Here is a 132,696-nt window from a genome sequence, read left to right on the forward strand (position 1 = left end):
GCATGGTGGCGGGCGCCTGTAGTCCCAGCTACTCTGAGGCTGAGGCAAGAGAATGGCATGAACCCAGGGGGCGGAGCTTGTAGTGAGCCGAGATTGTGCCACTGCACTCAAGCCTGGGCGACAGAGCGAGACTCCATCTCAAAAAAAAAAAAAAAAAAAAAAAAAAGGCACACTAACACTGAAATGCAAGCTTAAAGCAAGGTTTATTGCAACCCAGTAAAACACTCTGAGGGAGAGCAGGCTGATTTCTGGGAAGTAAAATCAGCACCTCTTTACAAAACTCAAGGTGCTTTTACGGGGTTTGTGGGAGGAGTTGAAACTTAGGCTGTGTTTGATTGGCAGTTTATGGTTACATCCCTAAAATTAAACTGCGTGTGTTTTTACCCATAATTCATTAAGAAAAGCGCACTCAGAGGGGCAAAACCACATATAAATTGTATTATAATGACTGTATAATGAGGATGGGCCATCATTATCTGTGCCCCAGTTTTTCTTCCTCCAGGATGTGCTGGCCCCAGATTTTACCACGAATTCCATCCATTAGGGTGGAGTTAGGACGGTCTGGGGCTGAACTTAGGTGGGCTAGGGCTGGTCTTAGTGACAGCCCTCCTGCTTTCTTCTCTCTCCCTCTCCCAGCTGCTAATGTCCATCTAACTACCTAACAGTATAGTCGTTCTGTTTGTTCAAGTCAGAAACCTAGAAGTCATTCTGTTTCCATCCTTTCTTCCAGGACCTCCACATCCAACCTGAGAGCAAACCCCACCCCACCACATTTGCCTCCAAGTCCACCTGCCCTCTAGCCACCTCCACTGCCACCTGCCGTGACCTCAGACTTCATTCTCTGAGTTACACTGATCTCCCTGCTTCCCCTACCAGCCCTTCTCCGATCTGTAGTCCCCACATCTGCAACAACTGATCCTGCACCACCCTGTTGAGAACCTTGAAATGGGGACGGGTGTGGTGGCTCATGCCTGTAATCCCAGCACTTTGGGAGGCCGAGGCAGGGGGATCACCTGAGGTCAGGAGTTCGAGACCAGCCTGGCCAACATGGTGAAACCCTGTTTCTCCTAAAAATACAAACGTTAGCCAGGCGTGGTGGTGGGCACCTGTTATCCCAGCTACTCGGGAGGCTGAGGCAGGAGAATTGCTTGAACCCAGGAGGCAGAGGTTGCCGTGAACCGTGATCACGCCATTGCACTCCAGCCTGGGTGACAGAGCGAGACTCTGTCAAAAAAGAAAGGAAATAAAGAGAGAGAGAGAGAGAGAGAGAGAGAGAGAGAGAGAGAGAGAGAGACAGAAAGAAAGAAAGAAAGAAAGAAAGAAAGAAAGAAAGAAAGAAAGAAAGAAAGAAAAGAAAGAAGGAAAGAAAGAAAGGAAGGAAGAAAGAAAGAAAGAAAGAAGACAGAAGGAAGGAAGGAGAGAGAGAGAAAGAAAGAACGAAAGAAAGAAAGAAAGAGAAAAAGAAAGAAAGAAAGAGAAAGAAAGAACCTTGAAATGGCTTCCCCCATGCTTTTGGATAATATTCAAACTCTATGTCATCGTGTCTACAGGGGTTCTACACAATCTGCTGTTGCTTGTCTCTTCAACCCTGTCTCAGGCTCTTATTCCTCTCACCCACTATACTCCAGGAACCTGCTGTTGAATGAATGAATGAATGAATGAATGAATAGCACGAAACACCCCATGGCCTTTGTGGGTACCATTCCTTGGCTAGAACAATGCAACAAAAATTTGCAAGGTTGACTCCTCATTTAATTTTGTACTCAATGGAAAAGAGTGGAAGGCTCATTTTTGCAAGGCTGACTCCTCATTGAGGTTTCCACTCAAATGCGGTTTCCTCAGAGAGAAGACATTTTCTGATCTCCCCCTAGTGCCAAGCAGACCCCCATGAATTTACCTTACTCTGCTGTCATGTGTATAGCATTTATCTCTATCCTGCTTTTTGAATTACTTGTTTACTACCCAGCTCCTGCCTCAGAATATAAGCTCCAAGGAAGCAGAAATGTATTTATTCCTACGTCCCCAGTACCTTGAATGGTGTCTGGGTTGAATGAATGAATGGAAGGAAGGGAATAGTGGCGGAAGGAGGAAGAGAGGAAGAAAAGAAGCCAGGCAGGAAGACAACAGACAACAAACAATCACAATCATGTTGAATGCTACAGAGAATTATAGGCAGGGCTATCCTTGTGGGAAAGGGGAAGGGGTGGCTGGCAATTGGGAGGACGGAGAGCCAGGATTCCTGTCTATCTAAGCAACTTGAGACACCCCAAAGTCATTTTCTAGATACCATGCTGGTGGTCCAATCTCAGGCAATTCTGCAAAAGAAATAGCTCACTGGGCAGCTGAAGTAAGTGGGCCACCACCCCACCTTCCTAGAACCAGAGCCAGCCACACAGCCCTGGAAGAAGCCCCTCAGTACAAGTTTCCCCAAGCTCCTGGGAGCATCTGGTCCACCCCACGTGTAGGGGGTAGGGGTAGAGATTTGGAGGTTGCCCCCAACAGGGAGAATTGGAGCTTAGGACCTCAAAGTCCTGCTCCAGGATCTTAGCCCTCTGCCCAAGGAAGGTACTGTGCCAGGCCAGTTCTCCCTGACAGTCACACAGACAGGCCTGCATAGCACCCCAGTTACACAGACAAATTTTCACAGCACTGTCTTAACATTGAGCTAATAATTAGACCCAGAGAAATCGATGCCCAACTCGAAGCGTTACAGTTTTTTCAGTGCTTACATGTGAGGGGGTTATATGGCTATGTGTGGTATCGCATTCAGCTAAGTCTATAGGTGACTAATTTTATTCAGAAATTAAATATACGTTCAGGAGAAGCTTTGCATAGGCTTCTCCCAAACCTGGAGCAAGTCAAGATAATGGAGACAGCCTTACATTCCTTGTGCCAGGACCCATCTCAGGTCAATGAAATCTGGGGCGCGTTAAGGTAACAAAGCCAGCAGTGTGAACAGATTTATTGGAGAGTCTAAGGCAGCTCTCCGGACCAAACCGTAAAAGAGATAAGATAGAAATAATCACTTCAGTACCACAGTCCTTATTAATTAGAATTTAGGAGACAGGCTTCGATGATACTGGGGTCCTCATAGATTCACTGAACTTAAAGCATTTTTGGGCCGGGCGCAGTGGCTCAAGCCTGTAATCCCAGCACTTTGGGAGGCCAAGACGGGCGGATCACGAGGTCAGGAGATGGACACCATCCTGGCTAACCCGATGAAACCCTGTCTCTACTAAAAAAATACAAAAAACTAGCCGGGCGAGGTGGTGGGCGCCTGTAGTCCCAGCTACTCGGGAGGCTGAGGCAGGAGAATGGCGTGAACCGGGGAGGCGGAGCTTGCAGTGAGCTGAGATCCGGCCACTGCACTCCAGCCTGGGTGACAGAGCGAGACTCCGTCTCAAAAAAAAAAAAAAAAAAAAAAAAAGATCAAAAAAAAAGATCCAAAGCATTTTTGGCTTCTAACCGAGTTAGAACAAAATCAGTCACCTATAGACTTAGCCGAATGCGATACCACACATAGCCATATAACCCCCACACAGGTAAGCACTGAGAAAATTGTAACGCTTCGAGTCGGTCTGGTGAAACTATCTCCGACCTTCTCCCTATATCTGGTTACAGCCATAGACTTCCTTTCCTAGTTTATCTTTTCTTGTTACTAAGCCACGAGAACACACAGCCAGACCCGGCTTGGGCTTGGTCTGGGAACAGCACTGGCAGCCCCAACTTGTCCCAGGCAGCAGAGAGGGACTTCGAAAATGTTGAGAAGTCACTCCAAACGGCAACGGTCCCTGAGGGCTTGCCCAGGTCTGAAGGTGGGACTGAGAATACAGGCCTCCTTGGAAGGGCTTAACCCAGTTGGGAAGGAAAAGCCTCTCAGAACATCCTGTACTCACCCTTGTGTAACTTTCAGCACAATGGAAATTGCTCACCTAATGCCCGTCCCTCCCTTTGAATGTGAATGCCACTGACTGGTCATACCCACCCTCTAGTGAGGATTTATTCGATCTTTATTGAATATATGGCGGCATGCAGGGTGCTTTTTACCTTAAACTTTTATGTACTCAAAACTTTTTTCAACATCACTTTTTCCAAGACCTTTGTAGCTATTTTTTGTTTGTTTGTTTGAGATGGAGTCTCGCGCTGTTGCCCAGGCTGGAGTGCGGTGGTGCAATCTTAGCTCACTGCAACCTCTGCCTCTCAGGTTCAAGCGATTCTCCTGCCTCAACCTCCCAAGTAGCTGGGATTACAGGCACCCACCATGACGCCTGGCTAATTTTTGCATTTTTAGTAGTGACAGGTCTTCACCATGTTGGCCAGGCTGGTCTAGAACTCCTGACCTCAAGTGATCTGCCCACCTCAGCCTCCCAAATTGCTGGGATTACGGGCGCAAGCCACCGCGCCCAGTCCACTGTAGCTCTTTTTTTTGTTATACGGAGTCTCGTTGTGTTGCCCAGGCTGGAGTGCAGCGGCACAATCTCGGCTCACTGCAAGCTCCGCCTCCTGGGTTCACGCCATTCTCCTGCCTCAGCCTCCCGAGTAGCTGGGTCTACAGGCGCCTGCCACCACGCCCGGCTAATTTTTTTTTTGTATTTTTAGTAGAGATGGGGTTTCACTGTGTTAGCCAGGATGGCCTCGATCTCCTGACCTCGTGCTCCGCCCGCCTTGGCCTCCCAAAATGCTGGGATTACAGAAGTGAGCCACCGCGCCCGGCCCACTGTAGCTGTTTTTTTTTTTTTTTTTTTTTTTTTTTTTTTTTTTTTGAGACGGAGTCTCGCTCTGTCGCCGGGCTGGAGTGCAGTGGCCGGACCTCAGCTCACTGCAAGCTCCGCCTCCCGGGTTTCCGCCATTCTCCTGCCTCAGCCTCCCGAGTAGCTGGGACCACAGGCGCCCGCCACCTCGCCCGGCTAGTTTTTTGTATTTTTAGTAGAGACGGGGTTTCACCGTATTAGCCAGGATGGTCTCGATCTCCTGACCTCGTGATCCGCCCGTCTCGGCCTCCCAAAGTGCTGGGATTACAGGCTTGAGCCACCGCGCCCGGCCTGTAGCTGTTTTTAAGAGAAAAAAAGTATATTAAAATCATTCCAGTTTTTTTTTTTTTTTAAAATGCACAGGGATTTGTTTTTGGCAGTTTAGCAGTGTAGGTATCCAGACTGCCCCGACCTCCCTCTGAACACCAGAAAGGTTGAATGAAGGTTTTATTCAATGTTATTAAATGCATCAATGAGCTGCTAAGAAAGTTGGTGAAAGTGGAAACCCATAAGGTAAGCCAAGCACCGTAGCTGGCCTTCAACTAGTTATTAAATAAAACAAATAGAACTAATAGTAACTGAAAAAAGGAAATAATAGACATATAAAACTCAGTGGAATGGATCAACAAAAAGTGGTATACAATAGGATACTATTCAGGCACAAAAAGGAATGAAGTACTGATCCATGCTACCGTGTGAAGGAACCTTGAAAATACCGTGCTCAGTGAAAGCCAGACACAAAGGGTCACATATTGCCTGATTCCATTTATATGAAATGGAATAGGTAATTACACAGACAGAAAGCAGATTGCTGGTTGCCAGGGCCTGAGAGAAGTGGGGAATAATTGCTGAATGGGTGTGGGATTTCATTTAAGGATAACGAAATGTTTTGGAACTATTTCAAGTGGTTGCACAACATTGTGAATGTATTACCATGGAATTGTTCACTTCAAAATGGTTAGTTCTATATTCTGTGAATTTCCTTTCAACAACAACAACAAAAAAAAAAAAAAAAAAAAGGAAAAAAAAAAAGGAAGAAATAGCCACCAAAATTTTTTATAAAGAAAGAAAACCCATCAGTGAAATCCACCACGTTAATGAAGAAGAAAAATTATGAGAAACTAAAAAATAAATGACACTGATAACTTTTAAATCCATTCAATAGGAAGAGATGGCAGTTTCCTTAATCAGATAAAGGTATCTACAAAAACTGATAGTCAATGTTATTGTTATAGGCAGAAAATTGAAAAATTTCTCATTGAGATTAAGAAAAAGAGGCCGGGCGCGGTGGCTCAAGCCTGTAATCCCAGCACTTTGGGAGGCCGAGACAGGCGGATCACTAGGTCAGGAGATCGAGACCATCCTGGCTAACACGGTGAAACCCCGTCTCTACTAAAAATACAAAAAAAAAAACTAGCCGGGCGAGGTGGTGGGCGCCTGTAGTCCCAGCTACTCAGGAGGCTGAGACAGGAGAATGGCCCGAACCCGGGAGGCGGAGCTTGCAGTGAGCTGAGATCCGGCCACTGCACTCCAGCCTGGGCGACAGGGCGAGACTCCGTCTCAAAAAAAAAAAAAAAAAAAAAAAAAAAAAGAAAAAGAGTAATACTCTGAGGTGAGAGGATCTCTTGAGCCAAGAGTTTTTTTTTTTTTTTTTTTTTTTTGAGACGGAGTCTCGCTCTGTCGCCCAGGCTGGAGTGCAGTGGCCGGATCTCAGCTCACTACAAGCTCCGCCTCCCGGGTTCACGCCATTCTCCTGCCTCAGCCTCCCGAGTAGCTGGGACTACAGGCGCCCGCCACCTCGCCCAGCTAATTTTTTGTATTTTTTAGTAGAGACGGGGTTTCACTGGGTTAGCCAGGATGGTCTCAATCTCATGACCTTGTGATCCGCCCGTCTCGACCTCCCAAAGTGCCAGGATTACAGGCTTGAGCCACTGCGCCTGGCCGAGCCCAAGAGTTTGAGACCAGCCCAGGCAACTCAGTGAGACCCCATCTCTCAAAAAAAAAAAAAAAAAAAAAAAAAAAAAAGCGAGAGAGAGAGAATGATCAAGAAAAGGAAGCAAAAGCTACGCGGATTGGAAATGAGGATATAAAACTGCCATAATTCACAGATGATTTGATTGAAAATACAGGAAATCTAAAAAAACTGTAGAAAATGTATGGGAATTATTAGGTCAAGTTGCTAGATACAAAAACAGAAAATAAACACTTTAAAGTAAATCTCTACTAAATTTCTATGCTGCCATAACAAATTATCACAAACTCAGTGGCTTAAAGCAACAGAAGTTTATTATCTTAGAGCTCTGAAGCTCAGAAGTTCTAGATAGCTCTCACAGAGCTAAAATCAAGATGTCAGCAGGGCTGCATTCTTTTCTGAAGACTCTAGGAGAGAATGTTCTCTGCTCATGGTGTGGTAGAATTCAGTTCCCTGTGACTGCAGGACTGTTTTCTTGCTCTGTGTGAACTGAAGGCTGTTCCCAGCTTCTAGAGGCCACTGCATTCCGTGGCTTGTGACTCCTTCTTCCAGCTTCAGAGCCAGCAAGGCCATCGAATCCTTCTCAGGTGGCACATGTTAGGACCATTCTTCTGCCTGTCTTTCACTTTTAAGAGCTCATGGAAGTAGACTGGGCCCACCTGGATACCCAGGCTAGTCTCCCTATCTTAAATATCCCTGATTAGCAACCTTCATTCCATCTACAACCCTTATTTTCTTTTTTTTTTTTTTTTTTTTTTTGAGACGGAGTCTCACGCTGTTGCCCAGGCTGGAGTGCAGTGGCGCGATCTCGGCTCACTGCAAGCTCCGCCTCCTGGGTTCACGCCATTCTCCTGCCTCAGTCTCCTGAATAGCTAGGACTACAGGCGCCCACAACCGCGCCCGGTTAATTTTTTGTATTTTTAGTAGAGACGGGGTTTCACTGTGGTCTTGATCTCCTGACCTTGTGATCCGCCCGCCTCGGCCTCCCAAAGTGCTGGGATTACAGGCTTGAGCCACCGCGCCCGGCCTACAACCCTTATTTTCTTTTGTGGTGAAATGTAACATATTCACAGATTCTGGGCATTAGGAAATAAGTATCTTTGGGGGCCATTCTTTTGCATCCCACAGTCACCATTTATAATAACCCAAAAGACCATCCAATTCCAAGCAATGAGGCCGGACACGGTGGCTCACGCCTGTAATCCCAGCACTTTGGGAGGCCAAGGCAGGTGGATCACCTGAGGTCAGGAGTTTGAGACCACCCTGGCCAATGTGGCGAAACCCTGTCTCTACCAAAAAAAAAAAAAAGAAAAAATAGCTGGGGGTGGTGGCGGGCACCTGTAACCCAGCCACTTGGGAGGCTGAGGCAGGAGAATTGCTTGAACCTGGGAGGCAGAGTGCAGTGAGCTGAGATCGTGCCACTGCACTACAGCCTGGGTGACAGACTGAGACTCTATGTGCAAAAAAGAAAAAAAGAAACAACAACAACAAAAAACTATTCCAAGCAATGACCCTAATATAATTTGTGCAAGTACTCCATGCAAAAAAACATAAAATATTGACAATTTTTTTTTTTTTTTTTTTTTGAGGCAGAGTTTTGCACTTGTTGCCCAGGCTAGAGTACAATGGCATGATCTTGGCTCACTGCAACCTCTGCCTCCCGGGTTCAACTGATTCTCCTGCCCCAGCCTCCCAAGTAGCTGGGATTACAGGCACCTGCCACCACACCTGGCTAATTTTGTATTTTTAGCAGAGACGGGGTTTCTCCATGTTGGTCAGGCTGGGCTCGAACCCCCAACCTCAGGTGATCTGCCTGCCCTGACCTCCCAAAATGCTGGGATTACAGGCATGAGCCACTGCGCCCAGCTGACAAATACTTTTAAACTGTGGCATCTCCTTAAGGTAGAATTTGAAGGCTCTTTTGCTTTGGAACTCTATCTGGATTTGGGCCGACCGCAGAATGAAGAAGAGCATTTTGTACACACACAATTGCGCTGCTGCATTAAACTTCAATAGCTTGCAAGAAGGCATTCACGTTAAGTGGAGAAATTGCAATTTTTTTTTTTTAAGAGATGGGGTTTCGGCCGGGCGCGGTGGCTCAAGCCTGTAATCCCAGCACTTTGGGAGGCCGAGACGGGCGGATCACGAGGTCAGGAGATCGAGACCATCCTGGCTAACACGGTGAAACCCCGTCTCTACTCAAAAAAATACAAAAAACTAGCCGGTCGAGGTGGCGGGCGCCTGTAGTACCAGCTACTCGGGAGGCTGAGGCAGGAGAATGGCGTAAACCCGGGAGACGGAGCTTGCAGTGAGCTGAGATCCAGCCACTGCACTCCAGCCTGGGCGACAGAGCCAGACTCGGTCTCAAAAAAAAAAAAAAAAAAAAAAAAAGAGATGGGGTTTCTTTTTTTTTTTTTTTTTTGAGACGTAGTCTCGCTCTGTCGCCCAAGCTGGAGTGCAGTGGCCGGATCTCAGCTCACTGCAAGCTCCGCCTCCCGGGTTCATGCCATTCTCCTGCCTTAGCCTCCCGAGTAGCTGGGACTACAGGCGCCCGCCACCTCGCCCGGCTGGTTTTTTGTATTTTTTAGTAGAGACGGGGTTTCACCGTGTTAGCCAGGATGGTCTCGATCTCCTGAGCTCGTGATCCACCCGTCTCGGCCTCCCAAAGTGCTGGGATTACAGGCTTGAGCCACCGCGCCCGGTCAAGATGGGGTTTCATTGTATTGCCCAGGTTGGTCTCAAACTCCTGGGTTCAAGTGATCCTCTTGCCTTGGCCTCCCAAAGTGCTGGGATTACAGATGTGAGCTACTGTGCCATGACTAAATTGCATACATTTAAAAGCCGTATTAGGCCAGGCACAGTGGCTCATGCCTGTAATCCTAGCACTTTGGGAGGCTGAGGTGCGCGGATCATGAGGTCAGGAGATCAAGACCAGCCTGGCTAACATGGCGAAACCCCATCTCTACTAAAAATACAAAAAATTAGCCAGGTGTGGTGGCACATGCCTGTAGTCTCAGCTACTAGGGAGGCTGAGGCAGGAAAATCACTTGAACCTGGGAGGCGGAGGTTCCAGTGAGCCGAGATGGCACCACTGCACTCCAGCCTGGGTCACAGAACAAGACTCTGTCTCAAAAAAAAAAAAAAATTTAATTTGTATAAAATATCTTGCCACATTCAAAACCACCATTAAAATATACAATGTTGCGATTTTGCACTTAAAGGATATTTTTAGTGTGAAAATTATCCTGAAAATAATATAAGACTTCAACGAAAGTATGATTGTATTGTATTAAAGACTACTATATTGATTTGGCAAACTTTCGTGACTTGATAAACGTATTCCCTTCTTTGGATCTGTATTTCCAAAAGTCTTGGATTTATTATGCATAACTGTGGGCTGGTGAGGTTAATTTAAAAAGTAAAGCCATTACCTGAGTTTTGCTGCACTCTAAACTTACACAGAGGAACAGCTGTTCACCTATTTCAGCATTTCACATTTGCCTAACTTTAAAAGTTGCCATGTGTCAAAAGCATGCTACTGTAATTGCTAAAGCATGATACCTCAGGCTATTTGAAATAATTACTTTTTGAGGTAATTGTGACCACAAAGCATCAGTTTTACATGAGAGCTGTACATCATTTTAAATTACTCAAATGATGTCTTGGTTTGAGGCATAAATCGCAGATATTTAATGCTTTTAGTAACATAGTGTCACTGTGAGATGGAGCAGGCAGATAAAAAGAATTAAAGAAAAAAAAGAATTGATATAAATGAATGATTAAGTGAATCGCACTGCAGATTATGAGAAATCCCTCTTTTGGATGCCAGAGGGCACCTGCAATCTGAAAAACAATCCAGTAAATAATTGTTTCCTGTTTTGTAGCAGATAATTGTCAGTCACCAAATAGTATCTTTGATACTTGTCATTATTGCATACAGTATTTTTATGAAAAGCATTTTGCTCCTGCCTTTATTTTATTTTATTTATTTATTTTGAGACAGAGTCTCATTCTGTTGCCCAGGCTGGAGTGTAGTGGTGGAATCTTGGCTCACTGCAACCTCCGCTCCCTGAGTTAAAGCAATTCTCCTGCCTCAGTCTCCCTAGTAGCTGGGATTACAGGCATGCACCATCACGACCAGCTAGTTTTTGTATTTTCAGTAGAGACAGGGTTTCACATGTTGTCCAGGCTGGTCTCAAACTCCTGACCTCAAGTGATCCACCCGCCTTGGCCTCCCAGAGTTCTGGGATTACAGGCGTGAGCCACCGTGCCCAGCCTTTATTTTTATTTTTATTATTTTTGGGGGGACAGAGTCTCTTTCTGTCACCCAGGTTGGAGTGCAGTGGCGCGATCTTGGCTCACTGCAACCTCTGCCTCCGGGGTTCAAGCGATTCTCCTGCCTCGGCCTCCCTAGTAGCTGCGATTACAGGCATGTGCCACCACGCCCGGCTAATTTTTGTATTTTTAGTAGAGAGGGGGTGGCACCATGTTGGCCAGGCTGGTCTCGAACTCCTGACCTCAGGTGATCCGCCCGCCACAGCATCCCAAAGTACTGGGATTAGAGGCATGAGCCACCGTGCCCGGCCTCTGTTGCTTATTTTTTACTTTAGATTCACTCTCAAATTATTTTGTACAGTGAAGTCAAGAACCTAAACTGGCCCACCGAGATAACAATTTAAAGAGAGAGCAAAGCAAAGGTTTTGTATGCTATTAAAACTAAATCAGGCCGGGTGCAGTGGCTCACACCTGTAATCCCAGCACTTTGGGACGCCGAGGCGGGTGGATCATGAGGTCAGGAGATCGAGACCATCTGGCTAACACGGTGAAACCCCGTCTCTACTAAAAATACAAAAAAAAAAAAAAAAAAAAAAATTAATCGGGCATGGTGTTGGGCACCTATAGGCCCAGCTACTCGGGAGGCTGAGGCAGAAGAATGGTGTGAACCCGGGAGGCAGAGCTTGCAGTGAGCCAAGATCTCGCCACTGCACTCCAGCCTGGGCGACAGAGTGAGACTCCGTCTCAAAAAAAAAAAAAAAAAAAAGCTAAATCATATTAATCCCACAGGATTATTATAAACTAAGATGTACATTGTAATCCGCAGAGCAACCACTAAGAAAATAATTCAAAAACATACTGTAAAAGAAATGAATGACAAGGGAATTAAAATAGTATACTATAAAATATCTATTTACCACAAAAGAAGGCAGCATTGTAGGAACTGAACAAAAATATATAAGACATACAGAAAACAAATAGAAAAATAGCAAAAGTGACATATTTTTAAATCAGTAAATACATTAAATTTAAATTGAGTAAACTCTTGAATTATAAAGGATAGATGGCAGATTGGATTAAAAATGATCCAATAAATGTGCTGTCTTCAAGAGACTCACTTTTGGCCGGGTGTGGTGGCTCACACCTGTTATCTCAGCACTTTGGGAGGCCAAGGTCGTCAGATCACCTGAGGTCAGGAGTTTGAGACCAGCCTGACCAACATGGAGAAACCCTGTCTCTACTAAAAATACAAAAATTAGCCAGGCATGGTGGCACATGCTTGCAATCCCAGCTAGTCAGGAGGCTGAGGCAGGAGAATCGCTTGAACTGGGGAAGCAAAGGTTGCAGTTAGCCGAGATTGCGCCATTGCACTCCAGCCTGGGCAAACAGAGTGAAACTCTGTCTCAAAAAAAAAAAAAAAAAAGACTCACTTTATATTTAAAGACACAAATAGTTAAAACATTCTTTGCAAATAGTAACCAAAACAGAGCAGGAGTAATTACACTAATGTCAGACAAATTAGCATAATTTGTAGCTTGTTACAAATTATTGTTACAAAAATTGTTACAAGGAACAAAGGATATGATATAATGATAAAAGTGTCAATCCATCAGAAGATATAACCATTATAAATATATATGTATATATAACCCATATATATATATACACACACACACACACACACGTGTGTGTGTACCTAACAGAGCCCCTCAAAAAATGAAGCAAAAACTGATAAAATTGAAAGGATAAATAGATGTACAATAATATTTGGAGACTTTAACACCCCATTTTCTTTTTTTTCACTTGTCTTTTCTTTCTTTCTCTTGTTTTTAAAGACAGGGTCTCGCTTTGTCACCCAAGCTGGAGTGCAGTGATGCAATCTCAGCTCACTGCAACCTCTGCTTCCCAGGTTCAAGCAATTCTACTGCCTCAGCCTCCTGAGTAGCCAGAATCACAGGCGTGAGTCACCACGCCTGTCTAATTTTTGTATGTTTAGTAGAGACAGGGTTACACCATGTTTGCCAGGCTGGTCGTGAACTCCGGACCTCAAGCGATCCACCTACCTCGGCCTCCCAAAGTGCTGGGATTACAGGTGTGAGCCACTGTGCCTGGCCCTAACACCCCATTTTCTTTTTTTTTCTTTTTGAGATGTTGTTATCATCTTGTTGCCCAGGCTGGAGTGCAATGGCATGGTCATGGCTCACTGCAACCTCCACCTCCTGGGTTCAAGTGATTCTCCTGCCTCAGCCTCCCGAGTAGCTGGGGACTACAGGTGCCTGCCATCACGCCCAGCTATTTTTATTTATTTATTTTTTTGAGATGGAGTCTAGCTCTGTCGCCCAGGCTGGAGTGCAGTAGTGTGATCTTGGCTCACTGCAACCTCCGCCTCCTGGGTTCAAGCGATTCTCCTGCCTCAGCCTCCTAAGTAGCTGGGACTACAGGCACCCACCACCGCGCCCCACTAATTTTTGTATTTTTAGTAGAGATGGGGTCTCACATGTTGGTCAAGCTGGTCTCGATCTCCTGACCTCGTGATCCGCCCACCTCGGCCTCCCAAAGTGCTGGAATTATAGGTGTGAGCCATCACGCCCGGCCTAACACCCCATTTTCAATAATGGATGTAACACTCAGACATAAGATCATTAAAGAAACAGAGGAATTGGGCTGGGCACGGTGGCTCACGCCTTATTCCCAGCACTTTGGGAGGCCGAGGTGGGCGGATCACGAGGTCAGGAGATCGAGACCATCCTGGCTATCATGGTGAAACCCTGTCTCTACTAAAAAATACAAAAAATTAGCTGGGTGTGGTGGCAGGTGCCTGTAGTCCCTGCTGCTTGGGAGCCTGAGGCAGGAGAATGGCGTGAACCCGGGAGGAAGAGCTTGCAGTGAGCCGAGATTGTGCCACTGCACTCCAGCCTGGGAAACACCGCGAGACCCCATCTCAAAAAAAAAAAGAAACAGAGGAATTGAATGACACTATAAACCAACTAGACCTAACAGGAATATACATAACATTCCAGCCACCAGCAGCAGAATACACACTCTTCTCGTGTGCACATGAAACATTGTCTAGAAAAGGTCGTATGTTAGGCCCCAAGCAATTTTCCATACATTTAAAAAGGTTGAAATCATGAAAAGTATATTCTCTAACCACAACAGAATGAAACTACAAATAACAGAAGGAAGATAAAAAAATTCAAAAATATGTGGAAATTAAACAACATGCTCTAGAACAACCAAGGAGTCAAAGAAGAAATCAAAAAGGAAGCTAAACACTTTGGGCTGGGTGTGGTGTCTCACACCTGTCATCCCAGCACTTTGGTAAGCTGAGGTGGGAGAACTGCTTCAGCTCAGGAGTTTGAGCCCAGCTTGGGCACCAAAGCAAGACCTTGTCTCTACTAAAAAAAAAAAAAAAAAATCAACCAGGCGTGGTGGCATTTGCCTGTAGTCCCAGCTATTTGGGAGGCTGAGGTAGGAGGATCACTTGAGCCCTGGATATCAAGGCTATAGTGAGCTGTGATCATGCCATCGCACTTCACCCAGGGCAACAGAGAATGATTCTGTCTCAAAAATAAATAAATAGATAAAATAAAATACTTTGAGACAAATGAACACAAAAATACAACATACCAAAATCTACAGGATGTAGCAAAAGCAGTGTTCCAAGGAAAAATTATAGCTGTAGACACCTACATTAAAAAAGAAGAAATACCTCAAATCAATAAACTACTCTTTTACCCCCAAATGGCTGTGGAATTTGTTTGCTTAATGAATAATGGTCCTGACAAAAATCAGGAACCAACACTGAGAGATTTGTAATGAAACACCAACTTTAAATAATGACCCCTTGATAGAAATTAGAGTTTACACAAACAAAAAAAGAAACTTTCGATATTGTCAGCCAATATAAAATGAATGTAATATGACTGACAGGTCGGCAAAAGGGCATTTATACATTTTTCTCTAACATCTGGCCATAGTTTCAGTTGCCATAATATCTTCTCTCCAGATAAAAATAGTATGCTGATTTCTATAGCAAAGATTTTCTTGTACAAAAATCAAACAATGGATAAGTCACAACCGTAAAATATATATAGGATTAAAACAACACATCAAACAGATTCTGAAACTAAATAATAACTAGGAGGAGGAGGAGGACAGAGCCCTTGCAGGGGGTTTGTTTTCATCCACTTGAATGTGTGTGGGGTTTGTCTTCTGAACCGCAAGTTCTGACTTGTCTCATAAAAGCCATTTATTCTGACCAAACTTCTAAATAAACACACAAAACACTTCTAATATTAAACATTGAAATAAATGTGGACTATACATTCAAGAAAGATTAATAAAAGACTAATATTTATTAATAAGATAATAATCTACCGACTCATTCCAGTTCAGCATCGCGGATGGCCAGAATCTTTCCTGGTGCAAAAGGAAAAGATGACATCACCCATGCTCACTCAGACTAGGACGATGTAGATACGCCAAACAACCTAACCGGCACATCTTTGGAATTGGGAAGGAAATCGCAGTACCTGGAGGAAATCCACGCAGACATGGGGAGAAGGGGCAAACTCCACACACAAAGTGACCTTGGGGCCAGGCGTGGTGGCTCATGCCTGTAATCCCAGCACTTTGGGAAGCCAAGGAGGGCGGATCACGAGGTCAGGAGTTCAAGACCAGCCTGGCCAACATGGTGAAATCCCATCTCTACTAAAAATACAAAAATTAGCTGGGCATGGTGGTGCGTGCCTGTAATCCCAGCTACTTGGGAGGCTGAGGCAGGAGAATTGCTTGAACTAGAACCTGGGAGGGGGAGGTTGCAGTGAGCTGAGAACGCACCACTGCACTACAGAGCCTGGGCTACAGAGGGAGACTCTGTCTCAAAAAAAACCAGAAAGTCGCCTTAGGCAGGAATGGATTTTTTTTTTTTTTCTCATCAATGTTATAACAAAACCACATTGAACAAAATGATCTTATTAGAGAATCTGCTGTACTTAATATTGTTAAGGTGTCAATTGATTCCCCAGATGTATCTAAAAATACAATTCAATCCCTATAAAAATTCCAACTGCTTGTACTTATTTATTTGCAGAAATGGACAAGCCCAATTCTAAATATTCACATGGAACAGCAAGGGACCTTAAGTACCTAAAACAATTTTGAAAAAGAAGAACAATATTGGAGGACTCATACTTCCCAGTCTTTTTTTTTGTTTTTTGGTAGATGGAGTCTCTGTTGCCCAGGCTGGAGTGCCATGGCATAATCTCAGCTCACTGCAAACCTCGCCTCCCGGGTTCAAGCCATTCTCCTGCCTCAGTCTCCCAAGTAGCTGGAACTACGGGCACGCACCGCAAAGCCTGGCGAATTTTTGTATTTTTAGTAGAGACTAGGTTTCACCATGTTAGCCAGGCTGGTCTTGAACTCCTGATCTCAGGTGATCTGCCCACTTCAGCTTCCCAAAGTGCTGGGATTACAGGCCTGAGCCATCGCGCCCAGCCATGTTTATGGCTTCATCAGCTTTAGAAGTTTGTAATTTGTACTTATTTATTCATTCCAAATAAGTATTAATTTTCATTTCTAATTTTATATTTACAAATTCTATTACTGTGCTTGTTTAACATTCTACAGGTTGTGTAAGTTTCGAGCTCAACAATCCCTGAATGCACCTTGAATCAATGAGTCTCAGGACATAACGTTGAGTGTAAAAAGCAATTTGCAGAAAAATACATCCTCCATAATCCATACACAGAGTTAAAAAGCATGTAAAACTTATATGTTGCTTACAGACAAAAACAAATGTGGGAAGATGACAAGGCCCACAGAGGGCTTCAGGGGCAGGAGGAAATTATGACTTTTGTGGGCTCTGGGCACACGTGACCTTCATGGCACTTTTCTCCATTAAAAAAAAAAATGACAAAAATTATATTTTATGGCCGGGTGCAGTGGCTAACGCCTGTAATCCCAGCACTTTGGGAGGCCGAGGCGGGCGCATCACGAGGTCAGGAGACTGAGACCATCCTGGTTAACATGGTGAAACCTCTTCTCTACTAAAAACACAAAAAATTAGTTGGGCGTGGTGGCGGCACCTGTAGTCTCAGCTACTCAGGAGGCTGAGGCAAGAGAATGGCGTGAACCCGGAAGGCGCAGCTTGCAGTGAGCCGAGATGGCGCCACTGTACTCCAGCCTGGGCGACTGAGCAAGACTCCGTCTCAAAAAAAAAAAAAATTATATTTTATGACGTGTTGGTATAAGGCTGCGTTGGTATATTAGCGTTATATGGTAAAACAATTAAAATATGTTCAAAATATTTGACAGCATTAAGAGTAACTAGAAAAGAGGAAAATAACGGTCAACGTGTGCTGCTCCCTGGACGGTTAAATTTGCATAACGGCTACCACGCCCTCCCAACAAGCCACGCCCCCTTCCCAGAATCTTCCTTTGCCTGGGGCCGTTCCCGCAGTGTTCCCCCGGGCTTGCTCCTCATCTTCAGTCCAGGGTTCTCCTCGGTAAGGCTGTATCGGACCCACTTTTCCCAAAAGAGGCCCATCTCGGCCTCTTTTCTATCACCTGGGTCACTACTAATTGTTTAATTTCCCTGTCTCCTCTATTCACTGTAAGATGGTGACGCTGCATCATCGGGGTCAGCAGTAGGCGTTACTAAAAGGGGGTAGGGGCCGGGCGTGGTGGCTCACGCCTGTAATTCCAGCACTTTGGGAGGCCACGGCGGGGCGGATCACTTGAGGTTGGGAGTTTGAGACCATCCTGGCCAACATGGTGAAACCCCGTCTCTACTAAAAACGTGAACATTAGCCGGGTGTAATCCCAGCTACTAGGGAGGCTGACGCAGGAGAATTGCTTGAACCCAGGAGGCGGAGGTTGCAGTGAGCCGAGATTGCGCCACTGCACTTTGTTATTTTACGTTTTTATTTATTTATAGACTTTTCTGAGACAGGGTCTTGCTTTGTTCCCCAGCCTGGAGTGTAGTGGCACAGTCACGGCTCGCTACAGTCCCGATCTCCTGGGCTTAATGGATCCTCCCGCCTCAGCCTCCCAAGAAGCTGGGCCCACAGGTGCTCATTTTTTTTTTTTTTTTTTTTTTTTCTCCTGAGAATCTCGCTCCTTTGCCCAGGCTGGAGTGCAGTGGCGCGATCTCGGCTTATAGCAACCTCTGCCTCCCGGGTTCAAGCCATTCTCATGCCTCAGCCTCCTGAGTAGCTGGGATTACAGGCACCCGCCACCACGCCCAGGTAATTTTTTTTTTATTTTCAGTACAGACGGAGTTTCACCATGTTGGTCTGCCTGGTCTCGAACTGCGGTCTCAGGTGATCCGCCCGCCTCGGCCTCCCGAAGTGCTGGGATTACAGGCGTGAGCCACCGCGCCCGGTCTCGGTGGCTAAATTTTAACTTTTTTTTGTAGACACGGGTGTCTCGCTATGTTGCACAGGCCGGTCTCTCTGAACTCCGGGCTCAAGCGAGCCTCCCGCCTGGGCCTCCCAAAGCGGTGGGACTGGAAGCGGGAGCCACCGCGCCGCCGTGGGATTTACTCTGCTGCGTTGCGCATCGCGCGCGTTGTTCGCAAGACCTAAGGACTCCCTTTCTGTAGCATAAAGGATATACATATGTTCCTCCGAAATTACACGTTTCCATAATTTACATTTTAGGTCTTTAAAGCTAAAGAGAAAAATTACTTCGTCACCGTAGTACATCCGCTGAGACACCTGAAGCGTGGACAAAAGAAGAAACAGGAACGGAAATGGCCAGCGGGTAGGGGCTGACCCCACCCGCGGCGCGGCTCATCCCGGAGTCGCCCCGCCCGCGGGAAGCCCGGGGCGGGGCCGAGGTCAAGGTTCCGCGGCAAACTCTCCCCGTCCACTCTGACGGGGACTCGGGATTGGTCGGGCCGCAGCTGTCCGGACGTGACGCCAGCGCCCGGCGTGGGCGGTGCACGGCGGCTGCTCTTCCCATGCCCCGCCCACTGAGGGCACAGAAATCTGAAAGCAGCAGCCGGGGCGGGGCCTGCGGCCGGCCGACTTGGTGCGGGGGGCGGGGCCTACTCGCGGCAACGGCTGGTTGGTAGCTGCGGCTGCGGGCCCGCACTTCCGCCGGTGGCCGAGAGCAGGGCCCGGCATGGAGGTGGGCTAGAGGCCGAGGCCAGGCAGAGCGCGGTGAGGGGAGCGGCGGGCTGGAAGCTGCAGGCCGGGCGGGCGTGAGCGTAGGAGCCGCGTCGGGGAACCATCGCGGCGCGTAGGTCCCGGTGGGCGGATGTGGGAAGAGTCGGCGCGGGCTTGGCAGCTTCCCTCGGCGCGGGGGCGGGAGCACCCCTGACGGCTAGAGGCCGCCTGTTGCCTTCCTGCGCGCTGGACCCGGCCGCTGCGACCGCCTTTCCTTCCTTCCGTTGTTTACACTGCGGTCTCGTGTGAGCTGTTTTTTGATGTGGACACTGCGTAGTTTCCTTGGGACTGAGCGGGAGGTCTCGGGGTGGAAAGTGTGGGTCCCCTCCGTACCCTCGCCTGCCTCCCGCCCGAAGTCCCTCCGTTTGTTGTTTTTTCTTTTATTTTCTCTTTTTTTTTTTTTTTTTTGAGACAGGGTCTCGCTCTTGTCACCCAGGCTGAAGTGCAGTGGAGCAATCACGGCTCGCTGCAACCTCGACTTCCTGGGCTCCAGCGATCCATCCGCCTCACCCCCCCCACCACCCCCCCCCCGCCCTGGGTAGCTGGGATCACAGGCGCCAGCCACCACGCCCGGCTAATTAAAAAAAAAATAATGTGTTGCAGAGACGGGGCCTGGCTGTGTTGCCCAGGCTGGGGTCAGCTACTCCAGGGACCTTCCGAGTCTTTGCGCCCAACCGGTCCCTTGGTTTGAAGGAGAGGCTGTTTCTCCCACTTGGAGGGGCTGGAGATTTTGTTGCTGGCCACAGGGCTTTGTGCGTCCTCCCCAATTTCTGGGATCTACCAATGTGCCCAGAAATTTGCATGACCCAAGTGAAACGGGGATGACTGCCTTGAGGGAAAGGAGCTCCACAAGGAGAAGGCCAAGTGTGGTATTTGATAAGTGATGCAGCTGAAGATCCTAGGACTGATGTTACCTGTGCTGGCTAGTAACTTGGATTTTTGATTCAGTACCTAGCTATCCCTGTGAGGGCGGATATCCCCCTGTGGAACTGGGAGTCAGAATTGCAGTTCTGCTGTTATCTGGAAGTCCGCAGCCAAGTTGTCTAACCTATCTGGGCTTCCTCATCAGCCAGCAGTGTCTGTCTGTAATAGGATTGATACCAGGCTCAGATGAGATAAGAGTATAAATACCACTTAACAATTTTGTTTTTTGTTTTTTAATTTCAGAGATGTTCTTCTGGGGCCAGAGTCTGGGCATATATGAATGCAAATCCGTGTGTGTTCACAACTAAGCCCAGCTGAGACGATCACTTTTCTGTAGGCCATTTGCCCAGGTAATAATTTTTTTTTTAACAGGAGTTCAGAGGGCCAAGGTAAGTGTAATGATGGAAACGTGTGCAGAGTCCTGAAGGGATGGAGAAGAAGGTCATCAGAGACAGACTGGAAGAGAGGACAGGTTGGACAGGCCCCCCAGACGTGATGACACTCAGGGAGGGCTTGCACACTGGTTGTTATCAAATCCAGCTTTCTCTTGGAATCTTAGTGGAGTTCTTTAAAAGGGAAATAATTTTATCCACAGGATCTTTTCTACTGTTTTTTTAAGTTCCTGAGGTAAGTCTGACGTGCGTTCACAGTTAAGAACCAGGTAGAGGTAGGAGGATGGGTTTTCAAGGCAAATGGAAGAGCTTCCCTAAAGGCCGGGAGTACCAGTCACCATGAATGGTTTTAGGAAGAGCAAGTGAAAGGAGGTAAGTGTGGAGGAAAGAGATGATGTGGAAGCTGGATCATCGCGGGCCTTGTGTGTATTGAGCTCAACAATTTGAATTTTATCCAAACATTGGAGGAAGAGTCATTTGTGCTTTCGAAGTCCAGTTTGGGGCTTTGGCCTCTGGCAGCATTTTGGAGGAGGAATTGGTGGCGATCAAACAAGAGACGGATCATTTAGGCTTCTTCGGTAATCCAGGCAAATGATGAAAATGTATTGAACTAAGGCAGTGGCGGTTGCACTGAGAAGAAAGTAGAGAAGTAATTAAGGGGTAGGCTCTAGAGCTCAGAGATTACGGCTGAGGGAGAAGGAGTGTATAGGGTAATTCCTAGGTTACTGATTTGAAAATTGAACGGATGGTCATGTCATCAACAAGGGAATATAGAACAAATTTCAGATTTAAGGGAAGGACTTCGTTGGGTTCTGGTCATGTTTACTTTGAGGTGCCCCTCAGACACCTGAGTAGAGATACACTGTATGCAGTTGGATATTGAATGCATCTGTCTGGAGTTCTAGGCTAGGCTGTCGGTTATTGAGTAGGTGGAACACAGCGCATCATTGCATTAAGTTTTTTTTTTTTTTTTTTGAGATGGAGTCTTGCTCTGTCGCCAGGTTGGAGTGCAGTGGCGCCATCTTGGCTCACTGCAACCTCCGCCTCCCGGGTTCAAGCAATTCTGCCTCAGCCTCCCCAGTAGCTGGGACTACAGGTGCGTGCCACCATGCCCAGCTAATTTTTGTATTTTTAGTAGAGACGGGGTTTCACCATATTGGCCAGGATGGCCTCGATCTCTTGATCTCAAGTTCCTGCCCGCCTCAGCCTCCCAAAGTGCCGGGATTACAGGCATGAGCCACCACACCCTACCTGCATTAAGTTTTACAATACATTCTCAGTCTTTGGGCAGCTTCAATCTAGGCAGTAGTTGAAGCAGTGGTTTGAAGTAGGTCACCCAGAAAGAGAGTACTGAGTGAAGAGGTGAGAATTCTCAGGACAAGCCTTCGAAAACTTTAGTATTTATATGAGTAACAAAGGCAGGGGTAATTATGAAGGAGAGTGGGTAGAAGTGGTGTCCAAAAAATGGTGTGTTGTAGGTAAGGAAAGCGTGTGCAGCGTTTTCATATGCTGTAGCAGAGTCAAGTAAGGAACCTGTTGGATTGGTAATGTAGAGAGTGTTAGGGACTTAAAATTCAGTGGAGTGTAAGGGTAGAAGCCAGAGTGCAAAGGAGCTGAAGTGGGAGGTAGTGAATCTAAACTTCCGGATGTTTAGCTGAGAAGTGTATTTGAAGTTTCTGGCCTAAGGATAAGTCTGTAGAAAGTTACAGTTATACCTATGGTGAAGCATCCTATATTTTTGGTTTTGACACATTACCTCTCTTTTTGGTGGGTGCTCAGAGAGTTGCTTTAATTTTGGTTTTGCAGCTTGAGCATTGTCTGGACACACCCATTTGTCATTCAGTAATGATTCCAAGCGGTTACAGTCTGATGAAACTAACAAAATAGACCTCAAGAAGAACTGAGTTGTACAAAAACTTAACGGGATTCACAGTAGTTTAGAAGCAATTATTTTCTCCCTAAAAGACAAAATATGCCCTATTGAGATTTCCTGGGCTTAGCCATTAGGCTAGTGATGATTTTAAGTTTGAAGACAAAACCACACACACAGCCTTTTGAAGAAGAACTACGGAAGCGTATGTTCTCTTGGTGTGCTCTGCAGCAGTGTTCTCCATTATCTTCTAGATGCCACGACACTCACCTATTTTGGTAGTAACTCCCATATGCTTCGAGAAAATTTAGTCTTGCTTTTTCCGTTGTGGAAATAGGCTCTTTTTCTGAGTGAAATAAAAAGCAAATTCTGTAATTTTCTTAATAGAAGGTTTCTTTTGTTGTCTCCTTTGTTAGTAAAGTACACAACATTAAGAGTTTCAAGTAAGGTAAGTGGGAAAAGAAGTACGCAACGTTTTATTTGCATGGTAGTCCCACTTAAGTTTTTTAGATCTTAAATTGACTGCAGTCTGTTAGCTGCTGAGGTCATGCTTAAAACGATGTTTGAGAAACCTCCTTGAAGTTTCACTTTCTGTTCTTACGTCTTCTAAGTTTGCTTTCCATGTCAAACTAGGTCGCCAGAAAAAAACCAGCTTCTGCAAGCTGTTAACTTACTAGTAGTATGATATTAGCCTCTTAGGTATAAGTAATTCTTCTTCTTTTGAATAAAACAGTTTTAAATTCTGCAGAAATATATTGAAGATCTTATCCCATGTTACTTGGCATTTCCTGGTTTGCAGTGCCCCTGTACTAGGAGGCCTTAATAAAATGTAATTGAGAGTTAGTGTCAGGAAAGGGTGGTGCTATGCAGCTATCACTGCATACTCTTTTTCTCCCCAACTTCGATGAGAACTGTAACTCATGTTACCCTTTTCGTCTGCTTTCCGGAAGCTCCTAATGTAGAACTTAGTGAAATTAAATTCCTTCTAAAGAAGTTTTGATTTTGTTTTTTGAAATCTCATTTTTAAATGTCCTTTTGTGTATGTACTTTAATGTTGAAAGCTACCCTGAATTTTTTTTAGAACCATGAAGAAAGCATACCCCTTCAAAAGCATAAGTAAAAGTAATATTTAATAAATTTTGAGAAATCAATTCATATGACAATGTATTTGCTTATGCATTTCTAAATATTTAATTGTGGGTATAAGAAGAAATTAAAGAATTTTTAGAAATCACTGTATTTTAGGAACTAGCTTTATGCCACAGAAGCCTCAGCAGCCAAGCCTATTTTCTGTTGAGATGTTTTATTTTTCCTGTTGGTAAAGATTATGTATTCTTTTTTTTTTTTTTTTTTTTGAGATGAAGTCTCACTCTGTGGCCCAGGGTGGAGTGCAGTGGCGAGATCTCGGCTCACTGCAAGCTCCGCCTCCCGGGTTCATGCCATTCTCCTGCCTCAGCCTCCCGAGTAGCTGGGACTACAGGTGCCCGCCACTTCGCCCGGCTAGTTTTTTGTATTTTTTAGTAGAGACGGGGTTTCACTGGGTTAGCCAGGATGGTCTCGATCTCCTGACCTCGTGATCCGCCCGTCTCGGCCTCCCAAAGTGCTGGGATTACAGGCTTGAGCCACCGCGCCCGGTCAAGATTATGTATTCTTAAGTTTAGGGTGATGGTGATACTCAAAAATCTCACACTGCCATGTTTCCCTTCCCACATACCTGATGTCTTCACTTAGGTTTTTTTTTTTTGGAGACAGAATTTCACTCTGTCACCCAGGCTGGAGTGCAGTGGCGCAGTCTTGGCTCACTGCAACCTCGGCCTCCCAGGTTCAAGCGATACTCCTGCCTCAGCCTCCCGAGTAGCGGAATTGCAGATGCGCACCAACAGCTAATTTTTGTATTTTTTTTTAGTAGCGACAGGGTTTCACCATGTTGGCCAGGCTGGTCTCGCACTGCTGACCTCAAGCAAGCCCACCTCGGCCTCCCAAAGTGCTGGGATTGCAGGTGTGAGCCACCGCCTTACTTAGGTGTTTTAACCTCCTTCTAACCTTCTTTTTCCCTGAATGGAGAGTTTTTAAACATTTTTAAAAACTGCCCTCCTGTGAATTTTAATACTACCAATATATTGTGTCTTTCTTTATGTACTGTCTGTTTATCTGAGCTTTATATCTGAAAGAGGAGGACTTTTTCACGTCCCACTAACTAGTTTTAGATCTCTCTGAGGGTGACATCACTCCTGGTGAGGATGCATGAGCTAGGTCATTTCAATTTATGAAATGAACTTAAGTTCATACTTGGTAACTTTTTTCCCCACTCCAAAATCTGTACTTTGAAAATGTTGATAAGTCTGGGTCTCTGTATATTTTCTGTCAGTACTGTGTAGTTTTGAGCCTTCTCTGTAGCACAACTTTATGTTGCCTTATGATACTTACTCCTTTTAAAATGCTTTCATTTTTCTGAATTTTTCATATGTCAACAATGGAAGGGTTTTTTTTTAGTTTAGTGAGTTCAGTGATTGATCAGCCAGCCAGCAGAAGATTTGGGCTTTAGTGACACATTTTAAATTGAAACCAGGGTCACAAGTTGGAAGTGTACCTGTTCTTGACACACAGACGGTCTGAAGTTGGTTTTCTTCTTGATGTTGTTTTCTTCTTGATGTCGTCTTTTCTGGCTGTAGGTACAGAATGAGCACATGTTGTTGGTGTACTCCAGGTGGTGGTTCCACCGTTGACTTCCTAAAGCGCTATGCTTCCAACACTCCATCCAGTGAATTTCAAACAGCTGACGAAGATCTCTGCTACTGCTTAGAGTGTGTGGCAGAATACCACAAAGCAAGAGATGAATTGCCATTCTTGCATGAGGTAATTTATATCAGATGGGCAATATTTTTCAGAGCGTGACAGCTAGGAAGATAATAAGTTTGAACTCTGTTGGATATTCAGAGAAATGATGATACGATTGCAACTTTGTGGGGGTTTTTTTGTTTGTTTTTATTGTTAGAGATGGAGTCTCTCACTCAGACTGGAGTGCAGTGGAGCGATTATATATATATCATTTTACACATTCGAGTATATTCTTAGGACAAATTCCTGAAAGTGAAAGTGCTGCTCATGATTTTCCATGGGCCACATGGGTTTTCATAGTTTGTTTTGCTAAGTTTTGGAGACAAGGTCTTTGCTCTGTTGCCGAGGCTGGAAGTGCAGTGGTGAGATCACGGTTCACTGCAGCCTCAGCCTTCTTGACTCAAGCCATCCTCCCATCTCATCCTCCTGAGTAGTTGGGACTACAGGCGTGTGCCACCATGCTGTGCTAATTTTTAAAATTTTTTTGTAGAGACGAGGTCTTACTATTTTGCCCAGGCTGGTCCTGAACTCCTGAGCTCAAGTGATCCTCCCGCCTTGGCCCCCCAGTGTTGGAATTACAGGCATGAGCCACCATTCCTGGCTGACTTTGAAGGCTAATATAAGTCAAGTACCTAACTCATTGCCTGGTACATAGTAGGTGCTGAGTAAATGTTTATCACTGATGGAATTGAAACCTGGATCAGAATTTTATGATCTGTCACTTTTGGTCACATTGGTATAAAATAATTTAATGAAATAGAGTCATTGGGAGGGGATTTGTTTCATGATTTTTTGGTCAGTGCTATAATACATGCATATATCTGAATGGCCTGGGTTTTTGTTATTGGTTTTTCCTTTTTTTTTCTTTTTGAGACAGAGTCTCACTCTGTTGCCCAGGCTGGAGTGCAGTTGTGCGATCTTGGCTCACTTCATCCTCTGCCTCCCGGGTGGGTTCAAGTGATTCTCCTGCCTCAGCCTCCCGAGTAGCTGGGACTACAGGCACGTGCCACCACAGCCGGCTAATTTTTTATTTTTAGTAGAGATGGGGTTTTACTATGTTGACCCAGCTGGTCTCAAACTCCTGACCTCAGGTGATCTGCCCACCTCGGCTTCCCAAAGTGCTGGGATTACAGCTGTGAGCCACTGCGCCCGGCCAGGGGTTTTTTTTTTTTTAATTGGTGGTAATAACTTCTTTTTTTTTCTTTTTTTAATGGGCAAATGGCATAAACCTCTTAAGGGCAAGCATATTTTCCAGTCATAATAACCAAAGTGAAAGATACAATTCTAAATATTTGGCTTTGAATATTTGGTTTATTTATTTGATGAAAAACAGAACGTAGACCATAGAGATATGTGCAGTATATAGAGGAGAGGATGATTACTAATGGATTGGTGTTGAGAAACGTGCATTTTGTAAGGTTTTCTAATTATGAAGCTATCCAGAGTCTTTATACTACAAGCTGCGCTAAGGTAGTTAGCTATGGCTAGAACGTAGAAGGGAAGACGTAGAAGGGCCTCGGTTTTGCATTTAACAGCTTCTCTCTCTTTTTTTTTTTTTTTTTTTTTTTTTGAATATAGTTGATAGGGATGTTGAGATATTTATAGAAAAATTCTACAGGAGAAGTGTTTAAGGCCTGGCGCTGTGGCTTATGCCTGTAATCCCAGCACTTTGGGAGGCCGAGGCAGGCAGATCATGAGGTCAGCAATTCGAGACCAGCCTGGCCAACATGGTGAAACTCCGTCTCTACTAAAAATACAAAAATTAGCCAGGTGCAGTGACGGGCGCCTATAATCCCAGCTACTCAGGAGGCTGAAGTAGGAGGCCAAGGTTGAGGTCAGCTGAAACCACATCATTGCACTCCAGCCTGGGCGACAGGGCAAGACTCTGTCTCAAAAAAAAAATTTGTTCAAACATCCCATACTACTTTTTGTTTTCTTGTTGTTTTTTTTTTGTTTGTTTGGTTTTTTGTTTGAGACGGAGTTGAGCTGTTGTCGACCAGGCTGGAGTGCAATGGCGCGATCTCTGCTCACTGCAACCTCTGCCTCCCTGGTTCAAGCGATTCTCCTGCTTCAGCCACCCGAGTATGGGATTACAGGCATGCACCACCACGTCTGGCTATTTTTGTATTTTTAGTAGAGACGAGGTTCCTCCATGTTGGTCAGTGTGGTCCCGAACTCCTGACCTCAGGTGATCTGCCCACCTCAGCCCCTCAAAGTGCTGGGATTACAGGCGTGAGCCACCGCACCTGGCCTGTTTTCTTTTTCTCTTAGAGACAGGGTGTCCCTCTGTCATTCAGGCTGGAGTACGGTGGCACAATCATAGCTCACTGTAGCTTCAGATTCTTGGGCTCAAGTGATCCTTCTGCCTTAGCCTCCAGAGTAGCTGGGACTGTAGGCATGCACCACACCTAGGTAATTTTTCTATAATTTTTTTTTGTTGTTGTTAGTGACAGGTCTTTCTTTGCTACCCAGACTGGTCTCGAACTCCTGGCCTAAAACAGTCCTCCTACCGCAGCCTTCCAAAATGCTGGGATTACAGGTGTGAGCCACTGTGCCTGGCCAGCATCTCATACTGTGTATACTCATTTTTCATAAAAGTGGCCACATTTTTTTTTTTTTTTTTTTTTTTTTTTTTTTTTTTTTTTGAGACGGAGTCTCGCTCTGTCGCCCAGGCTGGAGTGCAGTGGCGGAATCTCGGCTCACTGCAAGCTCCACCTCCCGGGTTCACGCCATTCTCCTGCCTCAGCCTCCCGAGTAGCTGGGACTACAGGCGCCCACAACCGCGCCCGGCTAGTTTTTTGTATTTTTAGTAGAGACGGTGTTTCACCGTGGTCTCGATCTCCTGACCTTGTGATCCGCCCGCCTCGGCCTCCCAAAGTGCTGGGATTACAGGCGTGAGCCACCGCGCCCGGCCTAAAAGTGGCCACATTTAAATAGTTTTCTTTCAATCTAAAATACAGTCTCTAATACTTTACATTTCAGAATTTTTGTACTTAGGAAAAGGCTTTCTGGATGATCACATTCAGTGTATTTTGTTGATGATAAGACATAACGCACACTGCCCATTTATTTTCCTTCAGGTTTTATGGGAATTGGAAACCTTACGTCTGATAAATCACTTTGAAAAATCCATGAAGGCAGAAATTGGAGATGATGATGAGTTATATATAGTAGACAACAATGGAGAGATGCCACTGTTTGACATCACTGGACAAGACTTTGAAAATAAGCTTCGAGTTCCTCTTCTTGAAATACTGAAATATCCTTATTTGCTTCTACATGAACGTGTTAGTGAGTATCTTGATGGTTCCTCAAGTTATTTCAGTTTTATTATTTTAGTGTCATAAGAATTTAGGCTTATTGCAAATTTGTTTGCTAAACTTAGGATAAATAATTAGGACTTCATTTTTTCCCAGCATTTTTGATTTTTTGAGTTCAAACACAGAATATCTGTTTTTAGGGGCATAGTTCAAACTTACCTTGTTCAGAGGGCAACTGAAGTTTTTTTTTTTTTTTTAGAGACAGGGTCTTGCTCTGTCTCCTAGGCTGAAGTGCAGTGGCGCAGTCATGGCACCCTGCAGCCTCTACCTCCTGGGCTCAAGTAATATTCCTGCCTGAGCCTTGTGGGTAGCTGGGAGTACAGGTGTGTGCCATTGCGTCCAGCTAATTTTATGTTGTATCTATTGTAGAGATGAAGTTTAACTGTGTTGCCCAGGCTGATGTTGAACTCCTGGGCTCAAGCAGTCCTCCCACCTCAGCTTCGCAAATTGCTGGGATTATAAGGCTGAGCCACTATGCCTGGCTCCCAGCATTTTGTTGTGAAATTTTTTTTAACATAGAAAAATAAATTATAGAGTGAACAGCATATACGCATCACATAGATTAAACGGTTGTTAACATTTTGCTATATTTGCTTTATTACGTATCTGTTCATCTATTTGTTCAATTATTAATAATTTTCATTCTTGCTGGGCATGGTGGCTCACACCTGTAATCCAAACACTTTGGGAGGCTGAGGCGGGCGGATCACCTGAGGTCAGGAGTTTGAGACCAGCCTTGCTAACATAGTGAAACCCCATCTCTACTAAAAATAGAAAAATTAGCCAGGTGTGGTGGCAGGCACCTGTAATCCCAGCTACTCAGGAGGCTGAGGCAGGAGAATCACTTGAACCTGAAAGGCGGAGGTTGCAGTGAAGCAAGATTGTGCCACTGCACTCCAGCTTGGGTGACAGAGGGAGACTCTGTCTTAAAAAATAGTAATAATAATTTCCATTCTTGTAATTTATCTGTGGCGGGGTTCTCAGCCTTGCACTGGTGACATTTTGGATAATCCTTTGCTGTGGGGCTCTGCCATCCATTGTGGGATGTGTAGCAGCATCCCTGGCCTCTGTCTACTAAATGCCGGTAGCACTCCCTATCTCCTTTGTGACAACCAAAAATATCTCCAGACGTTGCTGAATATCCCTTTTGGGGGGTAAGGTATAAAATCACCCCTGGTTGGGAAATGCTATTCTGTAGTAATTTTCGTTAACCACCATGGCATGGCTTATTATAGCTGTCTAGATTTTGGTTGTTGATATTTGTAGTTCATAATATGAATCTCTTGAAAGCAAAGACGTTTCCCTAACCTATCAAATCTAACAATACCTTTTTTTTTTTTTTTTAAAGAGTCTCACTGTCACCCAGGCTGGAGTGCAATGGCACGATCTTGGCTCATGACACCCTCTGCCTCCTGGATTTAAGCGATTCTCCTGCCTCAGCCTCCTGAGTAGCTGGGATTACAGGCGCCTGCCACTACACCTGGCTAATTTTTTGTATTTTTAGTAGAGACAAGGTTTCGCCATGTTGGCCAGGCTAGTCTCAATCTGCTGACCTCAAGCGATCTGCCCACCTTGGTCTCCTAAAGCGCTGAGATTATAGGTGTGAGCCAGCAGGCCTGGCCCAAAATAACAATACTAAAATCTAGTTCATTTTCATATTTTCCCAATAGTTGCAAAATGTGTTTTTGGCTGATTTGCTTAAATTAGAATCTAGTCAGGGACCACACAGTACATTTGGTACATAGTTCTTTTAATTCAAAACAGTCCTTCTCAGCCTCGGCAGCATAGCAATACCCTCCCTCCCCCATCTCTACGAAAAATAAAATTCAGCTGGATGTGATGGCACGTGCCTGTATTCCTAGGTACTCAGGAGGCTAAGGTGGGAGGATCATTTGTGCCCAGGAGGTTGAGCCTGTGGTGAGCCATGAGCACACCACTGTACTTCATTCTGGGCAACAGCGCAAGACCCTGTCTCTACAAAACCCAAAAACAATCTTTGTTGATCCTTGAACTGTGCAGATCCTGTCATACATGGATCTTTTTTCAACCCAAGTGGAATCAAAAATACAGTATTTATGGGTTACAAAACCCGCTTCTCTGGAGGGTTGACTTTAGGTATATGCTGGTTTCTCAGGGCCAACTGCAGGACTCAGCTGTGTGTGGATTTTGGTACCCTGGAACCAAACCCCTGCACATGCCAACTGTGTTTGTACAGAAACCAACTTGTGCCCTCATCTTTTTTTTGGCCATGAGTCTGACTTGTTGGGGGAGGCCATATATTTGCCGTGTAGAATAACACACTTTATGGATTTTTCTGATTTCTTTCCTGTACTGTTATTTATCTTGTTTACTTACTGTATTTTCAGTAAACTGAAAAGTAGATCTAAAAGTGCGAGTCAGTTTTGTCTAAACCAATAAATTCGAAGTAACTAGATTTGAAAATTCTAAGATTTTTTTCAAGTATTAAAGAATATCCACAAAAGTATATGTTTGATTTTTTTTTTTTTTGCAAATTAAACACATTTGTGTAACCAGCATCCAGATCAAAAATCAAAACATTATCAACATCCCAGGAGCACCCTTCGTGCTTTTCTATCATTGTGCCTCCCATCCCCAAAGCCAGCCAGTGCCACTAGTGAAAAAACTATATTATTGGAAATAAAAAATGATAATTTTTTTTGAAATTTTACAGTTAAAGTTGATTCATGTAAAAGGGTAAATGGATTGTTCAGTAAATGAGAATGGGACAGCTAGTTGCTTAGGGGTAAAGCTGACTTTGTTCCTTATTTTTGTGTCAGATAAAGTCTAGGTGGATCAAAACATAAAATACAAATGGAATTGGACTTACAACCGTATGGTTACAGGTCCTTTATACATTCCCTATGGAGATAATTCTAAGTGTAAATAAAGAGATACAATCTTTTTTTTTTTTTTTTTGGAGACAGTTTTGTTCTTGTTGCTTAGGCTGGAGTGCAATGGCACGATCTTGGCTCACCGCAACCTCCACCTCCTGGGTTCAAGTGATTCTCCCGCCTCAGCCTCCTGAGTAGCTGGGATTACAGGCATGCGCCACCATGCCTGGCTAATTTTGTATTTTTAGTAGAGATGGGGTTTCTGCATGTTGGTCAGTCGAACTACTGACCTCAGGTGATCTGCCCACCTTGGCCTCCCAAAGTGCTGGGATTACAGGCGTGAGCCACCACGCCTGGCAAAAAAGGGATCTATTCTAATAAGGTCAGAATAATTTCCAAGAACACGCTATGACCAACTGATTTAGCCTGTCAAATAGTTAAATATTATTCCTGCATTTACAATATAAGCATTTTTATGCCTCAATTTGGGGAAAAAAAGCAAATTTTTATTTGTTTACAGAATAAACCAAGGAACCTAATTTAGGTAATCTTGATAAGATGATAAGATTTATATATTTTACTTATTTTTTTCCTTTTAGACGAGTTATGTGTTGAAGCACTTTGTCGGATGGAACAAGCCAATTGCTCCTTTCAGGTGTTTGACAAACATCCAGGGATCTATTTGTTTTTGGTCCATCCCAATGATATGGTGAGTATGAGTGTTGGGTGGTAGAAGGATATATTGTACTTTTGTACCTATAGATAGCTATAGTAGAGGTTTTTGGTGCAGATTTTGTTTAAAATGTTTGCTAAAATTTTTCTTGTTTTAAAATTTACTACAGTTAAGTAGAGGTTGCTGTGTGGTCAAAGAAGAGGGGATCTGAGAGGATAGGGGATACTTACCGACAGGTGATAATTCAGCTTAAAAGGCAAACGAGGCCGGGCGCGGTGGCTCACACCTGTAATCCCAGCACTTTGGGAGGCTGAGGTGGGCGGATCAGAAGGTCAGGAGATCAAGACCATCCTGGCTAACACGATGAAACCCGTCTCTACTAAAAATACAAAAAAATTAGCCGGGCGTGGTGGCAGGCGCCTGTAGTCCCAGCTACTCAGGAGGCTGAGGCAGGAGAATGGCGTGAACCGGGGAGGCAGAGCTTGCAGTGAGCCGAGATTGCACCACTGCAGTCCAGCCTGGGCAACAGAGTGAGACTCCATCTCAAAAAAAAAGACGGGTGGAAATAACTTGATGTTCTTTCACTGTGTTGAATTGAACTCAAGAAGATCTCTTCTCTTGACTTCTCACCTGCTTGTCCCACTGCAAACACGTGGAGATACTGGCTAAAACATTTGAAAAGTTATTTTCTCATAGATGAGAATTAAAACAAGGGAAGGTAGGGACGGGGACTAGGAAATTCTGGTGCTAGAAGTGAAGAAGGACAAAAGCCAGAACAGTGAGCGGGAATAGAAGCAGGTAGCATTGAAACCTGACATAGCCCTATGGCTAAGGTTTGAGATCTTGTCACCTTTTGTGGTAAGACAGTCTGTACTTCAGGTCTCATGCCTAATGCCACCTAGAACTGAATGACTACTTTAAGCCAGTAGTCAGGAAGTGCTGCTCTGCCAATGTAAGGCAAGAAAAATGATTTTTTTTAAAAAAAGCATGGTAATGGGATTGTCAGTCAAGATAATGGTGACTTTCAGTTTCCTCTGGGCCAAACACATACCAATGATATAAAAAAATGCAAAAGGAGGAAATTAAAGAGGTATAATCACTTTCCTCCAAAGGAAAACTTATTTCTGTGGACCAGCAGTGGAACAGAAACCTAAAGTAGTAAGTGGGTGGAAACCCGTAGGCCTGGGTGGCGGTGGGTAGTTGGGGATTCAGCTTGTGCAGGACAGCAGGAATTAGAAGTATACTCCTGGCAAAAAGAACCAAAGCCAAACTCCGCACTCCAAACAAGGGGCAGATGGCGGTGCTCCTCTGCCTGTGAAAGAAGGTTGCCAAAGTATTAAAAAGGTTCATTGGCTTTTTAAAAGCTGTGTACATATGGAGGAAGCAGGTCTGGTCTTGTAACCAGGGCCTGGGCCAAGCACTTGCAGCCTTGGTGACCGAGTCTACCTAGTCCTTAGGTGACCAAAGGTTGGGAGTCCTGGGCTGCTGATAGTAGACCTAGTTCTGGAGCAGGACTCTGAAGGATGGATAGAGACCAGCCCAAATTTACATTTAGGAAGGGGAGGGATAGTGGTAGGAGGGACACAGAATTCCTCCCTGTCAGATGAGCTTGCAAACCAAATCCCTGAAACACGTGAAGAAAGCGTGTGCTCTGACAGAGAATGAAGACCAGTGCTATCGGTCCTTTCCCTAGGTTTAACTCTAGAGGAACTTGAAAGAGAAAATGGAGAACATTGAGAGAAACTCTGAGTTGACAAGGGCTGGTTTATTTAAAACAATTTTTTTTATTACTGTTTTTTAGTTTTTGAGACGGAGTCTCGCTCTGTTGCCCAGGCTGGAAGTAGAGACAGGGTTTCACCACGTTGGCCAGGCTAGTCTCGAACTCCTAACCTCAAATGATGCACCTACCCTGGTCCCCGAAAGTGCTGGGATTACAGGTGTGAGCCACCACGTCCAGCTGACAAGGGCTGTTTTGAAAGGTGAATGTGGGAGATGGGGAAGAGAATATCCTTAGTTTGTGAATTCCTTTTCACTCTGGGGTATTGGGTCCTATCAGGGAGTACCTGTGGGGGGTACTATGAAATTATCTCTGAGAGCTTTCTCCTACAGCCTGAGAATTAAAATGGGCTGTGGGAGAATAAAGTAGAAAAGGAACTGTTAAGGTTCTGCTTCCAGTTCTCCTTCACCATTGCCTTAGATGAATAAAACCTGTATCCAAATCTGTTCTCAACTAAAAGATCCGATCCAGCTGAAGGTAGGATTGAAATCAGGACAGTGGATAACCCCTGATGTTTGTGAGGCACTGAGACAAGCACGTGGAGACCAATTAACCGCTGATGATTGCTTCAGTATCCCCTCTCAACCCCAGGAATTGGGGGATTATAGCCCAGTAGTGTCTTCTAATGCTGCTTCTCCCTGGGAGTGATCACTCATGTCAGTGAGTGATTACGTTTTTCTGGCTTGGATTTTATCCACCACTCAGCTCTGAATTGATTGGGCATAAGCCAGTCTGGAGTCTGGCCTTCCACAGGCACCGCCTGACAGGAGCCAGTACCCCAGAGTGAAAGGGAATTCACAAACTAAAAAAAATAGACACATGAGAAACATAAAGATTTCAGTAGAAGCTGATATATTAGAACACTTGTCCAATAAACTTAAAATTATTATAGTAAATGTGCTAGAAGAAATATGGGAAGATACTAATGTGAAATGAGAACTAGAAAACGTGAGAACCAACAAACCTGCACATTGTGCACATGTACCCTAGAACTTAAAGTATAATAAAAAAAAAAAAAGAAAATGTGAGAACCAAGCCAAGTTGTTGTAAGATTGAAAAATGAGATATTTAGGAGACTTCAGGAGATGGGATAAATAATACAGTGGGTACAGCCAAGAGAACTGAATTAGAAGACCAGGTTGGCAAATCCCTAAGAAGAAAAAAAGAAATAGAAAATATAAAAAGAAAAGCTACAAGATAAATGGAGGGTAGAAGTAGTAGTGTTAACAAAGATGTAAGACGTCCCAGAAAGAGAAAATTAAAAATCAGGACAAAGAAATACTGGAGATAGGGCTGGGCACGGTGGCTCACACCTGTAATCCCAGCACTTTGGGAGGCTGAGGTGGGTGAATCATCTGAGGCCAGGAGTTAAAGACCAGCCTGGCCAACATGAGGAAACCCTGTCTCTACTAATAATACAAAAAAATTAGCCAGGTGTGGTGGTGCACGCCTGTAGTTCCAGCTACCTGGGAGGCTGAGGCAGGAGAATCGCTTGAACCTGGGAGGCAGGGGCTGCAGTGAGCCAAGATAGTGACATTGCACTCCAGCCTGGGCAGCAAGAGCGAAACTCCATCTCACAAAAAGTTGTACTATATGGAAAGAGAAATTAGATCCCTACCTCATTATCATTCATAATGACAAAATCTGTCTAAAAAACCATAATGAGGTTCAGTTTTCAAACTCTTCGCAGGAAATAGAGGTGTATAGCATTTAGATTATAAGGTGAGGAAGGTTTGTTTTATTTTTTGAGACAGGGTCTTGGCCTTGTCACCTAGGCTGGAGTACAGTGACGTGATGATAGCTCACTGTAATCTCTGCCTCCCAGGCTGAAGCATTTCACCAAAATCTCCTGCCTTGGTCACCATGCCCAGCTAATTTTTTGTAGAGATGGGGTTTTGCTGTGTTGCCCAGGCTGGTTTTGAACTCCTGGGCTCAAGTGCCCTGGCATCTCCCAAAGTGTTGAGATTACATGCGTGAGTCACCACGCCTGGTCTGAGGAAGGGTTTTGTAAAAACGAAAGCATTGATTATGAAAGGAAAGTTGATGAACTTGACTATATTAAAATGAAAAGTTATTGTTTATCAAACAACATCATTAAGAGAGTGAAAATACTAGTTAAAAATTGGGAAAAGGGCTGGGCATGGTGGCTCATGCTCGAAAGCCCAGTACTTTGGGAAGCCAGGGCCGGAGGATTGCTGGACGCCAAGAATTCAAGAGCAGCCTAAGCAACATAGCAGGAACCTATCTTTAAAAAAAAAATTTTTTTTATTAGCTGGGCATGGCGCTGCACACATGTAGCCCTAAGCTACTCAGTAGGCTAAGGTGGGAGGATCGCTTGAGCCCAGGAGGTTGAGGCTGCAGTGAGCCCTGATCATGCTGGCGCACTCCAGCCTGGGCAACAGAGTGAGACTCTTTCTCAAAAAAAATTAAAAAATTGGAAGAAGATAATCATATTATTAATAATACGAAAAAAATGGGTGAAGATCTGAACTGAACAGTCATGTGCCAGAAGAGAAACTACTAATAGCTAATAAATATGTGAAGGAGTGTTTTATATTTAATGATCAGAGAAATAATAAGACCATAATGATACACCATTTTATATTTGTGTGATAGCCTGAGAATACAATTTTGGAGAGGTCATAGATTTGCAAAATCTCTTGTTACTGCTGGTAAGAGGTCTTGTGTTTAGCTGTCATGTCCATTTAGTCCTCTTTAATCTGGAACATTTCATTGTCTTTCATGACAATTACTTTTCTGAAGAACACAGTCATTCCTGCTCTGTCTCTTTTTAAAAAAATAAGTGAGGCTGGGCATGGTGGCTCACGCCTGTAATCCCAGCACTTTGGGAGGCCAAGGTGGGTGGATCACAAGGTCAGGAGTTCGAGATCAGCCTGGCCAGCATGGTGAAACCCCATCTCTACTAAAAATACAAAAGTTAGCTGGGCGTGGTGGCGCGCGCCTGTAATCCCAGCTACTTGGGAGGCTGAGGTAGGAGAATGACTTGACCTTGGGAGGCGGAGGTTGCAGTGAGCCGAGATTGTGCCACTACATGCCAGCCTGGGTGACAGAGCAAGACTCCATCTCAAAAAAAAAAAAAAAGGTGTTCCTCACTTTGGGTTTGTCTGATGTTTCCTTATGCATAGGTTCAGGTTATACATTCCCAACTGGAGTACCATGTAAGTGATGTTACTGTCCTTCTCACCTTGTCATATGTAGAGAGGCACGCCATGTCCTTTGCAACTCATGGTGATGTAAATTTTGAGCTTTCTGTGAAGATGTCCCATTTCTCTACTGTATAATTTCTATCGTTTAGATACTTTAAGACCATGTAAATACTCTGCATTTCACCAAAATCTCCTCCTAAATTTAGCATTCATTCATGTGTCTTGCCTGAACCAGTTTTTCTATCATGATTGCAAGATGGTAATTTCCTAACTCCAGCACTCTCCATGTTTACTAGTTACCACTTGACATTGATTGTACAGTAATCAAGAGCTTTTTCCCCTTCTACCACTTATCAGTAAGAACCCGGGCCGGGTGCGGTGGCTCAAGCCTGTAATCCCAGCACTTTGGGAGGCCGAGGCAGGCGGATCACAAGGTCAGGAGATCGAGACCACCCTGGTTAACACACTGAAACCCCGTCTCTACTAAGAATACAAAAAATTAGCCGGGCGTGGTGGCGGGCACCTGCAGTCCCAGCTACTCAGGAGACTGAGGCAGGAGAATGGTGTGAACCCAGGAGGCGGAGGTTGCAGTGAGCCGAGATCATGCCACTGCACTCCAGCCTGGACGACAGAGCCAGACTTTGTCTCAAAAAAAAAGAACTCATGGATTCCAAAACCTTTTCTGTAGTTTATAATTTGTTGCTTATGTTGGCATAGAGCTCATGTGGGGGTCTGTGTTTTTCCAACTGTTTGACTACAATCTGTTGTGAAAAAGTATACATGTGCCTATATAATGTATTTTGTAAAATAACAGTTTTACTATGAAGGATGCACTCTATATTTTTGTTTTATTTAGTTTATTTTTTCTTAAGGCTGGTTGTGAGCACTAAATTTAATTCATAGCCTCCAAGAAATTTAAAATCACTTCTTTATGCTATTTTGCCATTTAGAAACGGCCTTTGATTTCTTTTGAGATTCCTCATTTTGTGTTTTCTTTCCTTTTTTGAACATTCTGTTATGGAAAATGATAAACATAAAAGTAGCGAGAATGGTGTAATGAACCCCCCATAATCCATCAGTTAGCTTTATCAATACGTGGTCAACATTCCACTCCCCTTTGGATTAGTTTAGAGCAAATCTTAGACATCAGAGCATTTCATCCACAAAATATTTCAGTATGTATTTCTAAAAGGTAAGGACTTAAAAAACCCGAAAAATATTGTTGTATATATATTTTTTGATATGGAGTCTTACTCTGTCGCCCAGGCTGGAGTACAGTGGTATGATCTTGGCTCACTGCAACCTCTCTCCACCAGGTTCAAACAATTCTCCTGCCTCAGCCTCCCAAGTAGCTGGGACTACAGGAGTGCACCACCATGTCCAGCTAATTTTTTTGTATTTTTAGTAGAGACTGGGTTTTGCCATGTTGGCCAGGCTGGTCTTGAACTCCTGACCTCAGGTGATCTGCATGCCTCAGCCTCCCAAAGTGCTGAAATTACAGTTGTAAACCACTGTGCTCGACCAGAAAAATACTATTATTGCATCTAAAAGAATAATTCCTTAATGTTGTGTTGCCAGTCAGTGTTTGAATGAATGGAAAGGATTGTCTCAAACTGTTTATTAGGACTCGTATGTTCAAATCAGGATCGAAGAAGGTCTACAGGTTGCATTAATTAGTATCTCACATGTCTTTTAAAATCTGCGGAGAATCCTGTTTTCTTATCCATGTTCTTACTGTATGTAGACCATTGTTTTTTGAATTGAGTAATAAACATATTATGTTCTGCATTTAGGTTCGGCGTTGGGCTATCTTGACTGCAAGAAACTTGGGGAAAGTGGACAGAGATGATTATTATGACTTACAAGAAGTTTTAATTTGCCTTTTTAAAGTCATTGAGTTGGGACTTCTAGAGAGTCCAGACATTTATACTTCTTCTGTCCTAGAGAAGGGTAAACTAATTCTTCTGCCCTCACACATGTATGATACTACCAACTACAAAAGCTATTGGTTAGGTGAGTATTGTTCCTACGCTAATATACTTAGTATTTTCTTTTTTTTTGTTTTTTTTTTGTTTTTTGAGACGGAGTCTCGCTCTGTCGCCCAGGCTGGAGTGCAGTGGCATGATCTCGGCTCACTGCAAGCTCCGCCTCCCGGGTTTACGCCATTCTCCTGCCTCAGCCTCCTGAGTAGCTGGGACTACAGGCGCCCGCCACCGCGCCCGGCTAATTTTTTGTATTTTTAGTAGAGACGGGGTTTCACCGTGGTCTCGATCTCCTGACCTTGTGATCCGCCCGCCTCGGCCTCCCAAAGTGCTGGGATTACAGGCGTGATCCACCGCGCCCGGCCACTTAGTATTTTCATATAGTTCTGCTTTTTGAGACAGAGTCTCACTCCGTTGCCCAGGCTGGAGTGCAGTTGCACCATCTCCACTCACTGCACGCTGCACCACCTCCCAGGTTCTAGCAATTCTCCTGCCTTAGCCTCCTGATTAGCTGTGATTACAGGGGAATGCCACCACACCTGGCTAATTTTTTGTATTTTTAGTAGAGACAGGGTTTCACCATGTTGGCCAGGCTGGTCTTGAACTCCTGACCTCAAGTGATCTGCCCACCCCAGCCTCCTAAAGTGCTGGGATTATAGGCGTGAGTCACCGCGCCCGACCCTGTAATTCTTGATTGTCCTAAAAGGGAAGTGTTCTCTTTTGGTAATCTGATAAAACTTGCTAAAGATAGGATTTTATAGTTCCCAGTTCTTATTCTGTCATTAAATTGACTTAACTATTACATACCTTGTTTTAAACAGTATTTATATCCTAGAAACTTTTGTGTAGTAAGAGGTACATTTTCAAGCACTGGCAAATGAATTGAATCTTGTTTAAGGACACATTTTATTAACAAAATATTAGTGTAATAGTTGGCTTTAAACAGGGTTTGATTGTTAATACTCCTTTTTCAGTGTGTAAAATATTTCCTGGTAGAACCGGGCATGGTGGTGCACGCCTGTAGTCCCAGCAACTTGGGAGGCTGAGGTGGAAGGATCATTTAAGCCCAGGAATTTGAAGCTGCAGTGAGCTAGGATTGTGCCCCTGCACTCCAGCCTGGGTGACAGAGGGAGATCCTGTCTCTTAAAAATATTAAATTTTCCTGGTAGGAAGAATTGTCAGCATTGTTTACAAGTCCTATAGTGGCTCAAAATACTTCTTTTTTTTTTTTGGAGACGGAATCTTGCTCTGTTGCCCAGGCTGGAGTGCAGTGGCGCCATCTCGGCTCACTGCAAGCTCTGCCTCCTGGGTTCACACCATTCTCCTGCCCCTCAGCCTCCCGAGTAGCTGGGACCACAGGCACCCGCCACCACACCCAGCTAATTTTTTTGTATTTTTAGTAGAGACAGGGTTTCACCGTGTTAGCCAGGATGGTCTCAATCTGCTGATCTCGTGATCTGCCCGCCTCAGCCTCCCAAAGTGCTGGGATTACAGGCATGAGCCACCACGCCCGGCCTCAAAATACTTCTATACCATTTCCTTGATTCCAGATCTTAAGGTCACGTGTCGTAATTGGCAGTGATTTTTTTTCTTTCTTAGCGGTATATGGAATATGGTACATCTTAAAATTGAAGGCATCTTATATTGATGAGATACAGTTTATATGGTAGTTATCTTAGACATTGTTTTCTAACCATTTTCTACTTTGACACTTGAATTAGTCTAAAGTTCTGTTACTTGGGAGCAGTTGTGTATGAATATCTGAGACTTAAGTGTTTGAGAAACTAAATACTATCTTGCTTCATCTTCCTGCCTTGTTTTTCTTTTGCAAACTAAACCAGGCATTAGAATAGTATTATTTCATCAATTCAATATAACTCTAAATGATCTTACAGGTATTTGCATGTTGCTGACCATTCTTGAGGAACAAGCCATGGATTCCCTATTGTTGGGCTCAGACAAACAAAATGATTTTATGCAATCGATACTTCACACTATGGAGAGGCAATCAGATGGTAATAAATTTTACTTGCTGAATGCTTTTGAGTATGGTGATGATGATGCACTTTTAAAACGATAGTGTCTTTGCAGGAATTGGTGCATGTTGTGGAGAAAAGAGTTTTTCTGGTTTAGTAATAGATTCAGACTTTTTCGTTTTGTTTTGTTTTTTGATACGGAGTCTCACTCTTGTTGCCCAGGCTGGAGTGCAATGATGGGATGTCAGCTCACTGCAACCTCCACCTCCTGGGTTCAAGAAATTCCCCTTCCTCAATCTCCTAAGTAGCTGGGACTACAGGTGTGCACCAGCACGCCTGGCTGATTTTTTTGTATTTTTAGTAGAGACGGGATTTCATCATGTTGGTCAGGCTGGTCTTGAGCTGTTGACCTCAGGTGATCTGCCTGCCTTGGCCTGCCAAATTGCTGGGATTACAGGCATGAGTCACCAGTGCTGGGCCCAGATTCAGACTTTTAAATCAGAAAGGACCTTTATAATTTAATTCAGTACCTTCCTTCCATAGAAGAAGGGAAGTTAATCTACTTTTTCATGATGAAAAAGTTGGTGGTAGGATAAATATCAGGACCTCTGGGACACCCATTTGTAATGACATTGTGGTTAACATTGTGGGAAAAGCCTTCTCTGTCCCATGACCTCCCTTTGCCTGCCTCTTTGTTTCTCTGTGATTCTCTAATACAGTAACTGCCAGCCACATGTGATTATTAAAACAAATTTAAGTCAGTTAAAATTAAAAATGCAGTTATTTGGTCCCACTAGTCATATTTCAAGGCTCAGTGGCCACACGTGCCTGTACTGTACCCTGTACTGTATTGAACGGTGCATAGACAGAACATTTCCATGATCACAGAACATTCTCTTGGATATGCTGCTCTAGATAGTCTAGATAATGAGGCCTAAAACTTGTAGTTGTCTTTATTATTAGATCCTGACCTCCTTTTGCTGATGCTTGTATCATGCTAATCATGAAGGATCTGTAATTAAATAAGTGCTTTGAATCTTTTTGAAGTTAATGAATTAATAAAGACCAAGTATACCAGATCCTATGAAAACATAACGAATATAATTTTTCCCCTCATTCTCTTCCCCATGCAACTTGAATGTTGTATATAAACTCATTTGTGGGAGATTCTGATATAAATATATTGTTATTCTTTTGTTGATAGGGCATATATATATATTTTTTGTTTTGTTTTGTTTTGTTTTTTCTTTTTGAGACCAAGTCTCTCTCTCTCACCCAGGCTGGAGTGCAGTGGTGTAATCTTGGCCAACTGCAGTCTCTGCCTTTGGGTTCAAGCAATTTTCCTGCCTCAGCCTCCCAGGTAGCTGGGATTACAGGTATGCACCACTATACCTGGCTAATTTTTGTATTTTTAGTAGAGATGGAGTTTCACCACGTTTGCCAGGCTGGTCTTGAACTCCTAGCTTCATGTGATCCGCCTGCCTTGGCCTCCCAAAGTTTTAGGATTACAAGTGTGAGCCACCACGCCTGGCCTGTGGCATATATTTTCTTGCTAGATTATATCTGATTAAGGCTGTTACTCTTTTGCCAACATTTACTGCGTAAATTGTTCATTTCTTTCCCTTTGCCTAACTACATGTATAACTCTGTCCTTTCTGTTAAGCTAGCTCCCTTATCATCTTTTTTTTTTTTTTTTTTTTGAGACGGAGTCTCGCTGTGTCTCCCAAGGCTGGAGTGCAGTGGCGTGATCTCGGCTCACTGCAAGCTCCGCCTCCCGGGTTCACGCCATTCTCCCGCCTCAGCCTCCCAAGTAGCTGAGACTACAGGCGCCCGCCACCACGCCCGGCTAGTTTTTTTTTTTTTTGTATTTTTAGTAGAGACGGGGTTTCACCATGTTAGCCAGGATAGTCTCGATCTCCTGACCTCGTGATCCACCCGCCTCGGCCTCCCAAAGTGCTGGGATTACAGGCTTGAGCCACCGCGCCCGGCCCCTTATCATCTTAAAAAAAAAAAAGCGGCCGGGCGCGGTGGCTCAAGCCTGTAATCCCAGCACTTTGGGAGGCCGAGACGGGCGGATCACGAGGTCACAATATCAAGACCATCCTGGCTAACCCGGTGAAACCCCGTCTTTACTAAAAAAAAATACAAAAAACTAGCCGGGCGAGGTGGCGGGCGCCTGTAGTCCCAGCTACTCCGGAGGCTGAGGCAGGAGAATGGTGTGAATGGTGTGAACCCGGGAGGCGGAGCTTGCAGTGAGCTGAGATCCGGCCACTGCACTCCAGCCTGGGCGGCAGAGCGAGACTCCGTCTCAAAAAAAAAAAAAAGCACCTTTTTTTTTTCCCCTTCTTTTTTTTTTTTTTTTTTTTTTGAGACAGAGTCTCGCTCTGCCGCCCAGGCTGGAGTGCAGTGGCCGGATCTCAGCTCACTGCAAGCTCCGCCTCCCGGGTTCACACCATTCACACCATTCTCCTGCCTCAGCCTCCGGAGTAGCTGGGACTACAGGCGCCCGCCACCTCGCCCGGCTAGTTTTTTGTATTTTTTAGTAGAGACGGGGTTTCACCGTGTTAGCCAGGATGGTCTCGATCTCCTGGCCTCGTGATCCGCCCCTCTCGGCCTCCCAAAGTGCTGGGATTACAGGCTTGAGCCACCGCCCCCGGCCTTTTTTCCCCTTCTTTTGAGACAGGATCTCACTCTGTCACCCACCCTAGAGTGCAGTGGCTCAATCAGGTCTCATTGCAGCCTTAACCTCCCAGGCTCAAGTCATCCTGCTGCCTCTGACTCCCTAGTAGCTGGGACCACAGGCATGTGCCACGTTACCCAGCTCTCACTATGTGGCCTAGGCTGGTCTCGAACTCCTGAGCTCAAACAATCCTCCTGCCTCGGCTTCCCAAAGTGTTGGGATTTACAGGCGTGAGCCACTGAACCCAGCCTCGTCTTCAAAATTTTAATTACCTCTTTGAGAAACTTTTCATAATGGTCTTCACCTAGCTACTTTCTTTCTTGTAACAACACTGTTTCAGATGCGTTGGAGGATAGAAAAATATATAAGAAAGTTCAGATGACTGTGACAAAGTCTGAGAAGTATGAGGGAAGGAAAGTCCCAAGTTCTAGGATGACTTACCAACTAGCAGTAACTGAGTGAATTCCAGCACTTGCCTTAGAAGAGTACTGTAGATGACTGAAGTGGGGGAATGTTTAATATATAGTAGGAGGCATTTAAGCTGAACTTTTAAGGATGAGTAGGATTTTGATAGGTTGTGCTAGAAGCAAGGGTATTCTAGGGCTTATTTTGGAAAAAGGCAGTGATCTATTTTTGCTGTAGATAGTATATGATTACAGGAATATGAAAAATAAAAATGGAAATAAACAGTAGATCAGTATCTTTTAAGTTCTTGACTGAGGACTTTGAATTTTCTTGGAAGACATTAAGTAGCCATTGAAGGTCTTTGAGTAGGGCAGTATATTGCTACTGCATATCTAATAGAGAAGCAGGAAGTTGGATGAAAAGTAGATAATAGCAAAGCCACGTTGAGATACGGACGGATGAAGAGTGTGTATCTTTGCCTTACTCCTTAGCTAAAGAATTTAGTCATTGACTGGGTGCGGTGGCTCACGTCTGTAATCCCAGCACTTTGGGAGGCCGAGATGGGCGGATCACAAGGTCAGGAGATCGAGACCATCCTGGCTAACATGGTGAAACCCCATCTCTACTAAAACATAGAAAAAATTAGCCAGGCGTGGCGGTGGGCACCTGTAGCCCCAGCTACTGGGGAGGCTGAGGCAGGAGAGTGGCGTGAACCTGGGAGGCGGGGCTTGCAGTGAGCCAAGATCGCGCGACTGCATTCCTGCCTGGGCTACAGAGCAAGACTCCGTCGCCAAAAAAAAAAAAAAGATTTTAGTCATTTACACTAACTGCATGACACAAAATTCAGGATCATGCTGAAAGAGAATTTCTTGTGTTGTGGGCTTCATGTAGATCTGTAAATACCAAGTTTCTTTCTCTTTCCTTTATATTTTTTCATCTTCTTTTCTGTTAGTTATTGGAGGATGGGACTACAAAGTTTTGGGAGGGGTTGAGGAGCTAAGTTAGAAAAGGTTGTTTCTGGTATGGCAAATAGGGTGTGAAAAGATTATGTTTACCTAGACTGTTCTACTGTTTTCTTGCCCATTAAATAATTTGCCATTAATTTTTTTTTTTTCAGAAGTATCATAGTATTGCTTGAAAAAAAATCTTGAAAATGTACCTGCTTTTTAAAACCTATGTGTGTCTAAGGATTGGTGGCGTGCTACTTTAAATTATTTGTTGCTTGGCTTTTAGTTTGGTTACTACTCACTAGATAAAGAATGCTTAATTCTCAATGTATTTTAGTATGTTTTTCTAACTGTTTAGTAATTCAACGATTTGTGCCATTGTATTTCAGATGATAGTGTGGATCCTTTCTGGCCAGCATTACACTGTTTTATGGTGATTCTGGACCGCCTTGGATCTAAGGTCTGGGGTCAGCTTATTGATCCTATTGAGGCATTTCAAACCATTATCAACAATGCAAGCTACAATAGAGAGATCCAACATATACGGAACAGCTCTGTAAGGTTAGTTCAGCTAATGTCAGGATTTATACATCATCTCTGTAAGAAAGTGTGTTCCACTGAATTTCTTAACAAGAGGTGTTTCTGCCTTTTTTTCCCCCCTTAATTTCAGTAATTTCTATTTATTCTTAATATTTAAGGACCAAGTTAGAACCGGAGTCGTATTTGGATGATATGGTGACTTGCAGCCAGATCGTATACAATTATAATCCTGAAAAGACCAAAAAGGTATAAAACACTTTGAAAATTCAGATGCTGTTTTATTGCCTTTGTGTTGTGTAGACTATTTTATATAATCTGTTGAGTTGTTGATTTTATGATATGTAGCTGTTCTCAATCTACTACTATGTAAAAGACCTCATTGAACAGCAGGTGTATTGTGCATTGGGGAAGATGGACTCTAACTACAGTGTGTATACTTTGGAAAATTAATTTCTAAGTACATTTAGGGAAGATGGAAAGTTTATGGGGACATACGTGGTATGACTAGAAATCAAAACTAGCTAGTGGAAAAAAGCTGAGAGTACATAAAAGTGTTATCAATTTGTCTTTTTATGAAACTTTAACCTCAAAATTCAGTTTATATTTTTAGTTTCTTTGGAGTTAGGTATATTACGATTGTGATATAATTGTATGCCACAATTACACCATTCCATTGTATACCATAATAATGATGTGGTAAACCAAAATAAGAGAGTTGGGAGACATATTTTTCTTAACGACTTGGATGTTGAACCTGTCATAAGTGGTGCTTATTTATCTGAACATCAGCATTTCTTTCCTTTTAGGATTCTGGATGGAGAACAGCCATTTGCCCAGATTATTGTCCTAACATGTATGAAGAAATGGAAACATTAGCCAGTGTGCTTCAGTCAGATATTGGTCAAGACATGCGTGTTCATAACAGCACATTTCTGTGGTTCATCCCTTTTGTCCAGTCCCTCATGGATCTTAAGGATTTGGGTGTGGCTTACATAGTAGAGGTTGTTCATCATCTGTACTCTGAAGTCAAAGATGTCCTCAACCAAACAGATGCCATGTGTGACAAAGTCACTGAATTTTTTCTTCTAATTTTGGTATCAGTGATTGAACTGCATAGAAATAAAAAATGTTTGCATTTGCTGTGGGTAAGTTCCCAGCAATGGGTAGAAGCTGTCGTCAAATGTGCCAAGCTTCCTACCACTGCATTTACACGGAGTTCTGAGAAATCATCTGGAAATTGCTCCAAAGGAACAGCAATAATATCATCACTGTCGTTGCATTCCATGCCATCGAACTCTGTACAACTTGCTTGTGTGCAGCTGATTAGAAGTCTCCTTAAAGAAGGTTATCAGCTTGGGCAGCAATCTCTTTGCAAGCGATTCTGGGATAAACTCAACTTATTCCTTAGAGGAAATTTATCTCTAGGTTGGCAGTTGACTAGTCAGGAAACCCACGAGCTACAAACTTGTTTAAAGCAAATTATTAGAAACATAAAATTCAAAGCACCTCCATGTAACACTTTTGTGGATCTGACTTCTACATGTAAAACCTCTCCTGCATCTTATAATAAAGAAGAAAGTGAACAAATAGGGAAGAAGTCTAGAAAAGATATGCATTGTTTGGAAGCTTCCAGCCCAACATTTTCTAAAGAACCAATGAAAGCGCAAGACAGTGTACTGATCAAAGCAGATAACACTATAGAAGGTGACAATGATGAGCAAAATTATATAAAGGATGTGAAACTAGAAGACCAGCTCTCAGCTGGGTCATGCTTAAAGCAGAGTAGTGAAAACATTTTTACTGAAAGAGCTGAAGATGAAATTAAAATAAGTACAAGGAAGCAGAAGTCTGTAAAGGAGAACTCCTCATATACACCAGAGGATTGTACTTCAAGAAATGGTCCAGAAAGGGGATGTGACAGAGGAATAATAGTATCAACACGTTTGTTGACTGATTCTAGCACTGATGCTTTGGAAAAAGTGTCCACATCAAATGAAGATTTCTCTTTAAAGGATGATGCTCTTGCTAAAACCTCAAAACGAAAAACTAAGGTACAGAAAGATGAAATCTGTGCAAAGTTATCACATGTAATAAAGAAGCAACACAGGAAGAGTACTTTGGTCAATAATACTATCAATTTAGACGAAAATTTGACTGTATCTAACATTGAGCGTTTCTATTCAAGGAAAGATACAGGAGTTCAGAAAGGAGGTGGTTTCATACACAATCTTTCTTTAGACCCTAGTGGTGGTCTGGATGATAATAAGAATGGAGAACAAAAATCTCAAAACAATTTATTGCCAGAAGAGAAGCAATTAAAGAATGAAGAGTTAGATATTTTCTATTCCCATGAAAACAGTTGTGAAATACAGGAATTTCATGTTGATGATAAAGATTCGATCCCCTTTACAGAAATGGCCAATACTTTAGAGAAGAAATCATCTTCCTTTAAAGATCTTATGACTGTACCTGAATCAAGAGATGAGGCGATGAGTAATAGTACCAATGTGATTTATTCTAACTTGACAAGAGAACAGGCCCCTGGCATCAGTCCTAAATCTGACACCTTAACGGATTCTCAGATAGACAGAGACCTTCACAAATTATCTTTACTAGCTCAAGCCAGTGTTATCACGTTTCCATCTGATTCCCCTCAGAACTCATCCCAGCTACAAAGGAAAGGAAAAGAAGATAAAAGATGTTTCACAGCTAACCAAAATAATGTTGGCGATGCCTCCCGTGGACAGGTGATTATTATTTCAGATTCTGATGATGATGATGATGATGAAAGAATCCTGAGTCTTGAGAAACTCACTAAACAGGACAAAAGATGCCTTGAGAAGGAACGTCCAGAGCAGCACATTTCAACAGTCAAGGAGGAAAAGAATCCAGTAAAGGAAGAAAAGACGAAGTCTCTTTTTCAGTTTGAGGAATCTGATTCTCAGTGTTTTGAGTTTGAAAGTGCATCTGAAGTGTTTTCCGTTTGGCAAGATCATCTAGACAATAATAATTCAGTTCAAGATGGTGAGAAACAATGTTTGACTCCTATAGCCAATACCACAAATGGTCAGGATTGTACAGATTATGTATCTGAAGTTGTTAAAAAAGGGGCAGAGGGTATTGAAGAACACGCAAGACCACAGAGCAGTCGTGTTTCTGTTGAGGAATTTTGTGAAATTGAAGTAAAAAAGCCTAAAAGAAAACGATCTGAAAAGCCAATTCCTGAAGATCCTGTGAGGCCTTCATCTTCTGTCGGAAATGAGGGCCAGTCTGATACTAATAAGAGAGATCTTATTGGAAATGATTTTAAAAGTATAGATAGAAGGACTACAACTCCCAATTCAAGTATTCAGAGAGCCACTACGGTTTCACAAAAGAAATCTTCAAAACTTTGTACTTATACAGAACCCATCAGGAAAGTTCCAGTTTCTAAGACCCCTAAGAAAACTCATTCGGATGCCAAAAAAGGACAGAATAGAAGTTCAAATTACCTCAGTTGTAGGACAACTCCTGCTATAGTGCCACCAAAGAAATTTCGTCAGTGTCCTGAACCAACTTCAACAGTGGAGAAACTTGGCCTGAAAAAGGGTCCTCGTAGGGCATTTGAGTTGTCCCAGCGATCTTTGGATTATGTAGCTCAGTTACGTGATCATGGCAAAACTGTTGGAGTAGTTGATACTCGAAAAAAGACTAAATTAATTTCTCCTCAGAACCTGTCTGTCAGAAATAATAAGAAACTGCTGACTAGTCAAGAACTTCAGATGCAAAGGCAGATCAGACCCAAATCACAAAAAAATAGACAAAGACTTTCTGATTGTGAAAGTACAGATACTACAAGAGCAGGGCCTCATACAGCACAGAATTCTGACTTACTTGTACCAGAATCTGATAGGTCAGATTATGATTGTACAGGAGGAACTGAGGTACTTGCCAACAGTAATGAAAAACAATTAATAAAATGCATGCCTTCTGAACCAGAAACCATAAAAGCAAAACATGGGTCTCCAGCGACTGATGGTGCTTGCCCTTTGAACCAGTGTGATTCTATAGTGTTAAATGGAACAATACCAACAAGTGAAGTAATTGTCTGTACTTCAGAGGACCCTCTGGGGGGAGGTGATTCGACAGCACATCATACAGAGATGGCAACTTTGAACGAGGGAGAGCCTGACTCCAGCAGTGATATAGAGGAAGATAACTTATTTTTAACACAAAATGATCCTGAAGATATGGATTTATGTTCACAAATGGAGAATGACAATTATAAATTCATTGAACTAATTCATGGAAAAGATACAGTTCAGGTTGAAGAAGATTCTGTAAGTCAGCCTCAGTTGGAATCTTTGAGTGGCACAAAGTGTAAGTACAAAGATTGTCTTGAAACCACAAAAAACCAGGGTGAATACTGCCCACAACACTCTGAAGTGAAAGCAGCAGATGACGATGTATTTCGTAAACCTGGTTTGCCTCCTTCTGCATCTAAACCTTTGAGACCTACCACTGCTAAGATTTTTAGCTCAAAGAGTACTTCACGAATTGCTGGTCTTTCTAAATCTTTGGAAACTTCTTCAGCACTTTCACCATCTCTAAAAAATAAGTCAAAGGGGATACAGTCAATTTTGAAAGTACCACAGCCAGCTCCCCTCGTAGCTCAGAAGCCAGTGGGTGAAATGAAAAATTCGAGCAATGTTCTTCATCCTCAGTCTCCGAATAATTCCAACAGGCAAGGTTGCAAAGTTCCATTTGGTGAAAGCAAATATTTTCCATCTTCCTCTCCAGTAAACATTCTCTTGTCATCACAGTCTGTCTCTGACACCTTCGTTAAAGAGGTCTTAAAATGGAAATACGAAATGTTTTTGAACTTTGATCAGTGTGGGCCCCCTGCAAGTCTTTGTCAGTCCATCTCAAGACCTGTGCCTGTCAGATTTCACAATTATGGAGATTATTTTAATGTTTTTTTCCCTTTGGTGGTATTGAATACTTTTGAAACAGTAAGTATGTGTTTCATTTGTATGCCTCTCCAAACTTTTCAAGTTACCTCTACCTTGCTGAGTGAAAATGAGAGTGTAGTTCAAAAGTCAGCCGGGCATGGTTGTGGGTGTGTGTAATCCCAGCTACTCAGGAGGCTGAGGCAGAGAATTGCTTAAACCCGGGAGACGGAGGTTGCAGTGAGCCAAAGTCGCGCCACTGCTCTCCAACCTGGGCGACAGAGCGAGACTCCGTTTCAAAAGAAAAACAAAAAAAAAGTATAGTTAAAATAATTGACCTTTTTGATTTAGATACTGCTTTTAGATTTCATGTTGAACAGACATTTGTGCCAGCCACTGTTCTAGATACTGGCAATACAGAGGAAACTTTTTTTTTTGAGATGGAGTTTTGTTCTTGCTGCCCAGGCTGGAGTGCAATGGTGCTATCTCAGCTCACTGCAACCTCCGCTTCCCAGGTTCAAGTGATTCTCCTGCCTCAGCCTCCCAAGTAGCTAAGATTACAGGCATGTGCCACCAGGCCTGGCTAATTTTGTGTTTTTAGTAGAGAAGGGGTTTCACCATGTTAGTCAGGCTGGTCTCGAACTTCTGATTCTGACCTCAGGTGATCTACCAGCCTCGGCCTCCCAAAGTGCTGGGATTACGGGCATGAGCCACTGTGCCTGGCTGAAAACACTTAACCCTCTGCTCCTTGGAGTTAATAGACACAACTCGGGGTGCTAATAACATACCAAGTCCAGAGGTAACACTGAAGGAAATGTTTATTGATACACAGGTAAAGGAGGACTTCTCAGAGGAGATAGTTTCTCATTTGCATTTGTTTTGTTTGTAAATAACAGAGACCTCTGCTGTAGTTTTCTTGAGGAGGTAGCAAAGGGTGAATTACATCGAATACAAAGTAGTAGTAATGAATCCTAAATTTCTCTACACATCAGACTTCCCAGTTTCTTTTTTTTTTTTGAGACGGAGTCTCGCTCTGTTGCCCAGGCTGGAGTGCAGTGGTGGTGTGATCTTGGCTCGCTGCAAACTCCGCCTCCTGGGTTCACGCCATTCTCCTGCCTCGCAGCCTCATGAGTAGCTGAGACTATATGCCACCACGCCCTGCTAACTTTTTGTATCTTTAGCAGAGACTGGTTTTCGCCGTATTAGCCAGGATGGTCTCTATCTCCTGACCTTGTGATCCGCCCGCCTTGGCCTCCCATAGTGCTGGGATTACAGGCGTGAGCCACCGCACCCGGCCCCAGTTTCTTACTCCTCATAGCAGCTGCTCTGTGTAACAGCCTGCCCAACCCCAGCACATCCTATTCTGGTTTTTCTCTCCTTCTTACTCAAGTAGAATTGACAAACGATAAGATTCCCAGTTAAAATTTGAGAAAAACAGCAAATAATTCTTTAGTGTAAGCATTCAGTTGTGTTTGGAAGGATTTTTGTGTGTGTGTTTTCAAGGCAGGTAAGAGGTGGGAGCAAATTTTTACTTATTCTTCAAAAGAAATCTTTGCGAATACAGTAAGACTCTTAAAACTAACAATGTTGAGGTAAGTAGTCATGGTTCGTTAACTTGATATTTGAGTGCCTAGTGTGTGCCAAGTGCTCTTAAAAGTGTGGGAGATGAAGTGGTGAACAAGACAGATGAGGTTTCTTCCTTCTGGAAGTGACCATTTCAGATTGAGATAAAGACTCTAGTATGATCTAGAACGAAGGGGACAGGATACTTTCTGGAGAAATCAGATAACCTCTATGAGCAGATGATATTTACACTGAGACCCAAGTGACTGGGAGTTAACTGTGGGAAGTATGTTCAGGCAGAGTGGAGTGCAAAGAGTCTGATAACAGTAAGATTGGAGTGTTGGAGAAGGAAGTGTAATGTACAAAGGGACAAGTCTACTAAAAAAGAAGTGAGTTGTTAATGCTGTACCTGGTGAGATAAATGGCTTTTACATAGCTTGAGTCAGTGTATCTTCATAAATGTGCTTTATGTTTAATCTTTTGATCAATTTGTGCCCCAAATTTTAGCCATTGTTGAGAGTTGCTTTATTATTTTTCTTTTTTCCTAAGGTACTTTCGTTTTAGCAGGAGTTGCTTTATTTTCGCTGGAAAGCACTAAATTGCTTAGAAGCCATTCATAACCCTATGAGGGATAGACACATACTTTTATTTCCTGAGTTAAAGGTACTTACTAAGATTTATTTTCTTCAGGACATTTTTGTAGTCTCAGCCTTTTTTTTTTTTTTTTTTGAGACGGAGTCTCGCTTTACTGCCCAGGTTGGAGTGCAGTGGCCAGATCTCAGCTCACTGCAAGCTCTGCCTCCTGGGTTTACGCCATTCTCCTGCCTCAGCCTCCCGAGTAGCATGTGCCACCTCGCCCGGCTAGTTTTTTGTATTTTTTAGTAGAGACGGGGTTTCACCATGTTAGCCAGGATGGTCTCGATCTCCTGACCTCGTGATCCGCCCACCTCGGCCTCCCAAAGTGCTGGGATTACAGGCTTGAGCCACCACGCCCGGCCCATCTCAGCTTTTTAAAAACAGAATGAGCATAAGTTCCATTTGTACATATACAGAGTTTAAAATCGTCAAAGATTTCTATCTGGCCCATTATAAAGAACATCAGGCACCCCCATCCCCTAAGTAACTATTTTCTTTCTTTTTTTTTTTGAGACGGGTGTCGCCCAAGCTGGAGTGCAGTGGCGCGATCTTGGCTCACTGCAAGCTCCGCCTCCTGGGTTCACGCCATTCTCCTGCCTCAGCCTCCCAAGTAGCTGGGACGACAGGTGCCCATCACCATGCCTGGCTAATTTTTGTATTTTTAGTAGAGGCGGAGTTTCACCATGTTAGCCAGGATAGTCTCAATCTCCTGACCTCGTGATCTGCCCGCCTCGGCCTCCCAAAGTGCTGGGATTGCAGGCGTGAGCCACTGTGTTGGACCCCAAGTAACTATTTTCTATTCTTAATGAGTCCTTTGAAAATTTCTTTCCATATTTGTTTATTTATTTATTTATTTATTTGAGACAGGGTCTCACTCCTGTCCCCCAGGCTGGAGTACAGTGGTGCAATTATATGGCTCAGTGCAGCCTCAACCTCTTGGGCTCAGGTGGTCCTTCCATCACAGTGTCTCGAGTAACTGGGACTACAGGCTCACACCATAATGTCCAGCTAATTTTTGTGTTTTTAGTAGGGGCAGACTTTTTGCCATGTTGCCTAGGCTGGTCTCAAAACTACTGGACTCAAGCGATCCACCTGCCTTGGCCTCTCACAGTGCTACGATTACAGGCATAAGCCATCCTGCCTGGCCCTCCTTCCTATTTCTGAGTAACATTCCCATATTGTAACTCCTTGATTTTTCAGTTTTAGGCGTTTCTATTTCCTGCTTCAGGAACTACCCCCGTTCCCAGCCTAACCCTTGCACACACCCTTCCTGTTCCCTCATCCTCATTAGGGGATTGTCTTGAAATTTTTAGATCCATTTTTGTTATTTTGACTATGTGAAAGATATCTTCAGCTAAGCCATGTAGTATGCTGCAATTGCCTTTCCATTTCCTTCCAAACTCTGTGTTTTCCTTGGATTTATTGTTTTATATGTTTATTTAATTTTTTACTTATTACTAAATTAATGCCAGGCTGTCTTTTTTTGAATGTTTAAATCTCTTATGATCAGGCACATTAGTTAATCTATAAATTTGTTCTGTGTGTGGGGCATGATGATATTCCTGAAATAGTAGTCCTTATCCTTGGGTTGGGTCCCAAGGGCTCCACCCCCGTCATCTTTCTTGGTCACTCATGTTAGCGAGGCCTGTCCTTCAGGCTTCCAGAGAAGAGGGTATATGGGAGGTACATTTTTGAAACTTTGTATATCTTAGAATTTCTTTAATCTTCTCATTTTCTTTAATTTTTTCTATCTTTTATCTCATTTTCTTTTTGTTCTCCTTTCTTGGAGGCCACCTCAACTTTTCTCCCAAATCCATTGCATTCTTTTTAGTGTATTTTTAGTTTCCTGGAACTCTGGTTCTCGGAATAGTCCTTTATTTTGTGGATGTGGTATTTTTTATTAGCTAAAGTTTATTAGTGATAATTTTAAAGTTAGCTAAAAGTTGTTCTCTTTTTGCATGCTTCCTGTCTCCCCAGTTGGTTTTTTCCTGTTCATTTTAGTGTTTATAGTCCTTTCTATTAATTTCTTTTTTTATGTGGTAATGATTTCTGGTGGTCTACTCACATTTAAGAACAGGAAACTAAAAAGTAGATTGGAACATTATTCATGGTAGCCAAAAAGTGGAGACAACCCAAATGTGTGTGTAGTTGATGAATGGATAAATAGGTCTGTTCATACAATGAATGGAATAATATTCAGCCATAAAGAGAAGTGAAGATCTGTGTTCACTAATGAACCTTGAAAACATTGTGCTAAGTGAAATAAGTCAGGTTCAGAAGGTCACATATTGTATGATTCCATTCGTATGTATTTTCCAGAATAGGCACATCTGTAGAGACAGAAAGATGAGTAGTTGTCAGGGGAAGGAAGGAGGTGGGAATTGGGACTGCTGATAGGTATAAGGTTTCTTTTGGGGTGATGGAAATGCTGTGGAATGAGGTAGTGGTGATGGTTGCACGGCATAGTAAATAAAACCATGGTACTAAAAACCACTGAGACGTACACTTTAAAATGGTGAATTTCATGTTGTGTGAAATACTATCTCCATTTAAAAAATGTTACTTTAAAAAGAATAAATTTGATTAGCAACAAGTTAAGAAAGATGCCGGCCGGGCGCGGTGGCTCAAGCCTGTAATCCCAGCACTTTGGGAGGCCGAGACGGGTGGATCATGAGGTCAGGAGATCGAGACCATCCTGGCTAATACGGTGAAACCCCGTCTCTACTAAAAAATACAAAAAACTAGCCGGGCGAAGTGGCGGGTGCCTGTAGTCCCAGCTACTCGGGAGGCTGAGGCAGGAGAATGGCGTGAACCCGAGAGGAGGAGCTTGCAGTGAGCTGAGATCCGGCCACTGCACTCCAGCCTGGGTGACAGAGCAAGACTCCGTCTCAAAAAAAAAAAAAAAAAGAAAGATGCCTAGGAAAACATGAAATCTTCAGATACTTTTACAAAAATGAACCCGTTTATGGTTGCACTCTGGAAGGCAAATGTGATCTGAGGGGTGCCATAGCATGGTAATACCCAACATTAGTTTTATTCTTTATGGTAAGGTTTTGCATTTAGGTGCAGTTATAATCTGTATTTTATTATATATATAAAAGGTGAAAACACCAGAAGCTCTGAGTGAAAGGGTGGGCTTGTTGACCATTGGCACTTCATTAGGAAGCCCCACCCCAATGTCTTTTTTTCTTTTTTCTTCAGATGGAGTCTCACTCTGTTGCCCAGGCGAGAGTGCAGTGACCCGATCTCGGCTCGCCGCAACCTCTACCTCTTGGGTTTAAGCATTTCTCCTGTCTCAGCCTCCCAAGTAGCTGGGACTACAGGTGCACACCACCACACCCGGCTAATTTTTTTTTTTTTTTTTTTTTTTTTTTTTTTGAGTCGGTGTCTCATTCTGTCTCCCAGGCTGGAGTGCAGTGGCATGATCTTGGCTCACCCAGCTCCGCCTCCTGGGTTCACGCCATTCTCCTGCCTCAGCCTCACAAGAAACTGGGACTACAGGCGCCCACCACTGTGCCCAGCTAATTTTTTGTATTTTTTAGTAGAGACGGGATTTCACCGTGTTGGCCAAGATGGTCTTGATCTCCTGACCTCGTGATCCACCCACCTCGGCCTCCCAAAATGCTGGGATTACAGGCGTGAGCCACCGTGCCCGGCCCTAATATTTGTATTTTTAGTAGAGACGAGGTTTTGCCATATTGGTCAGGCTGGTCTCAAACTCCTGACCTCAGGTAATCCACCCGTCTTGGCCTGCCAAAGTGCTGGGATTACAGGTGCAAGCCACTGCACCCAGCCTATCAGTGTCTTTAGTCTTTATTTTTCTTGTCAGGTCTCAGTTCCCAAAAAAGAATCATCAAATATTTTACCTGGGAAGTGTAGGCATGGCAGGGAGCTGAGTGTGGGAAGAGGGCTGGGATAGGAGTCAGGGAGGAGAGGTGTTCAAGCATTTGGTATATACACATTTACTTTTTTTTTTTTCTACATAGTATCCTCATCCTTCTTGCTGTCACCGAGGTCAGAGACTGCTTATCCTTTCTAGAGACAAAATCTCTTGTCATTTTTTGCTGGGATGAAGGAGCAATAGTTTCCTTCCAGCCATCCTTATAGAGGTCTGTTGCTTCCCAGTTGGACTTCACATTCTTGGACTTGCTAAGTTAGTTCCATTCATCTCTCTGCTTTGCAGCTTCCAAAGTTTGGTTACTCTTGTCTCTTCTTCTGTCCTTTTTGTTCTAATTGGTCAGTGCTGTTTTTAAAAATCTCTTTGGTGTTTTAGTGGGGTTTCAGGAGGGAAGGAAATGGTGTATGTTCAATCTACTTTGAAGTTACACCTTTCTTTTTAACCATACAAGTTCAGCCATCTTGTTTAATCATTCCTGGTTTATACAGGCCAGTAATTATTGGTTGTATTAAGATGCCTTGTTTAATTTTAGTTTTTAGTCTTTGTAATAAGCTGTGGGCTGTGGCGTCAACTGCAATTCTGAACCAAGAGTTACACCCTATTCCTGTTGTAATTTGATGCAATTTTACTTTCACTTTGTTAATGGGATGCTATAGGTTGTACAGATTTTTTTTTTTTTTTTTTTTTCTGTGACGGAGTCTCACTCTGTCACCCAGGCTGGAGTGCAGTGGTGCGATCTCGGCTCACTGCCAGCTCTGGCTCCCGGGTTCACGCCATTCTCCCTCCTCAGCCTCCTGAGTAGCTGGGACTATAGGCGCCTGCCACCAGGTGTCCGCCACCACATCTGGTTAATTTTTGTTTTAGTTTTTGTGTGTTTTGTTTTTTGAGATGGAGTCTCGCTTTGTGGCCCAGGCTGGAGTGCAGTAGCCGGATCTCAGCTCACTGCAAGCTCCGCCTCCCGGGTTTACGCCATTCTCCTGCCTCAGCCTCCCGAGTAGCTGGGACTACAGGCCCCCGCCACCTCGCCCGGCTATTTTTTTGTATTTTTTAGTAGAGACGGGGTTTCACCGTATTAGCCAGGATGGTCTTGATCTCCTGACCTCGTGGTCTGCCTGTCTCGACCTCCCAAAGTGCTGGGATTACAGGCTTGAGCCACCGCGCCCGGCTGTTTTTGTGTTTTTAGTAGCGACGGGGTTTCACTGTGTTAGTCAGGATGGTCTCAATCTTTTGACTTCATGATCCGCTTGCCTCAGCCTCCCAAAATGCTGGGATTACAGGTGTGAGCCACCATGCCCGGCATAGACTTTTTTTTAGGAGGGTTACCAAATTTGGTTTATATCCTATTTAGAACCTGAAACATAGATTTAATTATTTGGTTATGTTTATTGCAAGTGGAACATAGTGACATTACATAGAATTATCCCTCACAAAAGAGAAGTGAGAACAGATTCAGCTTTTAGAAATGAGTCTTTTGTATATTGATGTGACTGGAAGATTATTTTTTTTGATCGCTGTATTTAACACATGAAAGTGTTAATTGGATACATGTGCACTGTTTTGCCAGGGACCAATTTTTTTGCAGTCAGTTGTGGCAAATACTCTTTTATTTTAAAACTTAGATGTGCTTTCTGTTTCCTGCAGTCCTCTACTGGTACCTCTATTGTGTAGCGGTCACTGTAGGTTGCCTGGACAGGGAGCAGGCAGGCAAGGAGTACTTTTCTTGGGCACCAACTTCGATTCTCAGTGCCCAGTAGGGAGATGGCTCTATTTCTTTAGCCAATTTCAGACAAGATTGGGTGAATTTAGGGTGGTATGGCTATAGACGCTTTGGCTAATTTCAGATTGTAATCAGTTCTGTGGAGGAAACAGGCCAATATGATGAATTGTTGTGAGTGGCGATATTGGGAGGCTGCTCTTGAGACCTGGCTGAGATCCAGAAGAAGAAAGTATTGTTCGGGAGGTGGGGTAGAATGTCAAGAATGTAATGCCATGAGATGGGAACTGAGTCTTATGAAGAAAGAGATTAGGCTGGTATGGCTGAAGTAAAGTAGCTGATAAGGGGTAAAGAGAAATGAAATAAGATTGAAGAAATAAGAGTCAGATACAGCCCTGTAAGCCGCAGGTTGATGTTTCATTCTCAGTTCAGTGAGAAGGTACTGAAAGCTTTTTATTTGGTTGTTCATTTAGACTGGGGGAATAGTAACATAATACCAGTTGACGTTTTTTACACACCATTTGCTGTTGCTATGTGGAGAGTAATCTGTGGAAAGGTAAGCATAAATGCAGTTGACCAGTCAAGGGGCTACTATAGTAGCCCAGGAGAAAGATGGTGGTGGCTTGATTTGGGTGGTAGCTGTAGAAATGGAGAGGAATTCAAGATATTGGGGGTAAATTTTAGAGAGAGTACTTAGAAGACTTGGTGATAGAATTGAGGGGGGAGTTTAAGAAGGGAGGATGATTCTGAAGTTTTTGGCTTAAGCCTCTGGTTAGATTGTGATGCTGTTTACTTGATGTCAAATGATCATGGGTTAATGGCCCTCTCTTTTGGGAGTGACATTGCTGAAGCCAGGGAGTGTAGTTGAAGATGTTAAACTGATACATATTGTGAGAAACTCTGGGGCAGCCTAGGATGTGATTGGGTTCTTGGGATGGGAAGGAAATAGTAAGTAGAGCAGACTAGAATTCCTATAGATGGGAATTAAAGTAGAAAGGAATTTCTTAGGTTTTCGCCCTTTTTTTCTTCCCCTCATTACCCTGGGCTAGAGTACTACCCTTATGTTACTTTGTGGTGCAGGGCAGGAAAGTTGCAGCTAGCTCATATCTGCCAAAAGCAGTGGGTAGCATTAGGGTGGCATTGTATCCCAGCTCCTATGAGGAGTAATTAACAGTGGATATAGTTGGATTGCTTGGTTCTTGGAAGTTCACTTGTTCCCTCCCATCCCTAAGACTGAATTACTGTAACCAAGGAAGTCAGAATTCAGAAAGGTAAGTATCAGGATAGACTTAGAGATTATAATACTGAAATGCTTATTCCCAGAGTTGTATCCCCATGACTCTCTACCCTACTCATCAGTAGAGATACAGAAGCTAGGTGGTGCTAGGCTATAGCCACTTGTTCCTGCAGTGTTCCTTTGTAGCTGATGTGCCTGGTCTCCCTGGGGAGCATGCATTCAGAGGGGAACATCTGCATTTCCTGTCTGGAGTATAGTCACTATAAGAGAAAAGTAACAAACCAAACAATGTGGAGCAGATAAAGCAAAATTATTGGAATAGTCAGAATAAGATTTAGCTATAAGCATATTAAATATCTCAAAGAAAGAGCGTGGTGGAAACATGAAGCAAGAAGGAAAAACCATAAAGAACGACAAACAGGAGCTGGTTGGGGATAGAGGACACAATAGTTAGAGAACTCAGTAAATGGAGTGGCTAGTACATGGATACAACTGAAGAATGTATAGGCAAGCTAGAATGTCCACTCAGATTCCCACAAGTTATCACAAAAGGATAGAAGCAGAAAATAGAAAAAGCAATAAAGTGGATAGAGAAGTGTTAATATATGTGTAATAAGGATCTCAGAGGGAGAGAAAAAAAGTATAAGACCAAGATTTTCTTAGAGGAGTCGAGAGTTGAGATTGAGAGGGCTTTTAATGCCAAAGGAATATAACTGAATGAGTGTATACATAAACAGCTATATCGAGACCTTTAGAATGTATTTTAAAATGTAAGTTCCGGGAACAATGTTACCTGCCAGAAATAAAAAAAGGCTAGAAAGGTTTAAGATGAAAAAATGGAAAAAGATGGCCAGGTGCAGTGGCTCATGCCTGTAATACCAGCATTTTCGGAGGCAGAGGCCAGAGGATCGTTTGAGCTTGGAAATTTGAGACTAGCCTGGACAACAAAGTGAGACCCCGTCCCTTTTTTAAAATAGGAAAATTACACGGCAAACAAACATGAACCAAAGAAAGCTGGAGTTGCAAGTTTACAATCAACATTTACTTTAACATGAGAACAATTCAGAGGGGCAAAGACACTAGATACCAGTAAAAGGAACAGTTACCCAAGCGTATACAATTGATTGTGAACGTATATATATAATAATTCAAAATAGACGAAGCAACAATTGATGGAACAGTTGTAGATAATGACAGCTGCTGTAGATATTCAGTGATATAGTTCATTAAAATGACAAAAATGGAGCAATGAATAATTGGAAGAGACACGGTTCTGATCATTTGCAGATGACCTACATAGAAACCCCAGTAGCATCAATATTTGGGCACGAGATGGATGTGCAAAAAAATAAGTCGTGTTCCTCTGTAGCAGCAGTAGCCAGTTAGAAAATATGAAAGAAAATATCATGGTAACTGGAACTGCATACCTGTTAGTAATTAGTCTAATGAATGCATGAGACATTTATGGAAAACACTTTAAACTATTTTAAAGGTGATGAAGATGTTTAGTCTTTTTTTTTTTTTTTTTTTTTGAGACGGAGTCTTGCTCTGTCGCCCAGGCTGGAGTGCAGTGGCTGGATCTCAGCTCACTGCAAGCTCCGCCTCCCGGGTTTACGCCATTCTCCTGGCTCAGCCTCCGGAGTAGCTGGGACCACAGGCCCCCGCCACCTCGCCCGGCTAGTTTTTTGTATTTTTTAGTAGAGATGGGGTTTCACCGTGTTAGCCAGGATGGTCTCGATCTCCTGACCTCGTGATCCACACGTCTCGGCCTCCCAAAGTGCTGGGATTACAGGCTTGAGCCACCGAGCCTGGCCCGATGTTTAGTCTTTTGTTCAAAATGGAGAGGTGCTATGTTCATGGATGAGACAGCTTCACATTGTAAAGATGTGAGTTCTTTCTGAATTCATTTATAAATTTGATGCAGTTCAAGTTAAAATCCCAGTAGGATTGTTTTGAGGTGATTGATAGACTTATTTTAAAATCTGTAAGGAAAAGCAAAATGTATTATAATAAAATCACTTTGAAAAGAACAGCATAACTAGGGCATGGGGGGAATGATACTTGCCTTATCTGCTATGAAGCTGTTTCAAAGCCGTAGTGATAGACACATATGAGAGTGGCACAGGGCAGGCAGATAACCGGAGAAACAGTGGGAGTCTCTTTGGCTCCTAAGAAGGAACTCTTCCTTCTTGCATATGTGTCAGTGTTAGATAAAATGAGATAAATAGGACATCACAAATCAGTGGGGAAGGGATAGGTCATTAGAGGAAACTGGCCTACTTCACTGGGAAAAAACAAATTAGGCTAAGATTCATACTTTATAGCACGTAAACTGGTTAAATCATATGTTTGGAAAGTAAAACTAAACAAATTGAAGAAAATATCAGAAAACATGTCAGTTTAGGTGATGAAGGTAATCATAAAACCAAAAAGCATTAGCCACATTAATGGATTAATGAATATTAATGGATTTTATTCTGTCAAAGTTAATGTCTTTTTAGTGAAGGACTCTATATTTGGAGTCAACTGATAGGAAGAAGAGAGTTTTAAAACATTCCTCAACTGGCAAGAGGTTAGTAGCTAAAACACACAAAGCACTTTTGTAAATCGACAGCAAAAAACGGAAATCAGTAGAAGATGGACAACAAATAGTTTGCAGAAGGGAAAACTTGGTGTTAATAAGTATATGAAGTGTTACTGAAAGGAGGAAAGGAAGTTAAAATAACAGGTGAGGAAAAGTTTGTGATCCTTTATGATCTAGCAGTCATCCCTGCATAGACTCACTAGAAGAACGTATACACGTCTTCCCATAAGGGATCTGTCTTGGATGTCATTTATAGGATATAGAGTTGGAGCTGATTAAAAGGATGGATGAATAAAATGCTGTTTCATACTAAAGAGTACTATGTGAGTCAGTCCCAGAAGACTTAAAAGTTGGTTGAAAACACAAAACACCTAGTTTATAGTAGAATACTATTTGTCTAAATCTCTCTCACACACAGCCCTTCTGGATTTTTCAGTTATACTAACACAGCTATAGTGGATACCTAGGGTGGAGGTTGTCATGGAAGTGGAATCAATCAGGGATACAGGAGAAATCAAATGATGAGGGCCTTGCATAGACTCTTGACAGTGTGTCACGAACTGGAGATTTGGATTAGCACTACCTGAGATGGGTAAGGAAAAATAACAGCAAGGAGGTCATCATTGAGTCTGATGGGTGGGCGATTTTTGTGCAGCAGTGGTTAAGTCAGAAACCAGATGTAAAAGAAGTGAGTGGAAGGAGTGTTTTGAAAACATACACGTTGATGGGGAGCAGGAAAAGGGGGGCACTAAGCTAAATGGTCATTTGGAGACAAGGAAGGGTTTTATTGTTGACAGGGTTTTCTTAGAGCAAATGCAGTATATATGCTCATGGGAATGAGCAATGGGCAGGAAGAAACTGATGCAAGAAAATGGATAATTCTAGGAATTTTAAGTCCTCAAGGGAAGAGGGATCCAGGACAGAAATCAGAGAGTTTGCCTTAGACTTCTGTAATGAAAGGGGACAGGACATGGAAATGAATGTCAGTTCCTTTGTCTGTTTTGGGGTTTGTGTTTGGCTGTCTTATGTAAGGCAAGGACAGTCTTGGTTATTGGGAGCCAGTGCTGCAGGAACTTCTTTGCCCCAGTGAAACAGCTGTTGTTCTAATAATGTAATTTTTTGGCCAGGCACAGTGGCTTATGCCTGTAATACCAACACAGGAAGGCCAGGGCAGGCGGATCATCACTTGAGGTCAGGAGTTTGAGACCAGCCTGGCCAACTTTGGTGAAACCCCGTCTCTACTAAAAATACAAAAATTAGCCGGGCATGGTGGTAGGCACCTGTAATCCCAACTACTCAGGAGGCTGAGACAGGAGAATTGCTTGAACCTGGGAGGTGGAGGTTGCAGTGAGCCGAGATCGTGCCACTGTATTTCAGCCTGGGCAACAGAGCAAGACCCTGTCTTAAAAAATAAAAAATAATAAAAATAATGATAATAATTTTTTAAAGATAATTTTCTCGGGATCACACACACACAAAACCTCATTATAACCAAACAGTGTATTTAGTCTTTGTGGAAATATTTTTATCAAAACATAATATTTATTTGATCTGAAAAATGTTAAATTACTAAATTATTAGGAACAGCCAGTTTTGTAGAATAATCTATTCTTAGTTACTGGGGAAAAAGAGAACTCAGACCTCCTTTGAAGATGAGCCCTGACTATCTGTCTTTCCTGTCTGGAGTGGGAAGAACAGGGACATAGTTTGCTTCTTTGAAGTGATAGTGCTTTGTGAGATTGTTACAACATTACCACTGACCTTTAATACTTGGAAAGCTAGCCGGACTTGGTGGCTCACATCTGTAATCCCAGCACTTTGGGAGGCCAGGGTGGGTGGATTACCTGAGGTCAAGAGTTTGAGACCAGTGGGCCAACATGGTGAAACCCTCTCTCTACTAAAAATACAGAATTTGGATCAGGCGTGGTGGCTCATTCCTATAATCCCAGAACTTTGGGAGGCCAAGGCGGGTGGATCACCTGAGGTTGGGAGTTCAAGACCAGCCTGAACAACATGGAGAAACCCTGTCTCTACTAAAAATACAAAATTAGCCGGGCGTGGTGGTGGGCGCCCGTAATCCCAGCTACTCAGGAGGCTGAGGCAGGAGAATCACTTGAACCCAGGAGGTGGAGGTTGTGGTTAGTCGAGATTGTGCCATTGCACCCCCACCTGGGCAACAAGAGTGAAACTCCGTCTCCAAAAAATAAAAAATAAAAAAGGTGAGCCGGGCGTGGTGGCGCATGCCTATCGTCCCAGCTAATGGGAGGCTGAGGTGGGAGAATCACTTGAAACTACGAGGCTGAGGTTGTAGTGAGCGGAAATCATGCCATTGCACTCCAGCCAGAGCAACAAGAGTGAACCATCTCAGAAAAAAAAAAAAAAAAAAAAATTGGAAAACCACTGTATATTTATCTCTGTTCAGTGTATTCTGAATGTTCTTATGTTCAGAGAGCTTGTTTTCTTTTTATTGTTTATTTTTTACAGCAGCTGACACCTTTTGAAAGGAGTAGGTTTTCTGGCCGGGCGTGGTGGCTCACGCCTGTAATCCCAGCACTTTGGGAGGCCGAGGTGGGCGGATCACAAGGTCAGGAGATCGAGACCATGGTGAAACCCCGTCTCTACTAAAAATAGAAAAAATTAGCCGGGCGCAGGGGCGGGCGCCTGTAGTCCCAGCTACTCGGGAGGCTGAGGCAGGAGAATGGCGTGAACCCGGGAGGCGGAGCTTGCAGTGAGCCGAGATTGCGCCACTGCACTCCAGTCTGGGCGACAGAGCGAGACTCCGTCTCAAAAAAAAAAAAAAAAAAAAAAGGAGTAGGTTTTCTAACCATCTGCATGATTTTTCATCCTCTGAACCTAGTTGATTACTTTTACCTTTGATAATGCTCTGATGGACCACAAACGTACACTTGTTTGTACTTTGAACAGTTATTTAGTGTGAAACTACTAGCTCATGTAATTTATGATTTCTTAATTTCCCAGGGCCCCATGAGTTATGAAACAGATAAACCTGTAACTGCATCAAATATACAAAGCTGTGAATTATGTTGTATATTGAGTATCTATTCATTAGGACTTTTTACCTAGCTAAGTTTCTCTTTGATAACTCTGGAATTTCAGTTATCTTTAGTCGATCATTATAGCTTGACTATAAGAGATCCACTTAATCTCTGGCTCGTGGGATTGCTGTAGAAGTTAATATTAGGCCCAAATAATAGGATCTTCCCTCCTTTTTCCAAGATGGAAACTATCTGGGATCTTCTGGGTACTCTTAGGTAAATCCCTTGTGACAAAATTTTATTGATCCAGTTTTTTAATCTTTGTTGTACACACTAGGATGCATTTTAACAGCTTTATTAAGGTATACTATACCATAAAAGGTACCCTTTTAAGGTGTATAATTGAATGGTTTTTTTTTTTAAGTAAATTTACAGTTGTATAGCCATCACCACAACCCAGTTTTAGAACATTTCCATTGACCTAAAACAATCCCTTCTGCCCATTGGTAGTCATTCTTCATTCCTACCCCTAGCCCTGGGCAAACACTAATCTCCCATCTGTCTGTAAATCTGCCTCTTCTGGAAATGTCACATACATAGAAGTGTACGTATGTGGTCTTTTGAATCTGGCTCCTTTCATTTCATATAATCTTTTTGAAGCCCATCCATGTTGTAGCATTTATTAATAGGCCATGGCTTTTTATTGCCAAATGAGATTCTGTTGTATGGATATAGTACATTTGCATTCACAGCTGATGGACATTTGGGTTGTTTCCAGGTTTTGGTGATTGTAAATAATGCTGTGAACGTAGAATGTGCTTTTGATGATGATTCTATGGAGTTGCCTTACTGTAGGGTACTCTGGGTGATACAAACTGATCATGACTATCATGGTCGAGAGTCTGACCGTACTAGCGGATAACACAGATTCAGTATTGTTTTGTTCCCTGTCCATAGCATAACCCTTGTGGAGTCTTAGTCGGTTAACCAGTGCAGAAGCAGTTCAGCACCAGTAATCTTTGATGATAAGTTTCTTCAGAGGAACTGAAGGCTGGTTGTTGATTTAAATACTTAATGACTAACTGTTACATTTAGACAAAACCCTTCTTAGGGCCCAAAAGGTAATATATTTGTTAGTTTTTTAAGAAGTGAAAGCTGGCCGGGCGCGGTGGCTCAAGCCTGTAATCCCAGCACTTTGGGAGGCCGAGACGGGCGGATCACGAGGTCAGGAGATCGAAACCATCCTGGCTAACACGGTGAAACCCCGTCTCTATTAAGAAATACAAAAAACTAGCCGGGCGAGGTGGCGGGCGCCTGTAGTCCCAGCTACTCGGGAGGCTGAGGCCGGAGAATGGCGTGAACCCGGGAGGCGGAGCTTGCAGTGAGCTGAGATCCGGCCACTGCACTCCAGCCTGGGCGACAGAGCGAGACTCCGTCTCAAAAAAAAAAAAAAAAAAAAAAAAAGAAGTGAAAGCTAATATGACTTTTTTATACTAGTAGTCTTCCTAAATTTGGGATTGGGAAGTCTTATTTCTCAGAAGATCCTTAAGGATACTTCTCAGTTTGGAGCTTTGACAAATTGGAAGATAGGTATAGAGCATTTTATAAACTGGCAGGATGACATGTTGGTGAGAAATCCCTAAGGTTTGCAACAAATCTAGGTCCTTTTGGACTTGTGAGCTAGCTGACCTGGTTGGGAAGTAGCATTCTACCGGAGCTGTCCCGCAGTACATTATGCACTGCTGGAAATGCTCCACGTCTGCGCACAGCGGAGCAGCCACAGATGGCTGTCGAGCTCTGCAAGTGTGACTAGTTTGACTGAAGAACAGAATTTTTATTTTTTAACATTTTAATTAAATGTAAATAACTAAATGTAGCCAATGGCTACTGAATTGGACAGGACAGTTCCAGATAATTTTATTAACCCACTGCGAATCAGTTTTTAGTTTCTGTCACCTAGATTCTAGGTTCTGGATTTTACTGTTGCTTAACTTTGGAAAATGTTACTATTTAGCATCACTTTCCAGGAATGTTGCTTTCTTAATTTGCTTTTGTGCTTTGTGTAGGTGGCGCAGGAATGGCTCAACTCTCCAAATAGAGAGAATTTCTATCAGTTGCAAGTACGAAAATTTCCTGCCGATTATATAAAATACTGGGAGTTTGCGGGTAAGTTTTTTCTTATGCAACTTGGAATATATGATATAATAATTTGGGATTTCTAATTAAGAGGAGATAGCATTATTTGAATTTAGGGGGACACAAATTTTCTAAGCTGAATTTGTGACTACTTAGAATATGTTTTAAGTCTTAATGAGGATAGTTGCTGGGACAATTACGAATGTAAAATTCATTATTTTTTTCCCACTCTGTGGTTAGAATACTACAGGCTGAATTGTCAGTGGAGGCTGGTAACGGGAGAGAGGGTGAGTGGAGGGCTTTGGTGGGGGTGTTGCAGTAATAGTCTTTACAGATTCTGAGTAAATCTTCCTGGCGTCTCTTTTTTCATTTCATGATTGATCTGAACCACATACCACTTTTATATACTAGTTATAAATACACCAAACATTCAGAACTCTTTAAAATAAAATGAATAAGTCCTCTTTTTACCCCCAACCCCCATCCATCCTACTCTGTAGATGTGCTTAAAAAAAAAAATGAGGCTGGGCGCAGTGGCTCACGCCTGTAATCCCAGCACTTTGGGAGGCCGAGGCGGGCGGATCACCATGTCAAGAGATTGAGACCATCCTGGCCAATATGGTGAAACCCCATCTCTACTAAAAATGCAAAAATTAGCCGCGCGTCGTGGTGGGCGCCTGTAGTCCCAGCTGCTTGGGAGGCTGAGGCAGGAGAATCACTTGAACCAGGGAGGCAGAGTTTGCAGTGAGCCAAAATAGCGCACTGCATTCCAGCCTGGCAACAGAGCGAGACTGTCTCAAAAACAAAGAACAACAGCAACAACAAAAATTATATGTTATATTGTATTATATACTATATTCTTATAGTAAAGCTAAAGAAACTAAAATCATAAGATATATTTATTCTTCATTAAGTGAAATGGATCATCATAAAGGTCTACATCTTTATCACTGTCACGCTCAGTAGACAGATGAAGAGGAGGAGGGATTTGTCTTACTCTCTCGGGGGTGGCAGAGATGGAAGAAAACTATGAATGAGTGGACCTGCGCACTTCAAACCCATGTTGTTCAAGTGTCAGCTGTGCATTGAGATACAGTAGCCACAAAGCAGAAAGAAAGCAGGTGTTTGGTGGGACCATATCATTTTCACACATGGTTTAGTAACAGTGTGCCATTTTTATTAGGGAATGATGAGAACTGTCCTAAAATCTAAGTTCCTAGATACCAACCAAGGGGCAGCCTCTCAAGTAGATCTTTCAAAGGATAGCATGCCTGCTATGTTAACTCTTTTTTGCATAGCATGTTATGAATAATGCTGCTGTAATCACCCATGTATCTCTTAGTGTTCTTCTGAATGTATTTTTGTTCAGTTTATATCCAGAAGTAGATTGTGGAATATTAGGATGTGTATAAGTTCAACTTCAGTAAATAATGCCAAGCCTGTTGTATAAAATTATATTCCACCAGCAATGTATGAGAAGTTGCATTGTTCCGTGTCTTCAGCAACACATTTGTATAGATTGCTTTGAGATTTTTAGCTATTGGGCTGTGTGTATTGATGGTGTTTTATGGGCTTTTGTAATGTCCTTATTAGGGAGATTGAGCATCTTTTCATGTATTTAGTAGCTGTCTTAGTAACCTCCTTTGGAAAGTGCCTGTTCAAGGCTTTTGTTCATTTTCTGTTGTCTTTTTTTCAGTTGATTTGTAGGAGTTCTTTATATAATCTGGGTAGAAGTCATTTCCTCATTTTGACTTGCATTCTGACTCTTTTTAGTGATGTCTTAAAAATTCCTTTTTCATTCTTATTGAGAATTGCTTATTTGAACATAGTAAATACATCAGTCTTTTATTGTTAGTGCTCTGTGTCCCGTTTCTTAAACAGAGTAAGAAATCTTTCTCTGCTGCAGGTTGCAAATTACATTCTCTTGCCTTCCTTTGCCCCCATCCCCATCACCCATGGATCAGGATCTCTCTTACCTTCTAGAACAAAGGTTAGCAAACTACAGCTTGCAGATCCACCTACCCCATGTATTGTTTTTGTATTGCCCTAGGGTACGTATTTTATGTTCTTTTTTTTTTTTTTTCCCTTAAATGTAGAGATGGGGTCTTGTGCTGTTGCCCAGGCTGATCTCAGACTCCTGGTCTCAAGTGATCCTCCTGCGTCATCAACCTGCTGAAGTGCTGGGATTACAGGTGTGAGTCACCTCGCCCAGCTGGTTTTTACTTTTTTAAAGCTTTATAAAAAAGAGAATGTAACAGGCATTATGTGTAGTCCCACAAGCCTATCTGGCCCTTTACAGAGGAAATTTGGGAACCCCTTTTCTAGAAGCTTTGTTGTTTTGTTTGTGACTGAGGTATGTGGGTTGGGTTCCTTTTTTTTTTTTTTTTTTTTCCCCCAAGTAGAGGTCTAATTATCCCAGTGCTATTTATTGAAAGACCATTTGTGCTTCACTGCACTGCTATGTTTGTTATGAGTCTAGAGTCCTCTTAATGTCTGGGCATCAGTCTGTTCTTCTTGAGATCATTTGCCTACCCTTGTGCTTATATCACATTGTTTACTTTATCTAGCTTTATATAAGTTTTAATAACTCATAGAGCAAGTCCTCCTACCTTGTTTTGTTTTGTTTGTTTTTTGTTTGTTTTGTTTTTTGAGATGGAGTCTTGCTCTGTCGTCCAGGCTGGAGTGCATTGGCACGATCCTGGCTCACTGCAACCCTCTGCTTCCCAGGTTCAAGCGATTCTCCTCCCTCAACCTCTCGAGTAGCTAGGACTACAGGTGTGCACCACTATGCCTGGCAAATTTTTGTATTTTTAGTAGAGACAGGGTTTCACCATGTTGGCCAGGCTGGTCTCGAACTCCTGGCCTCAAGTGATCTGCCCATCTTGGCCTCCCAGAGTGCTCGTGTGAGCCACAGTGCCTCACTCCCTTCTACCTTGCTCTACTTTTTGAGTGCTTTGGCTATTCTTGGCCCTTTGTATTTCCGTATAAATTATAGAGGAAAAGAAGTGGAAATTTGGGAAGAATTGACAACTTTTAATACTTTCTAATTCATGAATAAGGTATATGTCTTCAATTACTTGGGTTAAATTTTTCTCAGTGTTTTCAAGTTTTCTGTGGAGAGGTTTTGCATGTCATCTCTTGTTGGTCATTTGTAACTATGTTAGTGAGTATCTCTAAAAAATAAGAAAAGTAACAGTCATACCTAAAAAGTTACCAGTAATCCCTTCATATCAGTCAGTGTTCAGATTTTCAATTATCTCATAACACTTTTTTTCAGCTTAAGATCCAAATTAGTCCACCCAAAGGCAAGTTAGTCCACCCAGTGGCATTACTTGATAGGTCTTTTTGAACTAGAATTCTCTCATTTTCTTCCCTTGCAATTTTTTTGTTGAAAAAATTGAGAAAATTTTGTAGAGTTAATCATGGTCTGGATTTTGCTGATACCGCATCCCCTTGGTGGTGTTTAGAATGTCTGTGTCCTCTGTGTGTTTCCTATAAATTGATAGTTGGAGCTAGAGAATTGATCCAATTCAGGTAAATTTTTATTCGGTTTTGGCAAAACTGTTTTATAGTTGGTCATATGTTCCATCAGCAGCAGCAGGTACATGATACCTAGTTTATTTTTCTGATAATCACAGCTGCTTGCACTTAGTTATTAATTCATTAAAGGGAGCAAAATGGTGACACTTTAATTATTTTATGTTAGCTGGAATACTTCTCTAGAGAGAAAATTCTCTACTTCTATTTGGTTACTCAGTAGTATAGTTTATAAAGGAAAGGCAGTATAAATACTTGACGCTTGATCACTTTTCAGAATAATGAGTTTAATTCACTAGTAGTCTGGGTGCAGTGGCTCACGCCCTGTAATCCCAGCACTTTGGGAGGCCAAGGTGGGCAGATCACCTGAGGTCAAGAGTTCAAGACCAGCCCGGCTTGTCAGCAAAACCCCGTCTCTACTAAAAATACAAAAATCAACCAAACATGGTGGCGCGTGCCTATAGTCCTAGCTAATAGGGAGGCTGGGGCAGGAGAATTGCTTGAACCCTGGAGGCAGAGGTTGCAGTGAGCTGAGATCATGCCACTGCACTCCAACCTGGGAGACACAGCAAGACTCCTTCTCAAAAAAGAAAAAAAATTCACTAGTAAGTGCCAGTGGTGACTGGTAAGCTTAAAAAAAAAAACTGTGAGTGCATGGATTGGTATGCTTGTGTTTCAGTCCATTTCAGTCAGCTCCTTCTAGTTGGCTCTGAGGCTGTGTGCTGTGACAGGATGTTCCAAGTTCATCATATATATTGTTTTTATCCCGTAACTGAACTTCCAGTTTTCTAAGGAGCCTTGCTGTATTTTAGTTGAAAGTGGTATTTCGACACCAATCTGGGCATGCTATATGCTGTTAGTGGGTAATACATCTGAAAATAAGGATACATAAAGATTGTAAGTAAAAGATAATTATGCATATCCAAATTAAAACTTATTTAATTCTGTTAATATCAAACTAAATACACATTAAGGCAGAAAGCGTTATTGTTGTTGTTGTTGTTGTTGTTATTATTATTATTTTGAGACAGTCTTGCTCTGTCGTCCAGGCTGGAGTGCAGTGGCCGATCTTGGCTCACTGCAACCTCTGCCTCCCGAGTTCAAGCGAATCTCCTGCCTCAGCCTCCTGAGTAGCTGGGATTACAGGCACTCACCACCGTGCCCAGCTAATTTTTGTTTTTAGTAGAGACGGGGTTTTGCCATGTTGGCCAGGCTGGTCTCGAACTCCTGACCTCAGGTAACCCGCCTGCCCCAGCCTCCCAAAGTGCTGGGATTACAGGTGTGAGCCACCACACGCAGCTCAGAAAGCATTATTTGAGATAAAAAGGGAATATTTTGGTTCAACAGTAGATACGACAATTCTGAATGCATATACCTAATGAAGTAAAGAGCTGGGCACAGTGGCCTGTGCCTTTGTAGTCTCTGCTATGCAGTAGGCTGAGGCAAGATCACTTGAGCCCAGGAGTTTGAGGCTGTTGTGTGTTATGATCACATATGTGAATAGTCACTGCACTCCAGCCTAGGCGACATTAACAAGACCCTGTCTCTAAATAAATAAATCAAACTGATAGAACTAGAGTATACTTTTTACATATATATGACTTTTGAACAATTAAATCAACAAAGATGAATTTTAAAAAGCAAACCTTAAAAAGAAATACAATTGAAGTAAGTGAACCTAATTATATTTTAAATTGGTCATATACATAACCCACAGAGAAGAAAATGGTACAAGTACTTTTAGAAATAGTAGCCTTGAGGCCGAGACAGGTGGATCACGAGGTCAGGAGATCGAGACCATCCTGGCTAACACGGTGAAACCCCGTCTCTACTAAAAAAAAATACAAAAAACTAGCCGGGCGAGGTGACAGGCACCTGTAGTTCCAGCTACTTGAGAGGCTGAGGTAGGAGAACGGCGTGAACCCGGGAGGCGGAGCTTTCAGTGAGCTGAGATTCGGCCACTGTACTCCAGCCTGGGTGACAGAGCAAGACTCCATCTCAAAAAAAAAAAAAAAGAAAAGAAATAGTAACCTTGGCTGGGCACAGTGGCTCACACCTGGAATCCTAGCACTTTGGGAGGCCAAGGCTGTTGGATCACCTGAGGTCGGAAGTTCGAGACCAGCCTGGCCAACATGGCGAAACCTCGTCTCTACTAAAAATACAAAATTAGTCGGATGTGGTGGCACATACCTGTAATCCCAGCTATTAGGGAGGCTGATGCAGGAAAATTGCTTGAATGCAAGAGGCAGAGGTTGCAGTGAACCGAGATTGCGCCATTGCAGTCCATCCTGGGTGACAGCAGCTAAAATTTGTGAGATTTGTTGTCAGTAGTGGAACTGGCTTAGTATTAGTAGTTCTTAAATGATTTTGTGTATTGTAAAATAGAGCTAATGTGTAAGAAAGCTGGTGTTAGGAGGCAGGGTTCCTTTGTTATGGGAGAAGGGAGTTACATGGGATGGAGTAGGGTGATGAAGAATCCTATGGGGTTGGATTTGCCTTGGAGGAATAACATTTTTTTTTTTTTTAAGACGGAGTCTCGCTCAGTTGCCCAGGCTGGAGTGCAGTGGTGCGATCTCGGCTCACTGCAAGCTCTGCCTCCCGGGTTCACGCCATTCTCCTGCCTCAGCCTCCCAAGTAGCTGGGACTACAGGCGCCCGCTGCCACGCCCAGCTAATTGTTTTTTGCATTTTTAGTAGAGACGGGGTTTCACCGTGTTAGCCAGGATGGTCTTGATCTCCTGACCTCGTGATCCGCCCGTCTCGGCCTCCCAAAGTGCTGGGATTACAGGCGTGAGCCACCGCTCCCGGCCAGAGGAATTAATTTTTTATTTTGAAATAATTGCAGATTTTTTTTAAAAATTGCAAAATTAGTAGAGTTCCTATAACCTTTACCAAGTTTCCTCAAATGTTAACATCTTATGTAAATACAGTACAATGATCAAAACCAGGGTTTTATGTTGGTATGAACTAAGAGTTAATTAGACCTTATTCATATTATACCACTTGTCTGTTTTCTGCTCCAGGGTCCAATCTAGGATCACAAATCCCATTCAGTTGTGAGGCCTTCTTAGTTTCCTTCAGTCTAGAACAATTACGTCCTCATTCTGTCTTTATCTTTCATGGCGTACATGTTTTTAAAGAGTGCTGTCCAGTTACTTTTCAGAATGTCCCTCCATTTGGGTTTCTCTGATACTTCCTTGTGAGTCAAATTCAGATTTTGCATTTTTGCCAAGAAAACATACAAGCCATTTGTGCTCTTCTCAGTCTGTCAGATCGGGAGGTACATGATGTTGATAAATCTCATGCTGGTGATACTAACTTCCATCACTTCGTTACGGTGGCGTCTCATGTATCTGCACTGTAAAGTTACTGTTTTTTCATTTGTAATGAGTGAATGTCCAGTTTCTTGTCCTTTTTTTTTTTTAATGGTTTTTCTTTTTATTTCTTTTCATTTTTGAGGTATTTCTTCAAAATAGTTTTTTATATCCCCAAATAAGTAGCTAATATGTTTAATTCAGTATTCTTTTTTTTGAGATAGAGTCTTACTCTGTTACCCAGGCTGAAGTGCAGTGGTGTGATCTCTGCTCACTGCATCCTTTGCCTCCCAGGTTCAAGTGATTCTCCTGCCTCAGCCTCCCAACCATCTGGGATTACAGGCACGTCCCACCATGCCCAGCTAATGTTTGTATTTTTTTTTTTTTTTTTTGAGGCAGAGTCTCGCTCTGTCGCCCAGGCTGGAGTGCAGTGGCCGGATCTCAGCTCACTGCAAGCTCCACCTCCCGGGTTCAAGCCATTATCCTGCCTCAGCCTCCCGAGTAGCTGGGACTACAGGCGCCCACCACCTCGCCCGGCTAGTTTTTTGTATTTTTTTAGTAGAGACGGGGTTTCACCGTGTTAGCCAGGATGGTCTCGATCTTCTGACCTCGTGATCCGCCCATCTCGGCCTCCCAAAGTGCTGGGATTACAGGCTTGAGCCTCCGCGCCCGGCCTAATGTTTGTATTTTTAGTAGAGACAGGGCTTTGCCGTTTTGGCCAGGCTGGTCTTGAACTCCTGACCTCAGGTGATCCTCCTGCCTTGGTCCTGCAAAGTGCTCGAATTATAGGCGTGAGCCACTGCGCCCAGCCTAATTCAGTATTCTTTTCCTTCCCACTTGTTTTGGGGAGAATTTTCTTTCTTTCTTTTTTTTTTTTTTTTTTTTTGGTTTGTTTTGTTTTTGAAACAGGGTCTGTTTCAACAGCCTGTCGCCCAGGCTGAAGTTCAGTGGCACAGTCACAGCTCACTGCAGCCTCAAAATCCCAGGCTGAGAATTTTCATTAATATGTTGGATCTCTGTTTTCTTATTTTTTTTGTAGTATGGATTTATTAATTTTATTTCTATTTCCGAGGTAATGAGATGGTTTAAGCAATTACAAGTTCAGTGACACCCTTTTTTGCAAGTGTAGTGAAGTCCAGAGTTTGTTCCACTTTTGAGGGTCTTGCAGGACTCTAAATTTTCTCCCCTTTTGGTTCTACTTACAGTATGCAGTTATAAAAGGGTACTTCTCCCTTCTTGTCTTGTCCCTCAGAAGCTTTGAGTTTCAAATACTGCCAGTTCAAACCCCATGAACCATTAAGACCCTGTGCTGTATGCTGTACTGATTTTTGTCAGAGTGCTGCTTTAGTATTTTCACACTTGAGTTGGTCTTACCTTTCTCCTGGTGGATTTGGAGCTGGCTGAGGCTCCTGAGCTCTCTTTTTTTGGGACAGAGTCTTGCTCTGTTGTCCCAGACTGGAGTGCAATGTCGCGATCTCAGCTCACTGCAACCTCCGCCTCCTGCGTTCAAGCAATTCTCCTGCCTCAGCCTCCCAAGTAGCTGGGGTTACAGGTGCCCCACCATGCCCGGCTAATTTTTGTATTTTTGGTAGAGACGTTGTTTCACCATGTTGGCCAGGCTGGTCTCGAACTCCTGATCTCAGGTGATCCGCCTGCCTTGGCCTCCCAAAGTGCTGGGTTTACCGGTGTGAGCTAGTGCGCCTGCGTGGTGTTTTTAATTTTGGTGATTCAAGCGGGTGTGTAGTAGTATGTCATTGTGGTTTTAATTTACTTTTCTAGAATGACTAACAATGTTGAGAATCTTTTCACAGACTTACTGGCAATGTACATATCCCTTCATGTATTTTCCATTTTTACTTGGATTGTTTGTCCTCTTATTTTATTTTATTTATTTTTTTTGAGACGGAGTCTCGCTGTGTCTCCCAGGCCGGAGTGCAGTGGCGTGATCTCGGCTCACTGCAAGCTCCGCCTCCCGGGTTCACGCCATTCTCCCGCCTCAGCCTCCCAAGTAGCTGAGACTACAGGCGCCCGCCACCACGCCCAGCTAGTTTTTTTGTATTTTTAGTAGAGACGGGGTTTCACCATGTTAGCCAGGATAGTCTCGATCTCCTGACCTCGTGATCCACCCGCCTTGGCCTCCCAAAGTGCTGGGATTACAGGCTTGAGCCACCGCGCCCGGCTGTCCTCTTATTTTTACTTATTTTTCAGTTCTTTATATCCTAGAGACAAGTTATTATATTTATATATTGAAAATATTTACTCCTAATCCTTGGCTTACCTTTTAATTTTCCTAACAGTATCTTGCATAGAGCAAAAGTTTTGATTTTGATGGCATCCAGTTTATCAGTTTTTTTCTTTTATGGTTCATGCTTTTTGTGTCCTAAGAAACATTTACCTAACCCACGGTCACAATTTTCTCCTATTTTTTTTTCTAAATTTTATAGTTTAATTTTAGTGTTTATGTTGATGACCATTTCAATTTTATTTTTATATATGACATATGTAAGGATTTAGGGTTTTTTTGCTTTTTTAAAGGTAGAATTCAGACGCAGTGGTTCATACTTGTAATCTCATCACTTTAGGAGGCCACAACAGGAGGATCACTTGAGGCCAGGAGTTTGAGACCAGTCTGGGCAAAATAGCAAGACCCTGTCTCTACAGAACAGTAAAAAAAAGTTAGCTGAGCATGGTGGCACACACCTATGGTCCCAGTGACATGGGAGGCTGAGGCAGGAGGATTTCTTGAGCCCAAGGGTTTAAGGCTGCAGTGAACTGTGATCATGCCACTGCACTCCAGTCTGGGAGATAGAACAAGACCCAGTCTCTACAAAAATAATCAAAAACAATGTGAAAATAGGTCTCAGTTTTAGTGTTACTTCTTAAAAAATGTAGCCTTTCTCATTGAATAACCTTGCCATTCAGTAACTTGGCATATTTGTCAGCATATCAGTTGATCTTGATTGCAGGTCTGCTTTTAGACACTGTTTTCTTTATCTGTGTAGCTGCCTTACACCAATACCACAGTCTCTTATTGTTGCTTTATAAAAAAATACTGAAATTGGATAGTTTAAGCCTTCCAGTTTTGTTCTTTTTAGTTTCTTTTTATTGTCATCAGTTTTAGAATCAACTTGTCAACATTTATAAAAATGCCTGCTGGTTTTTTTTGGTTTTGTTTTTGTTTTTGTTTTTGAGACGAAGTCTCACTCTTGTTGTCCAGGCTGGAGTACAGTGGCGCAATCTTGGCTCACAGCAACCTCCACCTCCCGGGTTCAAGCAATTGTCCTGCCTCACCCTCCCGAGTAACTGGGATTACAGGTGCCTGCAACTGCGCCCGGCTAATTTTTGTATTTTTAGTAGAGATGGGGTTTCACCATGTTGGCCAGGCTGGTCTCAAACTCCTGACCTCAGGTGATCTGCCTGCCTCGGCCTCCCAATGTGGTGGGATTACAGGCGTGAGCCACCATGCCTGGCCTTTTTTTTTTTTTTTTTTTTGAGACGGGGTCTCGCTCTGTCACCCAGGCTGGAATGCAATAGTGCAATCTCAGCTCACGCAAGCTCCGCCTCCCAGGTTCATGCCATTCTCCTGCCTCAGCCTCCCAAGTAGCTGGGACTACCAGTGCCTGCCACCATGCCCAACTAATTTTTTGTGTTTTTAGTAGAGATGGGGTTTCACCGTGTTGGCCAGGATGGTCTCAATCTCCTGACCTCGTGATCCACCTGCCTTGGCCTCCCAAAGTGCTGGGATTACAGCCACGAGCCACCGCGCCCGGCTGCCTGCTGGTATTTTTACTAGGATTGCTTTAACTCTAAAGATTAATTTGGGGAGAGCTGACATTTTAACAGTATTAAGTCTTAGGCCTTGAACTTAGTACATTTCTTCATTTGTTTAGGCTCTCTTCAGTTTCTCTCAACAGTGGCTTGTATTTTTCAGAGTATAGGGCTAGATTCAGCAGTTGGTACTGAACTTTATTCCAGTGCTTTCTCTGTTTTCCTAGTCCCACGTAGTTACCACTTTCTTTTCCCATTTGTTTGAAATGCGTAGAAGTTGCAAAATTCTTGTATGTACAGTCACGAGTCACTTGATGGGGATACGTTCTCAGAAATGTGTCAGGCGATTTCATCATCATGCCAGCTTCTCACGATGTTGGTAACATGTTGGTAACACCTAGGCTATCAATCTGTACAGCATGTTACCGTACTGAATACTGTAGGTAATTGTAACATGGGGAAGTATTCTTGTACTAAACATAGAAAAGATACAATAAAAATACTATCTTATGGGACCACTGTTGTATATATCAGGTCCATCACCACAGCAACATTATGCAGTTTATAACTACTTGGATTTGTTTCCGAATTTTCTTCAGGGATTTTGAAAGTTGGAAACAAATGAGAGAAATTTAGTTAAAAGCCAGAATAGGCTGGGCATGGTGGCTCAACCCTATAGTCCCAACACTTTGGGAGGTCGAGGCAGGCGAATCACAAGGTCAGGAGGTCGAGACCAGCCTGGCCAACACGGTGAAACCCCGTCTCTACTGAAAATACAAAAAAAGTAGCCGGGCGTGGTGGCGGGTACCTGTAGTCCCAGCTACTCGGGGGGCTGAGGCAGGAGAATGGCATGAACCCAGGAGGCAGAGCTTACAGTGAGCCGAGATCGCGCCACTGCACTTCAGCCTGGGTGACAGAGTGAGACCCAGTCTCCAAAAAAAAAAAAAAAAAAACAATAAACCTAAAGGAAAGAAAATGTATTAGCTACTATTTTGGCCTTATGGCAGTTTTGAAGAATACTATATTCTGTAGCTGATATTTTTAATATTTTAAGTTTTTGATTGAATTAGATTACCATTTTAAAGTATATGCTGAGTCCATTAGTGCTGTGTATTTTTGAACTTAATACAAGGATTTAATTTCTTTTAAGTTAATCTTATTTAAAATAATTCTCTTAGAGTTATATAAATTCCAACTTCTTGTTGTTTCATAGTTTATCTGGAAGAATGTGAATTGGCTAAACAGCTTTATCCAAAGGAAAACGATTTGGTGTTTTTAGTTCCTGAGAGAATAAATGAAGAGAAGAAAGATGCAGAGAGAAATGACATACAAGATCTCCACGAATATCATTCTGGTTATGTTCATAAATTTCGCCGCACTTCAGTCAGTAAGTAAATAATGAGACATTGACAGGAAATGTCAGATACAATCTCGTCTTCTAATTTGCTTCTAAATTGTGTATATCAAGTGTATTTGATATACATTTACCAAACATGTTTTTGCTATGTTGATTACTTGCCGTTCAGAGTCTCTTTTCTAGTTTTTCTAGACTTACCTGGAAAAGACCTTGTATTTATTTTTGTAATGTTCTATCCTTTTGTTACATTTCTTTATCCGTCATTGTGTTTGCTATAAAATGGATCATTTGCAGACCATCTGTTGTTTGTTAAATTACATTTCATCCTTAGTTTTGTGGCCAATTACTAATGAGATGACCAAACATGAAACTCACTGTAAGGAATCTGCTTACATCACTTCCATCCATTGTATGTTTCTCCCTAGATAATTTAATAACAAAAATGTTAGCCTAAATTTAATGAATACCAGATGTATGCAGTGATACTTGTCCCCCCCCTTTTTTTTTTTTTTTTGAGATGGAATTTCCCTCTTGTTGTCCAGGCTAGAGTGCAGTGATGCCGTATCGACTCACTGTACTCTCCACCTCTTGGACTCAAGCGATTCTCCTGCCTCAGCTTCCCAAGTAGCTGGGATTGTAGGCATCCGCCACCAGTCCCGGCTAATTTTTTGTGTTTTTAGTAGAGACAGGGTTTTACCATGTTGGCCAGGCTGGTCTTAAACTCCTCACCCCTATCCACCTACCTCCCAAAGTTCTGGGATTACAGGCATGAGCCACCGTGCCCGGCTGAGACTTGTTCTTCTTATGCACATTTATAATCTTCCCTGAAGCCCCAAAAAGTAGTAGAAATTATTCCTTGCTCATCAGAAAATCATGGCTCAGGGATATTAAGTAACCTATTCAAGGCTATCATCAGTGTTAAGTGGTAAGTCCAGAATTGAAACCTGCTTTTGTTGACTGCAAAGTCCACATTGTTTTTCTTTCTTTTTTTTTTTTTTTTTTTTTGAGACGGAGTCTTGCTCTGTCGCCCAGGCTGGGGTGCAGTGGCCGGATCTCAGCTCACTGCAAGCTCCGGCTCCCAGGTTTACGCCATTCTCCTACCTCAGCCTCCCGAGTAGCTGGGACTACAGGCGCCCGCCAACCCGCCCGGCTAGTTTTTTTGCATTTTTTAGTAGAGACGGGGTTTCACTGTGTTAGCCAGGATGGTCTGGATCTCCTGACCTTGTGATCCGCCCGTCTCGGCCTCCCAAAGTGCTGGGATTACAGGCTTGAGCCACCGCGCCCGGCCCCACATTGTTTTTCTTATGACAAACTGCCTTTTGGCAGTTGCAACTTTTTTAGTCTTAGTTATGTGAAGAGAAGAACGTTATTTTATTATTCCTTCTCCTTTTTGCATGATATCTTAAAAGTAGCAATAAAGTGTGTCAACATTGTACTGCATTATAACAGGTGTACCATGTTTATTTGTGTGATCAGGGCCTAATTCTGTAGATACATTTAGGATACGTTTAGAAGAGTTGCAGTGAGGATTGATGTCTTACTCTGTGCTTTTGGCTCCTAAAAACGATTACCTTTGCCAAATATATAGTTCTAAGGCAGTCTCCTTCCCTGAACTCCTCATAGATCAAAATCATCTCTCGGATATCTCCATTTGGAAATATGTTAGACATTTCAAATCCACTAGTCCAAAAGTTAACGCTTGATTTTCTGCCTGACATCTGCACTTCCTTCATTCTTTCCCATCTTGTTAATTGGGGCCTCCATTCTTTCAGTTACTCAGACCAAAAACCTTGGAGTTATCCATGATCCTTACCTTCTCTCACACCTCACTTCTAATTTGTCAGCAGATCTGATTGACTTTTCCTTTGCAATATATCCCAAATCCAGTTCCCACGTCTACTAGTGTATCCTGGTCCAAGCTGTCATTAACTTTTACCTAAATTACTATGGTAACCTTGTAAGTGGTCTTTTTGTTTCTGTACTTTTATTATTGTTGTTATTCTTTGTTCTGAGGTAAGAGTGGTTCTTTCAGTTTGTGAGATAGAGCATGTTATTTCCCTACACAGAGTGCCCGATGGTTTTCTACCTGATCCTGAATAGCGTTCAGAGTCATTACTGCGATCTGCACAGCCCTATAAAATACAGCCCATTTTACTCTGAGTCACTAAGCATTCTTCTCCCTATTTTTCCTTCTAGCCATGTTAGCCTTCTCCCTATTTCTAAAATATTCCTGGCACATCTCTGTCTTCAAAGATCTTTGCAGTTGCTGATTTTCTGTGTGTAGCATTGTTTACCCCCTGCTAAGTGCATACTCCCTTACTTCAAGTCTCTGCTCAAATATTTCTTCAGGAAGACCTTCCTGGACCAGCCTATCCGCCTCCATCCCCATCACTTCCTCCCTTTGTCTGTTTTCTTTAGAGCACTTACTACCACTTGACGTATTTATTTGGTTGTCTGCCTCCCTCTTCTAGAAAATAAGCCTCTGGAGGACAGAACGTTACTGGGTTCAGGAAGCAGTCCATAAATATTTATTGGGTAAATTATGTAAATAATATCCAAAAATAATGTTAAAATTACCTAATTCTGCATGACCTTTTAAACTAGGCAACACATTATTCAGTGATAACTGAAGTTGCTTTTTCTCTTTCTTAATGATAGTGCGTAATGGGAAAGCTGAATGTTACCTTTCCATCCAGACTCAAGAGAATTTTCCGGCCAATTTAAACGAACTTGTGAATTGTATTGTAATCAGTTCTCTGGTAACGACACAAAGGAAGTTGAAAGCCATGTCTCTGTTGGGTAGTCGGAACCAACTGGCTAGAGCTGTTCTGAATCCAAACCCTATGGACTTCTGTACAAAAGATTTACTAACTACAACATCTGAGAGAATTGTGAGTGATGATTATATGATACTAGATAATTTCATGTTAGGATGCTAAAGCATCATATTTTTAGCTGCTACATATTCCTTTATGTCTACAACAAAGACATGTTCACGGTGAACAGTTTAGTGTTAGTTTTCTTTAATATTGCAGAGTAGTAATTGAGGTTAGTCGGCTCACCTCGGGAAAAGGTACAGTACAATGAGAGTTGAAGGTTGCTGGAAGAGCAACATTAAAATGTTAGCTCAGCAGCCTACTTAATGTGCATTCGATGAGAAGTCTCAGGTTTAGTGGTGTTAAATTTACATTTGAATAATTGATGGAGAATTGGCTGGTATTGTTGGAAATGCAAAGATGTCATCTGAACATGTGAAGCTGTATATAAACCCTGCAAAATTAACACAGAGAAATGCAAAAAGAAAGTAATATTTTTTGAAACTCTACTGTATGCTATGGCTTTCATGTGCATAATATCTCAGTCTATTCTCACTTTCAAGGAATCCTAGATTTAATGAGTAACAGAGGCTAAGGCTTAGGTTAGGAGTGTAGTGACCCAACTTGTAAGTGAGTGAAGCTTAGACTCAGATCTGACCCTGAAATCCACGTTTGTTCCCCTGTACACATGTGTTAGGAAATACATAGTCTCGGGATGTTTTCACTAAGGAGAAAATTGACTAAAGAAGGAAGAAAAACAGAGTAGTAAAAAGAAAAGGTGTGGATTAGTAAATGCAGTTTATTGTAGTTATCTTTGTAAGAATAAAACACAAAAATACGGTTGTGGTATTTGTAAGTACTTGAAGCCTTACAGACACTAATTAGTAATTAGTAATGAGCTTTCTTTCCAGCAGTGAACGTGTTTTTAGATTAAGGGTTACTTTGGTGCCCTTATCTTGTCTGACCATAACCAAAGCTTTTGTCTGAAGCATTGAAAGAGATTTGAACAGGTCTTTTTCATGGTCTTCCTTTCAAATTCCACTACAGAAACAGCAACTCATTCTCAAAAATGTGTTTTTATATAGATTGCTTACTTAAGAGATTTCAATGAAGACCAAAAGAAAGCAATAGAAACTGCATATGCTATGGTGAAACACTCACCATCAGTTGCCAAAATCTGCTTGATTCATGGACCACCTGGAACAGGAAAATCAAAAACTATTGTTGGCCTCCTCTATTGTCTACTGACAGAGGTAGGTATGGGTGAGGGCACTGATGCTGTTAACTAGATGCATCATTTTACTTTTACTTGAGTTACCTGACATGTAAATAAGTATTAATATGCCATGTCTTCTTTGCTGTGTGTGTATTTTTTATATTGTGTGTAACTGTGTCAGAGACAAGGGTGGCAGAGGGGCAGAGGAAGGGAAGGTTATGAGAAGTAAAAAGAGGAAAAAAACCACTATTTTATGGGAAACAAATCGTAAGGATGAGAATGATGACCTTCAGGCTTCACTGTAGGCCACAGCTAATACTGTGAATGCTGGGCTACATTTTGGTTGGATCGTGGGTTTTTTTTTTTTTTTTTTTGAGATAGTGTCTCGCTATCATCCAGGCTAGGGTGCAGTGGCACGATCTCGGCTCACTGCAATATCCGCCTCCCATGTTCAAGTGATTCTCCTGCCTCAGCCTCCCGAGTACCTCCCGAGTAGTTGGGACTACAGGCATACACCACCACCCACAGCTAATTTTTGTATTTTTAGTAGAGACAGGGTTTTGCCATGTTGGCCAGGCTGGTCTCAAGCTCCTGACCTCAAGTGATCTGCCTGCCTCAGCCTCCCAGAGTGCTGGGATTACAGGCGTGAGCCACCGTGCCTGGCCTGGATTGAGTATTGATTAAAGTACGTGGATGATAAAGTAAGGCTCAGAGCAGTTATGACAAATTTTTTTGCTAGAGTAATTTAAAATATCAGTGTAAGATGTAGATGCTTTTATTTTAACTTTATTATGAGAACTTTCAAAAATACATGGAAGTAAAGACAAACTTTAAAGCTATATAATAGAGCTCACCCATATTTTTTGTGTGTTTGTTTGGTATGTGTATGTGGCAAACTGTAGAACCAGAGGAAGGGGCATTCAGACGAAAACTCCAATGCCAAAATCAAACAAAACCGTGTCCTCGTGTGTGCACCTTCCAATGCAGCTGTTGATGAACTCATGAAAAAAATTATTCTTGAATTCAAAGAAAAATGTAAAGACAAGAAGAATCCTTTAGGTATGATACTTTTGTGGATTTTTAGCTTGTTTTTGTTTTCAGTGTTAAGTGTAGGCAACTTTGAATGACAAAGGAAAGAGCAAGTCAGTCCTGGTAATAGCTTCTACTTGAATCTGTGGCTTGTTAGTTCATTTAGCAAGTATTTCATTGAACATTTACCCTGTGCCAGGTACTGAGGTTTCATCAGTGAAGACTTCAAGGAGACACACGGTCTAGTGAGGAAGTAGGTCAATATAGAGTGTGATAAGTTCCACAGTGGGGCTAAAATGTGGGGTATTTCAGACACCTTAGAGGGACCCCAGTTCAATTGTGTGAGGGTTAGAGAAGGGCAGTTAGGAATTAGCCACAGGAAGTAGAGGGTTAGGGAATACTTGAGCGCAGAGATTGCCATAAAAAAAAAGAATCAGGGCAAAAGAGCCTCAGATGGTTCATGAGGTTCCTAGAGCATTAGGTGGCGGTGAAAGATGAGACTTTGAGTAAGCACAGGCTTAGTGAAAACAATCATTGTTTACAGTCACTGAGTGTTGGCTGTGTGTCAGTAATTCTCAAAATAATCCCAGGAACTTGGTGTTAACCCTACCATCTGTATTTTGTAGGTGGGGAAACTGAAGCTGAGAAATGTTAATTACACTAGAGGGATAACTTTTTTTGGTAGAATGTACATGATAATGAGCATTACAACGAATGATTCAGGGCACTGAAGTGAAGATGTGAAATTATTTCTTTTTTTAACTTTAACACTCATTTTTCGTATCACTCGTATTGAGTGGTATAGTTAAGGCTTTGTATTTGATGACCTTTCCAAGCTCGTATGTCTTGTCTTCCCTACCAAATTTAATTTTCCTTAAGGATACCTAACAGGGCCTTTTAACAGGATTTGATTTAGCAGACTCCAAATACAGTGACTTAAATATAATAGAAGTTTACTTCTTTCTTTTTGTTAAAAAGCCCAGAGTTGGGCAGTTAAGAACTGGTACCAGAGTCACTGGTTTGGCGACTCTGCCTTAGAGAGTCCTTGGAGACCCAGGCTCCATGTGGTTGCTCCACCATGGGTGGCCTCTATTCTCGAGTGCACCTGTGGTCAGGATAGCTGCTCCAGCTCCAGCAAACATGAGGAAAAGATGAAGATGGGGGAGAGGGAACATTCTAGCCAAGTTATAAGGAAAGTTTCTAGGTCCTGCCAATAGCACCTCTGCTTATTTTCTTTTGGCCACACCGATGTATAAGAGAGGCTGGAACATGTCATCTTTATTCTGAGGGATCACACATGTTTTTCCTTATATCACATATGTATTACATACACATAGAATTCATTTGCTCTTAAAACATACAATACATTGTCAATCTCTGATTTACATTTTTCCACTTGCCTTTACATTTGTGAGATTGATATTGTGAATAGCTGCTGTCACTCATATTAACTGCTATAGTGTGTTTCATTGAAGGCATGCAAAATTTACTCATCGATAATTTAGTTTCTTTTCAATTTTTTATTTCAAACTTGAGATGAGCATTAAAAAAGTTTACTAAAACATGGGTCTTTAGCATATGTATATCTCGAAGTGAAAATGTGGGGGTTCAAGAGTTTGTACATCTTCAGTTTTCTAGGTAGTACCAAATTCTTGAAAGTGATTGTACCAGTTATGCTCCCAAGAGCAGTCTCTGTGCAGCATGCAGTTGGTAGTTTCCATTTGCCTTTCCCTAATGGCGTGAGCTTAAGCTGCTTTTCAGGTGTATTGACTGCACAGCTGGGCCAGGACTAGGGTGAGGCAAACGAGGTGTCTAGGTTGGATTTTTTAATTTTAATTTTAATTTTTATTTTTTTGAGACGGAGTCTCGCTCTGTCGCCCAGGCTGGAGTGCAGTAGTGCGTTCTCGGCTCACTGCAAGCTCCGTCTCCCGGGTTCACGCCATTCTCCTGCCTCAGCCTCCCGAGTAGCTGGGACTACAGGTGCCCGCCACAACGCCTGGCTAATTTTTTGCATTTTTTTAGTAGAGACGGGGGTTTCACTGTGTTGCCCAGGATGGTCTCGATCTCCTGACCTCATGATCCATCCACTTCGGCCTTCCAGAGTGCTGGGATTACAGGTGTGAGCCACGCGCCCAGCTTTATTTTTTTTTTTTTTAATTAGAGAGCAGCCCAGGTGCAGTGACTCACACTGGTAATCCCAGCACTTTGGGATGTCAAGGTGGATGGATCACCTGAGGTCAGAAGTTCGAGACCAGCCTGACCAACATGGTGAAACTCTGTCCCTACTAAAAATACAAATTAGCCGCACGTCGTGGCATGGGCCTGTAATCTCAGCTTCTTGGGAGGCTGAGGCAGGAGAATCACTTGAACCTGGGAAGTGGAGGTTGCAGTGAGCCGAGATCGCGCCCTTGCACTCCAGTCTGGGCAACAAGAGTGAAGCTGTCTCTAAGAATAAATAAGAGAGCAAATGATATCCTCTCTGAGTAGAGAGACCTTTTTTCTTTTTCAGTACTTTCATTTTCACTTTCCAGTGGTCTTGGGTCTCCTTTAAGGAAATGACTTGAACATCTCTCCATTAAGTATATTTCTGGGTTTTGTGTATACCTGTTAGTAGGGTAAAGAGTTGCTTTCTCATTAGCGTTTTTATCATGAATGGGTGTTGAATTTTATTGCATGCTTCAAATGGTAATGAAATTTTTCTTTAATCTGTTAATATGGTAGATTACAATGTTTTTCTGATGTTAAAATATCTTTGATTCTTACAGAATAAGGTCACCTTGGTGTCTTGTATTAGTTTTTAATACACTGCTAGATTGCTAGTGTTTTATTTAGGACTTTGAAATTAATGTTCATCAATGAGGCCAGCCTGTAATTTTTGTTACACTGTATTTGTCTAGTTTTAGTATTGAAGTTACACAGGCTTTAAAAAATTATTTGGGGCCTGGTGTGGTGGCTGACACCTGTAATTCCAGCACTTTGGGAGGCTGAGGCGGGCGGATCACGAGGTCGGGAGATTGAAACCATCCTGGCTAACATGGTGAAACCCCCTCTCTACTAAAAATACAAAAAATTAGCCGGGCATGGTGGCGGGCACCTGTAGTCCCAGCTACTTGGGAGGCTGAGGTAGGAGAATGGCATGAACCTGGGAGGCGGAGCTTGCAGTGAGCCGAGGTCGTACCACTGCACTCCAGCCTGGGTGATAGAGCGACACTGCATCTCAAAAAAAAAAAAAAAAAAAAGAGTTGGGAATTTTTTTGTTGTTATTTGGAAGGTTTTGTATAAGACAACTTGTCTATTTCTTGAAGGCTGATTTGTTATTAGTATTGTTTTATTTTGTATTTGTTGTCTTTTTTTAACAGTGAGTAAATTTCTGTTTACTGTTTAAATGTCATTAATGATTATAAGTCTATTCATGTTTTCTAGTTTGGAGTCAGTTTTGCTAATTCATATTTTTCAAGAAAAATTTCTACTTCAACTAAGGTTTTTGTATGTATTGACTGAAAATGGTTCATTGTATTCTCATATTTAAAATCTCAACTGTATTTGTGGTTGGATACCCTTTGTCATGTGTTGTTTATTGTATTTTTTTTTTTTTTTTTTTTTTTTTTTTGAGACGGAGTCTCGCTCTGTCACCCAGGCTGGGGTGCAGTGGCCGGATCTCAGCTCACTGCAAGCTCCGCCTCCCGGGTTTACGCCATTCTCCAGCCTCAGCCTCCCTAGTAGCTGGGACTACAGGCGCCCGCCACCTCGCCCGGCTAGTTTTTTGTATTTCTTAATTGAGACGGGGTTTCACCGTGTTAGCCAGGATGGCCTCGATCTCCTGACCTCGTGATCCGCCCGTCTCGGCCTCCCAAAGTGCTGGGATTACAGGCTTGAGCCACCGCGCCCGGCCATATTGTATTTTTTAAAATTGAGAGAGGTCTCAATTTTTAAATTGAGGGGAGGGTTGTTTCTGGAAAGTGGTTTTTTTTTTAGAACCATTGGATATTTTATTAACTTATAATAGCTGTTATTAACAAGAGCTTATTATGTGCCAAGTCCTATGTGCCCCTCTCATTTAATTTCCATAGTAACTTTGAGGTGATTTTTTTTTTTTTCTTTTTAAGACAGAGTCTCTCTCTGTCGCTCAGACTGGGGTGCATCGGCATGATCATGGCTCACTGCAGCCTCGCCCTCCTGGGCTCAAGTGATCCTCCTGCCTCACCCTCCCAAGTAGCTAGATCTGCAGGTTTGCCACCACACTGGGTTAATTTTTAAATTTTTCTTGTAGAGACAGGGTCTCATCATGTTGCCCAGGCTGGCTTCAAGCAATCCTGTTGCCTCAGCCTCCCAAGGTGCTGGGATCACAGGCATGAGACACTGCCCCGACCACATTTGCTGTATTATGTATTTATTCCCTAAATGCACATGTGACACAGGCTTAGGGGTGGGAAAGTACAAGGAGAACATTTATTTTTTCTAAGCCAGAAAAAATAAAGTATTTAAAAATTATTTTATCTAAATCAATAATTAATAGATGGAATTAAATTTAATTAAATTGCTTGATTAGTAGTTTATATTTTAATTAAAATCATTTTTCATGGCCCACCTGAGCCCAAGCCAAGATAATCACACTTGTTTTTAATTCTTCCACCTCTTCCAGGCCCCCCTACTTTCTTGTGGGCATTACCAAGCTCCCATTGTAGAAATTTCTATGTTTTTATTGGAATGGTAGCTTTGGCGATGTCAAACTCATAGAATTTTAAAGTCTGTTCCTTTCACTGAATGTAAATTATCCCTCAAGAATGTTAAAGAACAAAACAGACACCCAGGTACCTAGACACTGCTGCCCAGCCTTGCTCCCTTATGGGTGCTACAACAGCTCAGGGGCTTTCAAATCTGGTTTTCAGCTCTCTGGTTTTGGCCTCTAGGGATTTCTCTTAACATTCTCCTGAGCTTACCCAGCGATGTAAAGGATGTCTGTTATAATTTGTGGAACATTTCTGGGTGCTTATAGTAGGTGGGTTTCCAGGTCATCTCATCTACCTTTCTAGTGGAAACATAAGTGAATTAAGAAGTTTTCAGGCCGGGCGCGGTGGCTCATGCCTGTAATCCCAGCACTTTGGGAGGCCGCGGCGGGTGGATCACGAGGTCAGGAGATCGAGACCATCCTGGCTAACACGGTGAAACCTCGTCTCTACTAAAAATAGAAAAAATTAGCCAGACGTGGTGGCGGGCGCCTGTAGTCCCAGCTGCTCGGGAGGCTGAGGCAGGAGATCGGCATGAACCCGGGAGGCAGAACTTGCAGTGAGCCGAGATCACGCCACTGCACTCCAGCCTGGGCGACAGAGCGAGACTCCATCTCAAAAAAAAGAAAAAAGTTTTCAAACCCTGAAGTAAATGTTGGCCTTAAATTTAGGAAAATGAGCTGAACTGGGGTAAAAAATATGCTGTAGATAACTGTAAAAATAAGCCATTCATTTTTCATATAATCATTGTATTTATTATGTACCCACCACTCTTCTAGGTGGTGATCAAAACAAAACTCTATTATTTTGGGACTTAATATTTAAAGGATGGAGATAGACAGTAAACAAATAACTGTGACGTGTCCAATTGGAATAAATGCTGACAAATGCTACATGATTGCATAATTTAGCCCAGTGATATAGTGGGGAATATTTATTTATTTATTTATTTGTGAGACTGGTCTCGCCTCCCCTGCTCAAGCAATCCTCCTATCTCTGCCTTCCAAGTAGCTGGGACCACAGGGGGAGGCCACCACGCCGGGCCAATTTTTGTCATTTTTGATAGAGGTGGAGTTCCACCATGTTGCCCAGGCTGGTCTCAGACTCCTGGATTCAAGCAGTCTGCCTACCTTGGCCTCCCAAAGTGCTAGGATTACAGCCCTGAGCCGCTGCACCTGGCCTTAGTGGGGAAATTTTTTTTTTTTTTTTTTTGAGATGGAGTCTCGCTCTGTCTCCCAGCCTGGAGTGCAGTGGTGCAATCTTTGGCTTACTGCAACCTCCACCTCCTGGGTTCAAGCAATTCTCCTGCCTCAGCCTCCCGAGTAGCTAGGATTACAGGCATGTGCCACTATGTCCAGCTAATTTTTGTATTTTTAGTAGAGACGGGGTTTCACCATGTTCTCCAGGCTGGTCTCGAACCCCTGACCTCATGATCCACCTGCCTTGGCCTCCCAAACTTCTGGGATTACAGGCATGAGCCACTGTGCCCAGCCTTATAGTGGGGAATTTTTAGATAAAATAATAACACATGGGGAAAAAAAAAGACAAATAAAGGTGTTTTTTTAATTTGTTTGTGTTTTTGAGATGGAATCTTGCTCTGTCACCCAGGCTGGAGTGCAGTGGTGCAATCTTTGGCTTACTGCAACCTCCACCTCCTGGGTTCAGGCAACTTTCTGCCTCAGCCTCCTGAGTAGCTAAGATTACAGGTGCGTGCCACCATGACTGGCTAATTTTTGTATTTTTAGTAGCCACCATGACTGGCTAATTTTTGTATTTTTGGTAGAGATGGGGTTTTGCCATGTTGGCCAGGCTAGTCTCAAACTCCTGACCTCAAGTGATTTGCCCACCTCTGTCTCCCAAAGTGCTGGGATTATAGGCGTGAGCCACTGTGCCCGGCCAGAAAAAAGATTTTAAAAAAACCCAATAGAAGAAATTATAATAAAAGAAAAAAAATTAAAACGAAAAGGACAAGAAAAAAGCAAAAAGAAATGTGTTAACCTGAGATTAAAACGTGGTTAATAAACAGGCAAGTTAAATTGATTTTTATAGTTTTTGCAATTACTATATCCAAGAATTTCTATCATCTTGTGTCCCTTACTTTCTAGACTATCAAGGTGAGGTGGAACATAGTTTTAAAAACTTTATCCTGAGTATTCTACAAAAGAAGACTCGATGGTCACATAAGATTCTGTTCTGAAAATTACATATTAATATATAACATATAAAAGTTCTTGAAATATTCTGCGGTTAAGAGTGTTGGAGACCAGCCTCGACACCACCCGCAGGGTACGCGAAATTCGGTGGTGACAAAGGAATGAGAAGAGACAGGTTAAGAGTTCATAAAGGAGGGCGCCAGGGGGCCAGAGCAAATCAGAGGCTATAAAGGCGCCAAGCTCTGATCTCCACACTATTTATTGAGTACAATCACTTAGATTTAAGAAGCAGGTGTTCAGGGGTGAAATGGTGAAAGCAGGGCGGTGTGTCATACACCTAATCTGTAGCAGTGGTGGTTTAGGTAAATTTCGTTGTGCTGAACAGTATAAACTTAACTACTGATTTATTTTTTAACTAATTGGAGAGCAGCTGTGGGGAGTGGCCCTAACTAGGAGCCAGCATATCTGGCCACATTCTGGTGCTTCAAAGGAGTGTCTTTCTCCTTGAGCACAGTGTTTATAGATAGGAGAGCAGGTCACGTTCTGGTCATGGGAACATGATGGCAATTAGAAGGCTTTCCTCCTCAGAGACCTCTTGTGGCTTTCCACAACTTATTGTTCCATACTTGTATGGCCAGTTTATGCAGGCACCCCACAAGCCCTTTTCCCAACATAAGAGAACTGCTTCATTTTTTTATCTCAACATTTTTCTTGAATCTATTTTGCTGTGGAATGTTCTACTGAACATAGTTTGAAAATGTTACTATAGTAGAATCTCAACTCTGCAGTGTACTGTTTAGATGACCTTGCTAGCTTTTATTAGGTAGAAATGATAAGTACTTGCCATATAGGGTTGTTAGGAACAATATCTGAAATAATGTATAAGAAGTTTGTGGTATAGTTCCGGGTGTCTAGTTAATTGGAAGTTCATATTCGCTCCCTTCTCTGATTATTAACATTTACTTAGAAATATAGATACTATGTATAGAGACAGGATGGATCAGCAGTGTCCTTATTAGTCCTTAACTGTGATTCTTATCAACAGGAAACTGTGGAGATATAAATTTAGTACGACTGGGTCCAGAAAAGTCTATTAATAATGAGGTTCTGAAGTTCAGTTTGGACAGCCAAGTAAACCACAGAATGAGTAAGTACTGAATGTGGTATATACTAGTGTTTTCTCTGTTTCATTTGGTGGAAAATTACTTGGGCACTAAAGGTAATTTGAAGCCTCCAGAATTAGTCTGGCTTTGGGAACTAATTTTCCTTCTCATTGTGTTGTATATATTTGTGAGTTTGTTAGAATTAGAATAGCATATAATTTTTTATTTGTTATTTTTATTAGAAAAAGATTTACCTTCTCATGTTCAGGCGATGCATAAAAGAAAGGAATTTCTAGATTATCAGTTGGATGAGCTTTCCCGGCAGCGAGCTCTATGTCGAGGTGGACGGGAAATACAGGTATCTTTGCATTTCTTAAATAACGTTCTTTAAATAATAACTCAGGTATACAAACTAGTTAACACGGTTTTTTTTTCTTTTCTTTTCTTTTTTTTTTTTTTGAGACAGAGTCTTGCTCTGTCTCCCAGGCTGGAGTGCAGTAGCACAATCCTGACTCACTACAGCCTCAACTTCTTGTGTTCAGGTGATTCTCCTGCCTCAGCCTCCCAAGTAGCTGGGATTACAAACATGGGCCGCCACACCCAGCTAATTTTTTGTATTTTTAATGGAGTTGAGGTTTCACCATGTTGGCCAGGCTAGTCTCAAACTCTCGGCCTCAAGTTGATCTGCCCACCTCAGCATCCCAAAGTGCTGGGATTGCGGGCGTGAGCCATTGCGACTAGCCTAATTAATGAGTATTTAATGCCCTTTATTTATTGGGGAATGGCATGATTCGTGTATAAAAATGTGTACTAAGATGCTAAAAATGTGTCTCAGGTTAACACATTTCTTTCTGCTTTTTTTTTTGTCCTTTTGGTTTTAATTTTTTTTTCAGTTTTTATTAAAATTTCTTTTTTTTTAATCTTTTAAAAAACGTTTTTGTAAAGGGCAAGATAATCCAGTAGAGATTTTAGACTTTGCAAGCCATATGGTTGGTTTCTGTTGCAGCTATTCAACTCTGCTTTTGGTAGCACAAAGGCAGCCATAGATAATACATAAATAAATGGATGTGGCTGTGTTCCAGGAGAACTTTACTTACAAAAATAGATGGGATGTTGCATTTTTGTTTATTTTTGAGATAGGATCCCACTTTGTGGCCTAGGCTGTAGTGCAGTGGTGCAGTGGTGCAGTTGTTCAATTTAGCCTCAAGCTCTTGGACTCAAGTGAGCTGTCTTTCTGTGTCAGCCTCTTGAGTAGCTGGGACTACAGCTGTGTGCCATCATGCCTGGCTAATTTTTTTGTGTGTTTTCTGTAGAAACTGGGTCTTGCCATGTTGCCCCGGGTGGTCTGAACTTCTTGCCTCAAGCAGTCCTCTCACCTTAGCCTCCCAAAGTACCAGGATTACAGGCATGTGTCCCTGCACGTGGCCTTGCATTTGGCTTATAGGCTGTACTGCCTTATATTAAAGCTATACTGAGTTTATTAGTTATCTTTCAGTTGCATGTTGAGCCCAGTTCAAATTAGGTTAGACAGAAAGGGAATTAGCTTCAGTATGGGTGGATCCAGAGGCTCAAATGACATCATCATTTCTCCAGTCCATAATTTGTTTTTCTGTGTGTCAGCCATTTCTTCTTCGGGAGAAGGTGAGTGTCACCATCTCAGGGCTTCCACCATCTCAACTTAGAAACCCCATAGGGAGAGAAGGTCTTTCTCTTAGCATCCATATATCCAAAGAAGCAGTTAGTTTAGTCCCTGGGTGAGCAAGCAGGTCTAATCCGTATTTTTAAGAAGATGGGTGCCATGATTGGCCAGGCCTGTGTTAGATGCCCATCACTGTGGCCAGAGGAATGGTTGGGGTGTGATTTACAGCCTCATTTGAATCACCTGGAAGTTAAGGGCGGTGCGATGCTCCCAGGGCTGGAATGCTAAGCAGACTACTCACGTGCAGCGCACAGGACACAGCTGAGTCTTAGCAGCTTACAGAATGCGTCAGGACTCTAGTGGTAAAGAGGAAATAAACTGGGTAAACACATTTTTCATTGGTAAAATACAGGCTCTTTTAAAATTAGAGGCAGTCCATTGGAAGGCATTTAAAAATGCTTAGTTTAGTTTTAATTATGACGTTTGAATTTTTTCCAGAGGCAAGAATTAGATGAAAACATTTCCAAAGTTTCTAAGGAAAGGCAGGAACTTGCTTCTAAAATTAAAGAGGTAAGTAGTTCACCTGTAGCATTTTCTTAATTTTGTTTTATTATTATTATTTTTTATGTAAATATGACTGTTCAGACAAGCTATGGGCTTTATTTTTTTTGGAGACAGAGTCTTACTCTGTCTCTCAGGCTGGAGTGGAGTGGCATGATCTCAGCTCACTGCAACTTCAGCTTCCCGTGTAGCTGGGATTACAGGCGTGCACCACCATGCCTGGCTAATTTTTTTTTTTTTTTTTTTGAGATGGTGTCTGGCTCTGTCACCAGACTGAAGTGCAGTGGCATGATCTCGGCTCACTGCAGCCTCCACCTCCCGGGTTCAAGCGATTCTCCTGCCTCAGTCTCCCGAGTAGCTAGGTTTACAGGCATGTGCCACCACGCGCAGCTAAGTTTTGTATTTTTAGTAGAGACGGGGTTTTACCATGTTGGCCCGGATGGGCTTTATCTCGTGATGTCGTGATCCTCCTGCCTCAGCCTCCCAAAGTGCTAGGATTATAGGCGTGAGCCACCACACCTGGCCTTTTTTTTTGAGACAGAGTCTCACTCTGTCACCAGGCTGGAGTGTAGTGGCACGATCTCAGTTCACTGCAACCTCTGCCTCCCGGGTTCGAGCAATTCTCCTGCCTCAGCCTCCTAAGTAGCTGAGACTGCAGGCGCATGCCACCACCCCCAGCTAAATTTTGTATTTTTAGTAGAGATGGGGTTTCACCGTGTTGACCAGGATGGTCTCGATCTCATGACCTTATGGTCTGCCCACCTCCTCCCTAAGTGCTGGGATTACAGGCGTGAGCCACCACGCCAGGCCCTTTTTTTCCGTGTTTTTAATAGAAACGCAGTTTCACCATGTTGGCCAGACTGGTCTGGAACTTCCAACCTCAAGTCATCTGCCCATCTCAGCCTCCCAAAGTGTTGGCTTTACAGGCATGAGTCACCATGCCCAGCCAGCTATGGGCTTTTCTCAGTTACATTTTAAATTGTTATGAAAAATTATAAACTTCTGTGGAAATGGAGAAAATGGTGTAACAACATTTGCATTATTTTCTTTAACCTAAGAATGAATTCTTAACACCATCTAAGATTTCTGAGAAAGAGGTGGTTATAAATTATCTTTTTTCTGTTTTAGGTCTCGATAAATATTTAAATTCCTTCTTATGAGGTGCTCTATTTCTGCTTCCCACAGACTGCAAAAAAACAATTATCATCAGATAAACAGTTAATGAAACTAGCTTTATGGGTGTTTTCCATATTAAAAAAAAAAAGGTCATGTGTGTGAGCTTTAGGATGAGGGTGGCAACTGTGAGCCCTCCAGAGCTCCAACCTGGGCGCAAGTAGAGTGATGATGGGCAGAATTTGGCATAAGAAAGTACAGCACTTTGATTTTTGGTTTTTGTTTTTTGCAATTCTTGGCTTAGGGCATAAACTCCTTGTACTTGCGTTAGATCATAAGGCTCCTGTAATATTTTGTAGCTTTTCCCCAGTATTTTTTGGATGTGAAAATATCCTGTAAGATTTAGACTAATTGAAGCTTGGCTGAGCCAGGTATATACCCTGATTGTCAGAATGCAGCCCTAATCAAACCGCATTGGGGTCAGGGAAAGAGGGTAATAGTAACTGATGACGTTAGTAGTATTTTTGCTGAAGTGTTTCTCCTGAATGTATTATGATCTTTCTCTGTGGACTAAAATACAGTTGAATTTAATACATATTTTCATTAGCAGTTTATTTAAACTAAAAATTATGTGAAAGCTTTTGATTAAAGTTATAAACAGAACCCCAGATTAATCTTTCCTTAGTCAAGGATGAAGTCCATCTTCACAGATGTTTTTTGCTGCTCATCACATGTGTTGTGTGGGCCATGAAACTGCGCTTGCAGTTTTACTCACTGGAGGGCTGAGGACAGTGTCTGACAGGGCTTTACTGTGTGAGCCGTGGAGGACCACAGTGCCACCGTCTTCCTAAAGCTCACACGCATGCCTTGAATTGCATGGTTGAATATATCATATGTGCTGAGATGAATCACCTCTACTTCTTAGTAGCAAAAAGAAGCAAAGTGAATTTCTGATGAAAATGCTGATTTATTTGAGCACTGCATGGTATGATTGTGAGGCATCATCCACGTTGTCTGGCTCCATCACAGTACTTTGCATTATAGAAGGAGGCCACACTTGTTTTTCTTACTGTGGAAATAGAGTATTTGTCAGGTTCGCAGGCATTTTTGTTAGTACTAGCAAAAGCACTAAAAAAAAGGAAAAGACAATATTATATACTTAAAAACTAACAGAAAAATGTACATTCAAGCTGAATTCTAACCCTGGTTTTACTCGGATAATTCACAACTCAGGATTATTACATCTCTACTTCAGATACCTACCTACATATATCTGACTACAGGAAGGATTGTAATCTCCTTTGACCAAGTCAAACCCTGGATAAGAATTTTTAATGTGCTTAAATCATATTCTGTGTTTCAGCCGCAAAGCACACATTCTTTCCGGTTTGGGATTATCTTGAACGTTTCTGTTGTTTCCTAGATTTGAGGGTTTCCCCCTAACTTTTACTAAATGTTTTTCTGTCACATAATAAATAGTGAGTGTTTTATAGTAAACATAGGCCTGTCATAGTCAGGGATTGATGTACAGCTGAATATTGATTTAATCTTTGTTCTCTTAGGTTCAAGGACGCCCACAGAAAACACAGAGTATCATCATCTTAGAGTCCCATGTCATCTGCTGCACATTGAGCACAAGTGGTGGCTTACTACTTGAATCTGCTTTCCGGGGGCAAGGGGGTGTCCCCTTCAGCTGTGTCATTGTTGATGAGGTCAGTCAACAGTCAGCCATACAACTTTGACTAGTACTATGAGGAGTAAGTCTTAGATTAATTGTGGCTGCTGAGATGTTGAGGAGATGTGGGGTTTTTTTGCATCTGATTTTTACGTGCTATTACATGTGTATTCCCTTATGTAGAAATACGCTTCTTATGGCTGGGCGCGGTGGCTCAAGCCTGTAATCCCAGCACTTTGGGAGGCTGAGATGGGCGGATCACGAGGTCAGGAGATCGAGACCATCCTGGCGAACACGGTGAAACCCCGTCTCTACTAAAAAATACAAAAAAAAAAAACTAGCCGGGCGAGGTGGCAGGCGCCTGTAGTCCCAGCTACTCGGGAGGCTGAGGCAGGAGAATGGCGTAAACCCGGGAGGCGGAGCTTGCAGTGAGCTGAGATCCGGCCACTGCACTCCATCCTGGGCGAAAGAGCGAGACTCCATCTCCAAAAAACAAAAAGAAATACGCTCCTTAATGGCCCTCCATAGTGAAAGTGGGTTTTCCAGTATTTGGGGGTTAGTCTTGAGGATGACTGATGGTTTCTAACAAAGTCTCTGCTGAGTGACTGTCTCGCTCCTGCTGAGAGTGTCTCTGGTAACCTTTTGATGTAGTTTTAATATAATTTTGGACAGCTTTGAGCCATAGTATGTTCACCTGACATCCTTTATTCCTAGTTCACTCTTTGAGCAAACATTTATTGGGTACCTGCTCTTTGTCATAATGTAGAGTCAGAAGACAAAAGAGATGGAGCAGGAAAAACCAGAGAATTGAGTGATCAGGAGACCTAAGATCCAGTTTTCACCAGAAGGAAAGGACAAAAAGTGGAAATGATTAAATAGTTGAAGAAAATGTCATTGAATTTAAGAGAAATTTGAGTCTCGTGATCAGAGGCATGCTGAGGAACCAGGAGGACAGCTATGGGGAAACACACTCCTGGACGCTCCTAATGGGATTTCTGAACCTCAAATACAAAGTTTTGAAAAGGGCCTGGGCATGGTGGCACACACCTGTAATCCAGGCACTTTGGGAGACTGAGGAGGGTGAATCACTTGAGCCCAGGAGTTTGAGACCAACCTGGGTGACATGGTGAAACCTTGTCTCTACTGAAAATACAAAAATTAGCCAGGTGTGATGGCATGCGCCTGTAATCCCAGCTATTCAGGAGGCTGAGGTGAGAGGATTGCTTGAGCCGGGGAGGCGGTGAACGATGATCATGCCACTGCCCTCCAGCCTGGGTGACAGAGTGAGACTCTGTCTCAAAAAAAAAAAAAATTTAAAAATAAATAAAAATTTTAAAATAAAGTTTTAAAAGGACTTTAGAGGAGAAAAGTTTTTTTCAGGCTCACGTCCAGCAGGAACAAAGAGCACACATCTAGGATGTGCATGGCCTTCCGAACTTACGGCTGGTTCCTAAGTGGTAGTGGCCGACTTGGTGGCTGACTTCAAAATACGTGTTTGATTTTTTTGAAAAATGTGTTTGGAGAGTTTACTTTTTATTTATTCATTTTTGTTTTTTGAGACGGAGTCTCGCTCTGTCACCGAGGCTGGAGTGCAGTGATGTGATCTTGGCTCACTGCTACCTCTGCCTCCTGTGTTCAAGCAATTCTCCTGCCTTACCCTCCCGAGTAGCTGGGATTATAGACACTGGCTACCACGCCCAGCTAATTTTTTTGGTATTTTTAGTAGAGATGGGGTTTCGCCATGTTGGCCAGGCTGGTCTTGAACTCCTGACCTCAGGTGATCCACCCGCTTCAGCCTCCCAAAGTACTGGCATTACATGTGTGAGCCACCACACACAGCCTGGAGGACTTATTTTGTTGGTTTTGTTTTGTTTTTTGATTTCAGGGAAAATCCTTATTTTTGACATTTGGTGCAGGAGAAGTGTGGTACTTTTCTGAATGGTTAGAACTTTAATCAGATAAACTATATGGATAAATGGTAAAGATTGTTAAGACTGCCTTTCCCTTCTGTATCTTACCAAGGCTGGACAGTCTTGTGAAATTGAGACTCTTACCCCACTCATCCATCGCTGCAATAAGCTCATCCTAGTAGGAGATCCCAAGCAGCTCCCTCCCACAGTCATCTCTATGGTAAGTTTTTTATGTTCAGATTGCTTTAAAATGGAAGGGGCTTTTTAAAACGTTTGTTTTCAGGAGGGAGAGACACCTTTCTTGGATTAGCCTCTTAGTTTGGAGGGAAAAGTAAGCAGTAACTGAGAAAAGAGAAGCACGGATTGAGTCTTAATAAGCAAAAAAAAAAAAATTCCTAAAAATGCCCCTTTGTTCATAGTTGTTCTTCTGTGTATGTGTGGCAGAAGCAGTGTGTCAGGGACTGGAAGCCTAGATGGATGACGTGCCATGGAAACCAACCTTTGGGAAAGGCAGTGTGCACGTGTTTTAAGAGCTGAATCTGATTTATTTTAATCATACAAACACCAAAACAGTAATAAAAGAAAAACTGCAGAAATAAGGAGAAGAATCCCACCCTCCTGATTTTTATTTAAATATGTACCAATTGAGGAAATATGAGGTTAAATTAATTTTGGAGTACATTTCTATTTTTAGAATTTGATATTCTATTGTTCATACAAGAACATGTCTGTGCCCCTCACATCATCTGAAAGTGAAGGTACTGGGGAAAAAAAAGAATTGTGAACTCTGACTTCAGGAAGAGAAGAATCAGATTGTAGTCTAGTCTACTTTGTTGGGTTTTTTTAAAATCTCACGGAAGACGTCTCCTGGAAATGCACATCAGAATCAGGATTCAATAGATGTTTTGAAGTAATCTGAAGAGGTTTTGAAATTTAATAAAATGTGTATTTTTTACTAATAACATAGATTATACAGATAATTGAGCAGTGGCCTCAAATAATCCTAGAAAATAGATCATTTTCAAAGCATTTTTGTTGAAGTATGGCATGAATGCAGGTGGTTATCGTTAGTGGTTTTTGACTTTGGAATTATTCAGAATGATAGTGCAGGTCTTTGTGTGACATTTGAGCATAGGTACATGATCACGTTAGTGTGTGGCCCAGAAGCACACCTGTCACCCACTGAAAACCCGTGTGTGTAGGGAAGAACTGCTGCAGGTAACTCTGTTCATGGAGAATAATGAAGAGCAAATTCGGTATCCCATTTCTTTAAATAATGCAGTATTTCATTGAAGGGCCTTAGCATATAGTGAAAAGAGAGATTGTTAATGGGCCTCAACTTTACTGCCTAGTTTAATGATTGATAAAAACAACAAAAATTAGAAAAAAAATCCATTTGTGCTTTTTAAATTGTTGTGCAAATAAAACAGGCTATTTTGAGAAAATAATTACAAAGTTCATTTCCATAAGGTGCCTTTTTTGACCACCTATTTCTAGTGATAATTACAGTGAAAGTGAGTATTTTTAATGGATATTGCTGGGCATTTGTGTGTTTGTTCATCTTTTTCAGTATGTGTATACTGAGTGCCAGCATAATTGAGGTGCTGTTTAGGTCCTGGGGTTATGACAGTGAAGAAAACAGACAAAATCCCTGCCATGAGTCATGGTGTTGATATTCTAGGGGATAGCAGTCAGTTACTAAAAAGTGGTATATGGTTTGTATACATGTATATATTTATGTGTATATGTACATGGGTTTGATTTTGTTTAAAGGTGGCAAAATCATTCTGTGTAGAATTGTTTTTTTTTTTTTTTCAATTAGTAAATCAGGGACATTCTCCCATGTCAGAATATATATTAATAAATTCTGTGTCATTTGTAGAATGGACTAAGGTTCTGTCTGAAGGCAGATGTGTTACCTTATATAAGTTCCTTTTCTGTTTGCCCAAAGAAAAGATTAAAAATTAGATTTTGTGAGCTAACACAGATAAACTTTTGAGGATTTAGGCAAAATTGTCATATGTCTATTAATAATTATTATTTTTTACTTACACAAACCTGTTTAAAATCACACATATGAATAGGTTAAGAAGTAGTGCCTTTTTTCCACTCTCATAGTTTGTGAAACAAGTTTATTCAGGCTTTGCACATCTTCAGTACCAGTATCTTTCACATCACTCATGAAGATTCCATCATCTTAGTGAAGTTTTCAGCACATTTTTACTTCCAGGTTATTTAAGATAAAGTACTTTTTGAAACTTTCTATGATGCTGCCGTTGGAAAGTGTATCCCAAGGCACAACTGTAATAACATCAAGACAGTTTATCCCGTTTGTCACTTTGGTCACTGTTTTTCAGATTGCAGAGTATAACCCATTATTTGGTTTGTGAAATCCATTTAGCACAGCTTGGGCTTTCCTAATTCAAAAATTTGAAATGCTTCACTATCTGAAACTTCCCAAGTGCTGACATTATACTTAAAGTTCACGCTCAAAGGATATGCTCATTGGAATATTTTGAATTTTTGGATTAGAGATGGCTAACACATAAGTCGAGTCTGTTTCCTTCACTGGAAATTAAGTCCCGTGAAACTTGATCTTATTCACTCTGGCAGTCTTAGCACTCCAGATTATAGGTGCTTAGTACACATTAGATGGATGAATGAAGAATTTTGTCTTCAAAGGGCTTGTTTACAGTGGCATTCAGTATATCTGTCTGTGAGGGTATACCCCTGGAAATAATTGTTAAAATCTGTGTTACATTTCTCTGCTTCCTTTATTGTTGGTTTTTTTGGGTGGCATCTTGTAGCATCAAAATAGCATCAGTCGTCTTTCACGAGATCGTATCTCTTTCATTAGCAGTATATGAGTAGAAAATACCTCCACATGTATTCAAGATTCATGGCATTTTGGCTGGGTGTGGTGGCTCATGCCTGTAATCCCAGCTACTCAGGAGGCCAGAGACACGAGAATCGCTTGAACCTGGGAGGTGGAGGTTGCAGAAGAGATCATGCCACTCACTGCACTCCAGCCTGGGCGATAGAGCGCTACTGTGTCTCCAAAAAAAAAGATTCATGGCATTTTGAGGATCAGAGTCAGAAACACCTTTTTTGTCTGAAGCTGTGGTTGGTAATCTTATGCTACCTGAACTTTGCCATGTACGTATTAGATCTCAGTAATTGTGTTTCTAATAGTGGGAAAGATAGAAACGAATTCTTGGAAACTATTGCTTTATTTTGCCCCTCACAGAAAGCACAGGAGTATGGCTACGACCAGTCAATGATGGCTCGCTTCTGCAGACTGCTGGAAGAGAATGTAGAACACAACATGATCAGCAGGCTGCCTATTCTGCAGCTCACTGTGCAGTACAGGATGCATCCAGATATATGCCTCTTCCCTTCTAATTATATTTACAACAGAAACTTAAAAACAAATAGGTGAGTTCACCTTACTGCTCGTGACCTTAGTAGTTTAGCTACTTATGAAGAATAGACATTTTACTATCTTCTTCTTAGGTCTTGTCATAAAAAGCGTAAATCATGGAGGATTAATAATTTTCTCTTGTTATAATAGCCATCATGTTGAATACAGCAGAGCACATAAAAATGAAAGGGGGAAAAAGTCACCTATATTTATACTAACCAGAAATAATCACTGGTAACACATTTTGGTATATCTGCTTTCAGTCCTTTTTTTTTTTTTTTTTTTTGGGAAGACAGGGTCTCATTCTGTCACCCAGACAGAATGAGTGCAGTGGCACAATCCTGGCTCACTGTAGCTTCAACCTTCCAGGCTCAATTGATCCACCTGCCTCAGCATCCTGAGTAGCTGGGACTACACTCAGTCATCGCCATGCCTGGCAAATTTTTGTATTTTTCTTTTTGTAGAAACAGGATTTCACTATGTTACCCAGGCTACTTTCAAACTCCTGAGCTCAAGCATTCCGTCTGCCTTGGCCTCCCAAAGTGCTGGGATTACAGGCGAGAGTCATTTCAGTGCTTTTACCATGCATGTCTTTTTTTACTTTTTAAATTTTTGAAGGAAAAATGTGGGACCTTACTCAACATAGTATTCTGTGGCTTACTCTATTATGAGTGTCTTTCCAATCATATTTGTTATATTTTAATGATAAAGATACCTTTCCTAGCACCAGGAAAGAAATAGAATTTGTTTTGTACCTTTCACTAATATACGTATAGAAAAGAATATTCCTGTTATCCCCTTACTTGCCCCAGCCCACATCACCACACAGAAAAAATTGTAGTAATACCAAAATATTTTCTTAAATCTTGACTTTATTCTGAATGTTGACTGCTTTTTTTTACAGACAGACAGAAACCATTCGATGTTCATCAGACTGGCCATTTCAACCATACCTTGTGTTTGATGTCGGAGATGGTTCAGAAAGACGGGATAATGAGTATGTTCTCCTCTTGCCTCAGTCCTCTGATAGTCCCAGAATTGTTACATGATTTGCATTCATATTTCTGTTAAATACATTTCCTATACACATCTCTCTGCCTAGTGTCAGGGCACAGTCATTTTCACTTAAGTTGATGCTTCTTTTTTCTGTATAATGGGGATAATATTACCTAATGTCATAAGCAAGCACTTGAGTAGATACTTGTTGAGCTCACAGCAGTGAGGGAAACAGACGTGCCTATTGCAAGATGGTGATCTCATGGGAAGACAGACCTTCACCAGGTAATCACCTAGGTAAGCAGTTATTCCAGTTGGGTTAAGTACTGTGAAGGCTAAGTATAAATTCAGTTGAATGAGGATGTGAAAGGGAGGAAGGAAGTAGTGACAGAGGTTGGATGGTATTGGGTTGTGAATAAGGGCATGTGTTCAGGTGGTCTGTATATGACAGCAAAGAGGAGTGGTGGTGTTGCTAGATAGCAGCAGTGTCAGAGGAGCCGGGGATTCTTGTGAGAGACTAGGGGAGGAATGGTCTAGGGGCAGCATTTGTTGGCACAGATGCAAGCACCACGCTGTCATGAAGTAGGAGGAAACACAAATCCCACTTCTACATCGTGGGATGACTGCAGAGCAGGTGGCGTCCTCAGGCGAGAATCAGGTGTTAGATAGGATACAGAGGTGGAAGTAGGGAACACTCATTGAAGAGGCTAAACATACAGAGGAGGAGTTGGCCATGGGATTGTAGTGCTGGAGGGACTGCAGCCTAAAGGTTTTAATGGGACCTATTGGAGGAGAGCAGAGGATTGTGAGTTAAGCCCCAGAGCATCAGGAAGGAGGGTTATGAGCGGAATGTTGACCAGAGAGGGTTAATCTGGGAGGGGACCAAGGAAAATGAAGATTTCAGGGATGGAAGAGATCGCTCACTGACTGGGTTGTCCATATAGTAATTCTCAAAGTTAGGAGAATGGGTATTTAAGGCTCGTAAAGCAAGGTGGGTAAGGTATCCTCAGGAATCAAGGGATAGGGGCAGTGCATCCCCTGGTCTTGGTGCATTTCGGGTCGGGTATGGTCATGAGGGAGCATGTAGTTTCAGGAGGGGTTGAGAGTACAGGATATGAGACTGGTGAGGACTATAAAGAGGACATGAACCTGCTCCAGGGCCCCATGTTGTTCAACTGGGGTCAAGTAGGACACATCCTTCACATTGAATCTGTGTGGATGGCAACTGCTCAGTTGCGTGGTGTCTGTTGTATGCAGCCAGTGGTGGGGGACGAGGAAGATCATACATCTAAAGCATTTTCTCAGTGTTGGGAAGATAGTCAATCCTTAATTCATGTTAGCTATGTCTTATTCACATCCTTGTTCTTATTAATACTGCTGTTCTTACTACTGCTATCCCTCTTTTAACAGATGAAGAAAGTGGTGCCTAAACTTCAGTTGATTTCAAACTCTTTTCTCTCTACAGCTTCATTTTTCACTGGACGTTTCACATGTATTCATATTTACCAAAGCATTTTCACGTTTATTCATATATACCATATTAATGGTCATGGTAACAGCCTCGTGGAGTCACTGCTAGCTGAATAAAAGATGAAACCTATCTGCCTGCCATTTACTATAATGGGAAACAAACTCAATGGAACTTAAGTTAGCAATTAGCCTGCTATTAGTTTTGATAACATTGTGTTTTCTTTTTCCATCTTGTTTAGCTCATACATAAATGTTCAAGAAATAAAACTGGTGATGGAAATAATTAAGCTTATTAAAGACAAAAGAAAGGATGTTAGTTTTCGAAACATTGGCATAATAACTCATTACAAGGCCCAGAAGACGATGATTCAGAAGGATTTGGACAAAGAGTTCGATAGAAAAGGGTGAGGTATTTCTTTTTCTTTTTTTTTTTTTTTTTTTTTTGAGACGGAGTCTCGCTGTGTCTCCCAGGCTGGAGTGCAGTGGCGTGATCTCGGCTCACTGCAAGCTCCGCCTCCCGGGTTCACGCCATTCTCCCACCTCAGCCTCCCAAGTAGCTGAGACTACAGGCGCCCGCCACCACGCCCGGCTAATTTTTTGTATTTTTAGTAGAGACGGGGTTTCACCATGTTAGCCAGGATAGTCTCGATCTCCTGACCTCGTGATCCACCCGCCTCGGCCTCCCAAAGTGCTGGGATTACAGGCTTGAGCCACCGCGCCCGGCCAAGGGTGAGGTATTTCTATAAATATTTCCAGTTTTCTTGTTGAATTAGATTGAGAGGACATAGAAGGAAAGAAGAAAAGGAAACTCTTAAGGAGTGGTCTGTGCACATTGGTGATGTGGCACAAGGAAGCCGGGATGCTGCTGGCTTTCAGACACTTGTGCTGTGGAGCTCCTGGGCAGACGGGGTACTTCCTGGCAGTTGGAATGTCAACATTCTCCTTGGCAGTGGAATCGACTAAGAAACTTGCCAGGTCTTTACCCTTCAGTTCCATGACTTCGTCATCAGAATTCTTGTTCCAGCAAGACTAAAAGTGACATTTCACTTTAAATAAATGACTTAACCCTTGCATTGCCTTTATGTGTAGAATGAAGATGATGTTTTTGTTTCCTTCTTACCTCAGCAGTAAAATTTAAGATTAAAATTAAAGATTTTTTTTTTAGATTAAAGATTTTTTTAAAGATTTAAGGTTATGGAAATCCATAACCTTAAAATCATCTTAACTTACAGGCATGCAGACTACCAAAATAGAATCTTGAAAACAATAGAAAATCAGACCTATAGCCTGGGTGCAGTGGCTCACACATGTAATCCCAGCACTTCGGGAGGCTGAGGCGGGCAGATCACCTGAGGTCAGGAGGTTGAGACCAGCCTGGGCAACATGGTGAAACCCCATCTACTGAAAAAAAATACAAAAACTAGCCAGGCGTGGTGCGTGCTCCTGTAGTCCCAGCTACTCGGGAGGCTGAGGTGGGTAAATCACTTGAACCCAGGAGGCGGAGGCTGCAGTGAGCTGAGATTGCCCCACTGCATCACTCCAGCCTGGGTGACAGAGAGAGACTCCATTGAAAAAAAAAAAAATCAGACCTATATAACAAATAATGAAACATTTCCCAATAATGAAAAGCCCAGAACCAAACTAAACTGGTGAATTCTATCAAATATTAAAAGAAGAATGAACACCAGTCCTTCTCACATGCTTCCAATAAATAGAACACTCACATTCATTTTACGAAGCCAGTATTACACTGATAGCAAAGCCAAGGGAAGGCATCACAAGAAAACTACAGACCCAATCCCTGCGACTACAGATACAAAAATCCTCAACAAAATAGTGACCAACTGAATCTAGCAGTTTATTAAAAGGATTTATACATCAAGACCTAGTGGGATTTATCCCAGGAATGTAAGATTGCTTCAACATGTGAAAATCAGTATGATATACCATATTAGAAGAATGGGAAGACCCACATAATCAGCTCAGTAGATATGAAAAAAAACTGCACAGAACCCAAAACCCTTTGATGATTAAAAAAAAAAAAATCAAACCAGGAATACAAAGGAACTTTTTTTTTTGAGACGGAGTCTTACTCTGTCACCCAGGCTAGAGTGCAGTGGCTGGATCTCAGCTCACTGCAAGCTCCGCCTCCCGGGTTTACGCCATTCTTCTGCCTCAGCCTCCCGAGTAGCTGGGACTACAGGTGCCCGCCACCTCACCTGGCTAGTTTTTTGTATTTTTTAGTAGAGGTGGGGTTTCACCGTGTTAGCCAGGATGGTCTCGATCTCCTGACCTCGTGATCCACCCGTCTCGGCCTCCCAAAGTGCTGGGATTACAGGCTTGAGCCACCGTGCCTGGCCCAAAGGAACTTTTTTTATTAATAAAAGACAATTACGAAAAACTCATAGCTAACATTATACTTGATAGTAAGAATGAAAGCCTTTCCTCTAAGATCAGGAAAGATGTTTGAAAATCTTACTGTTACTGCTTCTTTTCAACATTGTACTAGAGGTTTTAGCCAGAGCAGTTAAGTAAGGAAAAGAAGTAAAAAGCATCTTTATGGCCGGGCGCGGTGGCTCAAGCCTGTAATCCCAGCACTTTGGGAGGCCGAGACGGGCGGATCACGAGGTCAGGAGATCGAGACCATCCTGGCTAACACGGTGAAACCCCATCTCTACTAAAATACAAAAAAAATTAGCCGGGCGAGGTGGCGGGCGCCTGTACTCCCAGCTACTCGGGAGGCTGAGGCAGGAGAATGGCGTGAACCCGGGAGGCGGGGCTTGCAGTGAGCTGAGATCCAGCCACTGCACTCCAGCCTGGGCAACAGAGCCAGACTCCGTCTCAAAAAAAAAAAAAAGCATCTTTATTGGAAAGAAAAAAGCAAAACTATCTCTTTTCATAGGTGGTGTGATCTTATTTCTAGAAACCCTGACAAATCCACTCAAAGATACTATTAGAGATAATAAGCTTAGCAGGATGCAAGATTAATATGTAAAAGTTGATTATATTTTGATACAACTAGCAACGAACAATCTGAAAAGGAAGTTGAAACAATTCCATTTACAATAACATCAAAAAGAATAAAACACTTTGGAATAAATAGAACCAAAGAAATATAAGACTTATATGCTGAAAACTGCAAACATTGTTGAAAAGAATTAAAAGAACACTTAAATAGGCCGGGCGCAGTGGCTCACGCCTGTAATCCCAGCGCTTTGGGAGGCCCAGGTGGGTGGATCACCTGAGGTCAGGAGTTCAAGACTAGCCTGGCCAACATGGTAAAACCCTGTCTCAGCCGGGCGCGGTGGCTCAAGCCTGTAATCCCAGCACTTTGGGAGGCTGAGACGGGCGGATCACAAGGTCAGCAGATCGAGACCATCCTGGCTAACACTGCGAAACCCCGTCTCTACTAAAAAATACAAAAAGCTAGCCAGGCGAGGTGGCGGGCACCTGTAGTCCCAGCTACTCGGGAGGCTGAGGCAGGAGAATGGCATGAACCCGGGAGGCGGAGCTTGCAGTGAGCTGAGATCCGGCCACTGCACTCCAGCCCGGGTGACAGAGCGAGACTCCGTCTCAAAAAAAAAAAAAAAAAAATCCCTGTCTCTACTAATAATACAAAAATTAGCCGGGCATGGTGGCACACAACTGTAATCCCAGCTACTCTGGAGACTGAGGCAGGAGAATCACTTGAACCCGGGAGGCGGAGATTGCAGTGAGCTGAGATCCCTCCATTGCACTCCAGCCTGGGCAACAAGAGTGAAACGCCGTCTCAAAAAAAAAAAAAAAAAAAAAACCCACCTAAATAAATGTGAAGACATCCTGTTTTCATGGACTGGAAGACTTAGTATTGTTTTGTTTTTTGCATTTTTTGGTGTTTTTTCATTTTTAGTAGAGATGTGGTCTCACTAAGTTGCCCAGGCTGTTCTCAAACTCCCAAGTTCACATGATCTTCCCAAAGAGCTTAGATTACAGACATGAGCTACCACGTCCAGCCAAAGACTTAGTATCAGTGTGACCATTTCTGTAAAAAAGGCAGTTGGAATACATCTGTAGATCAGTTTGGGGAGTGCTGCCATCTAACACTAAGTCTTAGGAACTTGTACTGTGTGGTACAATGAAATATTAATGAAAAAAAGGGATGAAGTTCTGTCACATGCTACAACATGGATGAACTTTGGAAATGTTATACTAAGGGAAAACAGTCACAAATAATCACATTTTGTAATTCCATTTATGTGAAACTCACAGTATAAGAAAATCTGTAGAGACAAAGTAGATTAGTGATTGCCAGGGAATGGAGAGAGGAGGAATTCAGGCTAACCTCCAAGAAAATATTTTAAAAATTTTTTAGCAGCCAGGCATGGTGGTGCATGCATCTCTTTGGGAGACTGAGGCAAGGAGGATTGTTTGAGCCCCAGAAGTTTGAGTCCAGCCTGGGCAACGTAGTGAGACTCTCTTTCTCTTTCTTTTTTTTTTTAAAGTTTCTTTAAAAATAAAGACTGTAAGGCCAGGCAAGGTGGCTCACATCTATAATCCTAACATTTTGGGAGGGTGAGGTGGAAGGATTGCTTGAGGCCAGGGATTTGAGACTAGCCTGTGCAATATAGCAAGACCCCATCTCTACAAAACATGGAAAAATTAGGGTGTTGGTCTATGCCTGTAGTCCTAGCCACTTAGGAGGCTGAGACAGGGCTCTGGTGTTCAAGTTACAGTGGGCTATGAATATGCCACTGCACTCCAGCCTGGACAAGAGTGAGGCTAGACTATCTCTCAAAAAACCAAAAACTAGTTTATAAATATGTTTATTTAATAATTATCTTCCTTTTTCCAGTAAATATGTTTCTCTTTTGTAAATAGACCAGCAGAAGTAGATACTGTGGATGCCTTCCAGGGTCGGCAGAAGGATTGTGTTATTGTTACATGTGTCAGAGCAAATAGCGGGCAAGGTTCAATTGGGTGAGTTACTGTCATTGTTGCTCTTTTATACTTTTATACATTGTTGCTTGTTTATAATTCAGGATTAGGTTCATTATCACTGTTAGAGAACACCATTTGCTTTCTTAATTTTCTTTTGTGAAAACCTGTGTAATATTATGAAAGTTTCTCTTTTAAGTTGTGAAATAGACCCACTGTTAGATCTTGGTGCAGTCTTGGCCCACTGCAACCTCCACCTCCTGGGTTCAAGCAATTCTTCTGCATCAGCCCCCCAAGTAGCTGGGACTACAGGCATGTGCTACCACGCCCAGCTGATTTTTGTATTTTTCTGTAGAGACAGGGTTTCACCATGTTGCCCAGGCTGCTCTCAAACTCCTGAGCTCCAGTGCTCCACCCGTTTCGGCCTCCCAAAATGCTGGGGTTATAGGCCTGAGCCACCGTGCCTGGTTTTGGTGTCTTTTATATTAACCCATTTCATAGTGTGAATCTGTTCTTTTATTTAATAAGATTCAAATAGACAATTAGATTAAGTATACTTTGCAGAGGCATGTTACTCTCCATGGTATGTGTCAAAGTGTCATTGTTTTTTGTGTTTTCCTGCTTTGGCTAAGTTTGTTAACCTTAACTACTGTCAGTGTATTTAAGATGCTAAGGACAATCTGTATGAGTGACAGAATATTCCCCCAAGCCCAAGACTCTTACATAATTATTTGTTCTTTGTCATGAGAAGCAGATAGAATTTTTTTTTTTTTTTTTTTTGAGACGGAGTCTCGCTCTGTCGCCCAGGCTGGAGTGCAGTGGCGCGATCTCGGCTCACTGCAAGCTCCGCCTCCCGGGTTCACGCCATTCTCCTGCCTCAGCCTCCCGAGTAGCTGGGACTACAGGCGCCCACAACCGCGCCTGGCTAATTTTTTGTATTTTTAGTAGAGACGGGGTTTCACCGTGGTCTCGATCTCCTGACCTTGTGATCCACCCGCCTCGGCCTCCCAAAGTGCTGGGATTACAGGCGTGAGCCACCGCGCCCGGCGAGAAGCAGATAGAATTTACAGGTTATAAATTAGTTTGTTTTCAAATAAAATAGTAATTAAAGTATCTTCGCCTCTCCCTGGGATGGGCTGCATATACAGAGACCAGTTATGTCTCAGGGTCAGTTTATAAATAGTCCTTTCTCTCCCAGCTAATTTGAAATTTCACTTTTGTCGTACACCAGTTCTATTTCTGAGCTCTTTTTCTGAGCTGTTGAAGTATTTATCTGCTGTTCATGTATTTCTACACTAGTTCTACAATATCTTAACAACCTGGATATATTTAAATGTAAGAATAAAGTGAATGGGCTGGTACCACATTTTTAGGATTTTTTAAGTCTTCAAGATTGCACTGTTAAAATTTCCAATTATCTCATCCAGGTAAAAATAGGAAATTGATAGATACATCACTTTGAAGGAAGCCCTGAGGTTTTGGTTTGTTTACTGTTTTTAATAGGAATTCTTCTGTGCCCGGTACCCTGTATTGGGACAGAGAGTAAGAAAGCACTGTGACTTCTAGAGGAGTGGAGGAATCCCGGAAAAGCTGCCTGCAGTCCACCTGTGTCTCACATGGGCATGCTGAGTCATTCCTAGAGTCCACCTGTGTGTCACACGTTCACGCTGAGTCATTCTAGAGTCCAACCTGTGTCTCACACGGGCACACCGAGTCATTCTAGTCTACCTGTGTCTCACATGGGCACGCTGAGCCATTCTAGAGTCCATCTGTGTCTCACATGAGGACGCTGAGCCATTCTAGAGTCCATCTGTGTCTCACATGAGGATGCTGAGTCATTCTAGAGTCCGTCTGTGTCTTGGGCATGCTGAGTCATTCTAGAGTCCACTTTGTGTCTCACACGTTCACGCTGAGTCATTCTAGAGTCCACCTGTGTCTCGGGCACGCTGAGTTATTCTAGAGTCCACATTGTGTCTCACACGGGCACGCCAAGTCATTCTAGAGTCGTCCTGTGTCTCGGGCACACTAAGTCATTGTAGAGTCCACCTGTGTCTCACACAGGTGTGTTAAATCATTCTAGACAAAGAAGGAACTCTTTTTTTATTGCCTAGATTCCTGGCAAGTTTGCAGAGATTGAATGTCACCATCACACGAGCCAAGTACAGCCTCTTCATCCTCGGACATTTGAGGACCCTGATGGTAGGTACCAGAGAGCTCAGAAATTTACCCGTTGTTACTATTGTTTGTTTGAGTTTTTGTTCTTATTTTCCATCAAACTGTAAATGATTTCTGGATTACAAAATAATGGTTGTTATGTTTTCCAGCAACTTCTTCCTAGGAGCTTTTGTGTACACGTGAACCATTCGCCTTTTTTCAGCCCAGAACCCAAGTATCTACACTGGGCTCTCAAGGTGACCATTTTAAAACAAATTATCCACATCATAGGATTATTGTTAAGAAGGTATATTAAATCCACAAATGTAAAGTGCCATAGCAATTACTTGGCACTTAGTAAACACTCAGTAAATGTGACTGTTTATTGGCCCAGCTTAATGCCAGAGAGAGTTTGCAGGCGCGTACTCTGCTCTGCTTTTCTGCTGGCACTGGGAGCCGTGCTGCTCACTCTGTTTCTCTAGCACTTAGCGCCTCCGGCATTCTTCTGCCAGGACCGGCGCCCCTCTGGAAGAGGTGTACGAGTTTCCAACTTTAGTAGACAAATGGTACAACTTAATTCACTGATACCACAGCTAGATGTCTCACGTATTTGCTGTTTGTCTCATTAGGGGTAATAACTTTGTAGGTTTTCTCATTTCTCTTTTTATAAAGTCATTGATTTCATCTAAGAAGAGCCAACTTGGTGGCTGTTTCCCCTGGTTTTGGTTCCTGCCACCAGGTGGCACTCAGATACACCTTTCTCGTTTCACTCTTCTCTATCACTCCCGCCTTTGTCGTTTGTATGCCTACTCTGAAGGAAGTTTTAAAAGCTGTGTACCTTTTATTTTTATGTACCTCCCATTTTTAAGTTGATAGAAAAATTCTTTGTACGTTTAAATATTACTGAAGATTATGTTTCTGATGTATTATCAATATTGACATTTTAAAATACAGCAATTAAAACTGTTACATCGCTCTTAAATATATTCAGTGGAATAGAAAGCAGTATTATTTTATTTTTTCCTCTCTTTGAAATTGTACTTCTATTCCTACTTGTTTGGGATAAGATTCACTGGGGTAATCTCTTTTTAGAATTAAAAGCCTTTATATTAATCTCACTGAGCTACATCTCTCTCATGATAATTTCTGTATAACTTGAAAGTTTAAAAAGTTGTATTCCCCCCCCCCTTTTTTTTTTTGGATACAGGGTCTCGCTCTGTCACCTTGGCTGGAGTGCAGTGGTGCAATTACAGCTCACTGCAGCCTCTGCCCCCTGGATTTAAGCTATTCTCCCTCCTCAGCCTCCTGAGTAGCTGAGACTACAGGTGCATGTACCACCACACCCTGATAATTTTTTGTGCTTTTAGTAGAGACAGGGTCTTACCATGTTGTCCAGGCTGGTCTCAAACTCCTGGGCTCAAGTCATCCCACCTCGGCCTAAAAAGTTGATTTTTATAACTACTTGGGGAACCCATGTGAAGGGTGCATGCAACCTCTCAGTGCTTTCTTTGCAACTTCCTGTAAATCTATAGTTATCTCAAAATATAGGTTTGGATTTTTAAAAATTGCTTTTCCTGTGACCATAAGGATCTGAGTGTTAAAACATGATCTCTTGTCAGTTGAATAGCCTGTTAACACTTATTTGTACAGTTGAGCAAAACAAGACAAATATTTTTAATATTACAGATTTTGATCATGTTTAAACCTGAAAAGTAAATGAAATGTTACTAGAGATACATCTTTTAGTGATGCCTTGATTAAAGGCGCTTCATGGGCACTACTGTTTTTCATCCTCCCTTTATTTGGCAACTCAGGGTGTTGATGTGTCTTGGCAGTGCACTCTGTGGATGGATGAGGCCCATCGTGATTATGAAGCGTGTGGTGCAGCAGGCAGGGCAGCCCAAGGAGGACATGGGAAGCTGGGGCTTGGAAGTTTATTCACATTCCATTTAGACAGTATTTGGGAGCCCTTGGGTCACACACCCTTCCACAACTGTACAGACCACTGACCTCCAGCTAATGGCACCGACATTGTCTTCACTCTAGGAAGGCAGTGCTACAAAAAGAGACAGACTAGAATCTAAAAATTCCTAATTTGTCAGCTGGGCTTTCTAACTTTTTTTGCCCTTGGGCTTTTTCTTTGTTGTTTTGGGGATTTGTTTGTTTTTGTTTTTAATTTTTTAGCCTAGTTCCCCTTCTGGAAATGGGATCAATCATTAAAGCGTTTGATTTCCTCTGTAAAACCAAAGCTAATTGTGCCTGCTCAGAACTGTTTTTGTAATCTTAGGAATGGATTAAACACCAACTTTAGGTGTGGTAAACTTAGCAAAAATAGCAAGGCCATCTGCTTCACATATGTGTTTGAGCCACAGGCTAAGGATCTCTAGAGATCTGAGTGAGAAAGAGAACTGAGCCACACAGCCTGGCACTCCCTCCACAGACCTGTCTGGAATATGCCAGCCACCGTGCCAAGCATTTTATTCTGGTCACATGACTTTCTCCAAACCTTAAAAAACTACTGTGAAGTCAGTTTATTACCATAGTTTATCAAATTCAACAAACCATTCATTATAATATGCACCACCACTATTTTATGTACCATTATTAGACTATGATACAGTGCTTTATTTTCACTTAGAACTTTCATATTTATTGAAAGGACTCTTTTAAGACTTGAGACAGATTTTTATCACATTCTTATGCATACATAAAAGAGAAAATACAAGTAAAATAATAGGTTAAGATATTCCTAAAATTATTTCACTTTCAGAATCTAGCACAAATGAATCACTTCCCAGTCCGTAGTCACCAGTGTTGCCATTCATCCTCAGCGCAGTAGTAAGATTGGCAGTTTAGCGTTTGCTAAGGGTTTCACCACTGTCTCCAGGATTTTCTTAGAACCCTTGATCTCCAGTGTATAAAGTTTTTTTGGTTTTTGTTTTTTTTTGAGACAGAGTCTCACCCTGTCGCCCAGGCTGGAGTGCAGTGGTGCAATCTCAGCTTACTGCAACCTCTGCCTCCTGGGTTCAGGTGATTCCCGTGCCTCAGCCTCTCAAGTAGCTGGGATTACAGGTGTGCGCCACCACACTTGGCTCATTTTGGTATTTTTAGTAGAGACGGGGTTTCACCATGTTGCCCAGGCTGGTCTCGAACTCCTGACCTCAGGTGATCCGCCTGCCTCGGCCTCCCAGAGTGTTAGGATTACAGGCGTAAGTCACTGCACCCAGCCCAAGGCATAAGTTTTAGTGCTGGTGTTTTCTTGTCTTATCAGAAAATGACTGTAGAAAGTTTTCAGGCGAGATCTTTAAATGGTTTATTGACTAAAAGTCTAAGGGTTATAATTGCCTTATCATGAAATCCCCAAGGACAGGTACATGGCCAAGAGGGTCCCCAAGGTCAGAAATGGTAAAATGTGAAAGCAATGTGCACTTCAGAATCCATTAAATAAAATATTACTCCTATTTTACAGATGAGGAAACAAGCTCAGAAAGGTCAAGTGACTTGACTAAGGTCACACAGCAAGTAAATACTGTGCAACCTCCCTGCTTCCCTAACATATCCTTAGGAATAGTACAGGAGCCCCCATGAGAGGGTAGCTATCCTTCTTCTTCTTTTCTTTCTTCTTTCTAAAGAGACCTGAGTTCTAGTGGTTGTAAAGCAGCAGCCTCCTCTGAGGAAGCTGTCGGGAAGAGAGGAGAGATGGATGTGTTTGGTGACTTTCCCGAGATGGGATTTTATGTCTTAAGCTCCTTTAGGAAACAGGCAGAAAGTGAGATGATCTCTTGGAGATCTCAGTGATGAAGATGTTTTAGCCATTTGGGGTTTGAGAGGCCTTTGGAAATCCAATGAAAGCCATGGGCCTTTTTCTGGAATAGTCACATGCACTCAGAAGTTTGCTTTCTGAAACCAGACCTTCCTGTTTGGGAATGTTAGCCCTGCCAAGAGGTGTAGGCAGTACTCTAGATCACCAATGTCCAAAGGACCTTTCTGTCATCATGGAAATGTTTTGTGTCTGCACTGCTCAGTACAACAGCCATTAGTCACGTGTGACCGCTGTGTACTTCAAATGTGGCTGCTGCAATTTAGGAACAGAGTTTTATATTTTGTTTTATTTTAATTAATTGAAATAGAAATAGCAACATGATGCTCCTAGTGACTAGCGCAGACCTGCATTGCAGTTGAATGCACCGATAAAAATGGTTGACGTTCAGCCAGGCGCGGTGGCTCACGCCCGTAATCCCAGCACTTTGGGAGGCTGAGGTGGGCGGATCATGAGGTCAGGAGATCGAGACCATCCTGGCTAACATGGTGAAACCCCGTCTCTACTAAAAATACAAAAAATTAGCTGGGTGTGGTGACGGGCGCCTGTAGTCCCAGCTGCTTGGGAGGCTGAGGCAGGAGAATGGTGTGAACCCGGGAGGCGGAGTTTGCAGTGAGCCAGGATCGCACCACTGCACTCCAGCCTGGCGACAGAGTGAGACTCCATCTCAAAAAAAAAAAAAAAAAAAAAGTTGAAGTTCTCCCTTATAGGCTGTGACCAGGTCTTTTCTTTTTCTTTAGGAATGGGACTTTATCATTTTGTATTCGAATTTATTTTTTCCTTTCATGCTTGTCTGACGAGTAATGAATCTTGAGAATCTGTTCATACAATAATATATATTACTTGTTCAGAAATGAAAGCTGGAACTCTATGCTTCCCAAGCAGTGTTTCTTTGGGGTGTAATTCTTTCTCCCTTCTCATTGTTTCAAGGAAAACCAGCATTGGAATCAGCTGATTCAGGATGCTCAGAAGCGTGGTGCCATTATTAAGACCTGTGACAAAAACTATAGACATGATGCAATGAAGATTCTGAAACTCAAGCCCGTGCTACAGAGAAGTCTCACTCACCCTCCTACCATAGCCCCAGAGGTATCCAGACCCCAGGGTGGCTTGCCCAGCAGCAAGCTAGACAGTGGATTTGCCAAGACATCTTTTGCTGCTTCTCTATACCACACACCCTCTGACTCCAGGGAAACTACTCTTACTGTTACTTCAAAGGACCCTGAAAGACCTCTTGTTCATGACCAACTTCGGGACCCACGACTGCTGAAGAGGATGGGCATTGAGGTCAAAGGAGGAATATTCCTATGGGATCCACAGCCCTCGAGCCCCCAGCATCCTGGAGCAACACCTCCTGCAGGAGAGCCGAGCTTCCCTGTCGTTCACCAGGACCTGGGCCATGTACAGCAGCCTGCTGCCGTAGTGGCTGCTCTGAGCAGCCACAAACCTCCCGTGCAGGGCGAACCTCCAGCTGCCAGTCCCGAGGCTTCCACGTGTCAGAGCAAATGTGATGGCCCAGAAGAGGAGCTCTGTCACAGGAGAGAGGCCAGGGCTTTCAGTGAAGGTGAGCAGGAGAAGTGTGGTTCCGAGACCCCTCACACCAGGAGGAACTCTAGGTGGGACAAGAGGAGACCGGAGCAGGAGGACAGCAGTTCCAAGAAAAGAAAGCTTTTATAGGAAAGCCCAATGACATGGGCCAGCAGCCACAGCATATTGTAAACTGAAGGTGACCAGCTCGGGGGACCATCTAGATAAGCTTATTTGTTTTTTGTAAGGAGCTTGTGTGCTGTTGGAAAACACGGAAAATGCATCCTTAATGCCTGAGCCTCTGGTCATCTTCAGTACTTTCTGTCATTTGCAAAAGCTTTCAGAGGGCATTGTGTATCAGTAATAATGTCCTTGAAGTCAGAGACTGGAAATGTTGATCTCTTACTCTTCTATAGACAAGGAGGTCAGACTGGAGTGAATGTTGTAAAAGTTGAAATGTATATTTGTATAGCAAATAACAAAATCCTTTTAAAATTTAATCTAGTAGACCGCTTTTCTTTCCCCTGTTTAAAATGTTTATCATTTTTCAACAGAATAAACTTTATATTAAAAAAAAAAAAAAAGATGGGAGGAGGGCAGGTCCTTTCAACCATTGTTAGGGCAAGACAGATTTATTTAACAGCCTAGCTTGGAATAAGCTGAGTTAGTGCTGGTGTCTCTAGCTCTATTTAAAAAAAGCAAACCCCCCCGCCCCCCAAAAAAAACCTGGAGTCTCCTGGGGGACACTTTGGGCAGCAGAGTTGTGTTAGGTAAAATCCTGCTGACATGGTGCATTTTTAGACACAGGCCCAGGATATTCTATTTCTGGGATGAGTTCATTTACCTGTTTAGTATGCACATAGTTCCCTAGCTCAAATCCCTAATCTTCTTGAAAGAGAAGAATACGGAGTGAAAGAATAATTCTTGAACTATCATTTGAATGCTCCCAGCATATTGTGAGCTTTGTGTGACTGGTGAGGTACAGACATGTAGTTGCCAAATGCTAGATGAGCGCTGACTCAGCTGTGGAAGAATCACCTCAGCTTACAGATGTCAGACAGATGTAACTAGTTTTCCAGAAAGCCTGGGAAACTGTGTTCAACATTTCCCAAGGGACTCTGGTCACCAGGCAGCCTGGGAACCGCTGGGGCAGGCCAAATAGAATATTTTGGGCGGGAAAGGAGCAGCCGGTTTAAAATGAAGGGTAACCAGAAGAGTTCAGAACTGGGAAGAGAGTGGCAGACTTCCTGTGATCTTCAGAAATCATCTACCTGTTGAAGACACATGCTGTTTAGAATATCTGATAGGTGTTTCCAGTTACCGTTAGAGGTGATAGTGTTTTTGTGGGGGAAAAAAATTGGCCATGGTGAATGGAGATGGAGGAGGCTCGGGACAAGGGAGGGGCGGGCTGCCTGATTCTGTCCGGTTTTCCAAGCAGCCACACAGTGAATTGGAGGATCCTAAACATGAGAATGTCCAGCTGACAGTTGTAAAAACTAGGGGTCTGTAGTGAATGCGGTGCAGCCCCTACCTCATTTGGGGGTAGGAAAGTAGCTGAAGGTTCATGTGCATTATTTGACGTTTCCCTTGTCATTTTTAAGCAAAAAAGGATTTTGTGTTAGAAATTTCTACTTGAGCAGATTATAAAGAGCTTTAAAAAACAACTTTTGCTTGCCAAAAGTTTGAACATTCGATTTCATTACCTGTGTCTCTCTTACTGGTGTCCTGACATCTGACTAACGTCGGCTGAAGACTCCTAAAACCCAGGCAGCAGGTGACTTCCTAGAGTGCTTTGTCCCCAGAGGCAGCTGCTGCTTCCTGTGTGGGGGCGGAGAGTTTGTCCTTGGCCATGCAGTGTGTGACAGTTCAGGACGGGGAGGGATGGGCCCCACTCTGTCTGGGTCAGGGGTTTTATCAGCCTCTTCCATGTGCCTTTGGGAAGAAATCTCGTTACTTTAAGTTTACTTTTCTGTTATCTTGATGAAGTGCCCATTTTAGCAGACGCTTATAGTGGTGACCACTTAGGGAACGTACAAACTCCTAAGCTTCCAAAGGGAGGCATGGAAAAACAGCTGGGGTCAGGGTGTCTCCCACACTGCTCATGTTAATACTGTTAACACCTGATTTGAGAAAAGTGTTCTCTAAAATGCATATTTTGCTGCCACACACTGAACAGTATTATTTCCAGTTAAGTTTGATGCCCGTTCACCTGTTGGTTCACCACTCACCAGATGTGATTCTGCAAGAATCAGTGGTAGAACTACGTCGTCCTTGCTAACAAGTGAGCCTGTGTCCTGTGACGGCCTTTCACAGCGGAATGCAGTTGTCCCTGACATTACTTTGGAAACTTCACTCGTTCCGGTTGGTACAGGTATTTGCCAAAGGCATTTAATGTGTTTACTGTGGCCCCTCTTGATGTGGCTGTCAGTGCAGCGTTGTTGAACAGGGCTATTATTTTTACAGGGTGTAAAGTGTGGCTCTTTGCTTTGTCTTTGCCATGGCATTAAGAGAAAGTTCCCTGTCTTCTTTCAATATTAGTTACTTCAACATGAATATGTGCTACTTACAAACTTGTTTTGTTTCTTTGTATATAACTTGCCTTGGATTTGTTGTGCGCAGTTTGTTGAGTTGTATGTTTTTGTGAATTATCAGGAGTAAATTTGACAAGTATATGTGAATAACCTCCTGTAAATGAATTTTATAACAAAAATGTACTGAACTATTTTTTAAAGTTGTGCAGATTAGCAATTTTTTGCTATAGCTTTGACTTTTCTATGCTGTGAATTAATAGCTGGGATTTGGCAAACAGTAGCCCTGTTGTCTTTGTTAAACCCTAAATTTTAAGAGGAAATGGCAGAATTAAAAGCAGAAACAAGACGGACATGGATTAGAAGTTATGTATTACTGAAGTAAACTACAAGGTACTAACATCCATTTCGTCTGCCATTTGGTTTGCTTTATGCTGAAATTACTTGGTGGGGATTTGTGTAATTCAGATATAAAAAGTTTCATTATCCAGCCCAGCCCTCCTTCCTCGCTCCTTTTGGACTCTTCTCTGTACAGTAATGAGGTGCGTTGAGGCCAGCTGTGCTGTTCAGTTACCGACTGAAGTTTGGTCCAACAGAAATACGTGCTCATCATTAGGCTGGAATTGGGGTGGAGGTGAGATAGGAGGAACAGATGGACAGTGACCCATGAAAGGAGCTCCCAGGGGCACTGGTGGAGGGACAGGGTAGAATTGCCCTGGCCAGGGGTAATTGCTGATGGTTATAGAAGTGGAACACGCTTTATAAAACAGTAACTTCAGGAAATGTAGTCAGCTTCCCCACACTTGTGCCTGTTGAAAGGCACTTGACCTCCGCCTCCGTGTCTCTTCCGTACCCAGAAGCGCGTGCACACAGCCCTCTTGGCCAGCTTGGTTCGTTCAGTATGCATACACAAATTACCAGGGAGGGTAAAATGGGGTGTTTGGGCCTTAGGGGGAATAATAAATTTGCCCAATGGCCAGGCGAGAGATGAGTGCTGCATGGTGGTCATCTGTGGAATTTGTTACTGCAGCAGCCTTAGCGACGGTTTTTGAAGTCACCAGACATCTCTCTCCTGACCCATCCGCCCCCACAATCGCCCCCACCTCCTGGGGTTCACCATTCATTGAGGAATAAATAATTCAGGGAGGAAACTAAAATTTAGCCTCGACTTAAATAGAATTGATAGTGTCATACAGCACCACACAGGCAGTTTTTGTACACAAGGGATCCCTCCATGACTGAAAAGACCTGAGTTATCGTCACCCTGTCCTTCTGTACAGAAGGCATTTGTCAAGTCAAATGGCAGAAATGGCATTTGTAGTTTGGGTGTTTGAAACTGCGGGAGGAGGAACTCTGTTGCTGTCCTGTCAGCTCAGTAGACACAGTTGCCTTTGTTTTCAAGCAGCATTATAACAGAATTGTTAGATTGGTAGTCTTCAGCCTTGAGTTTTAACATTAGGGAGCATATTGGGCTCACCTGGGGGACTTTTAAAAAACATTTTGATTGCCCGGGATCCATCCTAACATGACACAGTGGTTTGTGGATGCAGCCACTAACTCTATTTTGGTGGTGGTGGTGTGTGTGTGTTGTTTGTTTTTTGGTTTTTTGAGATGGAGCTTTGCTCTGTCGCCCAGGCTGGAATGCAGTGGTGCAATCTCGGCTCACTGCCACCTCCGCCTTCCGGGTCCAAGTGATTCTCCTGCCTCAGCCTCCTGAGTAGCTGAGATTACAGGTTCTCACCACCACGCCCGGCTAATTTTTGTATTTTTAGTAGAGACGAGGTTTCACCATGTTGGCCAGGCTGGTCTCGAATTGCTGACCTCAGGTGATCCACCTGCCTCGGCCTCCCAAAGTGCTGGGATTACAAGCGTGAGCCTGCACGCCCAGCCCAGCCCTTGGTTTTTTAACTTTCTTTTTTTTTTCAGTTTTTAAAAATTTTTGCTCATCTGATTACAATTGCTTTTTTTTTAGACTCAGATTTTTAAAAATTCACTCCCAGATGATTCCGTTGAGCAGCCAGCATGGGAGCCTGGCTCCTTTGAGGTCAGGAGGAAAGAGAAGCTCCAGGAGCCCAGAGTGGGTCATGTGTGCCTTCGTCAGCACCTCATCTCCAGGTACCCTGGACAAGGTGTTCAGAAGCGGGTTTCCAAAGACAGCAGAGCAGAGCCAAGAGAAGGAAAATGAAACAGCTCGGGTGACTCCTGACACCCCTGGAAGGGAGAAGGTAGAAGGCTCCCCAAGTCTAGGACGAGCCGGCATGAATCAGTGTGGCCAATGAGGTCTCAGGCCATCCATCTTGGGGGTGTTCTCTGGCCCCCAGCAAAGGGATGCCAGAATAGCTGTTCTCTAAGCAAGAAAACACAGTGCCAGCGCTCTGAGTTCAAGGAACCCATGGTGCATGCAGTGAGTGCTTGTGGTCTGCAAGGCATCTGCGCCCCCTGCGTCATCTCTGAGTTCTCCCACGAAGCCCATGATGCCCACGCTAGCATTCCCATTGCACAGATTTTAAAACAGGGTTGCATCAATGAAATGGTTTACTGAGGATGGTAAAGCTAAGAACTAGCAAAGCTGCCGTTGCAAACTCAGTTCTTATTACCCCAAAACCCTTGCTTATAATCATTACAGTAGGTACCCGAGCAAGACTGAATGCCAAGCTGGCCACACTGCTGCCGAAAGAGGCCTTCAGGGGGTGTGACCTGGAAAGGAGGCTAGAGATCGCCTTAGCTCCACCATGGGCGTTGGCCGTGGGCCATTCATGGCCTTCGTGGGTTTCCCTTTCTTTGCCTGAAAATAGTAGTTGGGGTTTGGGTTCTCTTCTGATTCTTTTCACCAATAACTTCCAAAATTCCAGGCCCTGACCTCTGAGGTTCTGGAAAGGGACAAGAAGAGTGTGGTAGGTATATAATTTGTCAATCTGAGCAGGCTCCATTTCTAGAACTCCTTTTATATTTCCCTTTAGACTGGGCCACAGGAGACACTATTTGTGAGATTTGGAAACCAGAAATGAAGCAGCAGCCCTATTCTGATGCTCAGGAAGTTGCCACAGGGACACCAGGCACTACTGTTGTAGCTCATGCCTGTTGTCATGTATCTGCAGGCCCGTTAGCATGGGGCAGCAGACAGGCCCGCAGCTAGGCCTCCTTCCTGTCAAATGGGTGTCTGACTCTCCTTGCTCTCCTCACCTTATACCCTTTTCCCAATGGCCTGCCTGCAGACTCCCAGCTTCAGCACCAGAACTGTCCCATTGCCTTCCCTTTTTTATTTTATGGTCATCATATATTATAAATCTACATACGTTTATTCATAATATGTAAGTATTTTTTTGTGCTTAACAGTCATACAAATTTTAAAGATTTTAAAAGGAAAAAAATCTATTTACCCAGCTATTTAACATGTCTGTAGATTTTCTCCTATTCCTGGTGTTCCAGGTTGCCTTCTGGAATCATTTCCCATCAGCTGGAATTATTTATGTTAGAGGAAGTCTGCTGGCAATGATCCTCTTAGTTTTCCTTCATCTGAGAATGTTCTTTATGCCCCCTTGTCCAAAATATTCCTCGAGGAATATTTTGCTGGATATAGATTTCTGGGTTGACAGTGCTTTCCTTTAAAGGTGATGTCCCCTGTCTTCTGTCCCCACCATTCTTGATGAGAAATCTAGTCAAATAATTATTCCCTTCTGCTGTGGACTGTTTGCATTTGTCCAAAATTCCTGTTCAAAATTAATCCCCAATATGCAGTAGTAGTGAAGGTGGGACTCAGCATATTCTGTCTGTTTTAAACCAGCTCCTACAACTGCTGTGTCCCCAATGGGGACTCTGTAGGGGGGCTCCAATCCCACATTTCCCCTCCACACTACCCTAGTAGAGATTCTCTGTGGGGGCTCTGCCCCTGTAGCAGGCTTCTGCCCGGACACCCAGGCTTTTCCATACAAGCTCTGAAATCTAGGTGGAGGGTGCCAAGCCTCCTTAACTCTTGCACTCTGTATTCCTACAGGCTTAATTAACATCACATGGAAGGCATCTAGGCTTACTGTGACTTGTGCTCTGGCTTGTGTTTTTCAGGGTGGTGGCATGAGGCTGGGCATAGTGACTCACACCTGTAATCCCAGCACTTGGGGAGACTGAGGCAGGTGGATCACTTGAGAACAGCCTGACCAACATGGCAAAACCCCATCTCTACAAATAATACAAAAATTAGCCAGGCATGATGGCACATGCCTATAATTCCAGCTGCTTGGGAGGCTGAGGAATGCGAATCACTTGCACCCGGGAGGTGGAGGTTGCAGTGAGCCAAGATAACACCACTGCACTCCAGCCCAGGTGACAGAGCAAGACTCTGTCTAAAAAGAAAAAAAAAAGTGGTGGCATGAGCAGTATCTGGGGCCCTTTGAGCTGAGGCTGGAGCCAGAGCAGCCAGGATACAGGGAAGTAGTATCCTGAGGCTGTGCAGAGCAGTAGGGCCCTGGCCCTCATCCATGAAACCATTCTTCCTTCCTAGGCCTCTGGTCCTGTGATGAGAAGGGCTGCCAGGAACGTCTCTGAAATGCCTTCAAGGCCTTTTTCGCACTGGCTTGGCTATTGGCACTTGGCTCCCTTTCAGTTATGCCAATTTCTCCAGAAAGCGGTTGCTCCACGGCGTGCTTCAGTTCCTTTCCCAAAAGAGCTTTCTCTTTCTCTGCCACGTGGCCAGCCAGAAATTTTCCACATTTTTACATCGAGCTTCCTGTTTGAATATAATTTTCAACTTTAAGTCATTTCTTTGCCCCTGCATAAAGCATGGGCTGTTAGAAGCAGCCAAGCCACATCTCAAACACTTCGCTCCTTAGAAATTTTCTCTGCCAGATACCCTAGGTCATCATTCTCAAGGTCAAACTTCCCCAGAGACCTAGGGCATGGAGAGAATGCAGACAAGCTCCTTGCTAAGGCATAACATGCATGACCTTTGCTCCAGTTCCCAGTAAGTTCCTTATTTCCACCTGAGACCTTGGCAGCCTGGACTTCATTGTCTATATCACTCTCAGCACTTTGGTTACAACCATTTAACTGGTCTCCAACAAGTTCCAAACTTTCCCTCATTTTCCTGTCTTCTGAGCCCTCCAAACTTTTCCATCCCTGCTTGTTACCCAGTTCCAAAGTCACTTCCACATTTTCAGGTATCTTTATAGTAATACCCCACTGCTGGTACCAATTTTCTGTATTAGACCATTCTTGCTGCCATAAAGAAATACCTGAGATGGGGTAATTTATAAGGAAAAGAGTTTAATCGTCTCCCAGTTCTGCAGGCTGTAAAGGAAGCATAGCACTAACATCACTTGGCTTCTGGGAGGCCTCAGGGAGCTTTTACTCACGGTAGTAGGTGAAACAGGAGCTTGCATGTCACATGGCAAAAGAAGGCGTGAGTGAGAGGGGAAGAGAGGGAGACAGAGGTGGGGGAGAGGTGCTACACACTTTTAAATGACCAGATCTTGTGAGAGCTCATAAAGACAGCACCAAACCATGAGGGATCCGTTCCCATGATCCAAACACCTCCCACCAGGCCCCACCTCCAGCATTGGAGATTATGATTCACCATGAGATTTGGGTAGGGACAGATGTCCAGACTATATCAAATGGGGACAAATATCCAAACTATATAATTCCACCCTTGCCTCCCCAAATCTCATGTCCTTCTCACATTGCAAAATACAGTGCCTTCCTAGTAGTCCCCCAAAGTCTTAATTCATTCCAGCACTAACTCTAAAGTCTAAAGTCTCATCCAAGACAAATCCCTTCCATCTATAGTGTGTAAAATAAAAAAACAAATTATTTACTTCCAAGATACAATGGGGGTATAGGCATTGGGTAAATATTGCCATTCCAAAAGGGAGAAATCAGCCATAAGAAAAGGGCTACAGGCCCCATGTGAGTTTGAAATCTAGCAGGGCGTTCACTAAATTGCAGAGCTCCAAAATAATCTCCCTGACTCTATGTGCCACATCCAGGGCACACAGGTATGAGAGATGGGCTTCCAAGGCATTGGACAGCTCCACCCCTGTAGCCATGCAGGGTTCATCCCCTGTTGTTGCTGTCACAGGTTGTTGAGTGCCTGTGGCTTTTCCAGGAGAAGGTGCAAGCTGCCCGTGTATTTACCATTCTGGGGTCTGGAGAGTGGTGGCCCCCTTCTCACAGCTCCATTAGGCAGTGTCCCAATGGAAACCCCACCCCACATTTCTGCTCCACCCTGCCCTAGCAGAGGTTCTTTGTGAGGGCTCTGCCCCTGAAGCTGGCTTCTGCCTGGACACTCAGGCTTTTCCATATATCCTCTGAAATCTAGGCAGAGTGTGCCAAGCCTCCTTAACTCTTGCACTCTGTGCATCCACAGGCTTAACACCACTTGGAAGATGCCAAGGTTACAGCTTGCAACATCTGAAGCAGCGTCCTGAGCTATATCTGGGATCCTCTGAGCCAAGGCTGGCGTAGGAGTGGCCTGGGCTGTGGGGAGCAGTGTCTCAAGGCTACTAAGGCAGCAGGGCCCGGGGCCAGACCCATGACACCATTCTTCTCTCCTAGGCTTCTGGGCCTGTAATGGGAGGGGCTGCCGAGAAGGCCTCTGAAATGTCTTTGAGGCCTTTTCCCCATTGCCTTGGCTATTAGCACTTGGATCCATTTTAGTTATGCAAATACCTCTAGCAAGTGGTTGCTCCAGAGCCTGCTTGAATTCCTCTCTTGAATAAGTTTTCTTTCTTTGCCAGATGGCTAGGCTGCAAATTTTCCAAACTTGTATGCTCTGCTTCCCTTTTAAATATAGATTCCAACTTTGAGTCATTTCTGTGCTGCTACATCTGAGCATAGGTTGCTGGAAGCAGCCATACCACTCTTAAACACTTTGCTGCTTAGACATTTCTTTCACCAGATACCCCAGATCATTAGGCTCCAGTTCAAATTCCTACAGATCTCTAGAGCATGGACACAGTTCAGCCAAGTTCTTTGCTAAGGCATAACAAGGGTGGACTTTGCTTCAGTTCTTAGCAAGTTTCTCATTTCCATCTGAGATCTTGGCAGCCTGAACACCACTGTCTAGATCGCTATCAGTATTTGGTGTTGCAACCATTTAACCAATCTCTAAGAAGTTCCCAACCTTTCCTTATCTTCCTGTCTTCTGAGCCTGGACTTCACTGTCTATATCACTTTCAACACTTCGGTTATACAACCATGTAACCAGTCTCTAAGAAGCTCCAAACGTTCCCTCATCTTCCTGTCTTCTTCTGAGCCCTCCAAACTCTTCCAACCTCTGCCTGTTACCCAGTTCCAAAGCTGCTGCTTCATTTTCAGGTATTGTTAGAGAAATGCCCTGGCCCTTGGGACCAATTTTCTGTATTAGGTCATTGTTGCATTGCCATAAAGAAATACTGAGACTGGCTCATTTATAAGAAAAAAATTAATTGGCTTACGGTTCTGCAGGCTGTACAGGAAATAGCACTGGCATCTGCTTCTGGGGAGTCCTCAGGAAGCTTACAATCACGACAGAAGATGAAGGAGGAGGAGGCATCTCACACGGCAGAGTGAGAGCAAGGGAGAGCGTAGGGGGAGGTGCCACACACTTTTAAACAACCAGATCTCATGAGAACTCACTATGGTGAGGACAGCACCAAGACATGAGGGATCTGCCTTCACGATCCAAACACCTCCCACCAGGCCCCATCCCCAACCTTGGAGATTACATTTCAACATGGTATTCAGGCAGGGACAAATATCTACACTATATCATTAGCCAATCTCTCTTTAAAAAAAAAAGGCTTTCTCCAGAGCCGGATCACGGCAAAGCCCTGGGGACCATGTCCAGGAGCGTGAAGTCCTTGTGGGGCACTGGACAGAAGCTGACCTATCTCTGGGGCTCAGTGTAACCTCATGGGTGGGGGCCTACATCCAAAAGACCCCTGGTACACCTACCCCCATGAGTCCCTCTGTTCTCCCCCTCCTCCCTTCCTGTGCCCTGGACTCCCAGTGCCAGGGCACAAAGTGAGGACTCAGAAAGGCTTTATTGAATGAATGGCCAGAAGAGCAGCTGTGCAGAGCCCAGGTGGAGTGTGGATGGAGCCCAGGCCAAGGGGTCTGTGGTCCCTGCAGTGCCAGTGCCCTTTGCCTCACCCTGCCCCCCCACTCACCCTTGCTTTGGGGATCTGGGCCCCTGGAGTCACATTTGCCTGGGACCGGGGACAGAGAGCTGGTGCTGCCACCCTGGGGCTGCAGCGCACCGAGGGAGCAGCTCAGCCTACAAAGAGTCGGACAAAGAATAGAGCCGAGCCGGGCCACGTAGAGCAGAGCAGGCGTGAAGAGTGAGTTTTCTCTCTAGCACCCAGCCGGGCAATCGTGGGCTGTGATAAAGCAGGTGCTTGGAGTGTGCATCTTGGTGGAGAGATGTAAAATCCGCTGCTCTATGGCTTTCACAGTCTTTTGACTCAGGACCCCTTAGGGTACAAGGGCCTCTGCCAGTGTCCCTGCTTTTCAGGGGAGAATGACAAAATCAAGGCATCTCTTTGCTGGCAGCCGACGCATTGCTTATAAGTGGAGAGGAGCTCATGCACACGAAATACACGAGATATAAACTTAGGGGCCAAGAGTAGCTCAAGCTCCTGGGCTGCAGTATAAATTGTGTCCAAACATCCCACAACGGCGTCAATGGTATGGATGACACTAACGTGGCAGTGACAGATCACAAAGAAGCAAACTCCTGCTCATGCACAGCAGGAGGGAGCCGGTGCTGGGCACCCTGGCTGGCGGGGTAGACACAGGCAGGGCTCTCAGGAACCACATCAAAGTGGTTCTTTCTAGTTTATGAAGTCTTTCTTTCTTTCTTTCTTTCTTTCTTTCTTTCTTTCTTTCTTTCTTTCTTTCTTTCTTTCTTTCTTTCTTTCTCTCAGGAACCACATCAAAGTGGTTCCTTCTAGTTTATGAAGTCTTTCTTTCTTTCTTTCTTTCTTTCTTTCTTTCTTTCTTTCTTTCTTTCTTTCTTTCTTTCTTTCTTTCTTTCTTTTCCTTCCTTCCTTCCTTCCTTCCTTCCTTCCTTCCTTCCTTCCTTCCTTCCTTCCTTCCTTCCTTCCTTCCTTTCCTTCTTTTCCTTCCTTTCCTTCCTTTCTTCCTTTCTTTCTTTGGATGAAGTCTCGCTCTGTCACCCAGGCTGGAGTACAATGGCACAGTCTCGGTTCACTGCAACCTCCGGCTCCTGGGTTCAAGCGATTCTCCTGCCCCAGCCTCCCAAGTAGCTGGGATTACAGGTGCGTGCCGCCTGGCTAATTTTTGTATTTTTAGTAGAGGCGGGGTTTCACCATATTGATCAGGCTGGTCTTGAGCTCGTGACCTCATGATCTGCCCACCTCGGCCTCCCAAAGTGCTAGGATTACAGGCGTGAGCCACCGCCCCGGCCTCTTGTTATTTTTTTAACCCAGGAGGTGGAGGTTGCAGTAAGCCAAGATCGTGCGGCTGCACTCCATGGAAAGAAATTTTTTCCATATTCATCTTAATTTTATGTATCACATATATTTCCAATATTTCATCTCGCTCCACGGCTTGTGCTTTTTTGCTGATGTCTTTTGTTGTACAGTAGGTTTTTATTTATTTTATTTTTGAGATAAAGTCTCACTCTGTTGCCCAGGCTGGAATGCAGTGGTGTAATCTCAGCTTACTGCAACCAACCTCTGTCTCCCGGGTTCAAGAGATCGTCATGCCTCGGCCAGGAGCGGTGGCTCATGCCTGTAATCCCAGCACTTTGGGAGGCCGAGGCGGGTGGATTACAAAGTCAGGAGATCAAGACCATCCTGGCTAACATGGTGAAATCCCATCTCTGCTAAAAATACAAAAAAAAAAAAAAAAAAAGTAGCTGGGCATGGTGGCGGGCGCCTGTAGTGCCAGCTACTTGGGAGGGTGAGGCAGGAGAATGGCGTAAATCTGGGAGGCGGAGCTTGCAGTGAGCCAAGATTGCGCCACTGCACTCCAACCTGGGTGACAGAGCGAGACTCCATCTCAAAAAAAAAAAAAAAAAGAGATTGTCATGCCTCAGCCTCCCGAGTAGCTGGGATTACAGGTGCCAGCCACCATGCCCAGCTAAGTTTTGTGCGTTTTTAGTAGAGACGGAGTTTCATCATGTTGGCCAGGCTGGCCTTGAACTCCTAACCTCAAGTAATCCACCCGCCTCAGCCTCCCAAAATGCTGGGATTACAGGCACGAGCCACCATGCCCTGCTGGTTTTTATTTTAATGTAGTTGAATTAATCAATCTCCTAAGCGTTTTAAAGCCTCACTTTTCTCATTTATGTCTTCAACCACTTGAATTTATTTTGGGGCATGGTATGCGGAAGGGATAGAATTTTTCTCCTGACTTCTCATAAATGCAACCACGTCAGTCTAGCTCTATTTATTAATAGTCATTCAACTTTTTTTTTTTTTTTTTTGATATGGAGTCTCGCTCTACCCAGGCTGGAGTGCAGTGGCACAATCTCTGCTCACTGCAACCTCCACCTCCAGGGTTCCAGTGATTCTCCTGCCTCAGCCTCCTGAGTAGCTGGGATTACAGGCGCCTGCCAGCAGGCCTGGCTAATTTTTGTTTATGTTTTCTTTTGAGATGGAGTCTCACTCTGTCGCCCAGGTTGGACTGCAGTGGCATGATCTCTGCTCACTGCAGCCTCCGCCTCCTTGGTTCCAGAGATTCTCCTGCCTCGACCTCCTGGGGAGCTGGGATTACAGGCACGCGCCACCACATGCAGCTAATTTTTGTACTTTTGGTAGAGATAGGTTTTCGCCATGTTGGCCAGGCTGATCTCGAACTCCTGACCTCAGAGGGTCCACCCACCTCGGCCTCCCAAAGGACTGGGATTTTAGGTGTAAGCCACTGCGCCCGGCCTGTATCTTATCCAAATTTTTATTTTGAAAATTTTAAGTTTAAAGAAAAGTTGAAATAGTACAAGGAATATCTAAATAGCCATTGCCCGGATTCACCAGTCTCACCACATTGCACTCCCTTTTTTCTTTCTGTTTTAGAGACGGGGTCTCCTGATGTTACCCAGGCTGTCATGAGATACTCTGTGTTCAGTTTTTCACTGTGCAATCTGAACCTATGCTGTGGTGTCATGCTATTCCACTCCGAAACACTTCACCACATATCTCTATGGAATAAGGACATTTTTCTACATGACCACAACACTATTATCGCATCTAAACTTGATATAATAACACTAGTTAATATATTATCCACATTCACAATTTTGCAGTGGTCCTAAGATGTCCTTTATTGCTGTGTTTTGTTTTTTTTTTTTTGAGACAGAGTGTCACTCTGTCGCCCAGGCTGGAGTGCGGTGGCACAATCTTGGCTCACTGCAACCTCCACCTCCCAGGTTCAAGCGATTCTTCTGCCTCAGCCTCCTGAGTATCTGGGATTACAGGGACACGCCACCACACCCAGCTAATTTTTGTATTTTTGGTAGAGAACGGGTTTCACCATATTGGCTAGGCCGGTCTCGAACTCCTGAACTCGTGATCCATCCACCTCGGCCTCCCAAAGTGCTGGGATTACAGGCGTGAGCCACTGTGCCCGGCCTATTTCTGTATTTTTTTTTAAAAAAAGGATTTAATTTGGATCCAACATAGAATCATGTACTGTACATGGTTGTCCTGTTATCTCTAGTTTTCCTCGTTCAGAACGACTCCACTCCCTTTTTATTTTATTTTTTGTTGGTCGTTCACAATACTGGCATTTTTTTTTCTTGTTTTTATTGTTATTTTTTCCAACATACGCCTTCCTGCACACGCATGGGCATTGTTGAGGAGTACAGGCCGGTTATCTCAGAGAACGCCTCACTATCTGAATTTGTGCGATTGTGTCCTCGTGCGTAGAGTCAGGTTACATATCTGGGGGAAGAATATTGTGTCAGTGGTGGTGTGTCCTTCCTGTGCTGTTGTATCAGGAGGCACAAAATATGTTTGTCCCGTTGTTGGTGGCGTTGAGTTGGTCACTTTCTCCAGGGAGTGTCCACCAGCTTCCAGTCTGTGTAATTAATCAGCCGTCTGTGGGGTAAAACTCTGTGGCCATGGGAGTGCCCTGTGGCCCACAGGTCCTTGGCCAGTGCCTTGAGCACCTGTCTATGAGCCTGCCTGAATCCGCAGCCACACTGGAGGTTAAAAACTGCAAATTTTCTTTTTTCTTTTCTTTTTTTTTTTTGAGGCAGAGTTTCACTCTTGTTGCTGAGGCTGGAGTGCAATGGTGCCATCTCAGTTCATTGCAACATTTGCCTCCCAGATTCAACTGATTCTCCTGCCTCAGCCTCCCAAGTAGCTGGGATTACAGACACCTTGGCCACCACCCCTGGCTAATTTTTTGTATTTTTAGTAGAGACGGGGTTTCACCATGTTGGCCAGGCTTGTCTTTGTGGGTGTCAAGCCACCCAGGTGCCGAGGCAAGAGCCCGAGGGCACGGGCTGTTCCAGTGTAATAAAATATATAAAATAACAAGAGTTGTACTAGATATAGATCATAGACATGATTATATATAAGTATCACTAATCATTAGTTTGTAGTAATTACTCTTTATTCCAATATTATAATAATCCTCGCTCTACGATCATAACCTAGGAAAACCCAGGCCATACAGAGATAGGAGCTGAAGGGACATGGTGAGAACTGACCAGAAGACAAGAGTGTGAGCCTTCTGTTATGCCCGGGCAGGGCCACCAGAGGGCGCCTTGGTCTAGCAGTAACACCATTGTCTGGGAAGA

The 132,696-nt window shown here is 43.1% G+C and overlaps 1 protein-coding gene and 1 long non-coding RNA gene across 22 annotated transcripts; one reads left to right on the plus strand and one right to left on the minus strand.

Annotated features, from left to right (window-relative positions):
* Nucleotides 1-7,019: 7,019 nt before the first annotated feature.
* Nucleotides 7,020-8,038, minus strand: LOC141408593 (uncharacterized). Its single transcript, XR_012424221.1, has 2 exons — nucleotides 7,751-8,038; nucleotides 7,020-7,442 (listed from the first exon to the last, which is right to left on the minus strand). It is a non-coding gene; the product is annotated as an uncharacterized lncRNA (long non-coding RNA).
* An 11,050-nt stretch (nucleotides 8,039-19,088) lies between these two features.
* SETX (senataxin) lies at nucleotides 19,089-120,360 on the plus strand. Of its 21 annotated transcripts, none has more exons than XR_012424213.1 (28): nucleotides 19,089-19,166; nucleotides 20,340-20,446; nucleotides 25,031-25,214; nucleotides 28,277-28,487; nucleotides 31,968-32,077; nucleotides 38,779-38,998; nucleotides 40,863-40,982; nucleotides 45,365-45,536; nucleotides 45,674-45,761; nucleotides 46,322-50,506; nucleotides 67,138-67,237; nucleotides 79,039-79,212; nucleotides 81,841-82,073; nucleotides 83,084-83,251; nucleotides 84,117-84,273; nucleotides 92,169-92,270; nucleotides 92,469-92,584; nucleotides 94,364-94,435; nucleotides 97,102-97,251; nucleotides 99,237-99,344; nucleotides 102,372-102,559; nucleotides 103,450-103,542; nucleotides 105,251-105,415; nucleotides 109,869-109,967; nucleotides 111,429-111,574; nucleotides 112,037-112,124; nucleotides 112,250-112,336; nucleotides 116,830-118,010. XR_012424213.1 is itself a non-coding variant. In XM_074016182.1 (28 exons), the coding sequence occupies exons 3-28, from the start codon at nucleotides 25,038-25,040 to the stop codon at nucleotides 117,574-117,576; spliced, it is 8,169 nt and encodes a 2,722-aa protein (XP_073872283.1). In that variant the 5' UTR covers nucleotides 19,089-19,417; nucleotides 20,340-20,446; nucleotides 25,031-25,037; the 3' UTR covers nucleotides 117,577-120,360. The 21 variants fall into 21 exon arrangements, 17 of the variants coding, with proteins under 17 accessions (XP_073872283.1, XP_065386033.1, XP_073872286.1 ...); XM_074016182.1 differs by having other exon boundaries at nucleotides 19,089-19,417; nucleotides 111,429-111,467; nucleotides 116,830-120,360; XM_065529961.1 differs by having other exon boundaries at nucleotides 19,089-19,245; nucleotides 111,429-111,467; nucleotides 116,830-120,360.
* The last annotated feature ends 12,336 nt before the right edge of the window (nucleotides 120,361-132,696 follow it).

Source organism: Macaca fascicularis, chromosome 15 (assembly GCF_037993035.2).
Source record: "Macaca fascicularis isolate 582-1 chromosome 15, T2T-MFA8v1.1".
NCBI lineage: Eukaryota > Metazoa > Chordata > Mammalia > Primates > Cercopithecidae > Macaca > Macaca fascicularis.

Coding starts and splice junctions, on each gene's coding strand:
- SETX (XM_074016182.1), top strand. CDS start 25,038: ATGAGCACATGTTGTTGGTGTACTCCAGGTGGTGGTTCCACCGTTGAC. Junction 45,537..45,673: donor ATACGGAACAGCTCTGTAAG/GTTAGTTCAGCT, acceptor TTAATATTTAAG/GACCAAGTTAGAACCGGAGT. Junction 67,238..79,038: donor AAAATACTGGGAGTTTGCGG/GTAAGTTTTTTC, acceptor GTTGTTTCATAG/TTTATCTGGAAGAATGTGAA.